Source organism: Rhinoderma darwinii, chromosome 2 (assembly GCF_050947455.1).
Source record: "Rhinoderma darwinii isolate aRhiDar2 chromosome 2, aRhiDar2.hap1, whole genome shotgun sequence".
NCBI classification, from domain to species: domain Eukaryota; kingdom Metazoa; phylum Chordata; class Amphibia; order Anura; family Rhinodermatidae; genus Rhinoderma; species Rhinoderma darwinii.
The window spans coordinates 402,450,441-402,594,619 of record NC_134688.1 but is presented as its reverse complement, the minus strand read 5'-3'; the positions used below and the strand labels follow the sequence as shown (position 1 = coordinate 402,594,619).

General features: G+C 41.9%; 2 protein-coding genes across 2 annotated transcripts in view; one reads left to right on the top strand and one right to left on the bottom strand.

The window, feature by feature from the left end:
• Positions 1-9,275, top strand: part of LOC142741413 (eosinophil peroxidase-like) — a 15,365-nt gene extending 6,090 nt beyond the window's left edge. The window contains exons 7-13 of the mRNA XM_075850793.1: positions 2,418-2,739; positions 2,945-3,105; positions 4,335-4,587; positions 5,134-5,304; positions 6,140-6,377; positions 7,422-7,633; positions 8,749-9,275. Of these exons, the coding sequence (XP_075706908.1) occupies positions 2,418-2,739; positions 2,945-3,105; positions 4,335-4,587; positions 5,134-5,304; positions 6,140-6,377; positions 7,422-7,633; positions 8,749-8,771 (1,380 nt within the window). The 3' untranslated portion in view covers positions 8,772-9,275. The remainder of the gene's footprint in view (positions 1-2,417; positions 2,740-2,944; positions 3,106-4,334; positions 4,588-5,133; positions 5,305-6,139; positions 6,378-7,421; positions 7,634-8,748) is intronic.
• A 34,290-nt stretch (positions 9,276-43,565) lies between these two features.
• GDPD1 (glycerophosphodiester phosphodiesterase domain containing 1) lies at positions 43,566-120,179 on the bottom strand. Its single transcript, XM_075854067.1, has 10 exons — positions 119,550-120,179; positions 85,545-85,587; positions 80,257-80,392; positions 72,871-72,916; positions 68,318-68,439; positions 62,156-62,245; positions 59,553-59,686; positions 58,776-58,835; positions 56,194-56,245; positions 43,566-51,889 (listed from the first exon to the last, which is right to left on the bottom strand). Exons 1-10 carry the CDS (start codon positions 119,683-119,685, stop codon positions 51,767-51,769), a joined length of 942 nt encoding a protein of 313 aa, XP_075710182.1. The 5' UTR covers positions 119,686-120,179; the 3' UTR covers positions 43,566-51,766.
• Between the last annotated feature and the right edge of the window lie 24,000 nt (positions 120,180-144,179).

Below are 144,179 nucleotides of genomic sequence, written 5' to 3'. Positions count from 1 at the left end.
GTTGGCATATATATTGCAGCGCAAATCTATATTACTGGTGTAGATTTGATTTTCTGGTGCATGGATGGCCAGAGATGCACCTAATTTATTAAGATGCGTGCACGTTTTAATAAGTTAGGCTCATCTTTCTCAAGCGCTGTTTATATTTGGACTGGCATATGAAACACCGGTCTAAATAGATTTTCTCCATTACCTTTTTTTACAGCTTGAGTCGGCTTCTCCATCAGAAGCATGAAGGCATTAAATGGCACCCTATATTTTGCCAATAGAGACAAAAAACAACTGGGAAGTTTGATTTTTCCAGCCATTGCCTTGTTCGATTAGCGGACCACACTCATTCATAAAGAATGTCATAGGCCAACAATCATTGGTATATAGGGGTTTTCCGAATGTAAATGCACAACTACCTGACACCATACAGTTATTTTAAAGGGAGCCTGTCACTAGGTTTGGAGCCACTTAACCACCAGCATGTCGTTATACAGCCGGGGTTTAGTGTTCAAAACATGCTCACCTCAAAAACCGTCTGTTTAGGCAAGTTAGTAAAAGAACTTACTAGTTAGCGAGCTAAGTCCAGCACGACGGACGCATGAATATTGCACATGTGAAGCCGAGGACAGTGCACTGCGTTAATCTGTGCAATACGCATGCACCTGGCGCCGCTGAACACATTTCTCAGACTCCTTTCGGTAGCTTGTAGGTTTTTTCACTAACAATTGACAAAATGTCCAGTTTCGAAGTCGGCAGGTTTGCAACACTAAGGGTATGTTCACACGTCTTAACAAATTACGTCTGAAATTACGGAGCTGTTTTCAAGTGAAAACAGCTCCTGAATTTCAGACGTTTTTGCAAGTACTCGCGTTTTTCGTGGCGTCCAATACGGACGTAATTGGAGCTGTTTTTCAATGGAGTCAATGAAAAACTACTCCAAAAACGTCCAAAGAAGTGACATGCACTTCTTTGACGCGGGCGTCTTTTTACGTGCCGTCTTTTGACAGCGACGCGTAAAATTACACCTCGTCTGAACAGAACATCGTAAAACCTATTGCAAGCAATGGGCAGATGTTTGCAGACGTAATGGAGCCGACTTTTCAGGCGTAATTCGAGGCGTAAAATGCCTGAATTACGTCTGAAAATAGGTCGTGTGAACATACCCGAAGTCTCAGCTGCATAATGGCATGCTGGTAATTACGTGGTTACAAATTTAGTGACAAATTCCTTTTAAATAAGGAACATCCAGCTGTGATGCCAAGATTGGTAGTGTCAGCAGCAGAGGTGGACACAGACAACAGAGGGCCCCCATGTAAGAACAGTACATGTGCCCCTTTCTCTCCAATAGTTCATCATAGAACACCACAATAAGTCTCTTTAACACTCAAACAATAAGCCATGAAATTAGTTAGCTCAGTACAATACATGTAATCTAATAGACATTAAGGGCCCTATTACACAGGCCAATTATCCGGTAAGCGAGCATTCATATGAATGCTCGTTCCCGATCATTGCCCGGTGTAAACAGGGCAATGATCAGCCAATGAACAAGCAAACGCTCGTTCATCGGCTGATCGTATCCATTATGCAGCATTAAATATTATCATTGTCGGCAGCACATCTCCCTATGTACATGGAAATGTATGGGGAGGAACGATCGTAGTAACAATCGCTCGTCCCCATACATAACCAAGCATTGCTCCTTGTGAAAGTAGCAAACGAGTGCAGATCAATGAGCTGTCTCGTTGATTGGCGCTCGTATTCATGGCCCATGTAAAAGGACCCTGGCTTCTGGCTGCTTTTAAGGGGGCAGTGGGCCTCTTTACCTACTGGATCCCCATGCAGCTACACATGTTGCACATATGATATGTTCACCCCTGGCCAGTGGTTTGGTCACTTGAATAAACATATTTGATATCTGTATAGTATGTCATAGTTTTGTGGTACAAGTCAGGAGATACAGACTATGGTGTTACCAGCAGGCAAGAGTCTGTTCCCCAGTCTTAACCTGGCCATACACATTTGGCCGGCAGTTATGTCTCCAGGCATAAGCAACTAATAGACTCCTGTGACAGTGGCTTATCTTCCTGGGGAACAAAGGATCAGGTATGCAACAATCCAACATACCTGCTCCTTCTTCCAAATAACATTTGCTGTAGGAGGGTTGCTTGACTGTCCCCATACACATTAGTTAGATGGCCGATCCTGCCAAAATCAATGCATTCAGCCGACACTTATCTAGTGTGTATGGCCAGCTTCAGTGAAGGATCCTTTTAGTGTATAAACAATCATTTTCAATGGTAAAATCCTGGGGCAGTACCCAGATTCATAGATTATTAGACTTCACCATTCTCAGTCATCTTCATAATAAAGAGCAGCAGTCGGTGAAATGTGAATGAAATTCTATTTTGTGCTTAAATCCACAGATCCCCCCCAATGACCCTCGTATAACTAATCGCAGTGACTGTATCCCCCTTTTCCGCTCATCTCCTGCTTTTCAACAAGGTTCTTCTATACGTGAACAGATGAATGTCCTCACATCATACATTGATGCCAGTCAAGTCTATGGCAGCAATAATGACTTGGCCAACACACTGCGTGACAACACCAATCAACTGGGTTTGATGGCTGTCAGTAACAACTTTAGTGATAATGGACGCCCCTACCTACCATTCAGTACATCCGGGGTTGAAAAAGATTTCTGTCAACAGACTAACAAGACATCTGGTCTCCCATGCTTCTTAGCGGGTAAGTAATGTGATTTTTAAATGTATTGTCCATCATATATCTATTCATTTATTTCATGTTATTCTGCTAAATATTGACTTGTGCCTTTGGCCAGTAATGGAAAATTATTTAAACCTGGGTCTGGTCCAGTAGATAAAAGACATTTGTAGATCCTGAGTTATTCTGCACACAGAGAATATATATATATATATTTTATTTTTTTCAGGTGATGGTCGTGTCAGTGAGCAGCCTGGTTTAACTGCATTTCACACACTCTTTGTGCGAGAACACAACCGCATAGCTACAGCGTTGCGCAGGCTGAATCCAGGCTGGAATAGAGAAACACTTTTTCAAGAAACCAGAAAAATTATTGGTGCCGTTACACAGGTGAGGCATTCTGTAGTTACAGACATTCTAGGCATTGTGTGTAAATACCCCTTAAGTCACCCCCTGCAACATGCTGCAGGTCCCATTAGGCTATGTTTCCATCTGCCTTGGAGGCTCCGTGGCAGGTTTTGTCAAATTTGACGAGAAAGATAGAACTGCTGTTTTTCTCGTCAAAATGACTGACACCTCGGCAGAACCCATCATGCAATACATCCAGCTAAATAGAAACCACAACAGAAGTGTGAATAGAGCCCAATGATGAACTGTGAGTGATACTTACTAGGTGCCTCACATGACAGGTACCCTTGAATTTGCTCCAATTTCTGCCCTCTCCTATGCATGTGCTATTAAAGTACAGCGTACTATATTAAATGGAGTAGCACAATGAAGATATTTTTTATGGCTGGGGCTACACACAGAACTTTGCCACGGAAAACTGAGCTATATGCTGTGTGCATAGAGCCATAGGCACTGCCTCCATATGTAATGCTTCTTGGGGGAATTCCTCACTAATACAGCATCCAATGGAGTTTGGCACCATTTTTTTTTCTAGAAATACAAAGCTGTATGTCTCAATATGATATGAGGCATACAGAGGTACAGTATGGCTTCATAGACCCCTATGCATTATGTATTACAGCTATATACAGCTCTGAGTTTCCATATTATGGCTTTGTACAACTCACAGGTTGTATGTAGCTGTAATACATAATGTATAATGTGCATGAGGCTTATATAATAATAGCTGCTCAACTTGAGAGCATTTAACACTTTTATCATACCATGTCTTTCTTATTGAAGGTCTCGATCGACAAAAAGTCTTTGTGTATCCCAGCCTTAAAATGATGTCTGCAAGCAAGCATAACATATTTTACTGTTCTACATCGTTTTGTATATGGTTCATTAATGGTATCAATTAATTTATGAAATATTTTCCCCATGCAGACAACCCCTTTTTAAAAGGGAGCTGATGGCCAGCCTCGCAAATGAATGGCCGTCCATATAATGCATGGGCATACCAGGTCCGCCAAAACTGGAGCCGCGCTAACAGGGCCGCTCTCCACTCTAGCACATTGAGGGGGACCCCGAGCAGGGAACCCCCTCTATGGCATCCATATGCTCTAATAGGGCATATAGAAAGGGGTTGTCATGGTGAGACAACCCCTTCAATCATATTATTTCCAACAAATAAGTTATTTGTTTTATGTTCTGCTTGCCATTTATTTCAGAAAGTAAACTACAAGGATTGGCTACCCCTGCTGTTGGGTTCATCTATGTCTCGCGTGCTTCCTCCATACGTTGCTTACAATGAAACAGTCAACCCAGGAGCATCTAATGTGTTCAGCTTGATCTTCCGTATGGGCCACACAATGATCCAGCCATTTATTTATCGATTGGTGGATGGCTACCGGACCTCACGGAACTTGCCTCCAGTTCCTCTGCACCTTACATTCTTCAACACATGGAGAGTTGTGAGAGAAGGTACATAAATAGACTTTGTGTGACCTCCACATATGGTCTTATATTTTCTGATCTGATTTAACAGTTCTATCGGATGTATTACCGCATTTTACAAAAATGTCAAATCCTATATACGACTGCCCAGCCAAAGCCTATGGGAATGTTACAGTATACATCTGACATACCCCAAAAACAAGATGTGAACTTAACCTAAAAGACACATAATGAAGATTTACTAATGTGTTAGAATAAGTAGTAAAATGCGCCAAAATTTGGTGCATAACGTCGTATAAATTTTAAACCTATTTATGAAGCCACTCTGATAAAATTAGCACATCTTCTGACTGCCTGGTATAAGTCTATGCTGCCTAAATCTTAGACAGCAGTAGTAAGTGTGCCCCAATGTTTGTGTAAAAACATGTGGCATCATGAAAGGGCACCAACATGTATGGGCCTATAGACTTCGAATATGTAAATCTGTGAATCCTGAAAATGTAATATAAATTTGTCTTTAAACCACATAACTTTATATATATATATATATAACTTTTAAACTTGGTAATACAGGAGGCATTGACCCTCTTCTTCGAGGCCTTATTGTAAATCAAGCAAAGTTGAACAGGCAAAACCAGATTTTGGTTGATGAACTCCGAGAACATCTCTTTGAGTTGTTCAAACGTCTTGGCCTGGATTTGGGAGCCCTCAACATGCAGCGTGGCCGGGAGCATGGATTACCAGGTAATTTAAGGGGCACCTATAATTCTTCTGTGCATTATTAAGGATATGCATTATTAAGGATGTGCAGTTCTGGTCTTAAATATATATATATATATATATATATATATATATATATATATATATATATATGTTAAAAGGATTGTAGACTTTTTGAGGCCCATAAAGAAGAGGTTTTTCCTCAAATAAATTAGAATGTAGTTTTAAAAGAAGAAAATAATACTCCACCTGTAACTCCAATGCTATTATTAGACCAACCATTATTATTACTATTTGGGGATCAGTAGTCCCACGGAACTATCCCTTTATCTTGGAATGTGGTCTGACATTGAGGCTGGGTTCACACAAGCACATTAACGTCCGTAATGGACGGACGTATTTCGGCCGGAAGTCCCGGACCGAACTCGGTGCAGGGAGCCGGGCTCCTAGCATCATAGTTATGTACGATGCTAGGAGTCCCTGCCTCTCCGTGGAACTACTATCCCGTACTGAAAACATGATTACAGTACGGGACAGTTGTCCTGCAGAGAGGCAGGGACTTCTAGCATCGTACATAACTATGATACTAGGAGCTCGGCTCCCTGCACTGAGTTTGGTCCGGGACTTCCGGCCGAAATACGTCCGTCCATTACGGACGTTAATGTGCTCGTGTGAACCCAGCCTGACCGTGTATGTCTTGTAAATGAAAATATTTAGACATTTTTTTTCTACCTACTTTACAAATTTTGAATGCTGTACATATGTCTCCATAACAACCTGTCATCTAAATACCACCATCATGATTTATTGAAAATACTTTATTTGTAATGTCTTGCTTATGATCTAACTTTTTCTGTAGGGTACAATACATGGAGAAGATTTTGTGGACTTTCTCAGCCCCGCAATGCAGCTGAACTGGGACAGGTGCTAAACAACAGGCCACTGGCGGATAAATTCATCTCTCTTTATGGCACACCGCAAAATATTGACATTTGGATGGGAGCTGTTGCTGAGCCTCTGCTGCCAAATGCCAGAGTCGGTGAACTGTTAACCTGCTTAATTGGGAACCAATTCCGCAGAAGCCGTGATGGAGACAGGTGAGTACGGAAAAACAATAGTGGATTCCCACATGTAAGAGATATAGAAATCAGCAGCACTCAAAAAGTAGATAACGTGATGGTGTTGTCCATAGCAACCAATCTAGTCACTGTTTTTATGTGCTCATTGTGTCTACTGTAGGTTCTGCTGACCAGACAACTTCCAAAAATAGGGCTAGGTTCACATCACTTTTTTTTGCCTCCATTTCATGTATACATCGGCAAAAGCTTCCACCAAATACGTTAAACGTAGACTCTGACAGATGACAGTAGCTTCCATCACCCATAGGCTATAATGGTATCGGTTTAACAGGTACATCATGAAAAGGGGTCATGAAAGTTCATGATGTACCCGTTAAACAGATACCATTAAAGTCTATAGGTGACGTATGCCACTCTTAGCTATTAGTGTAACGGATCTGTCTTCCATAGTTTATAATGGCGTCCGTTTAACGGATACGTCATGAAAAGCTATTGAAATGCTCATGCTGTATCTGTGGATGACTGTGACAGATATAATTTAGTGGCATTCTTCACCTATATGCAACCATGTTTAAAAAAAACAAAAAAAAAACGTTTGCGTTTAACGTATGTTTTTTTTACTGGACTCTGCGGGATGGAATAACGTAGTCTGCTATGCTATTCTATACCTTTTTTTATTTTTATTTAACCGATGTATAATAGTCAGACGAAGGCCACTTTTCTCCTCTGTTTGACAATGGAGCCCTATAAAATTGTTAAGGTGACTGGAGAGACAATGGCCCACATTTAATATTCAGTTTACGTCCAATTTTTGGCAACAAAATAGTGAATTTTTTTTTTCCAAATTCTCCCCAACCACCCTCTCTGATTTTATTGATGCAAAATATGCAATTATTAATAAATGTAAGACATTGTCTCCTTGCAGGACGGTTCTGAGATATGGATGTTCTAATGTTTTTCACTATTATTTCATTATATTAATGAAATATATTGCTACATTATATAAATGTAAAAATTCAGGACGATGGTCTGATCATTATCATACATTTTCTTATCAAACAGATTTTACTATGAAAGAACTACGGAGTTCACAGCAGTTCAGAGGAGTGCAATAGAAAGAGTGACAATGTCTCGAATCATCTGTGACAATACAGGAATCCCTCAAGTTCCTAGAAATGTGTTTGTAGCAAACACCAACCCAAGAAATTTTGTAAATTGCTCCCAGATCCCCGCTTTTGATCTGAGCCCATGGAGGAGAAGGAAGAGTGGATCAGGTATGAACTTCAGTAGAGATGTCACATTTGTATAGGAGCCAGATCTTTACTTACACTTTTGTCACTTCTAACATGACCCTAACACAAAATAAAACACAAATATTATTCTAGGCTTTCTAGATAGGCTGATCTGTTATGTCCGTTAGGGGCCTCCGTCTTAGATCTGGGAGAGATTACCGGAAACAATAGCACAGCATGCTGTGCTATAAAGTCAATGGGTACCGTTGACCGCCGGTGGTGTCTGTTGTGCAACAGAACCGTCGCTTCCGGTTTTCCCTTGATCTGCTCCTCTGAAGGAACAGAACAACGGAAACCCACGACGCAGATGTGAATACAGCCTAAGGCCCCATGCACACGACCGTAAAAACGCCCGTAATTATGGGCCAATAGACTTCTTTTGCGTACGGGAAGGTGCCCGGGCCGTTGAAAAATATGGAACATGTCCTGTTTCAGGCCATAATTACGGCACGGGCAGCCCATAGAATTCTATGCGGCTCCCATAATTACAGGTGGCTACGTGTGTGCACCCGTAATTACGGGAGCGTTGCTGGGCGACGTCAGGGGATTTCAATTTTTGAATAAAGAGAAGCAGAGAACATGGCGTCTGAGCGATCATGTGACATTTCCAGTCCCCTTTTTTTACGGGTCCGTAAATATGGGTGGAATACGGATGACAACAGACCCGTATTTACAGGCACGGGTCCGTAAATATGGGTCAAATATGGGTTAAAAACGTGTGACAACGGACCCGTATTTACAGCCAGTATTTATGGGTGGAAAAAAATACGGTCGTGTGCATGGGGCCTAACAGATCCTGGTAGATCCTATTAACCTGTTTTCCTATTATTATTTTTTTACTGGATATAATAGCGCAGGATGCTATGCTCTTCTGGCCATTAGAAAGCAATCTTACCATACAATAGGAGTAAATTATTGCATATTCTAATCAAACTATCTGCTAATTTACACAGTGACGGTGACCAGATTCAGATCCACATGCTAAGCTCCGGTCATCTCCCAGGTGACACTATTCCAAAGGAGTTTATGGCATCTAACTATTTAGGAGTTTTATATAGATTTATGCAAAAAAGTTAATTTACCATTTTATTTTTCAGAAGTTGAAGATCGTGAGGAATAAAGGGGGAACATGTGATGGTCTATATGATGTACTGCCAATATTTGCTATGATTTATATACAACTGAATGTCTTTCTGATAAAGGCTGCCAAATGCTAAATCATCTAGATGCTGTAATACGTATACTAGACGAGAAGTCTCTACTGAGCTGTGTAAAATGTGACCTAAAAAGCTTGTACTGCAAAGATACGAAGGTTACGCTGAAAATCATTTGAGCGGTTTTACAGTGAATGATACATTGAGTTTACTGTTAGCGATCCACTGGATGAAAAGGGGTCCTAATTCCATCAGAAAATCATCTACGGTTGGTCTTGGCTGCAATTTTCTGATATATCGCCTGTCCCGAATTTACCTCAGAGCAAAGATTGCAGCACTTGTGGGTACTCAATGGGATAAAATGGACATTGCTTTTAATGACTACTCTTACTTAGGTATATTCACTCTTGCATTTTAAAACCTCAATAAATTCAAATTAAAGGCATGGGTTGATCAACCGTATTCAATAATTCTGAGACCTGACTATGATTCCACTCTCAGACACAATCCAAAGGTTTTGTTTGGGATTTGCTTAGACAGGATCTGATTCCGTCTTTGGCGCGCACACACACACATATATATATATATATATACACACGGTATTACTGCTGTGATGTTTAACATTGTGATTTTTCTTACAATTCGACCACATACGACCAAACAGTGATAATTTCTATATGTAAATGAGCAAAATGATTTCTGAACAGAAAATCATCTGACCTGCTAAAATATTTTAATATGATCACTCTAACAGTTAGGGTGGACAGTTCATTAAAGGGAATAGCAGGTTTTTTTTTGCTGTGATGCGAACATCCATGTTTTTGTTCTTATCGAAGCCAAACATTTCTGTGCATTAATGAATAGCTTGGAAGATCATCCCTACCATGACTTATGAAGCTGTTCATCTACTCGCTATAGAACCCTCTACTATTGAACCAACTCCACATCTTTATTATAGTATTCTTGTTCAGCACACTGAAATGTAGTTGTTTTTTTTTTTTTTTTTTACAAAACTAGGAAGAGTACACACGTAATGCATGAACATTTCCATTCCAAAAGTTAAACAGTATGTCCAAAAGTATGTGGACACCCCTCCTCATTGTTTAGTCCAGGTGTTTTAGTCGCAACCATTGTAAACAGGTGCATACAATCATGCACACCGCCATGTATTCTCCATAGTCAAATATTGGTAGTAGTATGGGTCGTACTGAAGAGGTCGGTGACTTATAGCACTGTGATAGGATGTCAACTTCGACACACGTCAGTTTGTGAAGTTTCTGGTCTGCTAGATCTGCCCTGGTCAACTGTAAGCACTATTATTGTGAAGTGGAAGCATCTAGGAAGCTGTAGACCCACAGAGCGGGCTGCCTCTGGAAGTGACATCAGCACAAGAACTGAGCGTCAGGAGCTTCATGAATTGGTTTTTCATGGTCGAGCAGCTGCACACAAGCCTAAGATCACCATGTACAATGCCAACTGGTGGAAAGCATACTACGACTGGACTCCGGAGCAGTGGAAACATGTTTTCTGGAGAGATGAATCACGTTTCAATATCTGGCTGTCTGATGGACGAATCTGGGTTTGGGGTGCCATGAGAACTTTAGCAACAAGAAGCTATAGTGCCAACTGTAAAGTTTGGTGGAGGGATAATTATCTGGGGATGTTCTTCGGGATTTAGGCCCCTTCCTGTTTCAACATGTGCCCCCGTTCACAAAGCAAGGTTCATAAAGACATGGTGTGAAGGATTTTGGTGTGGAGGAACTCAGGTGGCCCGCACGGAGCCCTGACCTCATAGGCGCAAATTCCCACAGATACACTCTAAGGCCTCATTTACACGAACGTAATATACGCGCGTGCGACGCGCGTGCTTTGCACGCATGTCGTACGCACCTATATTAGTCAATGGGGCAGTTTAGACGATGCGTGAATTGCGCTCAGCGCGTGTGCGCAGAAAAAAACTCACGACATGTTCTATAATCGTGCGTTTTTCGCGCACTCACGCACCCATTGAAGTCAATGGGTGCGTGAAAACCACGCATGCCGCACGGAAGCACTTCCGTGCGAACTGCGTGATTCGCGCAAGAGCTGTCAAACTCCTGAATGTAAACAGAAAAGCACCACGTGCTTTTCTGTTTACAAACATCCAAACGGAGTGTCAAATTCGAGATGAGCGCACCGAACTTCACCGGGTTCGGCCAAACTCGTTTTGACCGAAACCGGTAAAAAATGTTCGGGTACGCGACGTCAGGAGACAGTCACTGTCCACGGTGCTGAAAGCGTTAAACTGGTTCAGCACCATGGACAGTGACTTCCACTCCGAAAATCCATGAACCTGTAAAAAAAAAAAGACGTTCTGACTTACCGATAACTCCGGTCCGACCTCCCGGGATGACAGTTCAGTCCAAGTGACAGCTGCAGCCAATCACAGGCCAAGCACAGGCTGCAGCCAATCACAGGCTGCAGCGGTCTCATGGACTGCGGCGTCATCCTGGGAGGTGGGGCCGGATGACAAGAGAGGGACGCGTCACCAAGGCAACGGCCGGGAGCCCGGACTGGGGGAAGCAGGAAGTTCTTGGTAAGTATGAAAGTCTTTTTTTATTCACAGGTTGGTGTATATTGTGTTCGGCATTCACTGTCGAGGGTGCTGAAAGAGTTACTGCCGATCAGTTAGCTCTTTCAGCACCTTGGACAGTGACGGGCGTCGACTAGCCTCATCTCTATGATGGCGGCTGCGCGAAAATCACGCAGCCGCGCATCATACACGGATGACACACGGAGCTGCCAAGTGCCTTTTGCGCGCGCAAAACGCAGCGTTTTTTGCGCGCGCAAAACGCACATGCTCGTGTAAATGAGGCCTAAGATTTTGTGGAAGGATTTCCCAGAAGAGTGGAGGCTGTTATAGCTGCAAAGGAGGGGGGGGGGGGTCAACTCCATATTAATGCCTATGGTTTTGGAATGAGATGTCAAACAAACTTATATAGGTGTCATAGCCAGGTGGGCAGATAGATTTGTTGCGGTGAACTGTGGAAGTATACTAAGTGCAGACCAGAATTTTTTTTAATGCATAATGAATTGGTTTGTCCTTAGTGAAGAGGACTGGGGCTACACTGTGACAACATTAATAGCAACTGTCACATGACAGTTGCAGTTTGTTGAGTCATGTGCGGGTCACAAGTACATGCAAATTTCATGTAATTTTTATGCAACTGTGGCTCAACATAACTAGGAGCAAGTCATTGGATAAGAAAGGTTGCCCACAAGACACATGACCATTTATAGTAGGATTAAATAATCATATTGCACACTAGAGGGCAACATTTCTTTCTTGAACACATTCATGCAACTGCTTGAAATACATATAATACATGTACAGTGTTTCTCTAGAGATGTTGATAATTACAAAAAATACATAAATCAAAGACTTAACCCACAAATAAGGACAGGCATATGTCTGCCAAGACAGCCACTTTTTAAAATGCAGCTAGCGAGTGTATGGCTTCTCTTACTCCTGTCGATCAGCTCTTATTGCGTGGCAAAACCTGTACCACCAGTGCAGGAGCTGCTCTTATAGGGGGATCCCAAGCGACGTCCCCATACCCTAATAGGGCATATGAGCAGGGGATGAATTTATAACACTCTCCCTTTCAAAATACTCAATTAGTTATTTGTATAAAATAAAGCAGCAATAAACTATAATCAAAATAAGCAAGACATCCGGGGGGCCCTATTAGGGCATATTGATAATTTTATTAGACAACAGGATGGTCTGAACACATAAACCAAAAAGTTTTTAGTCCCACTGTGTGGTAATAATTTTATAAAACAAAATAACTATTTAATATCAAAATATACTTATTGAATGTATTCACCACATACAAAACAGACAAATTGTGAGTTAAAAGGTGTCCGTGACTGACTAATCATTGACAATATTTATATAGTCTTACTAATAGGTAGATATTTCAGGGAACATCCCTATTGTTCGAAATCTATCCTGAAGAATTTGATCAATTTGAAGAATTTATTGAATTACCAAATGGCGAATGGAGGCATTTCTCCCAATAATACCATAACGTAATATACTAGTACCATAGACTAATGGATTACTAGATCGTTAATGGAGGCATTCCTCCCAATGGTACCATAAGCTAGTAACAAAAGGACAAGCATTCGGATATTGCCTTATAATTATGGACATTGAAATTGTCACAAGATCAAAAGATTTTCTACCTGAGAAGGTGGAGGCATTTCTCCCATTGATGCTAATATGAGTGACCAATTACAAGTATTGTCCTAAAATTCCAAACTCCTCAGGATAAATGAGGCAATACTAGAGAATGGAGGAATTCCTCACATTCATACGACGAGCTGAACCCAACGCTCGTTTCTACCTCTGCCCTAAATAAGTTCCTGTGAATTGTCTGGCTTGTCTTCACCTATATCTCCCCTATAGGTGGTGAAACATGGAGGGAGGCTGATTTAGGGAATCAAGTTTGATTCACAAATCCATGTAGACTAGCCATCTACCAATCCACCTTCTTAGGTAGAAAATCTTTTGTATGCGGTGAATACGGTCAATAAATATATCTTGTATTAGTGATATTAATAAAGTTTTATTGTTTTATAAAATTATTACCACACAGTTAGTGGGAGTAAAAACTTCCGGTTGTCTAATAAAATTATGAAATAGTTGCTCCCCCTGTGTGTTATAAGAGGCCCTTTCAGACCAAAAGAAACATTTATAGGGCATATTGATGTCATAAATTCAGGGTCCCCTGCTCAGCAAGCTTAGATTAAAGGTGTTTAATTGTATATAGCAGTTCTTTTCGGATGCTCCAAAAGAGCACACGTGTGGATGTGGGTTTTCAAATGTAGGGCTAGACATACTACAGCAACGTTTTTCACATTGTTTTGAAATGATAAGCCACACTGAAAAAACCACCTGTTTAGATATACTTCATGACACCATATACTGCCTATACAGTGTGAATATACGAATGTCCCTTAATAGATTTCCTCAGCAGTGCCGTCAAAAAAGCATTAACTTTGGCACCCATGGCATCATCACCCACCATGGAGCATTAAAGAGTATGTTTCAAGCCTCCTGTCTGGGCCACCCCTCCTCCTGAGTGCATCTGCCGAGGCTGTCAAGCTGCTGCGGGCCCTTGCTCTTAATTGATAGGGTCGACACCCGATGTGATGTCACTGCTTAATTTGGGGCCATAGGCCTTATTCACACTAATATATTTTTCGGACGTGTTTTAACAACTGACAGCACGCTGACCTGTACAAGTCAATGGGGCTATTCACATATCATTTTTTTCACTGGAATGTGTGTTGCAAGAAACTCATAGAATGCCCTATTCTGGTCAGTTTTTCGCTCATTGAAGTCTATGGGTGCGTTAAAAAAAAATATCACAGCACACAGACGACATCTGTGTGCTGTGGGTTTTTTATGGATGCTAAAGAAATGCAGAAAAAAAAAAAAAGGGAAACCAGGAAGTGCTTGCAGAGGAGGAAAACGGACGAGAAAAATGGATGACACACAAAAACCACATGGATATTCATATGGATGAAAAATGCTCTGTTCTCTGCAGATGCAAATTGGACACGCTCATGATCATAAGGCCTTAAAGAGGAAACATCATACAATGTCACTGACCGTGCCTCATATTCTTGACAACCCACCCGATGATGTAATTAGTGGTGACATCACCAAACCCATGACATTACACTTACAATGTCATCACCCGCTAAGAAGCCTGACAGAGGAAAAACCACAACTCCAGCATTGGTCACCCCATCTCCAATGTGGTGCACTGTGGCTGTCTGGTAACTGCAGGTACTAGCACTTAAATGGTCACAAACTTTTTAACAAACTTTGCAAAAGTCAAGCGAATATAGGAGACTTTGTAATAAATCGAACTAATTAAAAATGATTTTTTTTCGGGGGGCGTGGCCTGGACATGGCGCTGGTGAGACGTGTGGTGTGAGAGCTCCGGCGTCCTGACTGACTTCCAGCCCGATTAACAGCGTCTAACAGCACTTTACATCGCACTAATGCGAAGGGGAGCACGCAGTAAAACTACCACACCGGCAAGAAGCGACCAAGGGAGGACGAGGAGCGGCATTCCTCATTATTTTGCGGACTCTGGGTCACCTGCTTCCTCGTCTCAGCAATCCAATATGGCGGTCTGGGGTGCGGTCGCGTCTGCAGTGCCTCCAGGAGCGAGGTCGTCCTCGGAGCTGACACAGGACTTTCCATCTCTCCTGGTCCGGGGTGAGTCTCCCATGGACCCTTCACAGGGCACTGAGCGGGGTCGCGATTTATTGGCGCTCACATCACAAATGGCAGCCATTCCCACTAAAACGGTTATGGAGGGATATATTTCCCGCCTTGAAGCGGTGTGCAAAACAGAGATACGTTCTCTGAAAGAGGACATTCATCATATTAATACTGCTGTGGCGGCAATTGAAGTAACCACGCAGACACTTCAACAGCAACAGGTTTCCCAACAAAGTTTACTAGACCAGCATTCGGCCCACATTCAATTGTTATTTGATATGGCGGATGATGCTGAAAATCGCATTAGAAGGAATTACATCAGAGTTAGAGGTATCCCTGAAGCCACAGTACTCCAGGATCTCATTCCCACATTGACTGGGATATTTAACACATTATTGGAAAAACCAGTTGACTCCCGGTTGGAAATTGATAGAGCACATCGCACCTTGGGTCCGAAAAGCACAGATCTGGCGAGGCCACGTGATGTAGTGTGCAGGATACATTTCTTTCAAATCAAAGAATCCATTATGCGTCAAGCATGTAACAAGGGGGTTCTGGACTTTGACGGTGCTCCGGTGCAATTGCTAGCAGATCTTTCCCGTTCTACACTGGCAAAGCGTAGAGCCTTGAGGCTGTTACTAATGGCACTTCGGGAGAAGGATATTCCGTATTCGTGGGGCTACCTGTTTCAATTGCAAGTTCCACGAGGATCGGCGACCTACTCGGTGTACTCTCCAGACGACATCCCTGATTTCCTTGATGCCTTGGACTTGCCTCCTATTGCTATTCCAGATTGGCCGTATTTCCTGTCGTTGCCACAGCGCCTGCCACGGAGTAACTCCAGGATGGAGCATCACTCGGCTCCGGCTCGCCGCAGACGACTTCAGGCGCCGATAGTTCCAGAATCATCTCGTTTGGAACCATGTTATGGAATAAGTCTTTTCCATGGCCTCTTAGGACTTCCGTGATCGTGATGCTGTTTTTTGAGGCTAGGGGTAATGTGTGGACACGGTCCTGTCCTAAACATGGGGTTTATTATGTTGCTGCTTCTCTTTTTCTCCAAATCTTGAGTTACATATATATTACTTGTCATGCTACACTATGGTTTTAGATGCCCTGGTTGGGAGTAGGTACAGTTTGGGCGTGAGCACGATGCTCTCTTATGGGCCGCCATGCTCTGAGACGAAGCTGCAGGTGGAGGGAGTTTGGGATGTAACGGCTTGTCGCCTTGGATTTACTAATCCCTCTGGTATTCCGCACCCCTAGTCCAGTATTGGTGGTCCCTATGTATGGTATGGGGGACTGCCTATGTTATGGTTAAGACACCCTCCCCCTCTCGATAGGCACACGTGTTTCTCAAAGAAGGGTCCCCTCAGTATTGGCAGGGGAAGGATAGAGGGAGGGTTCTTCATCTTTAAATACTTACTTCTTATTCCTTTTTGATAAACGGAGTATAGGTTTGAGCTATAGCCAGGGCAGGGGGTCACCCCTTGAGCTCTATGTGGGGTGTCTATTCATCTCTACTCCTTCCACCTTTCCGACAGGGTTTGTTGTATTGCATCATGTTCCAGTTTCTCCTCTCGAATGTGATATTATCATGTATAGGTGTGGTTCCTTTACTGGTGCCCTTTAAGGGCTAAACATATCATTGCCCCGCTTAAGTTTTTCTGTTTTCTTTCTATTATTGTGGATGTTTATATCAAAGTTCTCGGGTTTATGGAAGTTGGTTGGGATCATCCTTCTTCCATAGTTCAGTCAATTCCGTACGTAGGTTGTGTTCTGCTACGCATTGAACACTATACAAATACTTCTTTCCCCTCAACTTAGTAGTTTTGGGGCTAGAACACCGTCTGTGGTGATTTCAGTAGTGTCATATCTGTTTTCTGTCTTTCTTTGTTTTCTGTTTGTTTCTCTCCCCCCCTCCCTTCCCCACTTTTCACCGTCCCCCTTTCCTGATGGGGTCCCTAAAATGCTGCTCGTTAAATGTACGTGGATTTAATACGCCACAAAAACGCTCTCAGATTTTGTATCATATGCATAAGCAGCGTGTCCAGATTTTGTTTTTACAGGAGACGCATTTCAGGAGTGACTATGTGCCTGCTTTGACTCATAGGTACTATACACAGTGGTTCCATAGTACCAACCCTGAGGCTAAGTCAAGAGGAGTGAGTATTGCGATTCATAGATCTCTTCCGGTTTCTATTGTAGAGACCCGATCTGATGTTCAAGGGCGTTTCTTGTTTGTGAAACTCAAGGTCTGTGGGAAACTGTTCACGGTGGCTAATCTATACCTCCCTAATCATGATCAGGTGCGCATTTGCAGGTGCTACTTAGCAGAACTCTCTGACTTTGCAGAGGGCCTCTTAATCACAGCTGGTGATTTTAACTTCGTCTTGGACCGAGTTATGGACTCGTCCTCGGTAGCAGCAACACAGCTATCTGCCCTTAAGGCTAAACTTTTTGCCATGCAGCTGGTGGATATTTGGAGGATACTTAACCCTCAAACAAAAGGATTACACCTTCTATTCTCCAGTACATGACATGTACAGCAGGATAGACATCTTTTTTGTGAGGCATCACTTATTGTCCTGGTCCCCGTTGTCTCAGATTGGTTCTATGATATGGGCAGATCATGCGCCAGTTTTCTTCTCGCTTCAGTTCCCAGATGGAGGGGTGAAGGAATGGCATTGGAAGCTAAATCCTCTTCTTTTGAAGGATTCGGTATGTCAAATGGCTATCACCCGTTCGATCGCGGAGTTCCTCGATCATCACGCCTCAGACTCCACCCCCCTACCGATATAGTGGGAAGCGATGAAGAGTGTTTTGAGAGGCATCTTTATCCAACAAGGTTCCAGGCTAAAGAAGGAAAGGGCTTTTAAAATGAAGGAGTTGCTATCTCGTATTCAGACCCTGGAGTCCGCTCATAAACAGTCCCGACAGTCTCACACGTTAGCGGAGTTATTAGAGGCTAGGAATTCCTTGAGAGGTTTGCTGGATCAGGCTCATGCCTTTCAGAGATCGTGCTAGGCGTTTTTATTATCAACACTCTAATAAATGTTGTAGAGCACTAGCTAGAGAGCTTAATCCGTGGGTTCATACCTCTTATATTCCGATGATTAAGTCGGGTTCAGGCGACCTTAAACATAAGCCAGAGGAAATAGTACAAACCTTTAGGGAGTATTACCACTCCTTGTATAATCTCAGGGGTCTGTTACAAGATATGTCTCCCACTGCTCTGCAAGGGAAAATCGACCAATATGTGGCAAACACGGCTTTGCCAGAATTGGAAATGTCTGAGAATGATGAGTTGAGTGCGGATTTTTCCGAACCAGAAATTAGGGGCATCATCAAGTCTGCCCCGTCGGGTAAAAGTCCGGGCCCAGATGGTTTCCCGACGTCCTTCTACAAAGCTTTTCTTCCTCAGCTTCTTCCCTTTACGACTAGGGTATTCAACTCTGTCACATCCACGATGCCCTTCACTCCGCAAACGCTAGAAGCTACCATCACGGTTATACCTAAACCAGGGAAGGACCACTCTATCTGTGCCAATTACCGCCCGATCTCCCTAATAAATGTAGATGTTAAGCATTATTCTAAAGCAATTGCAAATAGATTATCATACTGATCAAGCGGGGTTTGATCTCCGTAGAGAAGCGAGAGACAATACCAATAAAACTCTTCTCGCTTGCTGTCTCACGCGAAGAAAATGTCCATACCCACTTGTCTAATCTCGGTAGATGCAGAGAAAGCTTTCGACCGGGTCCATTGGGTATTCTTGAGGACGGCCTTACAACAAATAGGAATTGGTCCGGTAATGATAGAGAGGATCTTTTCTCTATATCAGAAACCCACGGCTAGAGTTAGGGCCAATGGAATCTTCTCCACGCCTTTACAGATTGCTAATGGAACCAGACAGGGTTGCCCACTGTCCCCACTACTATATGTTATCACAATGGAATATCTGGACGTGGCTATCCGTAAATCTCCGGATATCTCTGGGATCCAACTGGCGTTATATGCAGACGATCTTTTACTATTCATTACTAACCCTATAATTTCCTTTCCGGTGCTCATTCGGGAATTTGAGTAGTTCGGACGGGTCAGTAATTTCAAGGTCAACTATACAAAGACGGAAGCACTGAATGTTTCACTTCCACAGGAGTCGATCGATCTTCTGAGAGCATCCTTCTCTTTTAAATGGCAAGCGACATCTATCAAATACTTGGGGGTTCAGATTCTGGTACTCTGGCGGATCTGTACTCCCTTAATTAGCCTCCCTTATTGCAGCGCACGCTGAAAAACATACAATCTTATGATAGAGCACAATTGTCATGGTCCATCAAAATGGATATTCTCCCTCGGTTTTTGTTTCTATTTCAGGCTATCCCTGTTCTGGTTCCTAGGGCTTATTTTAAAACTTTGGAGGCAGCATTTCTTAAGTTCGCCTGGGCACTCTGAGGCCTCGCATTAGCCTGAGCTCACTGTCTCGCCCTAAACTAAAAGGTGGAGCGGGACTCCCGGATCTGGGGTTGTATCACCAAGCTGTTGTTCTTTCTAGAGTGATAGATTGGTTTCATAATGGCATTAACAAACAATGGGTAGGGATTGAGAGGTCCTTCGTGGCGCTCTCTTTGAGATCGCTGTCGTGGATTTTGCCGGACCATAGACCGCCTCTTTCGACCCTTCCTATGCTTACTCATCACTTTCTCACTCTCTGGGACAGATCGATGGTTCGAAAGGGTCTTTCCCATAGACCGGGACTTCTTAGCCCTGTTTGATAATTCTGAATTTCCACCAGCTGTTAACAAATCTACCTTTTTGGGCTGGTCCGCTTCGGATGATACTAGGCTGTGTCAGGTGATGTCGGATGGGGGTCGCCTCCCTCCGTTACATGTGTTGAGAGAGACCTGCCCGGAGAGGACTCTTTCATGGTTGGAATATGCACAATTGTCTACCTTCCTGCATTCGGCCCTGCCGGATGGTATGTGTATCTCCACGACCACGGCCCTGGAGTCGCTGCTGCTTTTACAAGAGACACCGACTCGTGTGATTTCCAAGATGTATGCCATCCTCTTGGAGACTTCTGTTACTCAGCCACCTGCATATGTTAGCGCATGGAAAGAGGAGCTAGGCTTCTCCATCTCTTTGCTTGATTGGGACCGGGTTTTCTTCCTGACTCATAAAATGCCTATTGCATGCCACGCCCAGGAGAATTTTTTTTAAATCCTGACCAGGTGGTATCGTTGCCCACAGATGTTGCATAAAATGTACCCAGAAGTATCAGATGTCTGTTGGCGTTGTGGCAATGAGATTGGCACGATGCTGCACATTTGGTGGTCATGCCCAGTGTTGCAGACTTTTTGGAAATCGGTTTTCGACATCTATGCATTGATGGAGAGTGCTCCTATCATACCTACTCCTCAGCTGGCTCTTTTATCCATGATTCCTGGTCCTCTGTCAGGCATAAAAAAGGGCCTACTCAGGCATTTTCTGACGGCAGCGCAGACAGTTATTCCTAGATATTGGAAGACTTCTGCTGTGCCTACGATTGGTGAATGGGTTGTGGAAATGGACCTACTGTGTAGAATGGAGTCCCTTCTTGCGGAAGACAGGGACTGCTATGATGCGGTTCTTTCTATGTGGAACACATGGTCCTCCTTCAAATCTGGTCCTCATTTCTCAGACTGGCTGGGCTAGAGAATCCTACATGGTGGTTTGACTAGCCAGGTCCCGATTGTAATTTCATCAGGAATGGAGACGGTTGACACTCCTTTTGTGGTAATGTCTCTGCTCCTAGTACTCAAGAATATTCCTCATCTTTCTTCCCCCTGTCCGTTCTTTCTTGTTGTCTTCTTTTGGTTTTGTCTCAACCTTTCCTCTTTTTACCTGTTCTGGGAAGGGTTGGTCACTTTTCAGAATGTGTTTCCAGTCAGAAATTATGTGCCTTACAAATATTGAGAGGCACTCTCTACCTCATATGCCATGAGCCTGACTGTATATTTTTCTAATGTTTGTGACAACCCCCCCCCCTGGGTAACAAGGATATTGATGTATAAAAGCTTTCTATTTTATTCTTCTGGATATGATATGATATATGTTATGATTGATTTCAAAAGTATTCATTCACTTTGTTCTTGTGTGATTGTAAACTGCAATAAAAATCTAAATTACGATGAAAAAAAAAAAAAGTTTTTTTTCTCCACTTATCAGGCTCCCTCCTCTTTTCGCTTTACAGTTTACTCACCATGAAATTACTGTTTTCTCTACCTTATCTAAGAGAAGTCGGAAACTGAGCTCACTGAAGGATCAAGTTACAGATTCCCATAAAAATCTTTGCGGAGGGAAAGGAAGGAGCAGGGGCAGAGTGAGACTTACTAGACACTGCAGCAGCTTCTAGTAAGTGTTCTATCGGACATCAGTGCTGGATGCACAGCTACACTGCTCATTACTGTATAATCTCTTCAATGTTGCTGCTGGTTTCTGAGGATGTGCTACAAAGAGATTGGGGGCAGGATGTTCTCTTCGCTATGTGTGCTTTGTATGGCAAACATGATAGCACCCACTAGCTCAAGGCAAACTGAAAATTACAGGGAGAGCCTGCAAAGGGCAAAGCTGCTAAAAAAAAAAAAAAAAAAAAAGGACACATATAATGGCCTATAATTGCATAACCCTCTACAGTGTTAAAGGAGACACACAATGCCTCTGACATATGCCAGACACCCCTACGTGCTCAATTAAAAAGACAGGCTTCACTCAGGTGCACTGCCTGGCAGCCACAGTTTGCAGAGCACAATATGGGTCAATCCTGCACTGCACTGTGTTTATTTAATTCAAACTTGGACAGGAATAAAAAGGTTAGTACAACCAATAAATATAGTATTGCTCACCCACCAAATAATGTCAAACACTGTGTATAGATAGTTTTGTTTTAGGAGGTGATCAGGAGACAAATATATATTGTTTGCATCATGACAAGATATATACCAAAAATGAAAAAAGGATGTGGGTAGCAATTATTGAGTATCAAAAAATATTATTGACAAATAATCAATACATATAAAAACAGTCCAGACACCCTAAAATGTGGACAGCCTAATCAAAATGCTCTAGATATGGGAGTAAATATAAATATCGTACATGCGGTTAACAAGGGGATCCACTAGAGATGGTTGATCAATTCAAAAGCATATTGCAGACACATATACCCATGGTAGAATCAGTAGATCAAAACAGTCACACTCACCCATAACATAATAGTTGAGCAGAGCAACAGATTGGCATCAACCCCTTGGTCGACGCCAATCTGTTGCTCTGCTTAACGATCATATTATGGGTCAGTGTGACTGTTTTGATTCAGCATGAATAACAGCATGTACAATGTTTATATTTACTCCCATATCTACTAGAGCATTTTGATTAACCCCTTAGTGACCAGCCCATTTTAGGCCCTAATGACCAAGCTATTTTATTCGTTTTTCTATAGTCGCATTCAAAGAGCTGTAGCTTTTTTATTTTTTCGTCTACATAGCTGTATGAGGACTTGTTTTTTGCGGGATTATTTGTGCTTTTTAATGGCACCATTTTTGGGTGTATATAGTTTTTATATTAACTTTTATTAACCTTTTTGGGGGGGATTATAAAAAAAAAACTGAAATTCCGCCATTGTTCTATGCGTTTTTAAATTGACGCCGTTCACTATGCGATGTAAATAACATGTTACCTTTATTCTATGGGTCGGTACGATTACGGCGATACCACATATGTAGAGTTTTTTTTTATGTTTTACGACTTTTGCACAATAAAAACACTTTTGAACTAAAATTATTTGCTTTTGCATCGTCGCTTTCCAAGAGCCGTAATTTTTTTATTTTTCCATCAATGTAGTGATTTTTTGGGCTTGTTTTCTGCGGGACAAGACGTAGTTTTGAATGTGGGGTGCATGGGACTTATTGATTCATTTTTATGACTTTTTTGGGGGGCAATGGAAAAAAATTGCAATTTCGCCATGGTTTTTTGCGTTTTTTTTTACGGTGTTCACTTTGCGGTTTAAATTACCTATTAACTTTATTAATGGAGTCATTACGGTCGCGGCAATACCACATGTGTACTTTTTTTTTTTTTTTTACACTTTTACTAAATAAAACCACTTTTTATGGAAAAAAATGGTTTTATTTATTTTTTTACTGTACTTTTTATTAATAATATTTATTTCACTTTGATGACTTATTTTATTAGTCCCACTAGGGGACTTTACTGTGCGATATTCCGATCGCTGCTATAATGCTCTGGTATACTTCGTATACCAGAGCATTATTGCCTGTCAGTGTAAATCTGACAGGCAATCTGTTAGGACGTGCCTCCGGCACGTCCTAACAGGAATATGTCCAGGGCAGACCTGGGGGCTTTTATCAAGCCCCCGGCTGCCATGACACCCCATCGGAGACCCGCGATTTCATTCCCGGGCCGCCGATGGGTGACAGAGGGAGCGCACTCCCTCTGTAAACAAAGTTAAATGCCGCGGTCGCTATTGACGGCGACATTTAACGGGTTAAACGGCCGCGATCGAAGTAAAACTTCGATCGCGGGCGTTGGAGCAGGAGCTCAGCTGTCATCAGACAGCAGAGCCCCGGCTCCTGCCTGCACGGAAGACCCGTGCAGGACTTAGACTAGGCTGACATGAAAAGGCGTCAGCCTAGCCTAAAGCCCATTAGTGAATCACGTGAAAAGGCGTATTGGTGGTCACTAAGGGGTTAAGCTGTCCTATTTTGAGTTGGTCTGTGGACCGTTTTTATATGTATTAATTATTTGTTAATAAAGATTTTTTCATATTTTTTATAGTTGTTATCCGCATCCTTTTTGCATTTCTGGTATATAGGAATAAAAAGTTTTTTGAAAGGCGTTAAATGGGTCCAGGATATAGTACGGACTCAGAGCAGGAGCTCCAATGGAAACAATGATTACCTTGCCCTGTAGCTAAGAACCTCCCTCTGTTAGCCACTCTCCATTCTCAGAGCCAATAAACGACTATATTTTGACATCACAGCGTGAAAGGTCCTGGAAGGGCAGTGAAGCTACATTGTCTGCAGAAATGTAAAAATCACAGGTTTTTAAGAAGCTTCACTCAGATGCAATAAAGAACAAAACATTTTTTATGCAGCATTTTCACCAAACTTTTATTATCTAGCCTGTTTTTTTGTTATAGTTCCTGGAAATCTTTTCACTAAACACAACAATCATGTTCAGTTTCCCTAATTTAATTAACTAGATTGATAGCTTTTCATGATATGAATTATATTTTAGAAAAGATGTGAACATTTTGGGGAGTATTGGCAGACAAAGCTGACCTCCCAGGCCTGAGGGATGTATCCGGTTATTACCAGTAAAGTTCTAGGAGTCTCATATTCGTAATCCTATTATCTCCATTGGTTTCCTATAGCAGGTAGACTGTGTTGCGATAGGGCAGAAGATACAAGAATACAAAGAGTTCTTTATCACGTAATGTTTATCATATATTATTAACACTGCCTAAACACCCTCAAAACTAGGCCTAGTTACTGACACAGGTCGACGGTTACTGACATAGTTTAACATTGAAGGCTGAGGGTTCAGCAAAAGCATTCCAGACTTACAAAGATTTCATATATTAATACTTAGAAGAAACAGAGTCTGTAGCCAGTATATAATCGAAAGATATCAATACAAAACTTTATTTAAATATACACAATAACAAACATTAGAAAAGGCATAGTAATAGGAGAAACTCAATCACAAGATGACATAGAGACGCATCTGGAGAGCCAAGGTAAGTATAGAAAAACCTTTTAAAGTATGGGTTCAGAGTAAAACTAACATTAGTGTGACATAAACTAGTTAAGTCTATTTATATATTTTGATGCTGTTAAAGGGCATAAATGGTCCCAAGAACAGGCATCAGATGAAAGAAGTAATGGGTCTAAACAGGACCCTATGTGAGCAGTTACTAAAATAGTCTTACCCATAGAGAATCCTTGGCTGAGTCCCGATGGTCACTGTGTGCGCCCCGACGCGCGTTTCGCGAATGTCCGCTTCCTCAAGGGGGTTTAGTGTGACTGGCCAGGAGGCTCCCTATATACCCTAGCTACCCAGGTGTAATCGATCTACGTTCTGCTCTGTTCAAGCGCACTTGGCGCGCATCTGACGGCGAAACCGGAAGTGTGGCAGGCCCCACTTCCGTCCTCCAGTGCTGCGGCGCACATCCGGTCTCTGGTCGCGTAACAGAAGATCCGGACATGCGCACCGCACTCTCGGAGAGACGGGCGTGGCCTCACCCAGTCCCGGCCGCGTACGCCAGAGGCGCGCACCCGATTGGACAGAACAGAACACTGTAAACAGGTAAGTAAATTGGAGCGTCTCATAACCCATTTATTGCTGCATAATCTCTCATTTTCGCAGTTTAGTGTGGTTATCCAGGAGATACAGGTGATTATACCTGATTTTTAAACGAAGGTGGTTATTTGTACCTAATTCAGAACCGATCTTAGAAGAAACATTGCTCACATTACATAGCATTTGACAGAGACAAAAAACATTTAATACTTGAAATGGTGATAACAGAAGATGACCTAATTAAGTTAAACAAATGGTCAATTATGTATATTAAAGTATAAAAACAATATAGAAAGAAATATATATATAAAATATTATGTGAATATAATTTATCAATTTAGGACATATCTGTGCCTCACATTAAATAATATGAGAACCCTCATCATGAGAGATATATTAATCTTCATTAAAAAAACAAAACAAAAAAAACATATAAACTTAAATAAATGAATAGTGCACAAAAGTAATATATAAGAGACTGTTGCCATAGAGGGACAGTCATGTAAGGTTGTCTGTAAATGAAACAGGCAACTAAAGTGCTTGTACATACATAAAAACAAAAATCATCAATCATAAACAAGTTACATACCAATTAATTTTGTATAAGAGACTGTTCCATAAGGAACAGTCATGTAAGGTTGTCTGTACAAGAAACAGGCAACAATAAAGTGTTTATGCAAACATGAGAACAGGATCGTAAACAGGTTACACCAATAGAGTCCTGGATATACATTATCCACATCGAAATTCGCAACACAAAGGGTCGTCCAATTTTACAGGGCTTTAGTCAAGGGTACTGGGATGCCTTCACTGGATACTGGCCAATATATCTCATACCTACTAAAAGAGTGTATGCATTAAAAACAAACCACACAAACACTACACAGTTTAAAAGTCATAAAACAATAATCTGCTGATAGTATGGTGGTTATGGCTTCCTCATAGGAAAGGTGCAAAACTCAACTGTTCGTTAAGTCCAGCCGGTGCCATAGATCCTAGTTGCACAATCCACCTACATTCTTTCTGTGCCAGGACCTTCTTCACATTACCCCCCCTGATGCCACAGCGGATACGTTCAATCCCCCGAATCTTAAGGGATCTTGGGTTACACCCATGATACATTTTAAAATGTCTAGGCAGGGTTTTCAATTCGATTGGATCATCGATCACTCCCGCTGCAATAATATCTCGCACATGTTCTCTTGTGCGTGTGCGTAATTCCCTCGATGTCAGGCCTATGTAGACCTTAGGGCACCCACACACAGCGTAATACACTATGTGTGTGGTGCTGCACGATATATAGTCTTTGATCTCAAAAGATTTAGTACCGTCCACTGATTCGAACTTATTAGTTCTACTAATGTTGGGGCATACAAGACAGTTGCCACATGGATAGCAACCCTTTCTTTGTCCCTTGGTTCCGAAAAAGTTTATTTTCTTGGGGATATAGTGACTTTGGACCAGGATTTCACGCAGATTCCTGCTCCGCCTAGCCGTCATTGTCGGTTTGTCACTCATAGGGCCAAAGTGGGTTCCGACCTTAGAATTGGCCAATGTCGCCCTAAAATAGTCCTCACTTCATCCCATCTGCTGTTATATGTAGAGATGAATCTAACAGCTGTTTTTCCCACTGTGGGAATCTTATTCCTCAGCAGATTAGCACGAGGGGTCTTTTTGGCTCTCCGGTACCCTGCCTTGATGGACCTATTACTGTCTTCAAATCTATATCTCAGATCCTGAGATTGGTGTTCAAACAGATGGTCAGTGGAGCAGATCCGCCTCATCCTGAGGAATTGGCCAACTGGGATGGCTTTAATGGTGGAAGGAGTGTGAGAAGAGGATGCATGCAGCAATGAATTAACGGATGTTGACTTACGGTAGACATCCGTCTGAAGGAAGCCACTTGCATCCGTGAATATTAAAAGGTCCAAGAACTCAATCTTGGATGGATCAAATAAGTAAGTCAATTTTACATTCATTTGGTTAATATTGAGTTGCTGCATGAAATTCCTCAGCTCACACTCCGAACACTGCCACACAAACAGTATGTCTTCAATATAACGGAGCCAGCACTGCACATGGTCCACGGCGCGAGCGCCATCCCCGTGGAAAACCTGCCTCTCCCAAAAACCGAGAAACAGGTTGGCATAGGATGGCGCACACGCCGCGCCCATGGCAGTGCCTTGAGTCTGTAGATAAAAGTTGTCCTTGAATACAAAGATGTTATGGCTCAAAACATACTGGAGTAGCTCCACAATGAGTTCACATAAATCATTATCCCAGTTGCTAGTCCCCAGGAAGAAGCGGACCGCCTCCAGACCATCCCCATGTCTAATGCATGTATATAGACTCTCGACGTCTGCAGTTACAAGGTACATGTCGGGTTCAATCTGAATCCCATCAATTCTTCCCAGGACGTCCGTTGTGTCCTTTACATGTGATGGCAGTTCTGTTACCAACGGCTTTAAATAATGATCTATAAATTTACACGTGGCTTCACATAAGCCTCCCATACCTGACACAATAGGACGTCCTGGGGGTTCCATCAAGTTTTTGTGAATTTTGGGCAAAAAATAGATTGTAGGTATTTTGGGGTCCTCAGTCAGTAATCCCTCACAGATCTTCTTAGTGATAATTCCCTTATCCAGGGCCCTATTCAGAATCTCCTTTAATTCCAAAGAGAATCTAGATATGGGATTAAACATAAGTTTGGCATAAGTCTGCTTATCTCTTAATTGCCTGAATGCCTCTTTTTCATATTTGTCTGTCGGCCATACCACAATGTTACCCCCCTTGTCAGCGGCTTTGATGACTACGTCCTCATAGGATTGTAGTTCTCTGATTGCTTGTCTCTGAGGGACTGTAAGGTTGTCCCTATATCCGAACTTAGGTATATGTTTAAGATCATCTACTACCAATTTAGTAAATATTTCAACCTGTGGGCACAATGACAAGGGGGGAAACTTGGTCGATTTAGGTAGGACCGACATAGGAAACTTACTTCTTTCTCACAGTGTTCTGTTCGCACAATAGTTCTTCCAGTGCTGACAGGGCCTCCCTCTCCATCTCACTATCAATTGTGAATGCACCATAGCCCCTATTATGCAATTTTTGCAGGACAAGTTTTCTAGCGAACAAGTGCACATCTTTTAAAACTGTAAAGAAATCAAAAGGGGCAGTGGGTGAAAACGTTAACCCTTTACTCAGAACCTCCAGTTGGGCATCAGAGAGGGAATGTGAAGATAGGTTAATTACCTCCAAGTTGTTACCGGATCTCTTCTCCTGTTGAGGAATCGTTGTTTTTTTGCGCTTGGCGTTCCTATCATATTGTCTTCTTGGCATATAGGCGCCCGGGTTACTGCCGATACTACTAGCAGTCATCGCATCCCTTGTTCTAACCGACTCATCGCCAGATGTACGTGAAGACAATGAAGAGGATCTTGAGCGTGATATAGGTCTTGATCTCTCATAATTAGACCGCCATTTGTAAACTCTATTTGATTTATAATCTTGCACATCTCTCTGAAATTTACCTGCTTTTACTGTGCATATCTCTTTTTCCCATTTGGCGTAATCTTTATCCAAATCTTCCTGCCATTTAGCCAGAGTCTCAGTAGAAAACTCTTTTTTAAGGTCCAGTTGCATCCCATCTATTGCTTTTTCCATTTCTAGTAGAGTATTAGAATTTGATTGAATCAAAAGATTCATAAACCCTCTAGAGCAAGTATCTGCCAGTTCCTCCCATTTCTTTTTGAACGTATCGTTCTCTATTTCAAAGGAGGGGAAGACCTGGACCCTTAGGCCCCTCGGTATCAGCCCTCTAGATATATACTTTTCCAGGAACGCCTTATTCCACCATAACCTCGTTCTTTTATTTAGGAGTGATTTTAGTTTAACACTACGTTCCCTAATATTAGCACTACCAGCATCTAAAAACAAGTTAGAGTCCTAACTGTGGACTTAACGAACAGTTGAGTTTTGCACCTTTCCTATGAGGAAGCCATAACCACCATACTATCAGCAGATTATTGTTTTATGACTTTTAAACTGTGTAGTGTTTGTGTGGTTTGTTTTTAATGCATACACTCTTTTAGTAGGTATGAGATATATTGGCCAGTATCCAGTGAAGGCATCCCAGTACCCTTGACTAAAGCCCTGTAAAATTGGACGACCCTTTGTGTTGCGAATTTCGATGTGGATAATGTATATCCAGGACTCTATTGGTGTAACCTGTTTACGATCCTGTTCTCATGTTTGCATAAACACTTTATTGTTGCCTGTTTCTTGTACAGACAACCTTACATGACTGTCCCTTATGGAACAGTCTCTTATACAAAATTAATTGGTATGTAACTTGTTTATGATTGATGATTTTTGTTTTTATGTATGTACAAGCACTTTAGTTGCCTGTTTCATTTACAGACAACCTTACATGACTGTCCCTCTATGGCAACAGTCTCTTATATATTACTTTTGTGCACTATTCATTTATTTAAGTTTATATGTTTTTTTTGTTTTGTTTTTTTAATGAAGATTAATATATCTCTCATGATGAGGGTTCTCATATTATTTAATGTGAGGCACAGATATGTCCTAAATTGATAAATTATATTCACATAATATTTTATATATATATTTCTTTCTATATTGTTTTTATACTTTAATATACATAATTGACCATTTATTTAACTTAATTAGGTCATCTTCTGTTATCACCATTTCAAGTATTAAATGTTTTTTGTCTCTGTCAAATGCTATGTAATGTGAGCAATGTTTCTTCTAAGATCGGTTCTGAATTAGGTACAAATAACCACCTTCGTTTAAAAATCAGGTATAATCACCTGTATCTCCTGGATAACCACACTAAACTGCGAAAATGAGAGATTATGCAGCAATAAATGGGTTATGAGACGCTCCAATTTACTTACCTGTTTACAGTGTTCTGTTCTGTCCAATCGGGTGCGCGCCTCTGGCGTACGCGGCCGGGACTGGGTGAGGCCACGCCCGTCTCTCCGAGAGTGCGGTGCGCATTTCCGGATCTTCTGTTACGCGACCAGAGACCGGATGTGCGCCGCAGCACTGGAGGACGGAAGTGGGGCCTGCCACACTTCCGGTTTCGCCGTCAGATGCGCGCCAAGTGCGCTTGAACAGAGCAGAACGTAGATCGATTACACCTGGGTAGCTAGGGTATATAGGGAGCCTCCTGGCCAGTCACACTAAACCCCCTTGAGGAAGCGGACATTCGCGAAACGCGCGTCGGGGCGCACACAGTGACCATCGGGACTCAGCCAAGGATTCTCTATGGGTAAGACTATTTTAGTAACTGCTCACATAGGGTCCTGTTTAGACCCATTACTTCTTTCATCTGATGCCTGTTCTTGGGACCATTTATGCCCTTTAACAGCATCAAAATATATAAATAGACTTAACTAGTTTATGTCACACTAATGTTAGTTTTACTCTGAACCCATACTTTAAAAGGTTTTTCTATACTTACCTTGGCTCTCCAGATGCGTCTCTATGTCATCTTGTGATTGAGTTTCTCCTATTACTATGCCTTTTCTAATGTTTGTTATTGTGTATATTTAAATAAAGTTTTGTATTGATATCTTTCGATTATATACTGGCTACAGACTCTGTTTCTTCTAAGTATTAATATATGTATCATAGAGTTGCCTCATTGATAGATGTGGGAGGATGTTCCTTGGAACAACACCTAGCCCAATAACACTGTATGCTTTTGGAGACCATTAGTTATTACAAAGATTTCAATAGAAAAATTTAAAAATGAAATCAAGTTAGCGATTTGTTTTTCTGTAGATAACTTAGCTAACGCCAATAAATCCCAATTTTTTTAAATAAATATATTAAGCCAAAATCTGATCATATTGACCCTCTTAAAGATGAGCACGGGAAGGCCCCCTTTATCACTGTCCCCCTGAATATCTCGCACTGGCAGCTTATCAGTGAACACAAAGGAAAAGTATGTGTTTAATATCTTTAGCCTCTACAATTATATTCCCATGCTCATCTTTATTTAACAAAGTTTTTTATTGATCATAGACATTACAAAGAAAAATAGACATTAGCATTCAAACATTCTGCCAGGTCAAGATGTTCACACCCAATATGACCTGCTTAACATAGGAGGAAGTACAGCTCTGTCTCAGCAAATTAAATATTATAAAGCCCCGGCCCAGACGGCATTCATCCACGAGTATTAACCCCTTCCCGCTCCTGGACGTACTATTAGGTCATGGCAGCTGTATCGTTCGCGCTCCATGACCTAATAGTACGTCTCGGGAGTAACGGCCGTTTCGGCTGTCCTCCGAACACATACAGGAGCTGTGACAGCTGCTGTCTTGTTCAGCAGCTGTCACAGCTCCTCCAGCGGGGTCCCCGCTGATTAACCCCTTAAAAGCCGCGTTCTATAGAGATCGCGGCTTTTTAGGGGTTAAGCTGCCATCGCCGGCCTGCTACGCGATAGCGGCCGGCGATGGTGACTATGGCAACCGGACACCAAACAATGGCGTCCGGCTATGCCATAGACGGAAGCCTAGTGGGTCCTGACAACATCAGGACCCACTATGCTTGCTGTCAGTGAGTAGCTGACAGTTCTAATACACTGCACTACGCATGTAGTGCAGTGTATTAGAATTGCGATCAGGGCCTCCTGCCCTCATGTCCCCTAGTGGGACAAAGTAATAAAGTAAAAAAAAAAAAGATGTGTAAAAATAAGAAAATAAAAGTTTTAAAAGTATTAAAAGTAAAAATCCCCCTTTTTCCCTTATCAGTCATTTATTATTAATAAAAATATATAAACAAACAAATAAACTATACATAATTGGTATCGCCGCGTCCGTAACGGCCTGAACTACAAAATTATTTCGTTATTTATCCCGCACGGTGAACGCCGTAAAAGAAAATAATAATAAACCGTACCAATCACAATTGTTTGGTCACTTCACCTCCCAAAAAATGGAATAAAAAGAGATCAAAAAGGGACGCGCTTTGTCGGGGCTCCAGGGATTCGGGAGCAAATAGCCCATATCCCCTGTTTAAACATTCGCCCCCACACAGTATATAACACTCGCCGGGGCCGCCGACCCGTGAGACTCAGAGCCGGGAGATTGGGATCCGGTGAGCGGACTTTTGCCATCGCGGCCTTGCGCCGCCTTTGAGACCGCGGCCTAGATTTCAGGCCGGCCCAGTTCCGGAACAGAGGAACAGGAGAGGAAGCGTGCCACCAGCCGCATCTGCTCCACAAGAGACACTAAACAGCGCCGCTGACCCGCAGGACCCAGTACCGGTGAGTCAGAAGATAGGGCGACGACATTTGCGGTTGCGGCCTAGCGGCGCCGTTGAAGCCGGGGACTAGATTTGCTGAGTAAGAGGGAGCAAAAAGGGTGGGGGAGGAAAAAAAAAACAAAAAAAACAAAAAAACAGGCAGTTGGATAGGAAGTGCCTACCCTCCTGAAACAAAGGACTCAGCTCAATATAAGAGCAAAGTGAATGCTATCCAACAGGAACAAAATACCCCTTGCATAAACATAAAGGCCTAGCAGTATCTGAATGCGCCTGAATATGAACATTCTTACATAGATCTATAACCTTAAATAACAAGAAATAGCAAGGCTCCTCCCCCGCTCGACCGACTATCTACATAAACCGAACATCTGGATGCCAGAGTAATACCGCACTCAGGATTTGAATTAAAATACATTCTAATTGCACAAAACAACATTTAGAACCTAATAAACGACAGCTCCGAAGGACTTTACCTAAAAGAAACCCAGGTCATGCGTTGCGGTATGACTCCTGGAATGCCCTAATCTCACAATACCTTCTCCCAGCAAGTTGAATAAGGGGAATACAGATCGCAATGGGGAAACCCATGAAAGGTCCAAATGAAGAACAAGCCAGGACTGGTAAAACACCCAAAAAAGGACAAGAGATGGAAATCACCAGTAAAAAGCTGACCTTCGAGGAAAATCACAGCGCTAGATCGGAAAGGAAAGACAAAACTAAAGATAATTTCACCATTTCAAGCTGGTCAGACAGTGATGAAGATCAACCAACGACACATGACGCAGCTGACCTCAAAGAATATATAAAAGCATTACCTACAACAGACTGCATAAGGGGACTATTCAAAGAATTCACCCAGACAGTAAAAGAGGAAATATCGGAAATGAGGAACGACGTCAAACAAGCCTTTACCAGGATACAATCACTGGAGGACACTTGTACCCAAGTCATCTCACATGCCGAAAGAATGTCTGAAATACTCATTGACAAACAAAAAGAATCATACCTACAAAAGTTACAAATAGACGACCTTGAAAATAGGTCCAGAAGAAATAATCTAAGAATAAGAGGCGTCCCTGAAACAGTCGCAGACAAAGAAATCACCAATGTACTCACACATATATTCAACGAACTTCTGGGGAAAGAAGGAAATACCGAAGTAGGTCTGGAAAGAGCTCACAGGGTTTTTAGACCCAGATCGGTTGGACCGGACAAACCAAGAGACATTCTTTGTTGCTTACAAAGCTTCAGATTGAAAGAGGAAATATTACACAAAGCAAGATATGCGAGGAAAATAGAATACGAGGAATGCGAAATTGTCATATTCCAAGACCTTTCCAAACTGACTTTGGACCTAAGACGGCAATTACAACCCCTAACCAAAACACTAAGAGAGAGAAACATTCTATACAGGTGGATGTTCCCCTTTGGCCTTGCTATATCTCTCCAAAATAAAACACTGACCATCAAAACACCAGAAGACTTGGAATTTGTTCTCAATAAATTAGACCTCTCTCATCTACAAATACCAGACTGGACTCGCCCAGAAGACGAATTCAATTTCCCACAACTCCCAAAACAGGATAACTGGGAAACAACTACCCCAAAGAAAACAAAGAAGATGAAAAAGACCGATCTGGAAGCTGGGAAAACTCCGAAAAGATGAAGAAGATAGAAAATGACTTCAAATATCCTTTTGCGAAATTTAATTGATATTGTTATATCTGTATGTTTATTATAATTCTTTAGACTTGCTGGAAGAATTTGGTTCTAAAATGTAAATGTTCTCTCTGGCTATGCAAACCTTTTCAGGTTTAGATACCACCCCCCCCCCGGGAAATTTGATTTATGCTATAAACCCCGGTTGGGATTGGAATGGTTTCCAATAGATCTCCACCGGCAGCATATTTGCGTTGGATATATACAAATATACCAACAATCATACGTTCACCCTACCTAAAACACACCCAATTGTTTAAGATGTGTTTAATTTTTGTTATTGTTACTTCTGTTCTGTCTCTGCTGAATTTTACTATCATAACAAACTATATGTACTATTTAAATAATGGCTGACCTTAAAATAGCTACGTACAATGTTAAAGGCATCAATGTCCCTAGTAAAAGACTGCAAATACTCCAATTCTTAGAAAAGGAGAAAATAGACATAGCATTTCTACAAGAAACCCACTTCAAAAAAAACTATACCCCATTAACAAAAAATAAAATCTTCACGAAATGGTACAATTCTTCAACACCCCTTAAAAGATCAAAGGGTGTCGCCATCATCATTAATAAAAAAGTTCCGTTCACCTGTAAAGATATGTTACTGGATACTGAAGGAAGATTTGTTCTTTTGAAGGGGTATATACAGGGTAAAATATTCACATTAGCAAACCTATACGTGCCTAATAATAACCAAGAGAAGTTCATCAAACAATTGATGCAAAAATTGGAACAATTCAAGGAAGGTGAACTGATTCTAGGAGGCGACTTTAATATTCCACTCCAACCCTCAATAGACACTTCTAATAACAGTTCATCAATTTCATATAAAAAACTTAAATATATAAAAAAACTACTGGCTGAAGCGCACTTGGTAGACGCATGGAGAATTAAAAATCCTTCTAGCCGAGATTATTCATTTTACTCGGCGGTCCACAAAAAATATTCTAGAATAGATTACCTATTTGTACCTCACTCTCTTATCAGCACGATAACACAAGTAAAATATGGTTCTATCACACAGTCGGACCATGCGCCACTCTTGTTACTCCTTTCTTTCACCCACAAACAAAAAGGCAACTATTTTAATTGGAAATTAAACGACAGCTTGCTCACCAACAAAGAAGATAAAGCATACATACTCTCACGTATAAAAGACTATTTCCTAGACAACTGTCCAGACAACATATGTAACTCGACTATCTGGGAAGCTCATAAAGCCGTAATTAGAGGCTTTCTGATTGAACTAGGCGCTAGAAAAAAAAAAGAAAGAAACAAACAAATCACAAACATTTTAGAAAAAATAAAAGTATTGGAATTAAAACATAAAAAATCATTATGTATAAAATCAGAAAAGGATCTATTCAAACTGCGTGCAGAACTGAAGGAGCTACTGAACTATAATACCGAAAAAAACTTCTACTTCGCGAAGTTCAAAAGGTACATGGCAGCAGATAAATGTGGAAAGAGACTAGCCAATGTAATCAGAAAAGAACATTCAAATACATTTATACCTAAAATAAAAGATAAAAGAAACAAACTACTGCACACAACAGAAGATATATCCAGGGAATTCTGTGGCTTCTACTCAGAACTATACCACCTAAAAAACCAAGACCAAACACTGATCCAAAAAACGGACCTAATAAATAAACTACTCGACAATATAAATCTCCCTCACATCTCAGAGACACAAAGTCAAATACTAACCTCTCCTTTCACAAAACAAGAAATAGAGAATGCCATAAATAATAGCCCTAAAGGTAAAAGCCCAGGTCCGGACGGGTACTCTATGGCATACTATAAAATATTTAGAGACACTTTATCCCCCTTTCTGACACAATATTTTAACACCATAGATCTTAATAACCCATTCTGTAAAGAGTCACTGACTGCTCACATTACCCTAATACCCAAAGAAGGGAAAGATCCCACCCTCTGCGGTAGTTACAGGCCCATCTCTCTGATAAATAATGATATCAAACTTTTTGCAAAAATAATCGCAAATAGAATGAAACAATTTCTACCAAACATAATTAACCTAGAACAAGTGGGCTTTACACCAGGTAGGGAAGCTAAAGATAACACGGTTAGGATTCTGAACGTGATTCAAATAGCCAAGAGTAAAAACGTTCCTATCGCTCTGCTGACTACTGATGCCGAAAAGGCATTTGATAGAGTAGACTGGTGGTTTCTAAAATTGACACTACAAAAATTTGGCCTTCCATCTACATTTATAGACAAAATTATGGCTTTGTACAAAAACCCATCCGCGAAACTCAAAATAAACGGAGAATTCTCACCCCAAATAGAAATAAAGAACGGCACAAGACAAGGATGTCCATTGTCTCCATTGTTATTTATAATGACCATGGAAGTCTTAGCCCAAAAGATTAGGGAAAACAAGGAGATCACTGGACTTATGTGTAATAGGGTAGAACACAAGACTGCCGCATTTGCAGACGATATGTTAATCATCTTATCCAACCCAAGAAAATCGATTAAAGCCCTATTACAAGAGTTCAAAATATTTGGAGAGGCTTCTAACTTCAAAGTTAATACAACAAAATCAGAATTATTAAATGTAAACATAGACCCCAAAAAGTGGAAGGAAATGACTAAGAACTTCCCCTTTAAAAACGACTGTTCTCACATTACATACCTGGGTACAAAGATAAATAATTCCTATAAAGATCTCTTTGACTTAAATTACAAGCCACTGCTGACTAAAATAGAAGCGGATTTGGAGAAATGGAATACATTACCAATCTCGTGGTTCGGAAGAAATAACATTATAAAAATGGTAATATTACCAAAAATACTTTATCTACTACAAGTGCTACCAATCGACATCCCCGTGACATTTTTCAATAAACTGAAAAAGATAATAACAAAATTTATATGGCAAGCTAAAGGATGTAGAATTAAATATTCAACGCTCATAAAACACAAAAATGCAGGTGGAATTGGCCTACCAGACATAGAAAACTACAAAAATGCTGTTCACCTATGCAGATATATGGAGTGGCAAAGCCCTACGAAACGCAAACTCTGGGTCGATCTCGAGCTGAGTTTACTTAAAAATAGAGTCGACGATATAATATGGTCAACACCTTATAATAGATTCAAATATTCTGATATACTCAATCCTTTAACTAACCAAACTATCAGAACATGGCACAAACTGAACAAAAAACACCATTTTGTACGTAATATAGGTATTCACACACCAATCTATTATCTGATACCGAATAAACTCAAAAAAATGAAGAAGAAATTATCCACGAATGAGAAAGATGCTTTACTCTCAGCAAGTAAATTTATTTTTAACAAGAAACTGATTACAATGGGTGAAATGGAAATTGCATTTCCTAACATTAAGTTAGATGAGCAGACATTCAATATAATAGCCGACTCAGTTAAGACCTTTTTGCCGGATATTCTACATACAAGTTCAGTTAATGTGTTCACTAACTTTTACTCCTCTAAGATGGTTCCCCAAAAGGCAGTCTCAAAAATTTATCAACTTCTCATTGCTAAATCGGAAATACCCTCATTCATAACAAAATGGGAAAGAGAATTGGGTAAAAAGTTCACTAAGGAACAGACAGACCGAATATTAAAAAACTCGCAGTCCACTTCCAGTTCTACAAAAATACAAGAGCAAAATTATAAAATAATAACACGTTGGTACAAAACACCAGAGCTTCTGAATAGAATAGATCCCAACCAAAGCCCAATATGCTGGCGTTGCAAAAAAGAAACAGGGAATCTGTCACACATCTGGTTTAACTGTGATCTAATCAAGCCATTCTGGGAGAAAATAGAAACAATCATAAATACTGTTGAAGATATCAATATCACTTTGACATTAGAATTAGTAATCCTGAATCTGGACATGTCATACCGGATCATAAACCACAACTCCTTAATTCCCCATCTTCTAAACGCAGCGAAACTTATAATTGCCAGACATTGGAAGGAGATAGACACGCCATCCACCTCGGAATGGATTGCCGAGGTCTGTTCGGTACAGTCATTCGAAAAGACTAAATGGGCAATTGAACAAAATCTAGAGAAATATCACAGGACTTGGAATAGATGGATAGATACTCAGAACACAGATGTTTTGAATAACATAATGGGTTAGCTCACATTGCAAACTTCCAAACCAAAACTAAATTGGTAACATTAACCAAATTTGCATAACCTGAAGTACATGTGAACTTTTGTGGAGAGTATATATGTAGCTTTCTGATTTCGAAAATAATACAGCAGAGATAACCGTTAATTGTTATGTTTTCCTTTTCTTGATATTGGCTTATTATTTTACCCCTGTTCCCCATCCATTCCTTTCTGTACCCCTATCCCTCTCCCCTCCTTAATATGTCTCAAAAAATTTTAATAAATAAAAAATTTACAAAAAAAAAAAAAGAGATCAAAAAGTCGCATGTACCGAAAAATGGTACTGATCGAAACTACAGTTCGTTACGTAAAAAATAAGTCCTCGCACGGCTTTATTGATTGAAAAATAAAAACGTTCTTGCTCTTAGAATAAGGTAACACAAAAAGTGAATGATTGTTTACAAAACTTATTTTATTGTGCAAACGCCATAAGACATAAAAAAAACTATAAACATCTGGTATCGCCGTAATCGTATCACCCTGCAGAATAAAGTGAATATGTCATTTATAGCGCACGGTGAAAGCTGTAAAAAAAATAATAATAAAAAAATAATAGTACAATTGCTGTTTTTTAGTCACCACGCCACCTAAAAATAGAATAAAAACTAATTCCTGTGAAATGCCTGAAGGGTTAAAAAACTTTCTAAATGCTGTTTTGAATACTTTGAGGGGTCTAGTTTTTAAAATGGGGTGTTTTATCAGGGTTTTTAATACATAGGCCCCACAAAGCCACTTCAGAACTCAAAAGGTACCTTAAAAAAAAGGCTTTTGAAATTTTCTAAAAAATATGAGAAATTGCTGTTTTTGTTCTAAGCCTTGTAACGTCCAAGAAAAATAAAAGAATGTTCAAAAAACGATGCCATTGATACAGCGAATGGAACACTTGGTGGCTCACTCCCCGGCAGCTGTGGTAAAATACACGTCTACATGGTCTCCCTGGATAGTGTTTCTTTCTCCTTCCTACCTCACGGCTGTCACCTGAGTCGGCTTATGCCCCTGTGAAATGTACTATGGCTTTTGCTCGTTGCTGATTTTCATTCATAATACGCCGGAACTGGAGTCCAGGATCCCCTTGTCCTCTCCCCTCCCTCCTATCCCTCCCTCTCTTGGGGCCTTTCTCTATACTTTCTCTTCCCCTGTCTAGGGTAATGTGCCTCTTCTTCTCTGTTTGAATTAAGTGGTCTAGCTGTACCTCCTGTTATGCCTCTAGGATTACTCATTCTACTGTTGTACACAGACCATTCTTTTGCATGTTGAGATGTGATGCACATTATTGATTTTCCCTTTGGTGTTTTGTTTGTTTTTACTTTGGTCCACTGACCTTGTTTGTTTTTTATTTAAGGTGTGGAGGTCTCCCCTCCACTATGTTTTGTAACTTTTGTGTTCTGAAACTCAATAAAAATTTTGAATAAGAAAAAAACAAAAAACGATGCCAATCTAAAGTAGACATATGGGAAATGTGAACTAGTAACTATTTTGGGTGGTATAACCGTCTGTTTTACAAGCAGATGCATTTAAATTCTGAAAAATGCAATTTTTTCAACATTTTCTCTAAATTTTGCAATTTTTCACCAATAAACAATGAATATATCGACCAAATTTTACCACGAACATGAAGGCCAATGTGTCACGAGAAAACAATCTCAGAATCGCTTGGGTAGGTTTAAGCATTCTGACGTTATTACCACATAAAGTGAAATATGTCAGATTTGAAAAATGGGCTCTGAGCCTTAAGGCCAAAACTAGGCTGCGTCCTTAAAGGAACAATGTCACCAAAATATTTTTTTTAATATGTTAAAGATGTTAGTGCTTTTTTAAAAACGTTTGGATTAATTTGTGTTTGTGTGTTACTTTTTTTTATTTTTACACTTTTTCTTCCCTATGGGGGCTGCCATTTTTTTTTCTCCATTTCTGTATGTGTCGATTAACGACACATACAGACATGGAATACGGCAGCTCCAGTCCCATAGGGACTGCGAACGGGGCCCGTTCCATCCACTATCGTGTACGCAGCTGTGTGGGAACGACGCATGCGCCGCTCCCACACAGTTAAATTTGAAATGCGCGCCGTCCGGCGCCATTTTCCTGTGGACCGGAAGTCGCGGACGGACAGTAAGATTACTATTTCCGGTCGCGGCTTCCGGACTTGTGCACATGGAGCAGCGGCAGCAGACGGAGCGGATGGACCGGCGGCGACTGGAGCAGGTAAGTTATTTCTATGTATGTTCGTGTTTCAGTGTGTGTTTACTACTGTATGTAAACCTACTACACTGTGTGTTAGCTCAAAAAATGGCGACACACAGTGTAAGAGGTTAGACCGTTCAAACCCCTCGTTTCTCCCGGCACTAGCCAGGATAAAGGAGGGGGGGGATTCTGAGAGCTCACTAGAGGGAGGGATTTTTACCCAATTTTGCAGCATAAAGCAATGTGGTTGCTTTACCACATGCAATGCTGCAATTTTGGGAATGGCTCCATCTAGTGACCAGTGCTGGGAAATATTATAAATTGAATCCAATTTATAATATTTCCTGACTCGTGAAAAAAATAAAATAAATTAGAACAATGTTTAATCACCTACACACTAATTGTTTAACTAAAAAAAAACAAACATGTTTTGCTGGCAACACATTCCCTTTAAGGGGTTAAAGGAATTGAGCTCAGTATTAGACAGACCATTGTATCTCATCTTCTTAAGACTCTCTTGTAACAGGATCAGTGCCACAGGATTGGAGGAGGGCTGATGTTGTACCAATATTTAAGAAGGTGGTACCGAGTAACTATCGTCCAGTAAGATTGACATCTGTGGTATGTAAAGTATTTGAGACTATTCTAAGAGATGAATTACAAAAGTATATAGCAGAGAAAAGTCTAATTATTGATAACCAGCATGGATTGATGAAAAACAGGTTGTGCCTAACTAACATTAGAGTAGAGTGCAAATCTGGATGTTGGTCATGCGGCTGATGTGATTTATTTGGATTTTGCAAAAGCATTTGATACTGTACGACACAACAGTCTTGTTCTGAAGCTACGGACACAGGGACTGGAGGACCATATATGCAAGTGGGTAAAGAACTGGTCAAGGGACAGAAAGAAAAGAGTCGTTAAAAATCGAACTTAATCAAAATGGGCTGAAGTCAGCAGCGGGGTACCACAAGGATCGGTGTTAGGCCCAATTCTTTTTAATGTCTTTATTAATGACCTTGTGGATGGGATTGATAGCAAGGTGTCAGTTTTTGTGGATGATATAAAACTTTGTAGGATACTTAAAACTCAACTTGACTATAAAATATTACAGAAAGACCTAAATAAGCTGGCAGCAGGGGCAAAAACATGGCAGATGAAACTTAATGTTGATAAATGTAAAGTAATGCACCTAGGACGCAATAATAGCATTAATCTACATACATTAAATAAAACTGCGGATAACGGAACAAGAGAAGGACCTGGGTATTCTTGGAACAAATAAGCTATGCAGCAGCACTCAATCTCAAGCAGCAGCTGTAAAAGCAAATAGGATTTTAGGGTGTATAAAAATAGATAAAAAACAGTGATTCAAATGTAATATTACCCCTCTATAAATCCCTTGTGAGGCCACATCTTGAATACGGAATTCAGTTTTGGGCTCCACATTATAAAAAGGATATAAAAGAGAACTGGAGAGGGTTCAAAGGCAAGCGGCTAGATTATTAAATGGAATGAGAGGTGTTGCTTACAATGAAAGGCTAGAAAAATTAGGACTGTTCAGCGTGGAAAAAAACCCATCTTAGAGGTGATCATCTTAACCTGTATAAATAAATATATGTGTGGTCAATGCAAGGAACTAGCACATGATCTGTTCCTTCCAAGGATTCTACAAAGGACCAGGGGACATTCATTGTGTGGGAAAGAAAGACGTTTCAGACATCAATATAGGAAAGGGTTCTTTACAGTTAGAGTGGTTAAGCTATGGAATGCCCTACCCCAAGAGGTAGTGATGGCAGATACTATGTCAGCATTTAAAAAAAATCCTAGATGCTTATTTACTGACGAATGGCATTGAGGGTTATAACTAATCAAGCAATGAATGACAGGTCCATTAAGTTCAACCTTTCTCAATAAATTAACTATGTATTTTTTCAACCTATGTAACAATGACACGAAAGCAACATTGTATTGAAGAATTGTAGGAGTTTATCCTACCATTTTGAGTCTGTAGTCTAGTATGGAGGCACATAGGTCTGCATACTAGTTGTAAACAAACCCTGTGTAGTCTGATCCTGCAGTCGTGTGTTACTACTTACCATCTGTCCCCTCTTCTACTGTATATAGCTTAGGAAGAAGGGGCAGAGGGATAGGAATAACCCATGACTGTATGATTAGACTACACAGCATTTGCTTGTAGTCTGTAACCATGGAGACACATAGTTAACTGCAGATACTAAATAATAGTTTTTTTTTTCATTGTGTCGTATTTTTTTTTTTACTTTAGATGGATTGAAGCAGCAAAAAAATAAATAAAAAAAAAATGGTTTTAAAATGTACAATCTTCTCCCTCTAGACTTGAAGTGGCACTCTGGGCAAAAGCTGAATCTCCATACCCAGGTTTCACTTACCCTTTTCCCGTCCCAGACAGCGTTTGTCATCACTTAGAAGCATGTACAGGAAATAATTCTTCTAAGCACGCCCCTCCCCACAGATCTCTGGATCATCAGGGAATAGATCAGTCATATATTTTTTTGGGGGGGGGGGCCTTCACTCTGGGCAACAGATGGACACATTTTTGTCACTCTAGCATAGACTTTGCCATACATTCGAAGAAAATGGTGTAAATACTTATGTGCAGAGTAAGACATATATTGGTATTGAATTGGTTGCTATGGGCTTTTCTTCAAGAAGACAACAAATGATCCAGTTTATGTATAAAAGATTTTATTACAGGATTTTCCCCATGATCTGAACTCTATATAGAACAATTAGTACAGAGTGAAGACATTCGCAGGCCAGGTGGTTTCTTGCTGTTGTTTTTACATAATTCATGGCTTTTTCATATCAGCAAAGAATCCCACATAGCAATGGGCTGGATCTATGTGATGCAGTTATCGTAGGCACAGATCCATTAGAAATGATGACACAGAATGAATAGGAATAATGGCATGCTAGCAAATGTACCATGCAACTGTGGACAGTATCCAGTAAAGTCTCAAGTGATCCTGTAAAGTGAATGTGGGCCTAGGTGAGAAGGACACATGCACAACATGGAATCTCATACATGAACATCTGCTCAACGGTCTCACGGTTAGAACTGGGAAGAAAAACTCAACCAGGATTGACAAATAAATAACCGTCTATCCTAAAGTATTACCGTACTTTGCCCTAGTTGTGTTGTTCCAAAATAGAAAGTTTATACAATTGTTAAGAATTATTCAGAACTTAAATGGACCTAAAATGCAAATGATCTTATTTAAAATAAGCACAATGGTTAGATAACGCTTTACCTCCGCAATGTTTGAGGTATTATTCTATTTGCATCAGTTCTAAAAATGAATAGCACACTAGTGCTAACTGTTAGCAGTCAATATTTTAATAACCATTAATAATGACAAAGCGGATCTGTCAGTTATTTATACTGCGCTGTCTGAGGGCAGCATAAAGCAGTGACAGACATGCAGACTCAAGCCCTGAGTCACTGGACACGTGCCGCAACTATGGAGCGTAAATCATTGGAAACGACGGCACATTTCTGAATAATTGGCAGACTACTGAAATCCGCAAGTCTGTCACTGCTTTATGCTGCCCTCAGACAGCGCAGCATAAATATCTGACCGATCTGCTTTCAGGTTAAAAGTCACATATTCTGTGGGGGTATTTCCAGCTTACAAATCACAGCTTTACCTTAAAGAATACCTCCACTTTTTTAACTAATATTTGACATAAAACAGAGTTAAAGGGTTATTTCTATCCTATAAAGAAAAATGCCATCCCTTTATGATCAGTGGGCGTCTGACCTCTGGGACCTCCCCCAAACCTTAGAATGAACGGGCTGCAGTGCTGACTTAGCACTGCGTCCCCTTCTAAATTTGAATGGAACCGTGCTGCAGCTCCCTGCACAGCGAGTGGTCGCGGATGACGGGGATGCAGTGGTAATGCTGTGTAAGATGGAATATCCCTTTAATTCATATGAAATGTATTGAATTGTTTTTCTATAAATAATGATGGCTTCCTGCCTTTTTCATAGTAAAATTGTGTGTGTGTGTGTGTGTATATATATATATATATATATATATTTACATATCTGTATATCAGAGTTTCTTAAATTGTGATTTGTGACCCAATGGCTCCGGGCCCACTGAGATGGTGCGACCCAGGGCTGTCTCCCCAGCGGTGGCATGTCCAAGTTTCAACCGTGTCATTATGACTTTCTGTGCCAAGCTCCACACTGCACAGACCAGAGGAGCAGAGGGATTTCCTCCACTCTTCGTGAGAACGGGGATAGGCGAGTCCTTATTTTATTATTAGGCACCATATGGGAATTATATTGAGTATGGGAGGCCGCTATGGGGAAATTTACTGCATGGGGACATCTATGGGGTCATTATACTGTGTGGGGGCCACAAAGGGGTCATTATACAGTGTGAGGGGCCCAATCAGTTGTGTCCCCCCCTCCCCCGGGCTAAACCCCTTGCTACACCTCTGATGGCCAATGATGGACGGGTCGGGTCACATGACCCACCATCAGCGGTCATAGTCGGGCCTCAGCGACGCACAACAGGAGTTTACCTTGAACCCACCCCTCCTACGCCTGCACAATTATCGTTGTTTTCGATGTTTCAGGATTTTTTTTTTTTAATGGAGCCAAGTACCGGAATCTAGCTATGAATGATGTTAACATAGGTCAGTAAAATGGGCATAATTACGGTAGCGGGGGTCCTAAACAGAAGTCCCGTCCAAAATTGGGTCCTGGCCTCAAAAAGTTTGGGAACCACTGCTGCATATAAAGACTAAGTTAGTCAGCACTTTCTAACCGAGTGAAATAATTGGGCAGGTGCTACTCTGTTGTGACTGCAATGTAAAGCAAACAAAAACACACCGAGACAGAGCAGAACCCTGCATTCGCTAAGGTGCGTGCCGACGTTTAATATTTTTATTATTTTGAACTACATTACTGCTATATTTCTTATACTTGTCAAAGTAAGGTTTGCATTTTGATTAAAGTGTTTGGGTCCACCTGCCACGACAGGGCGATCTAATTTCTGGTTCCTATCTATCCTGAATACATTTTGTAGGCCTGAAGAGAGACGTGAGTCTCCTATACAGATATAATGTTTACTGTAGGGACCCCTCTGAATGAGGATGCGTTGTCGTGGCAGGTGGGCTCACACAATTTGATCAAAATGTGCGATAAGATCCTGATATTTATAAGTCTAGTAAATAAAGCAGTAATGCAATTTAAAATAAAAATATTAAATGTATGTCTATGAACATGTACGAGGTTGCGGTTTTATATTTGTGTTAGTCCAAAAATTGAATAGCCAAATTATATTTTTTGGTCCTCAAATTAAAAATCAACACTACAATGTAAAATAAACATTTGTGACCATTTTAGTTGCCATCTGGAGCCCTATACTGCCATATATTTGGGATCTGATAGCCCATGGAACTATTTTTTTTCTTTCAGATTCGAAAGGGAGTCCATACTTAAATCAGAAACATACAGAGGTACAGTAGAGGGCTTATGCACCTCTATGGCAGCCCTATTATGGCTCTGTACATAAGTGTGTGTGTGTGTGTGTGTGTGTGTGTGTGTGTGTTTGCGCGTGCGTATTTTCAATTTAGTATGATATTTATTTTTTTTTATGCGGGTAGCCTCGGTTTTAAAAACGTAGTCAATACATATAGCCATCTGACACTCTTTTGGCATACATCGGGTCTATAAAAGCCAGGAGAATTTCCTGGTGAATACACTGAATGTAAACTGCAGACACAGTGTGAATAGACTCCAAGTCTGTGTTTCTGTCTGTGTATATCTGCATGCCTGTGTCTGTAAGACTGGCCATGTAAAGTAAATAGTAAAGAGATGGATGGCAATAGCTTAAACACGGTCTGATACAGCAAAACACTGTAGATGGGAAAGACCTGTGCAGGTTGCCATCTGATGCCACAATGGACGGCCAGATCTTTGGAACTTTCAGCAGGGGTATGACTACACAGGCATACTGATATGTAGTCATTTCCTGCTAGTGTAAGGGGTGTTTTTAAACCGTTTTTTTTTCCGCTTTCCCATATGCTGTACATATGTGCCTTTGAAAATGTTGTTCTTATATTGCGGTGTCACATTTGTACTATTTAATTATCTACTTCACAAAAATCCATCTAGCCAGTGATTGAAGTGGGCTGGTGGACAGCTGCACTCGGCAGTGCCGCCCGAACTTGTTGGGTTAGTTGGCAACAGAAATAAGGTTCCTGGATGGCAGCTACTTGCAAAAGCAGGAGGTGTCAGTCAGCAGGCAACTATGCGTTGGGAGCCCCTAAGTTAACGTTACAGTGGGTGTTGTGATGCTGAGGTATTGCAACACAACGTTAAAAAGTGAGAAGAATGAGAAGCGTCTATAAAAGGCAATGTATGGCGCCTCGAGAGGGAGCGTTTGTGCGCACTGTGAAGCGCATGAGGTGACAGGGAGACCTGCTCAAGCTGTGAGCCGAAGGAGGGCCTGAGACCAGACACCGAGGAGCAAGGTGGCGGGCTGGGAGACGCATGTGATTAAAGAGTGCCTATGAGAAGTTGTAAGAGTTCGGAGTAGCTGTCATGAGTAGACTGGTGTAGACTAATAGTGGAACCCTTCAATCCAGAGAGACTGTGAAGTGCAGAGTAAGTACTCAGAGCACCACTGACAGATCTTGGAAGACTTGCGAGTCTGATAAAGTGACTGTAGTGTGTAGGAGCAGAAACAGAGTTGCTGTAGGCCGGGGGAACAAATCACCCCAGAATCGGTGGAAGTTTATAAGATTGGGTGACCAGAGACACAGGGCAAGGCATGTAGTGAACCCCCTTAGATAGTGGGTTAGGCCAGGATTTACAGGAAACCAAAGGCACCTACAAATAGCTCAATTTTGGGCCTAGTATTTAAGTCAACCCTTCTGCAGAGGTCGATGGATCAAAGTGTCATTGGCAACAGAATTTGAATTGTGTAGATAAATGCCATTTCTGTGTCAAGTGCAATTCATGTGAAGTGCCAGTTCTGTCGCTGTTACGGTTGACCACGCAACCAAGAGCGTTCAGGAAGTAATTCCATGAAGGGCAGCAGCCGAGCGGTCGTGAGGCACCATGCAAACGTAGACAAGTGGCTGGCGCAACCCTGATAGATACAGTTAAGTCCATAATTATTTGGACAGTGACACAATCTTCCTGATTTGGGCTCTGCATGCCACCACATTGGATTTGAAATAAAACAATTGAGATGCAATTGAAGTGTAGACTTTCAGGTTTAATTCAAGGGGTTGAACAAAAACATCCTGTAAAACGTTTAGGAATTACAACCATTTTACTACACTGCCTCCTCATTGCAGGGGCTCAAAAGTAATTGGAAAAATTAACATTACCATAAATAAAATATTTATTCTTTTATACTTTTGTAGAGAATCCTTTGCAGGCAATGACTGCCTGAAGTCTGGAACCCAAGGACATCACCAAATGCTGGGTTTCCTCCTTTGTGATGTTTTGCCAGGGCTTTACTGCAGCTGTCTTCAGTTGTTGCTTGTTTGTGGGTCTTTCTGCCTTAAGTTTTGTCTTAAGCAAGTGAAATGCAGCTCGATCGGGTTGAGTGAGATCTGGTGATTGACTTGGCCATTGCAGAATATTCCACTTTTTTGCCTTAAAAAACTCCTGGGTTGCTTTTGCAGTATTTTGGGTCGTTGTCCATCTGTACCGTGAAGCGACGTCCAATAAGCCTTGCTGCATTTGGTTGAATCTGAGCAGAAAGTAAATCCCTGAACACTTCAGAATTTATCCGGCTGCTTCTGTCTTCAATCACATCATCAATAAAAATTTGTGACCCAGTGCCTTTGGCAGCCATGCATGCCCATGCCATCACACTGCCTCCACCATGTTTTACAGAGGATGTGGTGTGCTTTGTATCATGAGTCGTTCCAAGCCTTCTCCATACTTTCTTCCTCCCATCATTCTGGTACAGGTTGGTCTTAGTTTCATGCTGTTCCAGAACTAGGCTGGCTTCTTTACATGTTGTTTAGCAAAGTCTAATCGGGCCTTTCTATTTTTGAGGCTGATTAATGGTTTGCACCTTGTGGTGAACCCTCTGTATTTTCTCTCATGAAGTCTTTATGGTAGACTTAGATACTGATGCACCTACTTCCAGGAGAGTGTTCTTCACTTGGGTAGATGTTGTGAAGGGGTTTTTCTTCACCATGGAAAGGATTCTGCAATTATCTACGACTGTTGTCTTCCATGGACGTCCAGGCCTTTTGGAATTCACGAGATCACCAGTGCGCTCTCTTTTTCAGGAATGTACCAAACTGTTGATTTGGCCACTCCTAAAATTTGTGCTATATCTGGATTTCTTCATTTTTTTCAGCCTAACAATGGTATGTTGCATTGAGAGCTACTTTGACCTCATGTTGTGGGTTCACAGCAACAGCTTCCAAATGCAAATGCCACACATGGAATCAACTACAGACCTTTTACCTGCTTATTTGATGATGGGTTAATGAGGGAATAGCCCATGCAGCCCATTAAATAGCTTTTGAGATAATTGTCCAATTACATTTGGTCCCTTGAAAAAGAGGCAGCTACATATTAAAGAGCTGTAATTCCTGTGCCCTTCCTCAAATTAGGATGTGAATACCCTCAAATTAAAGCTGGGAGTCTTCACTTTAAGCTCATATTGATTATATAACTGTATATTAAATTTGTTTCTGTAAACAGCTAAAATGCCAAAACTTGTGTCATTGTCAAAATAATTCTGAACCTAACTACACTTAGGAGGGATAGGCTGTGGCAGAGGGTAGCATCAAACAGACCCACTGTAGCACTGAAGCTTCAGGCAAAAGCCGGCAGCCATCTTGTGCGCAGCCTGACGATCTGGGCATACATGGCGGTTTTCATGCTCCTCCAGACCCAGGTAAGAGTCCGCTATATCTGAAATTAAGTTGGTGCTCTGCAACTGTTCGTCTGTTCAAGAGCAAGTGTGCGTGTAAAATCACACACAGAGTTTAGATGCAATTTTGGGGCAGTATTTTGAACCAAAGCCAAAAGTGGATCTAAAGGAAAGAAAAGGTGTATAGAAAAGACTGATACATCTCCATTCTTTGGTGTCCACTCCTGTGTTTGGCACAAAAACGAAGCCAAAAGCTGCATCAAAACTCTGTGCTTCGTCCTGGCCTAAGTAACTGTAACCGTCAAGCTTGTGATGCCTCTGTGTGAGTTTGAAATAAAAAAAACTCACTTGTTGGTACTAAACGCATCTGCCACATTTTGTAAGTGGGGTGCAGTGCCCCCCCCCCCTTTACACTAGCAGCCAAGAAGTTTCTCATTGGCTGGAAAATAATATACGAAAAGCTACACAATCAAAATAAAAGGAGACAGATAATGAGTATAGTAAGTGGTCTTATGTCAATCTGTTGTACTTGTGGGGATACTCTTTAAATATCTTTGGGTAAACTGAATGTGATTTTAAAATATACATTTAAAATACCTTGGTTATTCTTGAATATCAAAAAAATGCATGATCTTTTATGTGGTACAAAACTAGACCTGTAATAATATATGTAATATTTACTGTTTCATGTATAGTCCGTGCTGGTACAGATTCTATAGACTGCATTGAATGTATGAGTCTAGTACTGAGGTGAATGAAAGTGTAAGTGAATAAAATCTTAGGAAAGTATCTCAAATAAATAAGAATGTCTCTAGATTAATTGCAGCTTTCATCTTAATAAATTACTCTTATAGCCTCTAAATTAAACCAAGCACATTATTCAATGAATATTACGGGGCATTTTTTTCTACTTTAAAACATGTCAATAAAAAATAACCAGTACTATAATATGTAATCCACATGGACTGCTAGCTGCAAACCAATGGAAAACATCTAATATTTTACTAAATACTCGAGGGTTGCTATCCATTTACATAGTATGGGACGTTACTTATTTATAAATATACTGCATCTAATATATCACAAGGCTCAAAACCCCCACACGATATCGTAAAGGGATCCTCTAGGAGTAAAAAACTTTATCAAAGGGAGCTTACATACTGAGTGTCCATAGAGGATGAATATAAATATATGTGAACATTCATCGCCTGTGGACACTTTCCATATTAATAAATGCACGAGTGCCTGTAGCGGAGATCTCTGAGATCTGCTCCGGGAGATCTAATCACTACATGGAATACATTACAAAATGTGATCACAGGGTTGGAGTGGCCCACAGCAGAACAGACGCGCGATTCTGTAGGCCTAGATTCTGGACAAAAACTAGGTCCAACCATAATAGTACCATAAGGTCCAGCACTTGCTTCTGGGGTTCATCACTTGTTTGGGTTATTGTAAGCAATAAGCTATGAGCCCTTAATGATAATATGACCGGTGTGTGAAAATAGGTCAAAAAGCAAATAAAAGTGGACACGCTCTTGTTCTGTATAGCTGATTGGTGGGCATCAGATTAATTTCTTTCGAGGGTCCCAACGTACCCGGACATTGTGTGAGGATATGGTGGGCTCACTTCAATACAGTTTCTTACATCAAGAGAAACCCCTTTATAAGTCCTTTTAACAAATGGTCTACAATAAAAGCCATCCTTCTCCTTCAATAATAATAATAATATAAATCCAACCTAATTCTATGTGACAATTTACAATTTTCCAGAAGAAAATACTGCGTACATTCCACGTCAAACCGTCCATAGGAAAATATGTTGACTTTACAGCATAGTGGTTCTGTCCTGATTTTGTTAAAACTATTTACAAATGTAAACTATACAAGATCCCCTTAAATACATATGTATAAGTATCTAAGTATTTACTAGACGGCCGTGCATGAGGTATGATGACCTTATTTTACAGTAACATCACTCAAGTGATTGGCTCTTTAAACCGTCTCAGTGAGAATAATTCTCTAGAAATTCCTTCAGCCGTGTAGGATAATCCGTCATTATACCAGTGGCACCCAAATCAAAGGCTCTTTTATATTCTTCTTCATTGTTTAACACCCAAATGTAAACCTATAAGAAAGAGACAAAGTTATTAACGGGTGTAAAAAAAAATAGTTATTAATGTATTTATTTTTAAGTTAAAGGCTATGGGAACCATTGACATGCAAATAAAATATTTTTATATATGTTAGTGGTTAACTGGAATTAAGAAAATGTCACCAAGTTTCAGGCTGCCATCTTCATTCCTTTATTCATTTTCAAACCCCCTAATATTCCGTTTATATGCTGCTCTAGTTTCAGACTTTTCTCCAGTGGTCGTCTTCCTTCAGTAATACATGCTGGATTTGAGTTCTGTGTGTCCAGGATGCTGCTGCCTTCACTAGCTCTCATGTATTAGAACAGTTTTTCCTCTACACAGATAGCCTGTGTGGTACCCCCTCTAATCTCCTCCCTATCTACACTCTGAAACAGACAGCCTGTATCATCTTCCCACCTTGAACACTTAGAAGCATTCTCAACGCTCTGATCTTCCATGTATAACATCCTCCCCCTCCCTGCTGCTATCTCAAACATCGAGAGAAGAAAGCGGGAGAGCAGAAAACGTCAGTCCGTCAGAAGTAAACTAACAAATTTGAGTTAGAAGAAGCAGCATAGCCGGTTATCTACAGGAGATGAACAGAATCTGCGGCAGCAAAATGGTAGAACATTTTTTCATGAAGACTAGAAAGTTGCTTAACTTTGCATTTAGGAAGAAAATGAACCAAAAAAAATCAGAAATGACAAACTAATAAACAGCTACCAGAAAATACAATTAAAAATAACTCCTCCAGAATAACCCCAATTCCAATTATAATTCTTCTTTTGTATTATCAATTAGCTTTTTCTCAAAATTCAGGATACCGGACTCCGATTGTACAAGAAAACAAATCCCATGTTTTTACCTTTCTTTTTTTTGATGCAGCTATAACCTAGCTACCAGCTATATTGATTTATATTAAAAACCAAGTGGGAGAAATAGCTAGCTATTACCCCCTCAATTATGTCATCATTGATCTACATTAACCCCTTAACGACCACCCACCGTCTTTTGACGGCAGGCGGTGCAGGTGCTTCCTCTACACCAACGTCTTTTGGTATCGGTTGGGCTGTCGGTTGGGCTGTCATCTGCGGCCCTCGGGACACAGAGCCGCTAGTATCGGCTCTGCTCCGGTACTCGGTGAAATCCCTGACATCGCTGTCCATATATGGACAGTTTTTGTCAAGGTCTACCCCAGAGCTGAGTCTCGGGCAGAGCGCTAGCATAGGCTCTGCTCCGGGACTCTGTGGAATCCCCTGACATCGCTGTCCATGAATGGACAGTTTTGTCAGGATCTTCCCCAGAGCGGAGTCTCGGGCAGAGCGCTAGCATAGGCTCTGCTCCGGGACTCTGGAATCCCCTGACATCGCTGTCCACATATGGACAGCGATGTCTAGGGCTTCCCCAGAAGAAACTGGAGTCCTAGCTACTAGCGCTCCTACTGGGACTCCAGATGTGCTCCTGACATCACTGTCCAGATGTCAGGAGCACAGCTGGAGTCCCAGTAGGAGCGCTAGTAGCTAGGACTCCAGTTCTGGGGTTGCCCCTGACATCTCTGTCGGCAACGCTCTGGCTGGGGATTCCATTTCTAGAGGGAGCCCCAATGGACCTATCTACTGGGGGTGTCTGTGGCACTATCTACAAGGGGTGTCTGTGGCATTATCTACAGGGGGCACTGTGGCAGCATCTACAGGGGGCACTGTGGCAGCATCTACAGGGGGCACTGTGGCAGCATCTACAGGGGGCACTGTGGCAGCATCTACAGGGGGCACTGTGGCAGCATCTACAGGGGGCACTGTGGCAGCATCTACAGGGGGCACTGTGGCAGCATCTACAGGGGGCACTGTGGCAGCATCTACAGGGGGCACTGTGGCAGCATCTACAGGGGGCACTGTGGCAGCATCTACAGGGGGCACTGTGGCAGCATCTACAGGGGGCACTGTGGCAGCATCTACAGGGGGCACTGTGGCAGCATCTACAGGGGGCACTGTGGCAGCATCTACAGGGGGCACTGTGGCAGCATCTACAGGGGGCACTGTGGCAGCATCTACAGGGGGCACTGTGGCAGCATCTACAGGGGGCACTGTGGCAGCATCTACAGGGGGCACTGTGGCAGCATCTACAGGGGGCACTGTGGCAGCATCTACAGGGGGCACTGTGGCAGCATCTACAGGGGGCACTGTGGCAGCATCTACAGGGGGCACTGTGGCAGCATCTACAGGGGGCACTGTGGCAGCATCTACAGGGGGCACTGTGGCAGCATCTACAGGGGGCACTGTGGCAGCATCTACAGGGGGCACTGTGGCAGCATCTACAGGGGGCACTGTGGCAGCATCTACAGGGGGCACTGTGGCAGCATCTACAGGGGGCACTGTGGCAGCATCTACAGGGGGCACTGTGGCAGCATCTACAGGGGGCACTGTGGCAGCATCTACAGGGGGCACTGTGGCAGCATCTACAGGGGGCACTGTGGCAGCATCTACAGGGGGCACTGTGGCAGCATCTACAGGGGGCACTGTGGCAGCATCTACAGGGGGCACTGTGGCAGCATCTACAGGGGGCACTGTGGCAGCATCTACAGGGGGCACTGTGGCAGCATCTACAGGGGGCACTGTGGCAGCATCTACAGGGGGCACTGTGGCAGCATCTACAGGGGGCACTGTGGCAGCATCTACAGGGGGCACTGTGGCAGCATCTACAGGGGGCACTGTGGCAGCATCTACAGGGGGCACTGTGGCAGCATCTACAGGGGGCACTGTGGCAGCATCTACAGGGGGCACTGTGGCAGCATCTACAGGGGGCACTGTGGCAGCATCTACAGGGGGCACTGTGGCAGCATCTACAGGGGGCACTGTGGCAGCATCTACAGGGGGCACTGTGGCAGCATCTACAGGGGGCACTGTGGCAGCATCTACAGGGGGCACTGTGGCAGCATCTACAGGGGGCACTGTGGCAGCATCTACAGGGGGCACTGTGGCAGCATCTACAGGGGGCACTGTGGCAGCATCTACAGGGGGCACTGTGGCAGCATCTACAGGGGGCACTGTGGCAGCATCTACAGGGGGCACTGTGGCAGCATCTACAGGGGGCACTGTGGCAGCATCTACAGGGGGCACTGTGGCAGCATCTACAGGGGGCACTGTGGCAGCATCTACAGGGGGCACTGTGGCAGCATCTACAGGGGGCACTGTGGCAGCATCTACAGGGGGCACTGTGGCAGCATCTACAGGGGGCACTGTGGCAGCATCTACAGGGGGCACTGTGGCAGCATCTACAGGGGGCACTGTGGCAGCATCTACAGGGGGCACTGTGGCAGCATCTACAGGGGGCACTGTGGCAGCATCTACAGGGGGCACTGTGGCAGCATCTACAGGGGGCACTGTGGCAGCATCTACAGGGGGCACTGTGGCAGCATCTACAGGGGGCACTGTGGCAGCATCTACAGGGGGCACTGTGGCGGCATCTACAGGGGGCACTGTGGCGGCATCTACAGGGGGCACTGTGGCAGCATCTACAGGGGGCACTGTGGCAGCATCTACAGGGGGCACGGTGGCAGCATCTACAGGGGGCACGGTGGCAGCATCTACAGGGGGCACGGTGGCAGCATCTACAGGGGGCACGGTGGCAGCATCTACAGGGGGCACGGTGGCAGCATCTACAGGGGGCACGGTGGCAGCATCTACAGGGGGCACGGTGGCAGTGAGAAGGATGAGAGGGGAAGGCTTCCCGCACTATGATTGCCTGCCAGGATGAGCGGAGACAAATACATCCTGGGTGACTGAGAAAACAGCAACATAAGAGCCAATATGTCTTGCAATGGTAGCTACAGTATTTCCTGTCCCAGAAAAAGAAGGCAGCAGAAGACTGGAGAATACATAGCTAAAGCTCTATTCACATCTGCGCTAGGTTTTTTGTTATTCTGTTCCGTCATAGGAAAAGAATAACGAAAAAAACAGAAGTGCTGAATCCATCGCATGACGGACACAAACGGTGCCTGATCGAACTAATTGACTTTCATCGTTTTCATCGGGTTTCCGTCATGGCGTCCGTTGTTTTGCCAGACAACATAGAACTGCATGCAGCGCTATTTTGTCTGGCAAAAATGTTGGATTCTGCGACGGAGGCCCCCAACGCAAATGTGAGCAGAGCCTGAAAGAGAATCTGCATATAAGGATTCAGCAGCTTTGTTAAGTTTTCATCTTTGGCAAGATATACCCTTCTAGACTTGTACAAACAAAAGTTCACATGCTTCTAACATAATAATGCATTTATAAATATGTATTCTTTTTAGACATACCTGAATTCCTCGAGCTTTCAGGTGCTCGAATAGGGACTTTCTCATAATTAATCTAAAACAAATAAAATTCATTACATCAAATCTAGCGCCTATGATCTGGACATACAAATAGTTAAAGAATATACTGAGTAAAGCCAGAAGTATTATGAAATGTAAAGAGAGTAAATATATCTATCAAAGTAAAATAATGCTGAAGTTGATGGCTGCTGGGGACAGTAAGGACACGCCTGAGGTTTATTGTAATAAAAATGCTACATTACTTTCTGCTGCATAGTTGTCTTATGGTCTTGTCGGTTGCCATGATAAGAAATCCTCTCATGTTATTAAAGTAAAGTGGAATGTTTTACCTTTGAAAATTGTCAATTGTGGCCCTCAATGGAGAAGCAGCGGTGCATGCATCGCCACTCCATATTGAAATCCTATTCAACGGATGTTGGGGGCTGTAGTTAGCCCACAATTCTCTAGGATATCATTGTATGCTCTACAATTCACCAATTGTTGAAAAGATCGCATCCTATGATGCCAAGTTGAAAGAAATTGAATTGTATGACTCATTCTACAGATTGTTTGTCTAAAGATATTGAATTGCTGTATTCTTCAATTTACGACCGTTAGTAATGGATGTGACTGGCATGGCTGATTTTCACATGCAATAAGCTGGAAGGAACATGGTAGTGACAAAAGCCATGCATTACAACAGAAGACATTTGTGGATGCACCGTACATCCATAAGTTACAGCAGCAGAAGACCACACCAGGTTCCACCTAGAAGATAAGTCTACAGTGGGTGCCGGCTCACCAAAACCAGACAAAATGAAGATGGAAGAACGTTTCATGGTCTGACAATCTTTTTGCTGCACCTTACAGATAATAGGGACATAATTTGCCATAAATTACATGAATCCACTGATCCATTCTACCACAATCAAGGTAGTCAGTTTTTAGGCCAACGCAGAGGCAGACGCCCAAGAAGAGGACGAGCAGAGGTGGGAATCAGCAGAAGATGTAAACTGGTCCATGGCAACGAGGTCACAGGTATGACTTACACCCCACAGTCACTGGTAGTGAACATCTCCTCTAAATCCCTGGGCCCGGCACAACTCCTTCTACAAAAAGGTCTATCTTTTTGTCCTACATACAGATATGATCTATTCCAGTTGGACATGGATCTGAACCGTTTCTTTAGAACTCTACGCCTACTGGTATTTTCCTTCAACAAGGGGGAAACCCGAATACGAGAGGACTCTACAACAACAACAGTGACCCCTATGGTCACCTCCAAGGATTTAGGGCTGAGGAACAAGTTTGTTCTCCCCCCCTAAGAATTCACCCCCCCTTGAGACATTTGTCGGACTGGCCCACAGAGATATGGAGGCCTTTCGCCACGATTTTGGCCTAGGCCTTTTTAAATGCCAGACCAATCTGAGTAACATTGATAGACAGGCCCTCCTCTCTCTCTCTCTCTCTCTCTCACGAGCGATAAAGATTTAACTATCAAACCAGCAGACAAGGGGGGTGCTATTGTAGTTATGGATAAAAACACCTACATGGATGAGGCACATAGACAACTATGTGACCAGACAGTTTACAAACCCATTAGTCATGACCCCAAAAGTCAAATTATAACTAAAATTGAGAATATACTCAAACACATGGCCCAGGGCATTATAGACCAAGACACGGTCACATTCTTAACGAATAGACACCCTATAACACCAGTGTTCTATATCCTACCAAAAATACACAAAAGATTAGACAAACCCCCCTGCCATCCCATTGTTGCGTTCACAGACTCTATTTTCTCTTCACTTTCCATTTTTCTTGAAAAACTACTCACACCTCTAGTCAAAATCACTATATCATTCCTGCTTGACACTACGTCATTCCTAACATGCATTAGATCACTTGATACATTACCCATTGGAACCATACTAGTCACATTTGATGTAAGTAGCCTTTACACATACTATGTAAATTGCACATACTATGACAGATTGATGTGATACTATGACTCACCACACACCATAGGTTACATTGTCTACTCGCTTCCATAACTACTACTCAGATACTGTTTAGATAATATCCCCCAGCAACTTGATGCCCTATACTGTCCCATGATGCCAGATACTGTTCCTTCCTTCTTTATATTACCCAATGCTGTACATATCTCTGTTTTGTATGATTCCTTTGCAATGTATTTTTAGGTTAAACATTATACTTCCTGTATTTATTTATGGTATCTCTACACTATACAAAATTACTTGTATATATTTCTCTAGTGCCCGATGAAGGTCTAACGACCAAAATGTTGCACATATAGCCACTGGTATTTAAAAAATCAAAATCCACTTTACCTTTCAAAAGTGTACAATACAATTCTTTCTATTTCTTGAACTGGGTTGGGACCCTATTCGGAGCACCTGAGAAAAACTAGTGCTATCTAAACAACTCCACACCATTCTGCCATGTGTTAGCAGTTCAGGCTGCTGGTAGTGGTGCAATGTGTATATATACACACATATATATATATATTCAATTCCTAGGAAAACCCTTTAAAGAAATATAGGTAAAACATTGCTTACGCATCTGCCAGCCACACAACAAACTTGTGACTTTTGCTCATTTTCGAGGGATCTTTAAGCCTGGAGGGAGAAATGAAATACACAATTTAAAATTAACATTTGAAGTCCGTTAAATCAGTTTGCTTGTAACAACAATAGGGGAACTTATTGGGGAATTTATTAACCTTTCCATGTTTTCTGGCGTAAAAAAGTCGTAAAAGGCCCCAAAAAACGCGTTGCAAATTGCGACTTTTGTCCTTTTTTTATGCCGTCCTTTGCACTTTTTCAAAAAGGGGGATGGCTTCACAAAAGAGGTGGGGTCATAGCGATCCGATAAGTTTATTATGGTAAATAATAGTGGAAATCTTCAACAGCTTGCTAACTGGTGTCGATTTTACTCTGTAGGGCGTAGCAAAGTAGAGGCCTGTGCAATGCCCCATACCTCGGGATGGCAGCAGGTAAACTGCAGACATCCCAGCGATCAACTGTTATCACCGAGGGAAGCCCCATGTAAGCCCTTACTTCCCTGAAGAATAACACAGTGCCCATTGAAATCAATGTAGTGTCTCCAATCTGGTTTAACAGCGGTGAAGAGGTGGACTGCCATCTATTAATCCATATGCCCTAGTAGGGTATCAGGATAGGGGTTGTTTAAACCAGATAATACTTTTAAATAAAAGCTATACTTAACCAGTCATAATACATTATATACATAGCATTCGTGTATGATCAAAAGGTAAGAGTTTGCTTTTAAAATGTAGGAATACAACACGGACAGAAAATCCCTAGATTTCTTACTTCATGATTATAGAAGGCATTGGAATTTCTAAGAATTGTTCCCGAAGTGGGAAGAAGGGCAGGAGTCCAGTATAGAATAATCCAACCAGGAGCAGAACACGTTGAAAGCAGAAAAGCAGAGGGATGCTGCAGTTCTAGAATGATAACAGAAACACAGCTTTATTAGGATCAGAATCCCGTGCCTAAGGCATACAGTGCAAAACAGAAACAGTTACATGGTTAATACAATGAGGCCTCCATTAGTACCTACCAGAAGAAATCGCTCTTTAGTATAGATTTAATATAATTTGAAAAATGCTTTTAATATCTTATTTCTATGCTGAGATGTGGTCACTTGACGTCACAGGCCCCAAACCTGAGCTGCATTACAGAGAAAATCTGAAGACAACATTAACTGTTCTGATGCCGTGTTGTCACAAAGACTTTCAGTGGATCCAAAAGCATCAGATACAACACCAACCTAGCTTCAACAGCGGCAAATATATGTGTATATGTGGGGATATCAATGTATTATGTTTTTTTCATTCACACCGCCTTCAAGACAACACTGCCTCAGAAAGAAATTAGAAAATTAAATGTCATCAGTAGTGAAGTCTGAGGCTTGGGGCCTGTTACTACAAGTGATCATATCTCAGCAGAGAAGAAAAGTATTAAAAACATTATTTCTAAATTTTTATAGCACACTAAATGGTGTAATTTTCTTCAAGTAACTCTCCTTTAAAGGAACAGTGTCACGATAAAAAAAAATTTAACATCAGTTTGATTTTAGTCTTTTATTAAAAACTTTTATATTTATTTGTGTGTTTGTGTTTTACTTTTTTTTATTTTTACACTTTTTCTTCTCTATGGGGGCTGCCATTTTTTACTCCATTTCTGTATGTGTCGATTAACGACACATACAGACATGGAATACGGCAGCTTACAGTCCCATAGTGAATGCGAACGGGGCCCGTTCCATCCACTATGGTGTACGCCGTCTGTGTGGGAACGGCGCATGCGCCGCTCCCACACAGTCCAAGTTGAACTGAGCGCTGTCCGGCGCCATTTTCCTGTAGACCGGAAGTCGCGGCCGGACAGTAAGATTACTACTTCCGGTCGCGGCTTCCGGACTTCTGCACTTGGAGCAGCGGCAGCAGACGGAGCAGACGGACCGGAGGGAGCGGCGGCGGCAGGAGCAGGTAAGTGGTTTCTATGTATGTTCGTGTTTCAGTGTGTGTTTACTAGTGTATGTAAACCTACTACACTGTGTGTTAGCTCAAAAAATGGCGACACACAGTGTAGGAGGTTTGACCGTTCAATCCCCTCGTTTCTCCCGGCACTAGCCAGGATAAAGGAGGGGGGGGGGGGGATTCTGAGAGCTCACTAGAGCGAGGGATTTTTTTCCAATTTTGCAGCATAAAGCAATGTGGTTGCTTTACCACATGCAATGCTGCAATTTTGGGAATTGCTCCATCTAGTGACCAGTGCTGGGAAATATTATAAATTAGAATCTAATTTATAATATTTCCTGACTCGTGAAAAAAATAAAAAAAATTGTTTAATCACCTACACACTAATTGTTTAACTAAAAAAAAAAAAATAAATTTTTTGCTAACAACACATTCCCTTTAAGTTCTGCATTCATAATTTACAAGACATAATTTTTAGACTTTACAGTTTAAAGGGATATTTCGATTTAATATTATTCTTAGGGGGGTTATAATAATGTTCTAAGGCCTCGCACATTTCCCCACTCTGCACTATAGACTTTAATGCTGAAACACAAGTCTACCTTCACTGAGATTCACACAGGACTACAACTTAACACATGAGATTAAAAAGTAAGAAGGTGTCGTCTTCAGATTTCTAACTGGCAACATTTTTAATGTCATGTAGCAAATCTCACTGAAGATGGACTAATGCTTAAAGTTAACAAACAGTTACTGAAGTTTAACATACATAGGTCACTGGAAATGCCACTGATCAATACATGTCCTGGACTGACTCTTGCACTACATAGAATTGTCCAGCAGATGGCGTTGAGATCAATAGCAAGGCATGTGCATATTGATCTTCACCAAAACTACTGATATGAGAGCAAGAAGCCAGAAATATATTTGGGGGGGTCTCACTTAGTGTAACTATAGGGCACATAAATTATTGAGTTGAGTTTAGTTTGTTGAACAGTTGTAGCAGAATGTAAAGGGGTATAACAATCATTAGGGTTTATTTGTTGCAAAAAATTCAGCGAGGATTTCTGAAAGTCCAATTTATATGAAGGGGACAGTCGCAGAAATGTGTGAAACAAATCTGCCACATGTGATTTACCCTTATGCAGCAATTCCTGTAGTAATGAGGAGAAATGACTATGATGATGACATCATTATAAATGAATCCCAATGATAGGGAATTAGAACGCCTATCATTGATAACAAGCATTATACGGTAACCAGAAGAAAGATAATCCCCCGTTAAAGAGCAACATGACTTCTAAAGGTGACCGGTTCTTGTACGTCATGTATGAATATGAATTTTGCAGAACTTATATTTTATCCCTATAGATATATAAAGTGTTTGACAGCAATACAGATGGTTTGCATTGTACACAACTAATCTGCCCTCACCTCTTTATGGCACTTCTGAACAATCTCGTAGTCGGCATTACCCCACACAGTCAGCTGCTCTCTCTTGTATTCTCTCACCAGTTCTGAGACCTGTCGGAATATAAAAAAAGTTAACATTTTCTCCCACGTTTTATTTCCAAAAGGTTCCTTCATAATATGGCACAACGGGGTGTCTGCCGCCCTCTGTATTTGTTCCATCTCACTAGAATAGCCGAATTTGTTAAAGGGGAAGCTAAAAAGGAATATCTCTAACCAGTATTATAATAAGAACATAGGTATTCAGCGAAGATCCCAGGAAAAACTACAATTAATGCAAATGCACCAAGCGGTATAATAAAAGTTGTATAAAGGACAGATTAGGGCAGAAGAGGGTAATGGGAGAATAAGCAGTCGTGTACAGTCATCAATACGTTCGAGGGTTGTTCGGGTGGTATGGTGGTCATTCACTTGTTCAAAGCTGAGAAATATCGATCTATATTTACTAAAACCAAATTTACCAAAACCAAACTAACACAGTAATATGAGATAAAGTAAATGATGTCAATACTGCCAAGCTATATTGCCGCTTCTCTGCCCTCAGCTCAGTGCCAATATGATATTCAACTAAAGACCTGAGTAATCTGGGGCAGACCGGTTGCTAAGAATGTGTTATTAAAGGGGATCCTAGTAAACCGTCCCGTACGACTCAATAGTTAAGAACTGTGCCGACAGCATTGAATGAAAAGTATTGAGCAATGCCAATGTTTATCTCAAGCCGCATTATTATTAGATTTCCTCAACTCCTAAAGTTTGTTTGAAGAAACCTTGGCCAGAAAGTTTCCTGCGGTGCGAAAAATGTCACTGTGGTGAGACGAGAGCTTTAAGAAAATTATCTATAAAATGATCTATAAAATGGCCATCCAGAGCTCCCATATTTCGCTTCCAGAATCAAGGTTTGGGTGGGGGACTGTAGACGGTGTCTGTCATCCAGATGCATTAAGGCTAGCTCCACACGCGTCACATTATTTCCAAACCAAATCTGCAGCAGTCCGCAAGTCAAATCTGCACAAAATTATCGGAAAATAGTGCAGATTTATCACCTTGGGGTAACGTAGCAGGAGTAGCAGCGGGGCCACCCTCAGCCCAAAAAATGTACTATAAACTGATGAAAATTATAGTGCTAATCAACACCGGCTCACAGCTGCCATGGATCTGATTTTCTGGTGCACGGACAGCCAGTCACTTCCAGTCATTTAAAATCTGCGTCTGTGGGTTTTGCAGTGGATCCGCAGGTAATCCGGAGGAAAAACCACAACACTGGATTGCTTGGTGATTTTAAGGAAGATTATTTTCTTTCCTATTGGCTTCAAATCTGCACACAATTCTCAACAGGATTGACATGCTAGGGACCTTAAATTCTGCACCACAGGTGAAATTCACCCCAAAAAAATGACAGCAGTATGTGGATGAGATTGTGGAGTTAACCCTGTGTGTCAGCTAATCAGGGCTGCTAAGAAAGCAGCTTACAATGCTCCTCTAATATGTCCTTTTCAGTTGGATGACAGGCACAGTATGCAGCCCCTCTGCAGAACTCTGGTCCTGGGAACTGTATAATGGGAGCGCTTTGCAACCACTATTTTTACCTTTTGAGGACATCTTACAGATACGGGTCTCATTTAAAGAATTTATGCTGTGCTATTCTTCCCTAGAATCCTAGAAGCTCGCAGTTGCTATTGGTTCTCTTTAACATTGTCCTCTATAAAGGAACTAGATGTATAACAAAGGCTTCGTTCACATCTGCGCTAGGGTCCCGTTCCGACGTTCCCTCTGAGCTTTCCGTCAGAACCGGACCCTGACTGACACAAACGGAAATTTCTGTTTCCATCACCATTGATATTAATGGTGACGGATCCAGTGCCAATGGTTTCCATTTGTCTCCATTGTGCAAGGGTTCCGTCGTTTTGACGGAATCCAACGTGTCAGTCAGCGCAGAAGTGAACGAAGCCTAATACACTATGTACAAGGGTGAGTCAAAAATTATCCGCATTAAACCTTCTGTTGGTAGCACCGTCTTATCAGCGTTTTCCGTATGTGGTCGCTGTCTCTCCAGTCACTGCTGTGCGAGTGAGAACGTGTTACGTCTGTTTATTTGGGACTGTGGTGTGCGAGAAACAATGACTGCCCCACTTGTGAGTTGCACGAAAGAAAAGCTGCGTGCAGTGATGGGTTTTTTGTGGTCTAAGTGTGCGTCTGGTGCCGATATTTATCGAAGACTCTGTGCACAGTATGGAGAAAGCGTTTTGATGAAGAGGTGAAGACAGCGGTGCATTCGTGGCTCAAAGTTCAGCCTTAAACATTTTTGAATGTGGGAATATGAAAGGTTGTTGACAGATGGACAAAGTGCACTGAAAAGCAGGGAGATTATGCCGAAAAACAATGTGTCTTTTCAGAAAGCTGATTAAAATAAATTCTACAGCCAGAGTGCGGATAATTTTTGACTCACCCTTGTACATCAATGACACCATTCGCTAGCTGTATGATATGGTTTGATATGTTAGAACTGGTTTGAATAGGACATCAGTCCTGCAGTCATATCCAAATCGAATACTTATTTTGTTGCATGAACAATAGTTGGATGTAGCAGAATCTTGTCTATAACCAGAGAAATGATATAACAATGCCATAAAACTAATATAAAATATTGTGCTGTACACAACCTCAATATTAATCAATGCTCATTCATTTTTATACTTATTCAAATGTAAAGGGAAGTAATGGTTTTGTGTAACAAACCATTTATCGGAGCAGTAACTTGTGTTTGTCTCCATCTAATTTTACTGTATTCGCTGACTCCTTCATTACATTTTCTCAGCACTAATGCAGATACAGAAAAGAGCTGCCGCCTGCATATTTGTTACCGTCACTTAAAGCCAATAAACCAGCTGAATTAATGATGCTGCCTGACAGCAGCAGTGCTGGCTGCTGAATGGATATATAGATTAGAGCTCCCAGATGACCGAGGGGATTCTCAGACAAGGAAAAAGCACAGTATCAACAAACCGCGTATAAACTCCCAAGTGTCAAATCCCTTCTGAGAAACAGAAGGAAGTGGCGGAGATGTCTTGGAAACTATTTGTTTTAGTGATGAAGCTGTTCTTCCCTGTTTAAGCTGCTTAGGTAGGAAATGATCAGAAAAAGCTGGATAATCTAAATTTACCCAAAGCAATGTACAAGTGACACGAGCAAAAAAAATAATATTACACATATCCATGTTACAATGTGGCAGTGTTGAATTCTAGTATCTGTCTTAGAGGCAAGGTGCATTCAAATACCGCTAAGGCTTCGTTCACATATCCGTCAGGGCTCTATTCTGACATTCTGCCTGAGCCTTCCATCGGAATGGAGCCCTGACTGAAACAAACGGAAACCATAGTCGACTACGCTATTCATCCCGTCAAAACGACGGAACCCTTGCACAATGGAGACAAACGAAAACCATTTGTACCGGATGCATCACCAATGAAATCATTGGTGATGGTAACGGAAATCTATGGTTTCCGTTTATGTCAGTCAGGGCTCCGTTCCAATGGGAAGCTCCGACGGAACGGAGCCCTGATGCAGATGTGAACGCAGCCTTAGGCTGGATTTATTAAGAGCTGTTAAAGTGGTTGTCTGCCTTAGAGAACCCCCTATTAGGGCATATGGATTTAATAAAGGTGATTCCTAGGCTTGTAACCCCCCTTTATTAGCCAGAGCAGAAATCGGTGACAAAAAGTGACTATCTAGAAGTCGGCTCTTCTGTGCCATGTAGTGATCAAAGGAATCGCACGATAGACATTTGTGGTATATTCACAGGATATGCCATAAATGTCCGATAGTTTGGGGATGCCACCTCTGGGACCCGAACCTTTCTCAAGAACGGGGTACCTCAACCCAGTCTGGTGAGGCCGCTGCATCTAGGCGGTATAGATGATCGGGATTCTGGAAAGAGCTGAGCTCGCTAGAAGTGTATGGGAGATCCGGAAATAGTGTAGCTCAGCAGGCCCAGCGGTTTCTGGATTTTCAACCACCTCTCCACGGATTCCCCACCTTAATGGATTCCTCAAACAAGGCAGCGACAGGGTCGGAGGACCCCCCTTCTCGAGATAGGTGTGGGCCCCAAAGGCGGGACCCCACATCTATCAGACATTCATGGTATATCGTGTGGATTAATTTTCCCGGCCATCATCATGGTGTTTGTCTTGTGAGAACGGATTGTCCAAACCGAACAACCCCCCACTGATTGCACCATTATATAATCTTGCATATCTTAGCTCAAAAATACATACACTTTTGGTGCAATGATTACAAAAGGCAACACAGAATTTCTAACTAACAACACAGAAACCATGTCCAGTAATTGGTGGCTTACAACCAGAGGCATCGCTTAAAGCTCGTGTCCCAATAACCATCTACAAATGTCCACAAGTAACACAGTGGTTCTCTTACCCCTATAGTTACATTACGGATTATAACACAATGGTGGGTATTAATCAAAACTGGTGCAAAGGCAAAGTGGAACGCCTGCTCACAGTAACCAATCAGGTTGCAGCTTTTATTTTTTTTAAAAAAGGACCTCTGAAAAATGAGAGCTGAAAGCCGATTGGTAACTGCTAAATTTTTCCGGTTTCACCAGTTGTGATACATTTTTCTTAATAGATAGTTACTAATTTAGCCCTCTTGTACACAACCGAGTGCAATTCGGCCCGTTTTTCATGGCATCCGAGTGGCACCCGATAGTTTTCATGTACCAATTCACTTTAGTGGGTGAATCGGCTCTGTGAAAACGGACCCGACTCTCTGATCTGTGGAAAGATAGAACATGTCCTATATTTTCACGGATCATGGACGGGACTCGGGCGGCACACACTGTCATCTGCACTAGTGCTTAAAACATCTGTCACTGAACTGTATTGTAATGAAATCCTCAGAACCCCTCAGGGGGATTCCTATGACGGTAGCATGTTTATTCTGGCACATCAATTTTTTTTATGACAGATAAGGCTGCGTTCACATCTGCATTGCGGCTTCCATTGTAGCGTATCCGTCAGAGGACCAGAAGAACAGAAGTTAACGTTTCCATCAAAAAACCCATTGATTTTAATGGGTTTTATTTTTGCATCAGTTGTGCTCAGTTGGCTGTGTTCACGTCAGCATTGTGTTTCCGTTGAGGGGTTCCATCGCAGCTTTCAGTTGGGGGAACCCCTCAAAGGAAAGGCAAACTGAAACCATAGTTTCTGTTTGCAGGATTCGTAAAAAAAAAAAACTGACTCTTTTCTTTCAGTATGTCATCAGTTATAACGGATCCGTTTTTATATTTGCATCTCTCTTGCTTTCATTTTAAGGCTTCGTTCACATCTGCGTCAGGGCTCCGTTCTGACAGATCTACCCATCAGAACGGAGCACTGACTGACACAAACGGAAACCGTAGGTTTCCGTTTGCATCACCATTGATTTCAATGGTGACGGATCCGGTGCAAATGGTTTCCATTTGCCTCAGTTGTGCAAGGGTTTCTTCATTTTGACGGAATGAATGGCGCAGTCGACTACGGTATTGCTTCCGTCAAAACGACTGAACCCTTGCACAACTGAGACAAACGGAAACCATTTGCACAGGATCCGTGACCATTGAACTTAATGGTGATGCAAACCGAAACCTATGGTTCCGACGAGAAACTCCGCCAGAACGTCGGAACGGAGCCCTGACTCAGATGTTAACGAAGCCTCAGTTATGCATTACGCTTAATGGATCCGGTTTTTTTCTGCACATGTGCAAACTAAAAATGAAAACAAGAAACATGCAAAGATAAAAACGGATCCGTTATAACCGATGACAAAATGACACAAACTGAAAGAAGAGAGTCAGGTTTTTTTACGGATCCGGTAAACTGATCCGTCAAAAACAAACATATTTTACCTTCCGCTGCATTCAGTCTGGCATCAGTCAGTCCGTCAGTTTTTTTTATTTTAATGGATCCGCTAAAACGGATGCCACAACGCAGATGTGAACAAAGCCTAAGTGAACTATAGAGATCAATCATTTCACGTGACAAATATTGTACTGTTATTTGCCTCCACATTAAATATGTAAAAAAGAAGCTGAGGAACCTTCTCCTTCCACCTTCCAGTTGTAGCAGCAGATACCTTTCTCACAAGAATGTCGTTATTCACTTTGATATCGATGTTGATTGGGGTTTCTGGAAACGCTTCAAACACTTCTTTGAGAAGAGGGATTTGTCTGTCGTCTCCACCGTCACAGCAGCAATCTGGGGAGAATGGGAGTCAACATTTACCATCAATGTACCCAATAACACAGCCCCGACACAAATGTTCCAAGTGTATACAGGTACGCTATATGGACAGAAGTATTGGGACACACCTCTTAATCGTTGAATTTAAAGGTTTCATAAAGTCCCTTTCCCACAGTTGTATAAAACCAATCACTGAGCCATGTAGTCGACTTTACAAACATTTGTGAAAGAATGGGTCGTTCTAAAGAGATCACTGACTTCCAGCGTGGTACTGTAATAGGATGTCAGCATTGCAATAACTGTTTGTGAAATTTCTTTCCTCCTAGATATTACACGATCAGCTGTGAGTGGTTTTATTGCAAAGTGGAAGTGTTTAGGAACCGCAGTAACTCAGCCGTGAAGTGACAGACCACGTAAATTTACAGAGCAGGGTCACCGAATGCGCAAAGTGCAAAGCGCCAATTCTGCTGAGTCAATAATTGCAGAGTTTCAAACCTCCTCTGGCATTAAGATCCTTCCAAAAACTGCTTTGGGAGCTTCATGGCATGGGTTTCCATGGCCGTGCTGCTGCATGCCAGCCTTACATCACTAAGAATAATGCCAAGCGTCAGATGGAGTGGCGTAAAGCTCGCCGCCACTGGACTCTGGAGCAGTAGAAACGTTTGTTCTGTGGAGTGATGAATCACCCTTCTCTATCTGGTTGTCTGATGGACGAATCTGGGATTGGCGAATGCCTGGAGAAGGTTACCTGCCTGTCTGCATTGTGCCAACTGTAAAGTTTGGTGAAGGAGGGATAATGCTATGGGGTTGTATTTCAGTGTTTGGCCTAGGCCCCTTCGGTCCAGTGAAGGGAAATCTTAATGCTACAGCATGCTAAGACATTTTGGACAATTGTAAGTTTCCAACTTTGTGGGAAGAGTATTGGGTTCGGCCCTTTTCTGTTCCAGCATGACAGTGCCCCAGTGCACAAAGAAAGGACCATAAAGCCATGGCTGGGAGATTTGATTTTGTTGTGGAAGAACTTGACCGGATCCACACAGAGCCCTCACCTCAACCCCATCGAACATCTTTAGGATGAACTTGAATGCAGATTTGATGCAGATTAGATTGCGAGCCTCTTGTCTAACATCAATATCTGACCTCACAAATGATCTTCTGGATGAATGGGCAAAAATTCCTGCAGACACTCAAAACTCTTGTAAAAAGCCTTCCTATAAGAGTGAAAGCGGTTTTAGCTGCAGAGGGGGGATTCACTCCATAATAATGCCTAAGGATTTAGAATCGGATGCCATAAAAGCTCCTGTAGATGTAATGTGTAGGTGCCCCAAAACTTTTGAACATATAGTGTCTCAGATTATAGGTTTATGTACATGACCATGTTACAGCTCAGTACAAGCTCTGAAATGTAGAGCCAAAATACGAAACCTGAAAGAGTCTATGGGACCCTTATGTACGTCCATATGCCTCGGATTTCATTCATGCTTCTTCTCAAAACATTAGGCTGTTTTAGTTAGATGGTGTTAGCAGTTCCAATTAAAGATGCTTCCCATTGTTGAGCGACTGTTAGTGCCATCTTTATATGTATCTGTATTTGTAATAGATAATTCCCTGTGTGGTATGTTGAATATACTGATTGTTGCCTCTGGGCCAAATGATCAATATATAAAAGTTAACTGTTAGTGTTAAGGCTATGTTCACATAGTTTTAAAGCAATAAGTTATCGGCATACAATGGCATACGTCAACCACGGTAAAAAAAAAACAAACAACAACACAAAAAAGAAAAAAGTATACCGACCTGGCATATGTGAAAAGGACCATTAGTGTTTGTTTGTTTTTTAATGCATAATAATTTTATTTGCGACCTTTACTAATTGCTAAACAGTATTAACAATACCTAATCATTTCCGCATATCAATCAAAATAATTGCATCTATGATGAACTTAAGGAGGCTCTGTCACCACATTATAAGTGCCCTATCTCTTACATAATGAGATTGGCGCTATAATGTAGGTAACAGCAGTGATTTTTATTTAGAAAAACAATCAATTTTCACCAAGTTATGAGCGATTTTAGCTTTATGCTAAAGTGTCTTGACAGTGAATAGACATTACCTCCAGCCAGGACGGGATGTCTATTCACAATCCCGACACTTCGGTAACGTTTGTGTGGGACTTACAGAACAGCAAGCGTAATCTCGCGAGATCACACTGTAAATGACAGGTTACAGCGAGATCACGCTTGCTGTGTTGTAAGTCCCACACAAACGTTAGCGAAGTGTCGGGATTGTGAATAGACATCCCGTCCTGGCTAGAGGTGATGTTTATTCACTGTCAAGACACTTCAGTAACGTTAATGTGTGAGTATGTGACAGCACATAGTGAACAACGCAGGATCACTATGTGCAGAGTAAATGAATAGGGAGAAGTGTATGACGCTGATTGGTCACTGATTGGTCAGCGTCATACACTTCTCTCCACAACGCCCAGTTGGTCAAAAGTAAAAACACGCCCAGTTGGGCATTAAGAAAGTCATTAGCAAAAAGCTAAAATCGCTCATAACTTGGTGAAAATAGATTGTTTTTCTAAATAAAAAAACACTGCTGTTACCTACATTACAGCGCAATCACATTATGTAAGAGATAGGGCACTTATAATGTGGTGACAGAGCCTCTTTAAATGGAAATCTACTACAATTACTATTTTCAACTGTAGCGTCTAATCTGTCATGTTGAAGAAAATCCCATTATGAAGAATAGAGTGGTTTTATTTTTATCGTATCTTGTTTGCAAATAGGCAGCTCAGACCAACTATACCAATATTGATGTTGGTATGATTGGGAGCCAACAGTAAGTAAACTCAGCCTCAATTTGTCCATAGAAATAAAGGTGGCCATATACATTAGATAAATGTAGGCTGAACCCGCCAATTTCGATAGCACCGGCCGACCAGCTAACGTGTATTGGAGTGTCCTGACTCTCCCCCGCTAGCAGATATTGGGGAAAGAAGAATCGGGCATGTTGGTTTTTAACATGCCTGGTCCTTTGTTCTTACAGGAGAAAATAAATGGTATCCTTCAGTGGCTTATTCCCTTTTGTACACTCGGTTGAGCCGAGCATGCATGTGTATGGGGGAATCAAAAAGAATAGCTGTCGGCTAAAGACAGCTATCTAAAGTGTATGGCTACCTTAAGGCCCAAAGTACATGGCCATATTATGGATCCTTGTTGTATGGATTTGTAATACGGGACCAATAGAAAACTATGAGCCCATATTGTACCTCCCTGTGCATCCAAATTTCATTCAGAGGCCCACGTGTTTTTTTTTCTCATAGATTCAATAGGATTGTGGAAAGTTCCAACACATGCCATGTTATGGATGTAATTTCCCCCTAGAAGTATTGCTATCATTGGCAGTCAACCCCCCAATACACGATAATAAGCGCGTTGCCTTACGCCCAATTACACTGAAGTCTAGCACTGTTGCACTAGGTTTAAAAAGAACAGTGATACATCTACATTAAAGAGGCTCTGTCACCACATTATAAGTGCCCTATATTGTACATGATGTGATCGGCGCTGTAATGTACATTACAGCAGTGTTTTATATTTAGAAAAACTATCATTTTTGACGGAGTTATGACCTATATTAGCTTTATGCTAATGAGTTTCTTAATGGACAACTGGGCGTGTTTTACTATATGACCAAGTGGGCGTTGTACAGAGGAGTGTATGACGCTGACCAATCAGCGTCATACACTTCTCTCCATTCATTTACTCTGCAGATAGCGATATAGCTATATCGCTATGTGCAGCCACATAAACACACTATAACGCTACTCATGTGTCATGACAATGAATATACATTACCTCCAGCCAGGACGTGATGTGTATTCATTTTCCTGACCACTTCTGTAGCGTCTCTGTGATTGACAGCCCAGCACAGCAAGATCTCGCTGTGAATGACAGTTTATAGCGTAATCTCGTGAGACTATGCCTGCTGTGTTGTAAATCACAGAGACGCTACAGACGTGTCAGGTTTCTGAATACACATGACGTCCTGGCTGGTAGTGAGATAGCTAGATCGCTATCTGCAGTGTAAATGAATGGAGAGAAGTGTAGGACACTGATTGGTCAGCGTCATACACTTCTCTCCACAACGCCCACTTGGTCATATAGTAAAACACGCCCAGTTGTCCATTGAGAAACTCATTAGTTCATAACTCCGTCAAAAATGATTGTTTTTCTAAATAAAAAACACTTGTCACCTACATTACAGCGCCGATCACATCATGTACAATATAGGGCACTTATAATGTGGTGACAGAGCCTATTTAAGCTTTCTCACACAATAAACGATATCTTTATATCTGGAGCAATTGATTTCCATCTTTAACACGGACTAAGCTATTCAAACAATAGAATAGCAATTTGCACTAAGGGAATTACCTTTTTCAAATGTCACATCCAGCTTGCACAAATATGGAGGAAGATCCTGCAACGAAACAAACAAGTAACCTTAATAAATTTATGCAGAAACGTATTCATCTTCACTAACAATTTAATTGATGTGATTGGCATGAAAATATAAAGGGGAATGTCTTTCAGGCAATTATAAAATGCACCATATTGATTGATTTACTTTTGTGCTTGTTGCCTGCCCTATCAAACAGCCCTATTTGGGCCGTGAAAAGGAGCGTTGATCAACGAAATAGCTTGTTTATTAGCGCTCGTTTGATCCTTTCACATGGAGCAATGATTGGTTATGTATGAGGACGAGCGATCGTTACTACGTTTAGACAGGGAGATGTGCTGCCGACATCGATAATATTTAATGCTGCATAAACGAGCAGATCAGCCAATGAACGAGCGTTCATCAGCTGATGGTTGGCCTGCGTACACTGGGCAACGATCAGGAACAAGCGTCATATGAACATTCGTTTGCCCATGTAAAAGGCCTCTTGACCTGGAATCACAAGTCCATTTATAAAGTAAGTGGAGCGGAAGAGGGCAACAACAAGAACGTGACATCTTTACCAATTATTATCTCCTGTATGGGGTTATAATGGCCCATATACAAAATAAAGATCCCCTTTAAATCCAGAGCACTGTTATTACACCTTTTGGAAAACTATGAGCAAAAAATTTGGTGCATTGTAGAAATTCTTCTGAATCTGTACAAGCATAGGCCAAAACAGATATTAATCCTGCCGCTCGATTTTATATATCGAGGATCACTTGCTTTCTATGTGCATGTCTGCTATGTGATATTTATCTACATATGTAATTTAAAACAAGAATATCTGTCAATGTAAAAGCTCATGCCGTCAATGTCAGGATCAATACTTTTAACATGCGGGTAAATAAATTGCCTTAATTTGCAGTATGTATTTCTACTATGAGGAATGATTTCTGGTATCCAAACAAGACCAGACAACTGAAAAGGTTACTAGGACAACCGGATTTACATTTTAAGGCACGTCAGGTTACATAAAATACACTGAAACATATCTCGTAGAGAAAGAGAGCGAATGAACATTGCGGAAATGACTATGCTCCTGGCTTAAATGTTTTCAAACTCTACGGATCATATATTCTACTTTGTAACATATATATATATATATATATATATATATATACATACACACCTGGCATTACTATTATCACACATTAAAGGGGTTGTCCAAAACCCCTTTAACGAATATGAAACACCAGAATAAAAAAAAAAAAAAAAAAGTGGTCTAATTAGGTTCCTTTGCTACGTGCCTGGGGCATGTCTAGTGGCACACAGAGTCTCTATATGCCCGTATTATGGTATATAATTGTATGATACTGTATTCTCCTCTCAAAGCAATGATTCATGTGACAAATATCTCCTTAACACATCATCTGATGGAACATTCCACTATTTATTTTTCTAGAAGTGGCTCCACCTTGGATATACAATTTTCAGACAAAAAAAATAAATAATCAAAAACATTTTTTTTAGCTATTACATAATATATTATTATTAACAGATATGTTCCAATTCAGTAATCGGGCCATGCAGCTATTCCGAGTCAGTAGAATTTTGGATTCCTGCAGATGCTATCTAGAGGGGATGATGGTAAACTCATATAAAGGGCAATAATACTACTTTTTCCCAAATCCAATAGACATTCTACCTATTGCAATCTTATTGCCCCAAACACCTTCTCAAGTAAGACTATGAAATCTTAACCAAGGGTCTTAGAAAAAAAAATCAAAATATCCATTGTCCATGCTGGTCAGTCTTAAATAAAAAAGTCCACCTTTTAACACCATTGTTTTTAGAGTGGATCTGTAATCATACTATGCAGCCCTATGTAGGGGCAGCATAGTGTGGGTGCAAGTCTACTCTTCTATCCCAAATGGCACAAAGAAAATTGTGTTAGGCTTCGTTCACATCTGCGTCAGGGCTCTGTTCATGGGTTCCGTCTGAGCTTTCCATCAGGGGTACCCATGAACGTAACCCTGACTGCATCACCATTGATTTCAATGGCGACGGATGTGGTGCAAATGGTTTCCGTTTGTCACTGTTGTGCAAGGGTTCCGTCGTTTTGATGGAATGAATAGTGCAGTCGACTACGGTATTGATTCCGTCAAAACGACGGAACTTTTGCACAGCGGTGAGAAACTGAAACCATTTGCACCGGATCCGTCACCATTAAAATCAATGTGGTTGCAAACGGAAACCCATGGTTTCCGTTTTTTTCAGCCAGGAACCCATGAACGCAACCCTGACGCAGATGTGAACGAAGCCTTATTTGGATAACAGAGCCTAATGAAATCTAATAAAGAATACAGCAGACTCATATTTTTTTTTTAATTTAAAATGAATAAAAAAAGGTTGGGCCGTAGTCATTGCGACGCAATCCTCTGTTCTGAGCGTAGCCCGGCCTCCTGGGGTAACGTTTCATCCCATGTGACTGCTTCAGCCAACCAGCAGCAGTCACATGGACTCCAGCGTCATCCCAGGAGGCTGGGCTGCAATCAGAACAGAGGGACATGTCGCCATGACAACGTGTGGGTACTAAGTATAAGGATTTTTCTTTTTAATTCTTGCAGTATTTCCACAGCGGACATGCCGCCCGAAAAACGTCACCACAATTTAGTGCGTTTTTTCAGGTGGAATTCCCTATATGATACAATTTGGGATGCCTTTAGACACTACTAGTTATTGTTCGGACTGCAGTATTTTTTTTAATGCAAAATAACAATACAAAATATTTTAGCAAAATCTAAATTTACATTTGTAAAAAAGAGCTCCAAAGTGGAAATACAAACATAGCAATTACATTTCTACACCGTCAGCACCAGTGCAACAATACCTGACCTTTCTCCTATTTTCCACCAGAAGTGTGTGTCTTTAGCTAAATCAGCATGTGCCCATTCAGCCTCCAGAGCGAAGGAATTATAATCACCCTCGCTCCAGCACTTCATGAATTACATCATTTCTACGGGATTTTTATACAAATCAAAGCTATCCCACATTTTATTTTACATTAATAAAAGGAGACAAATATGTGGCTGATGTAATAGACCGCTGATAAGTATATTCTAGCACAGGTAGGAGAGGTCATATGAAAGTGAAAAAGATGCACAGCTTTCCTATTTAAAGGGTAAGGCCCTGTTCACACTGAGTTGTTTTTTTTTACGCGTTTTTTGCCACGGAAACTGCCTCCCATCGATTTCAATAAGAGGTGGAGGCGTTTTTTTCCCCAGGAGCGGAAAAAAAACGCTCGCGGGAAAAAGAAGAGACATGCCCTATCTTGAGGCGTTTTCCGCCTCAAAAACCCCATTGAAATCAATGGGAGACGGGAAAAAAACGCCCGCAGCGTTTTTTTACGCGTTTTATGACAAAAAACACTTGTGGTGTTTTCCTTTGCCTATTGAAGACAGAGGTAAAAAAAAACGCAGCACAAAACCCTGTGTGACCTGGGCCTTTCTAAACATTCAACAAACTTCTGAGATGTCATAGTGACATGTCAGAAGTTTTGATCGCTGGGGTTCTGAGCATGGAGACTCCCACCAATCGCTAAGACGGAGCAGCAGAAGTGTGAGAGGTAAGCAGCTTAGTTTCTGTTCGGCTTTCTATTGAGTCCATACACCAACTGCTCAGCTTTCCGAGAAAAGCCAAACCGAAAGCAAGCGGCTGAGCGCTCACACGAGCACTTCTGAATTTCGGTTTTATCAATTATTTTCTCCAGGTTTAAACTGTATCTGCATCCTCAGGACACAGATACAGTTGAATGCGATGGTAGAGCATGGGACCGTAAGATCCCCACTCTACCATTCTCTATGTATCGCTGGACGCGAGGCAGTGATGTCATCGCGCCTATCTGAACCGAGCTGCACAGACCAGAGGAGCAGGGAGATCTCCTCCACTTGTCATTGGAACAGGGTTAGGAGAGTATGTATATTGTTATTTTTACCCTGCACTATTGGGGGCAGCTGTGGGGGCATTATACAGCAAGTGGGCAGCTACAGGGGCATTATACTGTGTGGAAGTCAGTTATGGGTGCAATATACTGTGTAGAGGCAGCTATGGAGGCATTATAGTGTGGGGAGGGCAGTTATGGGGGCATTATACTGTGATGGCAGCTATGGGGGCATTATACTACGGAGAGGCAGCTATGAGGGGCATTATGATGTGTGGAGTGCAGTTATGGGGCATTATACTGTGTGGAGGGCAGCTATGGGGGCATTATACTGTGTTGAGGGCAGTTATGGGGGCATTATTCTGTGTGGAGGGCAGTTATGAGAGGCATTATACAGTGTGGGGGCAGCTATGGGGGCATTATACTTTGTGGAGGCAACTATAGGGGCATTATAATGCGTGGGGGCAGCTATAGGGGCATTATACTGTGTGGGGAGCACTATGGGGGCAATATACTGTGTGGGGGCAGTGTCAGGGGGTATTTTATATACAGTAGTATACAGCAGGCTCAGGGAATAAATATTAAATGGCGCACAATGCAAATAGCGGGTGTGGCATACAAATTGGGGTGGGGGCTAAATAATCATTCAATAATCGTAATCGAGGTCTGATGTTGAATTAATCGTGATTTTGTTTTAGGTATTTGCCCAGCCTTACTATGACATGTCAGAAGTTTGTTGAACGTTTAGTTACCCTTTAAGCACAATCCCTAGTTTGGAGCCAGAAAAACATCGTCAAAAGGAACTGCAAAACTAGCCCGAGTACAGACTGTGCCATAAACAGTGCGAGAGAGAGCGAGAGAGAGAGAGCTGTTTTAATCCATTAGTGCCCCATATTTCTCCCACAAAGTATACTGCTCCCAGTGTGCCTCCACACACCGTATCATGCCCCCTTAGTGCCTCCCCACACCACCTAATGCCCCCATAGTGCCTCCCCACACAGTATTATGTCCCATAGGACCCCCCCCACACACAGTATATAATGCCCCATAGTGCCTCCGAACAGTGTCATGCCCCCATAGGGCCACCACACACAGTATATAATGCGCCCATAGTGCTTCCCCACACAGCATCATGCCCCCATAGTGCCCCCACACAGTATAATGCCTCACATGGTGAAACTATAAACGATAATGGCCCACATAGCACCCTCCACACACAGTATATAATCCCCCCAAAGTGCCTCCTAAAAATAATAAAATTAAATACTCACCTAGCCCCGTTCTCATGATGAATGGAAAAGGCCATCTTCAGGTCTCCACCGCTCCATACTGTGTGTGGCTAGGTGCAGACAAGTGCCATGACTTCACAGCATCGCGCCGGTCTGCGCCAAGCCACTCACAGCAGGCATCACAGGGTAAATGGTGGTGTAGGGAGTGGACTACTCCCTGCTCCACTAATGTATTCCAAGCGCCACCCGCATCGAATGGCAGTGCAGGGAGCCGATGTACTGAGGACATAGACATAGTTGAAAATGGTCCCGCTGCTGGAGGGGTGCGGTGCAAGTGCGCTGTTTGTCCTATGGTTAAAGTGGCCCTGGATAGATAGATTTTTTTTAAATAACATTTACTACTGTCTTTATTTTAGACAGGAAGATCGATTTTTCTGCCACAGACTCCCTTAATATAGCTGAGCTAAAGTCATGGATCAGTCAAGCAGCCAACATTGGCCACCTTAACTCACTTTTTATGGGTAATGCTTACCTGCTATCTTCACACACAGCCAGCTATATAAAGGTGCCTTTACACGCTTCCATAATGGGTACGACTGGACTAATTGTAATCATTGCTTACAATCATCTCCACATGTTGATACCAGTAGGTGATAAGTATCGATAGTCGAGATTGCAGGTCTTCGGGTATGCTAAGAAAAATTATTATAAAATCCACAAATCGCTGCGTGTAAAGGCAGTCACTCAATGGCCTGTTGGCAATTAAACCTCCCATCAAAACTTTGGTGCCCTGCCTCTGTACCATGTGACTACAAATACAATTTCCTCACCATATTGAGGAATTGCCCCATGAAAATACAGAACGTTTAATTTTGTTCAAGCCAATAGTTGCACAAGCGAGATGTCGATGATTGACACAGATTATCGAAGATTGCAAAGGCACCCTGACTCCAACTATCAATGAGACATTGGCTTGCCCTATGAGAACCTGCTGTGCCATCAGTACCAGGCCCCCTACAGAGACTGATCATTGGAATGATAGAAATATCAGGCAGTGTGTTTCCAGTTTCATATATAATGTCTACGACCACATCGTGATATCCACTTTAATTAATTACATGTCTCTATTTCATGCTACAATACTTTTACTACTCCTCCGATATGGATAAATCACATGTGAGCCGACTGCTGGGTGAGGTTTTTTTTTGAAGAACATGCGATTGTTACATCATTGTAGCCTACTTTACGATTTCGCAAGTCATAAGAGACAAAAGTAAGGCTGCATTTACCACTTCCTGACAAATTGAGGACTATGGAGTTGATTGCAGATAGTAAGAACAGACATCAGCATTCGGTGTCATTTATCATAATCATAAATCAATAGTCACTTCATTGGTCTCCAGAACTTTAGCACTCCGTTGCACAATGCTTATTGCTTATAATTCTATTTTTTAGTTACTCATTCCTGGTCTAAGCGAGTCAAGGCCAATCTCTAAAAGGGGTTATCTCCAGTGCCATATTAACGCAGTGGTTCTATTATTCTGTTCCAAGAATGTAGTCCAGATAAGACAAATGTGAGGTCTGTGGTATTCCTAAATGTTATCCCTTATGTAACTGGGACCTAGTGCTTACATTGCTTGTAATGCGCCAGAACACTGAGCCTAAGGGTCCTATTACACAGCCCGACATGGGCACGTAAAAAAAGAGCGCCGATTAAGGAGACAGCTCATTGTTCAGCGCTCGTTTGCTCCTTTCACAGGGAGCGAAGATCAGTAATGTATGGGGACGAGTGATCGTCACTACGATCGTTCGTCCCCATGCATTTTGATCATGAAAGCAGCACATCTCTTTGTTTACACCGGGGAGATCTACGGCCGGCAACGATAATATTTAGTGCTGCATAAAGGATACGATCAGCCGAAGAGGTAAGTTATAATAGTAGAATCCCCTCTGAACACTGCATACGTCGCAAACCAATATGAAATGTAGGCCTAACATTGTCCTAGTATTCTCAGTAAACACCCTGCCTAAATATTTGGTTAAGATAAACTATGTAAACCTAGAATTGTTTTTTACACCATGCCAATGTAAGAATCTCGAAGACCAGTGCAAGTTAATGCCAACAAGTACAGCACCTACAACGGTGATAGGACCCCGCAAGGTGGTCATAGAAAATGTTCACATCACATCAATATATAAATACTCACACAGTAGTTCAGCTCTGAAATGTTGACACTGACACCAGCCGACCGCTTTAAGTTACCATCATGTGACACCACAACTTCTTCATCTTTTGTGAGATGGCAATCAAGTTCCAGCATATCTGTTCCGAGGCCGATTGCACTGTAACGCACAACAATAAAATAATGTGATAGAAAAATATCATTTTGTGCCATTTGGGCTAATAATACAGTGGACCTGTCCCCATAATATCCTGCCCTTAAACAGGGTGGTATAGAACGGTGACAGATATATTTTAAAGGATTTGTTCTATCAGGACTGCTGCAGTGGAAATAAGTGGCCCCCACCGCTCAACGATCAACCGATCAACGGGGTGGCTTCAATCTGAGCCCGGGATCGTCTAGTTGGGACAACCCCTTTTATGCTGGTTTAATCTATAACCAGCTTTAGACTGTATCTTTTCTTTCCATCATGGCCTAAGCAGACACGTTCGTCCTTATACACAGGCCTGTGCTAAATCTGCTTTACATACTGTAACTTCCTCTTTATCCTTTGCACAGGTAATGAAAATTACATGTAAAATACACTCAGCAAGAATGAGGCTGTTCCGATATCTTATTTGACTCTATACGATACATTTCATAGAAGGCATCCTGCATAGCGGTCAGCAGACGTTACCTGTTTTATGTTTTATTTAGAGTCATTTAAAGCCTTGATCTGTCCTAACAGTACTACTTGTAAAAAATGTGTCCTGTCACTAGATTTTCGGCCACTAAACCACCATCATGTCGTTATACTGCTGGGGAATTGCTTCCCAAACATGCCCTTGTCAAAAACGAATAATACAGCGTGCACTGTATGTAAATTAGAGTCATGGGGGTGGGTCCCGGACTACTGAGGAGTCATGCAGTCGTGGCTTGATTGACGTCCCACAGGCAGGTATATGTCATTACGAGCAGTTCAAAAGCATGAACTCTACACCACAATATTGTTTTGTCAGCCTCCCTCACTTCTTAATTGTTACCAGGACCAGATTAAGGGTATCCATAGGACGGGGATCTTCTTATTACCCCCCCCCCCCCCAAAGAGCCAAGGTATAGATGTAGGTTTCTAATGTACGGCTTGTGATTTTTCAAACTCTCCTGATTGATTAGCTATATTTACAAAACAACCAGTTTATATACAATGCCCATATAGTATAGAAATAAGAATGATGTTATCAACAGTGACATTATGAAAACAGTGATATTGGCCCCTGTTGCTTCATCACCATTTATGGATCCTTAAAGGGACACAATAACACTCCAGAATTGCCCACTTATGCTCCTGAGTTCAGCCATTGAGTTCATAACATGTACTTGTACCCTAAAGAAGAACCACCAGCCCATGTCCTTGAAACCCCCCCCCCAGCCATCAGTGATGACATCAGCTCTATCAGACATCACACCCACAGTGCCACCACACCCAGTGCCCAATTTGTAGGGGCGGCACAAATTGTTGAGTCACAACCCACTACACTCCCAGATGTGATGTCACAACCTGTTCAGAGGCCTTAAAGGGGACACAACAGCCAATGTCACTGCCAGTATCTATTATCACATGCAGTGGTGCCCTACAGAGGATCCACAAGCCCACTCCCTTGACAACCCCCCCAGTGATGTCATCATCACTCGCTATGATTTTAGTCACATTTGCTTTCTGTAGACGTTAATAGAAGATGAGCGCATGGCATGCAATATCCTTTAAACTAGGGTGAGAGGATGGGTATTATGTGACTCAAATGCTGCATCAAGTATAACTGATCGCAACTGGTAGGCAATGAGGCTTTTAGTCCCTAGTGCAACTTTTGTGCATACACTTTATATCCAATAATACCCGGGTTTACTTGTAGTAAATTAGACAGAGAAAGAAATGTTCTGTGCAGATCTGTTCAGGAAGAAAATACATGTTCTAAGGCACCTAGGGACTATTTTTCTTACAAAATATCTGTAATGTGATCTATCCTAAGGCTTTCTCTGCTCTTTTATTAACATAAACTTGATGACAGAGAGACGAGTAATAAGTGGAGCTGGGAATCGGAGAGCCCCCAGCACGCCGCACATCTCTGGCCACTGATTGGCAGCTTTAGGACACCATTAGGCTCTTATATCATGCCACAATGCAACTGAGGGGAGGGGAAACTCTGAATCTAGAAGATGTTATTCTTCACCAAAAATGTGCTGCTTTTTTTTGGGCATGTTACACAGGAACCGTACCCTCTCGAGAGTTTAATGCTGACATTTTCCCTCAAGTATGTGCCTTGATTATATAATAACTACCATTTTACCAGAGATTATCAACAAGGACTCTGGAGTGTCATATCCAACCCCAAGGGTCGAAAATGTATTCTTAGAAGGAACAAAATTTCAATATTCAGCTAAAGAAAACTAATGTGTATGATGGATTACCCAAAGATTTCCCCAGGGCATCACATTATAATATATATAGGTATTGACCTAATATTGCAGCATAACTTGCTGCTCCATTAGTCGAGAAAAATGCTGGCTTTGCAAAATCTTTTCGATTAGAGGACGCTGGAGTGGGGGAATATTCTAAATTCAGCAGTACATAGTCATTAGCAACTTATCATTTTTATTTGCAAAATGAAATAGGAATTTTGAGGGGGCATTGTGAGACACATAGAAATGTCTTATGTAAAATTGGAGTTGATATATGTTTATTTTGTAGGTCTTATTTCAGGAAAAATGGTCAGAAACAAAAAATATATATATATTGTTTATTATTATTTATGTTCTATTTTACAGTAGTTTATTTAATTATTTCACCCAAAAGGTCTCTCCTACATAGTGATACCAAATATGTGTACATTGTGTAACATATGATGACAATATAGAGCTGAGACCATAAACTCTATTTTAGTTGTAAATGCATCTCCCCTCCCTTCGCCTTAGACACAGCCTCTGCACATGGATGGTAATCATCCGCCTACAGAAATTTTTTAGTGAAGATCGGGCCGGGGCAGAGTAGACAAAAATTGGTCTCTGGGGGTATATTTGAGGTGACAGGAATTTAATAATGCCGGAGAACCTGATCCCCCCCTTATAAAATGTGTGTCCTGCGTGTCACGCAGGATGTCTAATACTTGCGCGTATTGGTTTGGAGACGTGTACACTTTTTAGGAAGGTAGGGAAACCTTTTTTTTTTATTCTTTTTTTTAACTTTTTTATTGTTTTCTTATTTTATGCGCATTTTATTTATTTGTATATTACTGTTGCTCAGATAAGCAGAGAACACATGAACGGTGTTTTCCCCGTTATTCCCATATATGGATCACTGATCGAACTAATCTAATGGTAACAACTGCATGCCAGCGAACCCCCTCTATCCTATGAGGTCATAAGTCAAATCATGATGTTCCTTAGCAGACACCATATACAGAAGCAGCAGTTTTTTAATTTGGGGACACAGTGCACAATAAGATGTGTTTAGGCGATTTAATGATAGGGCACATATTTCAGTTTTCCGGTCACAGTACAGGATCAGGCTAATCCTGAGTATATGGGTCAGGCTTTATTGGGGGTTAGTGCACATTCCACGAAGTGATGGGAATCTATGGCTTTGTGGGTTGTGGTGCAATACATATGGGAGAGTAGCTTCCTTAGTAAACACCCATCGGTTTTGTTCCTTTGATGAGAGAATTCATCACATATACGATGTTAGATATTCCGGGAGCTAATTAGGTATTGTTATTTGTAGTACATTGCAATCTTGGTGTGATAGTCCACTATTCACACTATGTCATGGTTTAGGGAAGTAGATCAATCCCTGCTATCAGTCACAACTGATTAATATGTATACTTTTGCTACATGGAACAGTTGGACTATAGACAGACTTCTAAGCTAGCAAACCCAGAAGGGTACGTTATATGGAGATATTGCACTCGGACAATAGGAGTTTAATATCTCGGTTTAATGTGGTTGGATAGTGTACTCGTCTGATTCTGATTGGTGTGGGATGATTGGGTCCCCATGATGCTCTAAGTGAACATTGGCAGATAAGCATGCCAAACACTAATGCATGATCATAGACAGCGCCCTGTTAGCGCATGCGCAGTGGTAGAATGAAGTTAGTGGCCAAGAACTTAGATGTCCCCGACGCATGCGTTAGGATGTTATTGGGATTATACCAACTTCCTAACAGTATGTGCATGCGCACTTGCTATTGATGAACGCCGACACGGCTGTGGCGCTCCCCTGACATTCCTCGACATGCACCTAAGTTTATAATTTTTCCACTTGTTTTACACGGGGATTAATTAGAGCATATTATAGATATATATGTTTTAAGGGGAGTATTTTATATGCCATCACTGAATGGTCTATCTTTTTGGTATTGTATGTATTTAAACTCGTCATGTTCACTTGATTTTTATGCTTGAGAAAGACTCCGATGGGGTCAAACTGTAGCCTAATGTATTATTGGGATGTGTGAATAAACACCAACAATTTTTGCTATGATGGATGCTGTCCCCAAGTCTTTTGAAAGTATGGGATTGGGCTGTCGGTGTTACAGACCAATTTGGCCGATGACACTGCATGGCGGAGCGCACAAAAACTCTACTTAATAATTTATTAGTTACATTTACTCTTTCCCCCCTCACCGTTTTACATAACTGTCAACAGGAAATGTCTACCATTACAGTTCCCTAACTGGTTTTCGTTTGATTGACAGCTCTGCTTGTCTTCATTGGGATACATGTAGGGCCTTCAATCAACTGCATAAAGGAGGGGTGGGGTTGGATGCCGGACTCTGCCTGGTAGGGCAGAGCACTCACGCGGCAGAATAAAACTTATTTTTTACACTGATGTAAGCAGTAACATCTTCAACACTGGTATGTTCCTAGTCCCGTTACCGATAGCTACTTAGCGGTGTCAGTAGTTTGGTAGCGCAAAATCTCCTGACAAACTCCCTTTAAGAAAACCGCGCTTAGAAAATAGGGAAGTCTATAAGATGCCCATAAAGTTATAAACTAATGGATGTTAAGATATAGAGTTTCCCCTATCCAGAGTTTGGGGGGCTTTGGAAAGGTTTGAGGCCAAAACATTTTATCCATCATTTCCTAGTTTCGATTGTCGTAATTGGCTGATTTTCATAAACACTTATTCTGCACATAACATGGCTGCCTTCACTGTAAGTGACATTTACCCTTTAAATTAGCCTGAAAACTCCAGTCATAAAAGTGGATCTGTAAAAAATAGTGACATTTACAAAAAACAGAACTATGTATGCTAGTGGAATATACAGTATACTTACTGTTTGAAAGCAGTCATTGTATTTTCCAGATTTTCTCCAGCACCTTTAAAAAAGATAAACATACATGTATATGATATATAATGAATTGCTATAAAAAGTCGTTACATTTAAGACATTAGACTCTCATGTGAATCCTTTTACATTTTATTAAACATGAGATTTACAAATAGTTTTTTTTAACGAGCGTTATTTGTTAGGCATGTGTATAAGTATATACTGTATATGGAGTAGAAAATAAAATTGTAACCTGAATTCTTACCTAAACCTCAATTCTAAACTAAAATATTGTAATCCCTGCCTGTATGAATTTATTTAAAAAAAAAAAAAGGAAATTTTCAAACATGGGGGATTTTTTGGTTTGTGGCAGAAACAGAAGTAAAAAAAAAAAACAACAACATATCCATTCAGTTATCACAACTAAACTCCCACAGTAAACTTATTACGATCTTAGGAATAATGGAAAAAATAAGTCAGGATGCCCTAATCTCCTAATGCTGCGTCTGATCTATGGCAGCATCTATGGCCGACCCTTTACGGGTATTTGTAGAAGAGAATATATAGACATCCGTGAAAGGCATTTAAGAGGGCAGTTATGGTAGGCGCACACCATTATGGGGGAATCTATTGCAGGTGAACATTACGGGGGTACCACACACTGTTATCGGGCATTTGTGGCTCACTCAGGAACGTAGAAAAAGTAGAAAGGGGTCATGACAAATTTGGCAAAATCTGTTTTCATTTTCTGTTGAGTGGGCTGGGGGTTGTACTAATTTTGGATTTCCAAATGTTGGAGGGTAGGTGGCTGCTGGTCACACATGATTTTTGACCGAGAGTAGCAGCCCAATTTGACAGTTTCATTCATGAAAGCCATTTTATCCAAAGGACCTTTTTTTTTTTTTTTGTGCACCTGTAAAGGATCTGCCAGACACAGCTTCTGTGTCGACGCCCGTAGTTAATCAGTCTGCACCTGCTCCTAAGTCTGATAGAGTGACTCGATCTGCTACCACTCAGGCTGGGAGGCTGAGGAGTGGGAGAGCCTATCACAGCCTGGCCAGACGGAGCTAGCTCCCGCCCTCTGTCTATTTATATCTTCATTTCCTGCTCCTCCTTTGTCTGGGATTCTGTCTGGTTTCCTGGCTCTGCTGCTCCTGCTTGTACTAATTACCTCTGCTTCAAATTGACCCTGGCTTTACTGACTACTCTCCTGCTCTGCGTTTGGTACCTCGTACACTCCTGGTTTGACTCGGCTCGTTCACTACTCTTGTTGCTCACGGTGTTGACGTGGGCAACTGTCCCGTTTCCCTTAGCTTCTGTGTACCCTTGTCTGTCGTGCACATATTGAGCGTAGGGACCGTCGCCCAGTTGTACGCCGTCGCCTAGGACGGGCCGTGCAAGTAGGCAGGGACTGAGTGGCGGGTAGATTAGGGCTCACCTGTCTGTCTCCCTACCCCATCATTACAGCACCATTATTAGAAATAGTTTTGCAATGAGCAATTTGGCGCTATTACTAGATCCTCCTGCCAGTAAATTACGTGGTAGTATAAGAATACACCTATTTCTATGAACCCTACATAGTATTGAGTCAGATAGTAGCTGATAGCTATGATTTCCCTTGAACCAGTATAGCTACCTTGTATGAATTACACAACTCTGCAAATCCTCAGATGACTCACATGTTTGCTGAGTCACATTGACATGTTAAATGTGACATTTACACATAAACAAGTGCAGGAACAATCACTATGAAAGTGCCTTGTAAGCGGAACTCCGAGTCCAACAGGCGAGACAGTGAACCAGAAGCACAGGCAACGTCTAACAAGATGTCTTTTGTAATAAAATACTGAAGTGCCCTGTAACAGCATTCAAAATAATTAAGTACTCCACATAAGCGTATTACTATCAATATAGTATCACAAAATTCTTTCCTATGCCAACTTTAACATTATTAATTCATTTACAATGGAAGCCTTTGTTTAATGACTGTAAGCTGCTACCAAAGAGGAAAGAATGCAGGCAAAAATGTCTAGCTTCAGGAGATCAAGACTAAATTATTAAGCAAAATCAAAGGGACCTAATGAAAAGAATTGTTGTATAATTATACAGTAATATTGTATAGAAGCCTAGTCCGTGTTGAGAGGCCTGAGGCAGTAACATAGTTTCCTAACCCTATTACTACTGGATTGGAAAAAAAGTGTCGTAATATAGGTGGAAATGTTTAAAGGGAATCGGTCAGCAGTTTTGACCCTTCAAAACTGCTGAGTATTATATAGAGTACAGGGAGGGAAATTTAACGATGACCGAGAAATTAAGGTTTTAAATGTCCCCAGCGCCGTGATCGCAAGTACTAAGAAGTCGGCCCCTTCATGTACAGTGCTCCGTGGCACTTGCATCCGCGGTTCTGGTGAAATTATAACTTGGATTTCAACTTGCATGACCATCGCCCCAGGTATCATTACACTGCTCTACCCGTCCTCTATATAGAGATGGCCGTAGTTTTAAAGGGTCAAAACTGTTTTAAGTCCAAAGATTATGAAAAAAACAACTATAATTCTTCTAGTAAGAATAACATTTTGTTTGTATTTTATACATCTTTTTAGGATTTTAGGGCATGTTGTGGAAATTAGCATTGGATTTCTTGTGGATAGGCTGCAAATTTCATTCATTGTAATGTAATAGATGAAATCCAAAGCAAAACTTGCATGTGTTGTGGATTTGAATGGGTTCCTAAGGGTATGAATGTGGTCTAAATCTCCTCTCAATAATTCCTAATAAACGGACAGGATATTTGTTGAACACCAAAATGGCTGCCACTGATGTGCCCAGAAGGGAAACTCACATAGAAAAAAAAAAGTTTTCCATTTGAATTACTCATATATTAATCAATCACTCAATCAATCAATCAATCATTTTTTGTGTGTGAATACGTGCCTGCTTTTGGCCTCTGCAATTTTGTGACCACATTCGATCTCAATGGAGGAATTCATTTGTGTTCGTTACTATACTCACAAGATACCGCACACATTTATTTATTTTAGTTCTCTTTCCATTTACCTGGGTTATATTATAAGACTGCACTCCACAGCCCTTCTGCTTCCCTCCTCCCTTCACTGTCAAACCATGATATCTTTTCTTATTTTCTGTAGGTTCCACCCAACATAAGAAATTACAATATAAAGTGCAGATACAGATCATTGTCTAAGTGATCTGTGGCTCCATGATGAGCGTTATTAAAGGGATTGTCATTTAATTTACCAAACATAAGAGTTTATGGGGTAACAGGAGATCCTAGACGAGTAGAAGTCGATTACGTTATTGCTTTATAATTTAATTTGGGGCTTAGCTAAACTGAATCATAGTGGTCTTAGATCGGGACAATAGAAATAGAGTCTGGAGGCAATTCTATACATGTATGATCAGTGAAAAAAAAAAGCCATGATCAGAGGTTCCTACAGTCAAGACAATTTTCACTGAACTCCTTTTATTTCTGCAATTTATGTTTAAACCTTATGCCAAAATGTCCTGCATTGTGACATAACAGGGAAAACTATTTAGTGCTAATACACACAAGCTACAAATGAGTATGTTCAGTCGGGAAGACTGGGTAAAAGATCTGTCCATTTACAAGAGTCTTCTGGCTTCTAGCAAATACAGTTTAGTGAGAAAAGTCATACAAATGAACCACTAAAGGACAAGTTAGGCTAAGTTCACACTAGCGTTAGTATACGTTTACCGCTTTCGCGTCAGAGAGGATCCAGACATTAAACAGAAAGTAACGGTTCCGTTAGAATTATTATTGATTTCAATGGTAATTCTTTTGTTTCAGCTGCTTTCCGTTTGTCTCCATTCGCTAGGTTTCCGGCTTTTTTTTCACGGAAACAAAAGTTCTGCAGACTGCACTTTTGCTTCCGTACAAAACACGGAAACCTAGAGAACGTAGACAAACGGAAATCAACTGAATCAAAAAAATTACCATTGAAATCAATGGTGATTCTAACGGAACCGTTACTGTTTAATGTTTCCATCCTCTCTTCCTCTGACGGAATAGTGGTAAACATATACTAACGGTAGTGTGAACTTAGCCTTAGAAAATTGCAGAAAATATTTGGCAAAATGCACATGAAATCTGCGGACAGTTAGGGCATACCGTGCATTTTAATTTCCGCAGCATGTTCTAAACTCCATGTGGATTTTTCCCGCTGCATATGAACAACATTCTTCATATAATGTAAACTCGCGGAGACAAAAAGCTCACTCCTGGACAACGCTGCATGCTGTTTTATATTCCAGAGCGTTGGCTAGACAATATACTTGTCCACCTTTATTCCTTACAGTCTTGGGTCACCTGTACGTATTATTAATAGTATAAAAAGTTATACCCACTCAGTAACCTATATTCAAAATGTTGAGGATGCATTGAGCTAATGGCTTGGGGACTTCCTCAGGAGACCGGACAATTACCGTGAGAATGTAGTCCACCTCTCTGCTGAATGACTTGGCCCACAGAGTTTTATTACTTATGTATTGATGTGCATGTCATACCTCGTTCTTAAAACATACGAAAACAAAAGCTCACGTTGTACAGAAGGGGAAGTTTCTGGAAATAGAAAATGTACGTTTAACAAAAATTGACAACATTTCACAGGAAACGCTGCATGATGAGATATTGAGTAAATATATCTTGTACTATTTTGACATTTTCTTCTCCATTCATATATAAAGCTACAGGGATGAGTTGCATGGTAGAGTTTGAGTGGCCACATACTTAAGGCCAGGTTCACACAGAGGATTTGTCATGTAGCAAAAACCAAAGTGGTTTTGGTCGACATTCCACCACAGAAATCTGTGGCGGACTCTCAGCTTACTGACGCAGTTTTCAACTAAAAACTGCCACGGATCTTCACGTAAATGAGCCCCCCTCAATGGGGCAAATCTGTGTGTTACTACCCAATGCTGTTTTTGCATGGAATAAGCCATGGAAACTGCATCAAGCAGGGACATGTAATTTTCAGGCTGGATTCACACGAGCATGTTCGGTCCGTAAAGGACGGAACGTATTTGGGCCACAAGTCCCGGACCGAACATATTGCAGGGAGCCGGGCTCCTAGCATCATAGTTATGTACGACGCTAGGAGTCCCTGCCTCGTTGCGGGACAACTGTCCCGTACTGTAATCATGTTTTCAGTACGGGACTGTAGTTCCACGGAAAGGCAGGGACTCCTAGCGTCGTACATAACTATGATGCTAGGAGCCCGGTTCCCTGCAGTGTGTTCGGTCCGGGACTTGCGGCCGAAATACGTTTCGTCCTTTACGGACCAAACATGCTCGTGTGAATCCAGCCTCACTTGCTGGGGTAGTTTTGCCAATAAGAGGCATTTTACAAGCAGAAATCATGCAAATTCCAACATGGAAAACGTGTCAGAATCCACGTGAATTTTCCCCAGTTTGAACAAGGTCTTAGATAAATGTTGGACAAATGAACCCAAGACCATTTCGGTGGGGTCAACCGAAGATAAATAGTGTATGGAGACTTCCTGATGGCAGGTAACGGAGGACTGAAGGATTAAGCATGTTGGATTTCAACATTCCAGATCCTTTGTTCCTACGGCAGCGGTTTATTCCCTGGCTGGACAAGTTTGTTCAGCCAACAGTTATTGCAGGGATTATACTTTAGAGGGACTGCTGGGACATGCACTAATCCCTACAACTAAGAGGCATGGGCCCCATTGGCTTTTTCCCTGCACAGGGAATACACTTACAGACATGTCAATGAAAAATTTACATTTACATCTGTTATATGCATATATCAACAAATTAATATTTAGCCTAAAAGTCAGCTTCTCATAGTTATTTTTCCTAAATGTGATGTATGCTATGTAAAAGAAGATATAATATCAGTGTGGAAACAAGGCTGATACCAATGAAGGCTAAATTATTTAGGACCCAGCTCCACCAGACGGGAGTTGTTTTCGTGACATCATCAATAATTTGGATGTAAAGGGAACCCCGAGTATGCAACATGAAACTTTCAGCCCTAGACACTGGGCATCAAATGCCCGTCTTTTTACGCAAGGGGCCAGATTACTTCTCTGTGACAAACTGAAAAGCTGCAAATAATTAATCAGCATCTCCGAGAAGGTCAAGTCAACTGACAAATACTAGAAAAGTAGGACAATACATCTACAATGGTTAGGGGAATAATGCTGTAGATTTTGAAGTTTCCACATGTGAACTTTGAAAGGCAAGCTATACTTTTGGACTCTATGGGTGAGCTTGAGAAATGGATCTCATTTGTCATTATTGTGCTCAAATGGAACTCTGATATCTGACAATCTCAATCTCAGTATATCTGCACAAATAAATATTCATGCTGCTCAATTTAAAATGTATAACGTCAGAATGGGTGACAAAATAGAATGGAGTTGATGCAGTAAATTTACATAATACAGCACCCTCCCTTACCACAACTAGGCAACTTTTTCTTTATAAAAACCGATACATAATGAGCTCAAGACTGCTAGGTTCGAAGGCTAGCCCTTAACATTGGTTTGATATGAACATACATGCGATTTGCCAAATCATTTTGAAAAGTAAATTTCAACATGTTCAAAATTGTGTGCATAGAGTCAGTGCAGAGTCTGTGAGTGAATAAGCCCTATGTAACCAACTGTGCATTAACCCCTTAATGACCTAATATACGTTTTTTCACGGCAGTCATTAGGGTTAGTTATGACACAGCGGCGTGAAAAGGCCGTGCGGTCCAGTTACAAACTGACATAACGACTTGGGGTAATTTCACCCTTTCATTTCTAGGTAGGGCAAATCTTCTTAAAATGATCTCTTTCCCAAGACTCCTTTACTTGTTCCAAATGCTTCCTTTACACCTGCGTCCCAAATATGAACACACAATAAACAGTCTTTTCCGCAAATTCATTTGGCAAACAAGAAGCCAGGAATTGGGCTATACCTCCGCAACAATACAAATTAAATAGGGTAATAACCTTCCTGAACATTAGGCTTTACAATCTTGCCGCCAATACCAGTATCCTACAGGACTGGTTTAACGTTTCCTCTATCCATGCTCCCACAGCGGTTGAAAAAGCCAAGTGCTTCCCCATTGCTCTACCTGGTCTTCTTCATCTCCACAACCCCTCACTCCCCATAACATTTAAGAAACGGGTTGTTCCTTCTCTGCCTGGAAAACTTGGGTCATAACCAGGCGCCACCTTAATATTTCAGCCCAAACCTCCCTTTAACTCCCGTTTTGTCATAATCCCAATTTCCAAGGGAGCAAGGAACACCCGATTTTCCATCGGTGGATGTCGCAGGGCATTTTGAGGATGGGGGATTTGATGGACACTTCCACGCGTAAAGCGCTCTCATTCTCTCAAGCTCGTGCCAAACATGAACGCATACGCCCACATTGTTTTCACTTCTTGCAGGCACAAAGCTATATCATTGGTGCGTTGCGCTCCATGATGAAGGAAGACTGGGACAATTTTTGTCGCAGTTTGACACCTTGACGGAACCCCAGAAACAAATCTCTGCTTACTACTCGCTACTCCGGAAACAGGTTGATTATCAGACACTCAACTCAGGATTGGGGCGGTGGACTGCACATGACTCAGAGCTAACACCCAATTTGATCCTTTGCACTCTTGGCAATGCACTGAAATACCTACCGGCTATTTCCTACTGGGAAATGTTCTTGAAAAGCGCACATAAAGGCTGTATCTCTCCCCTCCGAAACATCCATATGGGAGATGTCCCAACCGCGGCTTAGCCCAGGTGCGGGGCAGATGTGGCTGACATGTACCACTGCTTATGGACCTGCCCAGTATCCCAATCATTCAGCTTCCTCTCTCACATCATCGGCACAACCACGATGTGATTGCTGGGTGCCGATGGTTTTTAGGACATCCGGGGGCCTAACAAAGGTCCCCAGGCCTGCCTTCAGTTAAAGAGGCTCTGTCACCAGATTTTGCAACCCCTATCTGCTATTGCAGCAGATAGGCGCTGCAATGTAGATTACAGTAATGTTTTTATTTTTTAAAAACGAGCATTTTTGGCCAAGTTATGACCATTTTTGTATTTATGCAAATGAGGCTTGCAAAAGTCCAAGTGGGCGTGTATTATGTGCGTACATCGGGGTGTGTTTACTTCTTTTACTAGCTGGGCGTTCTGACGAGAAGCATCATCCACTTCTCTTCAGAACGCCCAGCTTCTGGCAGTGCAGACACAGAGCGTGTTCTCGAGAGATCACGCTGTGACGTCACTCACTTCCTGCCCCAGGTCCTGCATCGTGTCGGCCACATCGGCACCAGAGGCTACAGTTGATCCTGCAGCAGCATCAGCGTTTGCAGGTAAGTAGCTACATCGACTTACCTGCAAACGCCGATGCTGCTGCAGAATCAACTGTAGCCTCTGGTGCCGATGTGTCCTCGCTCATCCGACACGATGCAGGACCTGTGAGTGACGACACAGCGTGATCTCTCGAGAACACGCTGTGTCTGCACTGCCAGAAGCTGGGCGTTCTGAAGAGAAGTGGATGATACTTCTCGTCAGAACGCCCAGCTAGTAAAAGAAGTAAACACACCCCGATGTACGCACATAATACACGCCCACTTGGACTTTTGCAAGCCTCATTTGCATAAATACAAAAATGGTCATAACTTGGCCAAAAATGCTTGTTTTTAAAAAATAAAAACGTTACTGTAATCTACATTGCAGCGCCGATCTGCTGCAATAGCAGATAGGGGTTGCAAAATCTGATGACAGAGCCTCTTTAATGCCTATTAGGCCCTGCCAAAAGGAAGGCCTAATAGAATGCCTGTCAGTGATACACTGGAAGGCATAACACACTGCAATACAGAAGTATTGAAATATATTATAAAAGCGATCAAATGATCGTATAGCAAAACTACTTAACCTCTTCACGCGCTGCTCCGCAATAGTACGTCCTGCAGAGGGGTTAGTTCCCGCATCCAGACGTACTATTGCGGAGTAGTTCCCGGCGCACAATGTCCTAACGGACAGTGTCCGGGAACCGGGAGGTCAGCTGCCCCTGACAGCTGACACTCCAGCCTTGCCGGTCAGCGGACCATGACCGCTGATTTCGGCAATTAAACCCATAAATGCGGCGACGGATTGCCGTCGCCGCATTTAAGTGGTTTGAAGCACATCGGCAGCCCCCAAGAAGTGATCGTGGGGGCTACCGATGCTTGTCACGGTAATCGGAGGTCAGACAATGACCTCCGGGTTGCCATGTACGGAAGCCTCGGAGGAGCAGCCTCCAGCCGGTCCTCCGAAGCTTCCTGTCAGTGTGACTGTCACGTCACAATGACAGTTAGAGTACATTACACTACGTGTGTAGTGTAATGTACTCTAGCAGCGATTAAAGCTGCAAGTCTAAGTGTCCCCTAGTGGGACAAGTGAAAAAGGTAATAAAAAGATAATAAAAATGTTTTAAAAAAAAGTGTAAAAATAAAAGTTATACGTTATATAAACAAACACTGCATTTTTTTCCTATAATAAGTCTTTCATTATAGGAAAAAAATGAACACGTTAAAAAAAGTACACATATCTGGTATCACCGCGTTCGTAACGACCCCAACTATAAAACTATAATGTTATTTTTTCCGCACGATGAACACCCCAAAAAAAAAAAAATCAATAAAAAACGACACCAGAATCGCTATTTTTTGGTCACCACCCCTCCCAAAATAGAGAATAAAAAGTGATCAAATAGTCGCATGTACCCGAAAATAATACAGATAAAAACTACAACCCGTCCCGCAAAAAAACAAGCTCTTACACAGCTTTTTTGACTGAAAAATAAAAAAAAGTTACGGCTCTCGGAATATGGTGACACAGAAAATGAATTCTTTTATAAAAGAGCGATTTTATTGCGCAAACGCTGCAAAACATAAAAAAATCCTATATACATATGGTATCGCCGTAATCGTACCGACCCGCAGAATAAAATATAATGGTCATTTATAGTGCACGGTGAACGCCTCAAAAAATAAACTAAAAAACATTGTCAGAATTGCTTGTGTTTGGTCACCCGGCTTGCAAAAAAATGTAACAAAAAGTGATCAAAAAAATCGCATGTACCCCAAAATGGTACCAATGAAAAGTACAGATTGTCTCGCAACAAATAAGCCCTCACGCAGCTCCGGTGGTGAAAAAATAAAGACGTTCTGGCTCTCAGAATATGGCAATGCAAAATGTGCAGAGTGTTTTAAAAGCGGATAAGATCCTACACCATTTATCCGTGCGACACCGGCCCCATATCTATGAATTATTATTTATTTACAGCATTTTTATACCCTCTTATTATGCCCTGATGTTCTCCGCACATATTACATATGCCCCCCACATTATAAACTGAAATACCAGCAAAACCCCAAACAGAACCACTACCAAGCAAAATCTGCGCTCCAAAAGCAAAATGGCGTCCCTCCCTTCTGAGCCCTGCAGCGTGCCCAAACAGCAGTTTGTGCCCACATATATGGCATCGCCATACCCGGGAGAACCCGCTTAACGCTTTATGAGGTATTTGTCTCCAGGGGCACAAACTGGGCACGACATATTATGCACTAAAATGGCATATCAGTGGAAAATTGCAATATTCACACCATCCACTGTGCATTAACCCCTTTGAGCACTATGACTTAATAGCACGTCATGTTGCGGGGTTGATGTATGGAGCGGGCTCACGTGCTGAGCTCGCTCCATACGCTGCGGGTGTCAGCTGTGTATTACAGCTGACACCCGGGACTAACGGACAGGAACAGCAATCACGCTGTTACAGGAGTCTGTAAAAATAACAATACACTGCAATACATTAGTATTGCAGCATATTGTACCCGTGGATCCAATGATCGCTGGTACAAGTCCCCTAAGGGGACTAATAAAATGTGTAGAAGAATTAAAGTTATTAGTAGTGAGAAAGAAAAAAGTTTAAAGTTAAAAAAAAAAACCTTTTCCCATTTTTCTTCAAAAGTAATGTAAAAAAAATAAACAGAATTGATATCGCTACGTCCGTAAAAGACCGAACTATTACAATATACCATTATTTAACTCACACGGTGAACACCGTAAAAAACTTAAATAATTTAAACCACCAAAATCGCTGTCGTTTTCACCGCACGGCAAAAACTGTAAAAACGAAAACCCCCAAAAAATGGAAACAGATTTTTTTCCTATATTCCTATATTTTCCTATTTTTTTTCAGTTTCCCAGTACTTTTTATGGCACTTTAAATGGTATCAATAGAAACTACAATTCCTCTCGCAAGAAATAAGCTCTCACATCACTCTACTGACGGAAAAAGAAAAAAGTTATGGCTCTTGGAAGGAGGGTAGTGAAAAACGAAAATAAGAAAGCAAAAAATAGATCAGTCCTGAAAGGGTTAATTCATTTCTAATGAAAAAAATGTATGACCACATGTGGGGTATTTCCGTACCCGGGAGAAATAGCTTTACAAAAATTGGTTGTTTATTTCTCCTTTTATCCCTTGTGAAAATGAGAAAATTCAAAATTTTAGTGGGAAAAAAATTGTGATATTAACTTTCTCCGTCTAATTCTAATAAATTCTGCAAAAGACCCGTGGAGTCTAAATGCTCACTATACCCCTAGAAAAATTCCTTGAGGGGTGTTTCCAAAATGGGGTAACTTGGGGGGCTTCCACTGTTGGTCCCTCCAGGGCGTTGCAAAGGCGGCATGGCACCGAAAAACAATCCAGCAAAATCTGTGCTCCAAAATCCAAATGGCGCTACTTCCCTTCTGAGCGCTGCCATGGGTCCAATCAGCAGTTTATTACCACATATGGGGTATTGCCGTAATCAGGAGAAAATGCTGGTTCTTTTTTCCTCTATTCCTTGTAAAAATGTAAAATTTCTATGCTTTTTCAGAAAAAAAGTTGATTTTCATTTTCACTGCCTAATTCCACTAAATTCTGCAAAAAACCTGTGTGGTCAAAATGCTAACTATACCCCTAGATAAATTCCTTGAGAGGTGTAGTTTCCAAAATGGGGTCACTTTTGGGGAGTTTTCCTTTGTTTTGGTCTCTCCAGGGCGTTGCAAACACGACATGGCACCGAAAACCAATCCAGCAAAATCCGTTCTCCAAAATCCAAATGGCACTCCTTCCCATCTGAGCCCTGCTGTGGGTCCAATCAGCAGTTTATTACCACATATGGGATATTGCTGTACTCAGGAGACATTGCTTTACAAATGTTCGGCTGATTTTCTTCATTATTCCTCATAAATCTTACAAATTTCATTTTCACAGACTAATTCTTATAAATTTAGCGAAAAACCTGTGCGGTCAAAATGCTAACTATACACCTAGATAAATTCCTTGAGGGGTGGTTTCCAAAATGGGGTAACTTTTGGGGTGTTTCCACTGTTTTGGCACAAGACCTCTTCAAACCTGACAAGGTGCCTAAAATATATTCTAAAAAAAACGGAGGCCCAAAATCCACTGGGTGCTCCTTTGCTTCTGAGGCCAGTGCTTCAGTCCATTATCACACTAGGGCCACATGTGGGATATTTCTAAAAACTGCAGAATCTGGGCAATAAATATTGAGTTGCATTTCTCTGGTAAAACCTTCTGTGTTACAATTTTTTTTTTATTAGAAGTGAATTTCGGCAAAAAAAATAAAATGTGTAAATTTCACCTCTACTTTGCTTTAATTCCTGTGAAACGCCTAAAGGGTTAAAACACTTTCTGAATGCTGATTCGAATACCTTGAGGGGTTTTCAAAATGGGGTGACTTCTGGGGATTTTCTAATATACAAGGCCCTCAAAGCCACCGCAGAACTGAACTGGTCCCTGAAAAATAGCCTTTTGAAATGTTCTTTAAAATATGAGAAATTGCTGCTAAAGTTCTAAGCCTTGTAATGTCCTAGAAAAATAAAAGGACGTTCAAAAAACGATGCAAACATAGACATATGGGGGATGTTAACTAGTAACTATTTTGTGTGGTATTACAATCTGTTTTACAAGCAGATACGTTCCAATGGCAGCAGGGGGCCTAATAAAGGCCCCCAGGTCTGCCTGGAGCGAATGCCTGCTAGATCATGCCGGAGGCATGACCTAGCAGATGCCTGTCCGTTTTAAACGGACAGGCAGTAATAAACTGCAATACAAAAGTATTGCAGTGTATTATAATAGCGATCGGAGAATCGCATAATAAATAAAGTCCCCTAGTGGGACTAGTAAAAAAGTTTAAAAAAAGTTTAATAAAGTTAATTTTTAAAAAAATGTGAAGAAAAATGAAAAACCCAGCTTTTCCCCTTACAAAATGTTTTACTATTAAAAAAACAAAATAAAGCAAAAAAGTTACACATATTTGGTATCGCCACGTCCGTAACGACCCCGACTATAAATCTATTACATTATTTAACCCGCACGGTGAACGCCGTAAAAAGATTAATAAAAAACTATGGAAAAATTGCTGTTTTCTGTGAATCCTGACTTTAAAAAAATGTGATAAAAAGTGATCAAAAAGTCGCATCTACTCCAAAACGGTACCAATAAAAACTACAAGTCTTCCCGCAAAAAAAAGCCCTCATACAACCGCATCGGCGAAAAAATAAAAACGTTACGGCTCTTCAAATATGGAGACACAAAAACAAATAAATTTTGAAAAAAAAGCGTTTTTACTGTGTAAAAGTAGTAAAACATACAAAAACGATACAAATTTGGTATCGTTGCAATCGTAACAACCCGCGGAATAAAGTTATTGTGTTATTTATATCACACGGTAAACGGCGTAGATTTAAGACGCGAAAAAGAGTGGCAAAATTTCAGCTTTTTTTCTATTCCCCCCCCAAAAAAAAGTTATTAAAAGTTAATCAATAAATAATATGTCCCCCAAAATGGTGCTATTAAAAAATACAACTTGTCCCGCAAAAAACAAGACCTTATACAGCTATGTCGACGCAAAAATAAAAGAGTTATAGCTCTTGGAATGCGACGATGGAAAAACGTAAAAAATGGCTTGGTCATTAAGGTTTAAAATAGGCTGGTCATTAAGGGGTTAAATAGTTTGATAACGTTTATAATAAATTAAAAATAAACTTTATCTCCCTCCAAAATGCTTTAACATTTTTTTTTTTGAAAAAGCTGCACATTTTTTATCACCACGTCTGTAACAACCCAAACTATAAACTATTAATGTTATTTAATCCACACAGTAAATGCCGTAAAAATAAAATAAAAAAAACAATGCCATAATTGCTCTTACAAAATTTTTTATAAAAAGCAATCAAAAAGTTGTATGTAACCCAAAATGGTGCCAATAAAAAAACTTTAGTCGTTCCGTAAAAAAGTTTATTTTTTTTTGCAAAAGTAGTAAAACATTAAAAAACCTATAAATTTGGTATTGCTGTAATCGGAACTACTCGCAGAACAAAGTTATTATGTTATTTATACCAAATGGTAAACAGTGTAAATTTCAGTTTTTCTTTTATTAATCCCCAATAAAAGTTAAATCAGTATATTACATGTACCCCAAAATGGTGACATTAAAAAATACAACTTGCTCCGCAAAAAAAAAAGTTTTCATACAGCGCCACAGAAAAGTAACAAAGTTATAGCTGTTTGAATGGGACGATGGAGAAACTAAAAAAAAATTGCTTGGTCATTAAGGCCTAAAATAGGCTAGTTACTAAGGGGTTTTATATATATATATATAATACACACACACATTACTGTTCACATGTTTGGCGTCACCCAGACAATTTTGTGTTTTCCATGAAAATGCACACCTATATTTATCAAATGAGTTGCAAAATGACTAGAAAATATAGTCAAGACATTGACAAGGTTAGAAATAATGATTTTTATTTGAAATAATAATTTTCTCCTTCAAACTTTGCTTTCGTCAAAGAATGCTCCATTTGCAGCAATTACAGCATTGCAGACCTTTGGCATTCTAGCTGTTAATTTGCTGAGGTAATCGGGAGAAATTTCACCCCATGCTTCCAGAAGGCCCTCCCACAAGTTGGATTGGCTTGATGGGCACTTCTTGCATACCATACGGTCAAGCTGCTCCCACAACAGCTCTATGGGGTTGAGATCTGGTGACTGCGCTGGCCACTCCATTACAGATAGAATACCAGCTGCCTGCTTCTTTCCTAAATAGTTCTTGCATAATTTGGAGGTATGCTTTGGGTCATTGTCCTGTTGTAGGATGAAATTGGCTCCAATCAAGCGCTGTCCACAGGGTATGGCATGGCGTTGCAAAATGGAGTGATAGCCTTCCTTTTTCAAAATCCCTTTTACCATGTACAAATCTCACACTATACCAGCACCAAAGCAACCCCAGACCATCACATTACCTCCACCATGCTTGACAGATGGCGTCAGGCACTCTTCCAGCATCTTTTCAGTTCTTCTGCGTCTCACAAATGTTCTTCTGTGTTATCCAAACACCTCAAACTTCGATTCGTCTGTCCATAACACTTTTTTCCAATCTTCCTCTGTCCAATGTCTGTGTGCTTTTGCCCATATTAATATTTTCCTTTTATTAGCCAGTCTCAGATATGGACTTTTCTTTGCCACTCTGCCATGAAGGCCAGCATCCCGGAGTCGCCTCTTCACTGTAGACGTTGACAGTGGCGTTTTGCGGGTACTATTTAATGAAGCTGCCAGTTGAGGACCTGTGAGGCATCTATTTCTCAAACTAGAGACTCTAATGTACTTGTCTTGTTGCTCAGTTGTGCAGCGGGGCCTCCCACTTCTCTTTCTACTCTGGTTAGAGCCTGTGTGTGCTGTCCTCTGAAGGGAGTAGTACACACCGTTGTAGGAAATCTTCAGTTTCTTGTCAATTTCTCGCATGGAATAGCCTTCATTTCTAAGAACAAGAATAGACTGTCGAGTTTCACATGAAAGCTCTCTTTTTCTAGCCATTTTGAGAGTTTAATCGAACCCACAAATGTAATGCTCCAGATTCTCAACTAGCTCAAAGGAAGGTCAGTTTTATAGCTCCTCTAAACAGCAAAACTGTTTACAGCGGTGCGAACATAATTGCACAAGGGTTTTCAAGTGTTTTCTAATCATCCATTAGCCTTCTAACACAGTTAGCAAACACAATGTACCATTAGAACACTGGAGTGATGTTTGCTGGAAATGGCCCTCTATACACCTATGTAGATATTGCATTAAAAACCAGACGTTTGCAGCTAGAAAAGTCATTTAGCACATTAACAATGTATAGAGTGTATTTTTGATTAATTTAATGTTATCTTCATTGAAAAAAACTGTGCTTTTCTTTCAAAAATAAGGAAACTTCTAAGTGACCCTAAACTTTTGAACGGTAGTGTATATATATATATATATATAAATAAATAAAAGTAAATAAAAGGAACCTGAAAAACAAGCTCTGAAGTTGACCATGTCCTTTCCACAGTAACAGCATACGTGATAATTTACAAGTCATTTAGAAAGGCAACTTCTATTCAACAGGTGAATCTATATTTGCATTTATTACCTATAACGTATAATTCACTGCCACTTTTACACACGCAAATCATCCGGTTTGTATTCACACACAAAACACATGTAGTGTTTCAATATTACTAAGATCAAGACAGGGAACGACAAATTCCAAAACTACTCGGGATAATACGGGCGCAGTTTTGGGCCTGTGTAAGGCTGGATTCAAACATGTAGTTTCTGATGCAGTTTCGAGTCAGGCACTATGTTGGATACAAGAGTCTTTCCATTACACCTTTGCTCTGTTTTGCATCCACACCAGCGTTTGGTTAAAAAAGTGCATCGCATTCTGCTCCATCAAAAACGACCGGAACTACTGGCACCATAGATCCCAATGATGTTGTTATTTGGGTGATTAGAACTGCAATAGAGGCAGAGATTTGCAGCCATAATAAAAGGTTTAAACACGCACCTGTATTATGCTCGTATGAGACTGGCCTTACCAAATACACTTACGGAGCAACCACTGTGAGCAAATATATGCGTCAATTCCATTTCATAGACTGAAATCCAAATTATAGTCCGCCTACCCCTTTTCCTATTTGACCCTACTTAGTTACCACCCCACCTTTTTATTCCCCAGTTTTGAGCTGGCCATGTTCCGACAACCCATTCATTTGTATCCACCAAAGGATTCTCTAAAACTTTAGCTTGCTAAATCAACATTTTTCATGTGTTAATCTGAGGTCCTAAATTATACGTGATGTACCTTGTCTCCTTGTTTGCACTCTTTTATTATTGTAAAATGCAAAACCATTTGGTTACAAATATAGATAAATATTATATGGCCAACAGAGTAGCACAAGTAGTGTTCATGCACAGCACTGTGGATCCACCCCAATTGGTAGACCTTCTCTGGACCCAAGAAATTCCTGTAGCGCCCTATAACTCCTCTGCTAGGATTACCTACTTTACTTTGCAACTGCAGTGTAGAATTAGATTCTTACATCATCTAAAAAGTCAGATATACCTCTTTATATTCCCATATCTTCTAACCCTTTATTCACTCCTGGTCTACAGGGTACATAATAGCAGTGGTGGAAACATACCAAAATAAGGATTCTGAATGACTTTCAAATACAGAAGAAACGGATTCTATTCTAAGTTCTTAGGCCTCATTCCCACGACAGGGTTTCCCGGCCGTTCATAAATCGGCCGGCACCCGGCTGCATTAGGAATAATAGACCCCTAATGGGGCTATTCACACGACCGATTTTTTGACGGCCGGGAAAACCGGGCGTCAAAAAATAGGACATGCTCTATCTTCGGCCGGGTACCCGGCCGCCCGGCTCCCATAGAAGTCTATGGGGCCGGGTAATACACGGCCATCATCGGGATGTGTCCCGAGTGATGGCCGGGTTTTCCGGCGCTTGCGCTCTATCTCCTCCTCCTCACAGCGCAGAGTGCATGTGAGGAGGAGGAGTTGATGCCATTCTGACGAATGGCATCGCTGTACACGGTGTGGCAGGCCCGGGGTGTACAGCAGGTGGAAAGGAGCGCTGCGTTGGCTCCCTTCCCCTGCTTGTTTTAAAAGCGCCCTGGCCCGGCGACACCTTCGATGGCGCCGCTAGCAGCTGCTGCTACTACTGCAGCGACGCCACTATAGCAGAGCAGGGAGGTATCTCCCCGCTCTGCTATGTGCTAGCCCCACTTTAGCTCCTTGAAGGAGCGGAATCCCCGTGTGTTCGGGGATTCCGCTCCTGGACAGAGCGCTTGATGTCTCTGTCCATATCTGGGCAGTGACATCAGGGGAAACTCCTGAAGCGGAATCCCCGAACACATGGGGATTCCACTTCAGGAGTTGCCCGCTGATGTCACTGTCCAGATCTGCCTGGCCCGGATGCAAAACTTTATGCAAACCGGCCGGGCAGAATGGCCGATTTTACCGGCAGGCACTCGGGCTCGGCCCGGTCGTGTGAATCCCGCCTTACTCTCCGCAGAAGAAATGTTACATGCCCAGCAGGTGTTTCATTTATTTAAATCTTTGCTTCCTGCACACACTTCCATCAAAGTAACTGCATTTAAATGCCTCTACCTCTGTACAGCCTCCTGTAAAGGCCGTGTCATATGCTTATGATGACCTGAACTCCCTACCACCATCTCTTAAACTTGGCTTTATGTTTGGATGGGAGGCTGACCGAAGTGTGACCTTACTCTCTAAACCAGCTGGCAGGACTCATTTATGGAGACAAAACTTTAAAAGTTCTTCATAGAACGTATATGGTACCCACTGGAGTTCAGAGTTTCTTTCCTACGGTTTCCTTAGATACAGTTGCAAGAAAAAGGAAGTAAATGCATTGGAATAACTAATAAAATGTGGTTGATTGTTTTCTATCAGACAGTTTATGTCTTTTATTAAGCACATTGAGTAGACATCCACAGTGCAGGGAGAAGTGAACCTTTGAATTTAAAACATTTCCTGTAGCTGCAAATAAAGATTTGCACAACGTTGAGAATGAATTTTTGGACCATTCCTCCCTGCAAATGCTTTCAGTTCATACATTTTTCTGGGTTGCCTTGCGTACACAGTCCTGTTGAGGTCATGCCACAGTATCTCGATAGGGTTAAGGTCAGGACTCTAACTTGGCCATTCCAAAACACAAATCATCTTCTTTTTCAAACTTTCTTTAGTTTATTTACTGGTCAGTAACCAGGCTTTGTATGCCTTTATTTAATGAGCAGAGCACCTGTGAAACCCACACTTCCAATCTCATCTTCTTAATTGAAACACCTTTTGCCAATTAGCTCTTGGACAAGTCATTAACATGAGGTTAATTTACTTTTTCTATCTGCACTGTGATACGCGAATGCAAGTGGAGCAATACCTTAAGGCTGTTGGGAGAGAGCATGCACGTAAACCCACAACCTCTAATCCGTAACCACTCTGGTCGACAGAATCTAAGGTGTTTAACAGAGCTGACCGCAAGGTGATATGGACTTTGCTGCTTAGAACCCAGGTTGTCTTAACAGAGTGTAGTTTTGCAAGAGAGGTGCAATGCAGTCAAACCTGAGCTGGAAACCAGCAAGTGGGTTAACTGAAAGTCCAGAAACGGCCGAGGTAATCAGACAAGCCACGACCAAAACCAGTCGGGAGCAGATAATCAGAATCGGTAGGCAGAGGGTTAACGAGAGACAATCCGAGGTCAGTATTCACGAGGTACAGATATCAGAAATCCAGGAGCAGTCAGGAGCTTGATCAGGAACCAGCAAGATTCACAAGCAAAGACAGGTGGGAAGAGACAGGTATAAATACAAGCCCACAGCAGATTGGCAGAAAGACAGAGAAGAGAGATAGGCCCAAAGCAAAAGAAGAACCGACCAGAAGCTAGACAGGTTGTCATAGCGACCTTAAGGGAACAGGTGTTTTACTAACACACTGAGTGTTAACTCAATGTGCTCAATAAAATAAATGAACAGTACAGCTGTGTGTGTGTTAAGTTTTGTTAGATTGTGTTTGTCTATAAGGGTATGTTCACACGCTGAGCCAAAAACGTCTGAAAATACGGAGCTGTTTTCAAGGGAAAACAGCACCTGATTTTCAGAAGTTTTTTGAGCAACGCACGTTTTTCGCGCCATTTTTTCGGCCGTTTTCAATAGAGTCTGAGAAAACGGCTCCAAAAACGTCCCAAGAAGTGTCCTGCACTTCTTTTGACGAGGCTGTAATTTTATGCGTCGTCTTTTGACAGCTGTCAAACGACGACGAGTAAAAATTACAGGTCGTCGGCACAGTACGTCGGCAAACCCATTCAAATGAATGGGCAGATGTTTGCCGACGTATTGGAGCCGTATTTTCAGGCGTAAATCGAGGCATAATACGCCGTGTGAATACGCTGTATTTTAAATCGTGTGAACCCAGCCTAAATGACTTAGATTACAATCAAACCACATTTTATGACGCTGTATTTGGTGGACATGTGGTGCACATCGGTCTGGAAGACTATTAACCACTTACTTTCTAGAGTCATTGGTCGTGACATACCCTTTACCCCCACAGTTTACTTACTATGGGAAAAACCTAATGGATTATCGTTTCCACTTTACCAGTTAATGCAATTTATCCTGATATCTGTACTTCTACATATAGCTCATAAATGGAAAACGCCATGTTAATAACAATATGCTTTACTTAAAAAAACAATGCTACTATCTCTGCACTTTAGACTGCTGTCGACCGAATGCTTTTTTTGTCTGACAGCTTTACCTCCGGACCCCCCATATACATACATGCTCAGCTGAGCGTTTGTGTTTGCAATAGGGAGAGGGGAATAAGCTGCTGCCAGACACCTATGGCTGCGGCTTATCTCCATGCAAACAAAAGGTTCGGGAATGTTGTAAATTAATCTGCCATTGGGGAAATTCTGCGTGTTCGTCCGATATTAATCTAGCGTGTATGGCCACCATAAGGATGGATTCGATAAGATATAGTCTCCTTGGCTCGCTGCTATGTATCCTCCTAACTTCCAATGATATATTTTATTCTAATACCTTCTTAATACATATTTCCTTTCCAGACAGTGAAGTTATATTGTCTGCCGTTTTTTTCTGATATTATCACCTCCATGGTTGGAATCATAAGATGTGGATATAGATGTGATCTTCTATGATCTCTTTGTTTCGCAGCCATTACTGTCAGTTTTTGTTTTTTTATTACATACTATTACTATAGAAAGTTTGTATGCTTCGAATGATTACGATTCCTTTTGACTACCCCATGCGAATGCACGCTCAGCACAGTCGGTGCTCTCAAGGAGAAAGTAGCTGAAAGACATGTTTGGCAGTGGCTTATCTAATAATGAACTAAGGATCGGGCACGTTGAAATTCAACATGCCGACCCTTCTCTCCCCTGACATCTGCCGTCGAGGAGGAGTTGGGACTCCGCCATACACATTAAATGGACGCCCACTCCCATCGAAATCAGAGGATTTGTCTGACATACATTTAATGTGTATGGCCACCGTTAGGGTTAGAGTGTTTTCATAGAGGAAGTGGTTAATTAATTATCTGCTTAACCATTTGAACACTGTTCATGTTCTGTCCTTTGTAATGAGGTCAGAAAAAGACCCTCAGGAGGATTAGGAAATAATAATAACAGTTTAAAAAAAATTCTAAAATAAGAGTGTTTTTTTCCAGCCTTGATATGACCAATCTCGAATTTATTGATGTGATAATGATGCTGCCATCCATTACCTTACATTAAGATGTATACAGTTATTCCTGAAAAGGTCTTATTAGTAGATCTTTCATTCTAATGAGTCCAGTAAAAGTGGTCAAACTGTTTTTTCCTCAAAAGATGTATCTAATTAAAGCCTGTCCTGAAGAGACAAAAAAGGTTTGGTATATTCTCCGTATTCATTATCTACACTGAACATTTGACTTTGTGGCACAAGCAGAGACATACAAATTATCATCTCTTAATTCAGCCGAGGAACGTACCTAACTAACACACGTCTGCTGATCTGCTGGTACACTGAGAGAATGCTGCAGACTGCAATGCAGTCATTTTCCTACAATCTCTGCAATTTTCAATGTATAAAACAAGAAGGCAATGCAAACAAGGAAGGTCAGCAAGAGCACACATAACGCCGTAACACCGGGAGCTGGATAGAGTAACAGAATACCCATGCTTGTCGACCATTTGATACTTCCAATAAAAACTTGATGTAAATTGGAAATGACGAATAATCTAGTTTCTCAAGGATAAGTAGGACATCACAAATACATCAAGATTGCACAGGATATAAAGTCCAATAAGCGCCTCTAAGGCTACAACTAGACCTATGATGACTTCCTTAGGATTTTTATATGTATTTGAAAAGTAATTGCTCTAGCAAAGTAGAGACTTTGAGTGTCTAGTCAACTTGACCATGTTCTATGATGGAATGCACATCGGCCACGTCAGGCACAAAACAACTAGGGAATAAAATGATCTCTTCCTTTACAAAAACATCTTGTATGTAGAGGTAACAAATAAGACCACAATAGGGAGGCTGGGTAGCACTATATTTGGATTGTAGCAATGCATAACAATGGAGCATCTCACCATGCTTGAAACAAAACTACACATGGCGGCTATTCAAATGTATTAGGGTATGTTCACACGGCTTAGCAAAATACATCTGAAATACGGAGCTGTTTTCAGGCGTGAACAGCTCCGGATTTTCAGAAGTTTTTGTAACTACTCGCTTTTTTCGTGGCGTATTTTACGGACGTTATTGGAGTGGTTTTTCAATGGAGTTAATGAAAAACGGCTCCAAAAACGTCCCAAGAAGTGACATGCACTTCTTTTTCGCGGGCGTCTTTTTACGCGCCGTATTTGGACAGCAACGCGTAAAATAACACCTCGTGGGAACAGAACATCGTAAAACCAATTGAAAGCTATGGGCAGATGTTTGTATGTGTAATGGAGCCGTTTTTTCAGGCGTAATTCGAGGTGTAAAACGCCCGAATTACGTCTGAAGACAGTGCGTGTGAACATACCCTTAGATGGAGATTCAGTAGCTTTCTGCTTTGGCTCAACTGGCTGTGATGTTGTCTCTGCATAAACTGTAGAAAATACAGCAGTGTCTGTAGAAGTAATCTCCAAGTCCTGCTCTTGGTTACCAAACTGAGAAACAACACTAACTACATACTGTTACAGCTGCGGCCTGCCACCGCTCACCCATCGGAGGTCCGCGACCGCAGACTCCTGCCCGCTTGACAGCATCTTCCTCCTGGAAGACGCCAGCTCATGCGTGCGTCCTGTCCTGTCTGTTAAGGTGCGTGCTCGTTCCCGAGCCTTCAAGGGCCAGCGCGCACGTTTACTAAAAATTCCCTGTCCAATCCCCGGATCACCCTGGACAATAAAAAGGCCTCCAGTCCGTGCCTGAGCGTTGTTGTTGTCTACCCATGTTTGTATTGCAAATGGCCCCTTAGTTGTATCCTGCTCCCAGTGCTTCCGTAGCTGGATTGTCTCCTGTACCTAAGTCTTTAGTTGGAGTTGTGTGTATCATCTGCCACGTCTGCAGTCACCTGCTACGTCTGCAGTCATCTGCTACCTCTGCTGCCATCGGCCACGTCAAGTTCTACCGTGCCCAAGCCTCTGCTACTGTCTGGACTCATACATGTACCCTCGTACAAAGTACTTTTGCATAGACTGTTTGGTCACCTGCCACTCCGCTACGGCAGAGCGGCCTAGTGAGTCCACATACCCCTAGATCGTGACACATACTTTGTAGCCATCTTGTCCTTCAAGAAGTTCAAGAACCCTTATTTACATGGTCTTGGAGAACTCCTTTAACATAACAAGTGTTGTCATAGGCAACATGCCAATTTTGCTTGGGTGTCTCAACTGTTTAGCAGTCTAATTATTCTAATATTAATTCTTACTAGAGGAAGAATGACAGAGTAGTATTCTAACATGTGGTAAAACAGCTTTGGGTGTCAAGTACAATATATTGATCAACAGCTAGGATTTGTGTTCTTATAAGTAAAAACAACCACAAAATAACCTTTTAGTATCTGTTATCTATCATGACATTAGTACAGAAATATACATATTTGATTAGAAATACAGCAGCAATGTTTTCCTATGTCTCCACTGATATTTAATAATTTTATGACCCTATGGAGTGGTTGTTAGAACTCAACTTCCATCCTTTGTGTAGGCTAGAAAATGAAAAAAGCAATCTGACCGGTCTGCCCAACCTCTGGACTGCACTCGTTTTATAAATAAGGCCCAGTGTTCCTTGTGTCTTGATGCAAGACAACTTAACATCCTGAACTCCAAACAGATGTCCGTAATATTAAATGCAATATGCGGAAGTGACCATCGGACAGCTGTATCCACAAGTCTCACAGCTGGCAGCAACTATTCAACATATGAAATCTACAAATGCCATCATAAGTTTCATATGTAAACTATGATCTAGTCAAAAATCACCATGGAAAATTTATTCTAGCTTTGCACAGCGAGAAGAACAAGAGAGATGCCCCAAGGTTCAGACGTGTCAACCGGTTTAGATTTAGTTTCCATAGCACCAAATACTACATGATCTTTATAAAATAAATACGTGGAACTAAAGAATAAAAGCAATATTTTTGAAAACTTATTATATGAAAGTAGGGAGTAGATATGAAAGTATTTATAGGAACGCTAAACCTAGAAACTGGTTGTCAGTATGCGGGATTTTTGGTATGTTCCTGAAACAAACAGTCTTGTACAAATCCTGAAGAGAACTTGCTGGGATTTCTTACATGTATAGAGTTCCTTCAAAAGGGGTTGTCCCATAAGGACAACTCCTGTCTATATGCCCCATTAGGACGTTATATAGGGGTTCGCCTATTCTATGTGCTAGAACGGAGAGCAGCTCTGTTAGGGCGGATTTACACGAACGTGTAATACGTCCGTGCAACGCGGGTGCTTTTCACGCGCGTCGCAAGGACCTATGTTAGTCTATGGAGCCGTGCAGAGAGTCCGTGATTTTCACGCAGCGTATGTCCGCTGCGTGAAACACACGACATGTCCTATATTTCTGCGTTGTTCGCGCATCACGCACCCATTGAAGTCAATGGGTGCGTGAAAATCACGCATGCCACACGGAGGCAGCTCCGTGGGACACACGTTTTTCACGCAACAGCAGTCAAAACTATGATTGAAAACAGAAAAGCACCACATGGTTTTCTGTTTACATACATATAAACAGTGTCATAATAATGGCGGCGGCGTGAAAATCGTGCAGCCGCGCATCTTATGGTGATGACACATGGAGCTGTAAAGTGTTTTTTGCGCTCGCAAAACGCTCGTGTAAATCCGCCCTTAGAGCGGCTCCCGCTCCAGCAGCCCCGACATCCAGCTGTGTGGAGTGTGGCTGGCCATAGCTTAGCCTGGCAATAGCAGGTGTTTTGCGTCAGGGTCGAAAAGCCGGACCCGTGGCAGTTAGCCAATATGCGGGCCGGCTTCTTTTTCAACAGGGGTTGTCTTCACGAGACAACTCCTAGAAGTGTTTTGAAAAAAAATAAACAATCACTAGAACAAGTCCAGAAGAATTGAACCTCTTGCAGACCATGTAATAACGCAGTTGGCTGGAAACACAGTATGGAGCATTATAGTACTTCCCTGTAGCAGTTGTGACCTTGATTTTTCTCCAAACATTAATGAAAACTAGCACAAAGAAATATAAATGTGTTACATAGAGGGACAAATCAGATTCTAGGGCAGGGTAGCAGATACATCGCTGGGGGTAATAACCTGCATTTTGCTCTTGCATACGAGGTTATGGTCTAAATCAGTAAAGCTCCTAGATTCCGATGACTGGATCTTGCCATATAGGGGGTTGCCTGAACTATTTTATTTTTATTGGACTATTTTGTTTTCTTGAAAAGATCACACCAGAGGTGTCGCATCCCCAATCCTCCTTAAAGGAAAACATTCACTACTTACTAAGGCGATTGTTTATGCTTATGTGCTGCTCGGGTATCTTATCCTAGGGATCATGTGGCATGGCCATGTGATACGGATCCGGAATAAGGCACCACAGAAATCTTTCGGCCCATACCTCTGATTTTGCATTAAGGCATACATTGGTTTTCTCTCAAGGATTCCATGGAAAAAAAATATTGTGGCATCCTCCAACACATGCTGTACTGTGGAGATAATCTCTCCTAGAAGAGTTGTGTTTTATTAATGCAGCATAAGGCAAGTACCTCTGAAGGTCCGTGCACACAGCATTGACATGTACATGAGGCCTAATGCGTATGGATATCTGAAGCCAGCGAATCAACATGGCTCAGGTCACCTAATAAATAAATGTACTCTTTCAACATTCACTAATGGGCACTAGAATCAACAAGAAAACCAGTCTACCTTTGATGGTAACGTTGCACACAAACACAAATGTGCTGCATACAATACTCGCCTATATTCGAGAATCATTTGCAGGGAGACTGGAGATAAAGTGCACTTTGCATGCTGCAATTTTTATTTGTAAACACTGCCCACAAGTGCAGGGCACACACCTCCATGACTACAGCGAAAGTGCCCACATTAACAGGCATGCCCTAACTACTGCCTGTGTACTATGCCAGTATATTGAAGTTAATAAATAGAAATAAAAAAGTTAAAGTGTAGCTGAACGTTTAACAAACTTCTGACATGTCATAGTGACATTTCAGAAGTTTTGATTGATGGGGGTCCGAGCACTGAGACCCCCACCTATCGCTAAAACAAAGCAGCTGAAGCGCTCAGTTGCTTTGTTTCTGTTCGTCTTTTTCCGGAAATCCGATGTATTGGAGTACGGGCTCATAGACTTTCTATTGAGTCCGTCCTCCGATACATTTATTTACGGAAAAAGCCGAACAGAAACAAAGTGGATAAAGTGCTCACATGAGCACTTCGGCTGCATCGTTTTAGCGATTGGTGGGGGTCTCAGTTATGATGATCGTTGTATGTTGTAAAAGAAAAAATGTTTGTTTTTTCCATCATTTTTTAACAAAAATTTAAATTGATATAAATTCAACGATAATGTAAATGTACCAAATAGCAAAACCTGGATTAAAGGGAACCTGTCACCAGCATTTTAGCTATAAAGCCAGCAATACCTGGTGAAAGTGGGTGAAAAATCATTGTCATCTAAGCTATAAATATGTTCTAAGTAAGCTCTGTAACTTTAGTATTCCGTTTTTCAGTGGTCCCACACCGTATGCAAATGAGCAGAAGAGAGTCAAATCTTCATCTGAAAAGAGTCAGGTTTTCATTCCTCCAGCATCTCAGAGTGGACTCCACCTCCTTCTTTTTGATTGATAGCTCCTTAGCCAGTCAGACCCGGACAGGTGGTGGCAGTGGGCGGGGTTAAGAAGCTGCATCCCAGAGGGGAAAATAATTACCATAAAAGGCGGGAAAAGTTTAAACGACTATATTTGCTGACAGAGGAGGACTTCAGGAAAGAAGAGAACAGGAACGAACTCTGGACAGCTGCGGCCATTGAGGGGTCAGGTGAGTTTAACAGGTAAGATGTTGATGACAGGATCCCTTTAAGTACAACTCGTCCCACAAAAAACAGTCTCATACAGCGACATCAAGCAATAAATAAAAAAAAGTTGTTCGAGCCGGGATAAAAAGAGGAAAAAAATATAGAAAAATTGGCAGCGTCCCTAAGGGGATTAACGCCAATGTTGCCATTACAGTCCCGGCCAAAAGTTTTGAGACGGACACAAATTATGGTTTTCACAAAGTTTGCTGCTTCAGTATTTATAGTGACAAATTGCATTAACTCTAGATCGTTATGAAGAGTAATCAGATGAATTGCAATGAATTGAAAAGTCAGTCCTTGTCATGAAAATTAACTTAAATCACAAAAACCCTATTTCCACTGCATTTCAGCCCTGCCATAAAATAACCTTCTAAGGCTACATTCAGACGAGCGTGTACGATTTGTGCGCGTAAAAAACGCAGCGTTTTTCCTACATTACGTGTGGAAAGCGTTTATTACATCCATACTTCATACTACATCCACTTTTTTACATTTATTTCTCTGCTTTTCTATGTGTTTGATGCGCGAAACACGGACAGCACACGGATGTCGTCAGTGTGCTGTCCATGGTTGTCACGCATCCATAGACTTTAATGGGCGACTAGGTGCGTGAAAACGCACGAATATAGGACATGCAGTGAGTTTCATGCAACTGACACACGCTGTGTAAAAAAAACAACGCTTATGTGAATGGCCCCATTGAATTGCATGGATCTGTGTGCTGTGCGTGATTTCAACGCACAGCATACAGACGAGTATTACGCTTGTCTGAATGAACCTAACAATTTCAGTGATCTTCTCGTTCACTCAGGAGAAAGTGTTAACGAGGACAAGGCAGCCGATATAACCCTGTCATGCTGATTGAATAAAGCAGACTGGTTGCTTTGGGGATGGTGCTTGAAATCATTAATCTTCTTCTGTTAGCCATGGTTACCTCCAAGGAAACACGCGTAGTCATCATTACTTTGCATCAAAAGGGCTTTACAGGCAAGGAAATTGCTTCTTGTAAGACTGCACCTAAATCAACCATTTATTGGATCATCAAGAACTTTAAAGAAACAAGTTCAATTGCTGTGAAAAAGTCTTCAGGGCGCCCAAGAAAGTCCAGCAAGTGCCAGGACCGTCTCCTAAAGGGGATTCAGCTACGGGATCGGTCCAAACACCAGTGCAGAGTTGCTCAGGAACGGAAGCGGTGCATTTGCAGGAACAGTGAGGCGAAGGCTTTTGGAAGCTTGCCTAATGTCAAGAAGGGCAGAAAAGAAGCCACTCTTCTCCAAGAAAAACATCAAGGACAGACTGAAATTCTGCAGGAAGTACAGGGATTGGACTACAGAGGACTGGGGTAGAGTGGTTTTCTCTGATGAAGCCCCCTTCAGACTGTTGCATTTGTGAGCATGGTTTTGGCTGCATGCGGATGCTAGACATGGGACATACCCTAGGAGTCTAGCCCTACACATATCAATAATCACTAGTGAAGTGGAAAAGTGGAGTATTTGCCCAAAATAACCAATCAGATCACTTCTTTCAGTTTCCAGTGCATCTTAGAAAGAAGAGCTGTAAATTAAAAATCCACTTTGCTTCTGTATTATTTTTTTTATATAAAGTTTCCCCAAATGTAAGGCCCCATGCACACGACCATATTTTTTTTTTATCTGTAATTATGGATAATCTGCGGACCCATTAAATTTCTATTGGTCACGGACACCTTTCCGCATATTTACCGATGCGTGTCTGGGCCGTAGAAATGATCTGCAAAATATATAACATATCCTATTCCGGTCCGTAATTGCGACACTGACTCGCCCATAGAAGTCTATTAGTGCGTGCAATATTGCGGATGGCTACAGATGTGCATCCAAAGCCATCCGTAATTGAGGAAGTGTTGCTATGTGACGGCAGGGTATTCCCAAAGAAAATGGCGCGTGAGCGATCATGTGACCTGTTCGCAGTGTTGGGACATGTTGGTGACATACTTTGTAGCCTCCTTTTTTTTTTTACAGATCCGTAATTACACTACTGATGCACTACGGACCGTATTTACGAACAGTGTGCCCGATATGCAATGACTTGCGGATGACTACGGATCCGTATTTGCGGACAGTACAAAAAAAAAAACTGACGGTACTGTGCATGAGGCCTAACTGCTACAAGAGGAAATGGCACACCATAATTAAACGCACTGCCGTTTATGTGGAGCACTTCGCTGGAACTATTGTTTATGGCTGGCACTGCTCATGGGGAGCACTCTGCAGGCACTGCTCATGGGGAGCACTCTGCAGGCACTGCTCATGGGGAGCACTCTGCAGGCACTGCTCATGGGGAGCACTCTGCAGGCACTGCTCATGGGGAGCACTCTGCAGGCACTGCTCATGGGGAGCACTCTGCAGGCACTGTTTGGATATTCAAGGGCGGATGTGATTGTTCTATTACTGAACGTCAGAACTCTTGCTATTCAATGTAGCGATTCTTGACATGAGCGCCTAATGGAGACAAATGGAAAGGTGTTTTTTGACGTACTGTACATTATCTGATAAAAGGTACAAAAGGTAAGCCTGACTTCAGTGAGAGGCGCATTAAGCAAGTCAGTTAAATAATACCCTGAAGTATAGAACAGTCATTTCCACAATATTTTTTACTGACTTTGAGCAGAATAAATACAACGATCTACAATACATAGGCCATTTGCACTTCTCTGGTTTGATTACTGTTTGGATATGCAGCTTATAATGTTGTAGACCAGACCATGCAGAATGTCACAAGGAACAGCAATGTGGTGCCTTGCACCTGTCAAACACAAGACTGATAATACACACAGCTGACACATACTGTATAAGCAATATTTTATGCTGTGTATTGTAGGAAGACTTCTGCTTAAAATCAAACACAATACGTCAAGGACGCAGAAGGCTACCGCCACTGTATTTCTCCTTATATTTGTAAGGCCTCATGCCCACGATTACGGTCCGCATATTATCCGCGATTGCGGATAGTATAGGACACATTCTATCCCATGGGCCAACGCACATTACAGTGGTTTTCACGGTCCGTGAATTGTTCTGGAGTCTGGACCGTAAAAAAAAAATTAACAAGTCATTTTACGGGCCGCATTTGCGGTCCAGGCTCCTCAATGCACACCTTCTGTGTGTGCGATCTGTTTGCGGACGCCCCGCGGACAACACTCCTCGGGCTGTCCGTGTCGTAATTACGGACCATGCACACGGCTACGGTCGTGTGAATGAGGCCTTACTGTATTTTTTTAAATCAGAAATACAGAGACAAAGTGAAACTTATTTTAAAAAAAAGAATATATTGTATAAAATTCTTAACCACATTCGCCTATTGTAAAGGCATCTGCACAGAGCCTGTACGGAGCCCTTGAGATCACACATTACGGAGCTCTAGGAATTCCTGCTGCCATATCATGCGATGGAACATACCAAGATATTTTTTTGGCCTAGCCTCATGGGGCTGTCTAATTTACCTATATCAGACTCTTTTTAGAAAGTGAATTAACCTATCAGCATATTTTTGGAGTGCGGAAATAAAATGGGAGTACCCACATAAATGCTAGGCCAATGGACAAGCTCCACAGCACCAATGATTGAAGAAACAGTCCTAAACATTGACTTACTATGCTGCCCATCAGTGCAACATGTAAATGATCTCTAAATTAATTATTGTGTTGTACTTTTATAATAGTAGTCAAACTGGTAAAAGCAGAATTGCAATACAATGTTCCTAGTTCTATGTGTGGAGTATAGGGACTGTCACATGGGTGCCATGTTGTGCTTGGCATATCCTATATCATACTGCCTCTTAGTGAAAAGCACATTGCAGCTGCTCTTAGGGTATGTGCACACGGCCTATTTTCGGGCCGTAAACGCCCGAAAAATCGGAAGCAGAACACCTCCAAACATCTGGCCATTGATTTCAATGGGAAAAACGGCGTTCTGTTCCGACAGGCCGTATTCTGGCGCGGCCGTTTTTCAAAACGGCCGAGTAAAAAAATGGCCGCAAAAGAGAAGTGCATGTCACTTCTTGGGACGTTTTTGGAGCAGTTTTTCATTGACTCTATAGAAAACTGCTCCAAAAACGGCCGTAAAAAACGCAGCGAAAAACGCGAGTGGCTCAAAAAACTTCAAATCAGGAGCGGTTTTCCCTTGAAAACAGCTCCGTATTTTCTTTTTTTTTTTTTAGTAAGCGTGTGAACATACCCTAATAATGAATAAGGTGATCATGTGTATAAATAAGCAGGTGTATTGCATTTGGATGTAAGCAATATGTAACGCCTTACTGCACTTAAAAAGCTATGGTATTGTCTTTTATCGCATCTGCACACTGACAATGTAGTAAATAATATTAGGCTGGGTCCACACCAGCATTCGCCATTGAGTTGTTCTATCCCGTCAGAGAAGCAGAACAAGGGAAAAAATTGAAGCGCCGGTTCCGTTGCAACACAGACACCATCGAGGGAACCTATTTACTTTAATGGGTACCATCAGGGTGTACGTGGTTTTAATGAAAACAATAGCGCTGAATGCTGTGCTATTGTTTTCAGTATTCTCAACTGGATCTGCGACAGAGGCCCCTAACGGAGATGTGAACAAGGCCTTAGTCATAGAATACATACATTGTAGGCTGGATAACAGCACAACGTATGACATCACTCACATACTTTATAGCACTGATTAATAAAGATTAATAGTATATAAAGCTATTCTCATAAAAAAAAAGAATTATGAAATAATACAGATAATTAACACTCATATATAGGGCAGCAGACAGTGAGGACACGAGAAAGCAATGCCGTTTTGTCGCTGTGATGTAAGTTCCATGTGATGTAGTATGGTGCCTCCTAATTATGGAGGCATCACCACTAGAAGCAGTGCCTTTAAGGGAGAATACCTCCATAAATTGGCATTTGATGCATCGCGCCACGGCTTTTATTTCTGTGCGAGAAAAACCTCCATATGCCGCCACGTGAAATTGTAAGCATACAGCTGTACAGTAAGGCACCATAAACTTCTAAGGACTGCGGAGAACGGCACCATAAAGCTTGGAGTACGTATAGAGCTGGAATACGACTGCACTCATGAGGTCTTACAAATGAGGCTCCACTTTTTTTTTTTTACTTTTTTTTAGTTGCTTAGAGTTTATTATCACGCTATATTTTGTGTACCTATTTGCTGCAGTGTACAGCATGGAAGAGACTGGAGATTCGGGTCAGACTACTCATTTCAAAAGATGAATCAAGTCTGATAAAGCTTCTAGTGGAAAAGGTTATTTTGTTACTTGTGAAACAATGATTATACAAAAAAGCACTAAATATTATGTCATATCAAAACCCTGTATCATGCAATGCAATGGGAGTCTGCAATATGAAAACCAATGTACAAAGCATTTAGAGGGGAAAACCTATGACAGACAGTGGAATTCAGGGTTTATACAAAATTGTTGTTATTGTTACATTTTGTTTATTTTTTGTTAGGAAAAAGTGTTACACTATGGACATCATGTGTATTATATATATATATTTATTTTCTGATAACTCCTCAAGGTCAAAGTAAAATGTGTCGGATAGATCATGAAAATGTGAGGTTTTATTTTAATATCCTCAAAATTTAACTCCTTAATGACCGCCCATACACCTTTTTCACGGTGGTCACTAAGGGTACTTATGCCACAGCGCCGTGGAAAGACAGAACTGTAACATAAGCCCGACATGGGTGTTCCGTGCCGATTAAAGCGGGTGTTGGAAGGTGTCTGAAGGCAGCGGGGTTCCTGCTCTAAAGGGATGGATTGAAGTTCCCTTTGATCCGGTCCATTAAACCCATTAGATGCCGCTGTCAATAGCGACCGCGGCATCCAAGTACCAGAATTGCTGTTTTCTATATAATAAAAAGCCCTCATCGAAAATTATAGCTCTTAGAATATGGCGACACATAAATAAAACTTTTTTGTAAGAAAAGTTTATTTTTATTGTACAAAAGTAGTAAAACATAAAAAAAAATAATATAAAATTTGGTATGGCTGTAATCATACCGACCCGATGAATAAACTTATTACGTTATTGAAACCACACGGTAAACAGCATAAATTTAAGATGGAAAAAAAAAAGGAATGGTGAAATGTCTGTTTTTTCCCATTAACCCCACAAAAAAGTTACTCAATAAATTATATGTACCCCAAAATGGTCCTGCAAAAAACAAGCCCTCACACGACTGTGTCTACGGAAAAATAGAAAAGTTATGGCCATTGAAATGCAACGAACGAAAAACTGAAAAAAAAAAATATTGCTCTGTCGTTAAGGCCAAAAATAGGCTGGTCACTAAAGGGTTAAATTAAAAATACCATGGTTTTCATTTGCCATTCTTTTTAGTAAGTCCCTAAAAGTAGATTCTACCTAATGTGTGTGAGAACAAGGTACTTCTCCTGTCATTGCCATGTGTACTGGGCACTAATAGAAGATACAGAGCATCCCAAATCCTTACCTCCCCGGTGGGAGATGTGTCTGCAGCGGAACCTCTGCTGTTTCTTCTTATGTAGGAGATTGGGGAATTTCAGGAGAAGCGCTGATGTGATCAGATAACCACCCAGGGTGGTCACTAAGTAGAAGGCTGCAGACATGTTGAGGTCTATGGACGATCCTATCGCCTCCGATCAGGTCTGGAGATTGATGCGATCACACAAGACTGCTATGATAATACAGCGGGTCGGTCAGTATCCTGGCAGTAGGTTCTGGTCAGTGTAAACCCATAGCCGACTCCGATCTGATCTGTCTTGCTGCAGATCCTGCTGGTGACTACAGAGCGATCTCCTCGCAGTGATCCGCTGCTCTGGCTGCATAGAAAGAAGAGGAGAAGAAAACGGAGCTGGTATCCCTAAATGCTCAAGCAAGATCTAGTATGGCACCTTGCACATACGTGTCTGGCAGCGCCTGCGCTGATCTAGAATATCCAATGAAAGGTCACAAGTCTTCTCCTCTCCACACGTTACAATTCTTGCGGTGAATGTTTCCGTAGATGCAATCTCTATGCAGTCAGTGTCTGTGCTCTGCCCGGCAGGCTGGGTGCACTGCAGTGGCTTCCTCTCCTCCTAGCCGGTTATCTACACTTGCCCCTGCCAGAATACAGCGCATGCGCACTCCCGCCTTGACGCCGACAGTACAACAAAGAGCAGGAGTACGCATGCGCATTCCTAAGGTTCACATCAAGCGTACCAGACACTGCCGCTCTACACTTATCTCTTAAACAACTTCCGCCAAGTCAATGCGACAGCACAGATGGCTGGAGTTGTAGTGTCTGAAGTAAAACATTTTTTTTTTTTGTGCTAGGGGGGACATCGTTTTTTGACAAGCAGAAAAAATCCGCCTCAAAAGATTTTGAGGCAGATTTTGAGTTGCAATCTTTTTTTTAACTTTTCTCGACAGTTTTTTTTGCATTTAGAAAAAAAATCTGCCTCAGAATTCCTTCAGGAAGTTTGAGGCAGATTTTGAACTGTCTGCGCTTTTTTCTCGCAGTTTTCGCAGCTTTTTTTTTTAAAGCAAAAACGCCACGACAAATGCTCTGAAACGAGCCCCACAGGCTTTTCTGCCTCCCATTGATTTCCATGGGAGATCAGAGGCGGAAACTGCGGCAAGAAAGGACATACCGCTTCTTTTTTCCTGTGAGCAGCCAAAAGTCGCCCTGAAAAAAAAAAACACCTCTACCACCCATTTAAATTAATGGGGTCGATTTCGGCACCGATTCCAGCGCAATTTACTTGTCAAAATCAGCGCCAACAGCGTGCACAGGACCTTTAGGTGTTTTTTGACGCGTTTTTTCTTTAAAGAGGAGTTCACCTTCGCCCCAGGAAAAAAAAAAAATGGCTTTCTTCCATTCAAATCAACAGGGGTAATATGGGCCATTTCTTGGTGTTTATTCCAACGCGGTTTCCGCTTCAAAAAACACTGAACGGACCTGTAAGTGTTTTTTTAATTAAGCAAATGCAAAAACGTATCAAAAACGCTCCAAAACGAGTGCCACATTTTTTTTCCCACCCATTGATTTCAATGGGGGGTTTAAAGGTGGAAACTGCTCCAAGATAGTACATGACGCTGTTTTTGCCGTGAGCGGGAGAAAAAAACGCCTCCACTTTTCATTGAAATCAAATGCGATAAAATGTTATGTGCCACAATCACTGCACTTTGAAAGGTTGTATAGTCCTAAATAGACCTTAAATGGTCAATAGCTTCTCAACAAACTTAGCATAAATTAATAGTGCAAGTGAATATCAGATACTTTCTAATTTATCTTATTAGAGAAAAATGCCTCTCTTTCTCAATTATCAGACTCCCTTCCTCCTCCACCCTCCTAAATGTTCACTCACTCTTATATTACTGCTAAATGCATCTCCTCAAGAAAAGGACTATCACGTTACATCTGCCCCTAGAAGTCTATGGAGAGGAGAGGGGGAGGAGGGCGCAGAATGAGGGAGAGAGGCAGACACACAGGGAGGCTGCTGCAGCTTCTATTTACTGCTTATAGATACAAGTCATGTACACACAGTTGTTCCTCATGTAGACACACTTGATACTGTAAGGTTAGGTCCGCTTTATTAACCCTTTAACGCATCACATAACTGTACATGATGAGCGTTAAAAGGGAAGTATAGAGTGGGTTCACAGGCTGAGCTCGCTCCATACTTGGCAAGTGATGGCTGTGTGATACTGTAACGGGTGGAATCAAAGAACTTTGATTCTGCACATTTAACCCCTTAAATGTTGCGGTCAAATATGATCACACAATTTAGGGAGTTAGAAAGACCGTCGCGGGGTGCCAATGTTCATCATGGCAGCCTAATATAGGCTGCCTCCGGCAGCGCTTGAAAGTAGCCTGGCAAAATAGCAATATACTGCAATACATCAGTATTGGAGTATACAGTGTCAGCTATCCAACGATCACTGGTTAAAGTCCCTTAGGGGGACTGATAAAAAAAAAAAAAGTTAAATACATACAGTTGATAAAGTTTTTTAAATACATGAAAAAAAATTAAAAAAGTAAAAAAAAAAAACAAAAAAACCTTTTCCCACAAACACAATGTAAAAAAAATAAAAAACATTAACTAATCTGGTATCATCATGTCCGTAAAAGTCAGAATAATTACAATATAACATTATTTAACCCGCACGCCAGAATCGCAGTTTTTTTGGTCATGTCATCTCCAACAAAAAAATTTAATAAAAAAAAGTGATCATAAAGTCTCATGTAGCCCAAAATAGTGGCAGTAGAATCTACAACTTGCCCGGCAAAAAATAAACCCTCACACCGCTCAATCGACGAAAAATTATGCCTCTGAGAATGTGGCGACACAAAACAAATTTTATTTTTTAACAAACAGTTTTTTCCTTGTAAAAGTAGTAAAGCATAAAAAAAACTATATAAATGTTATCGCTGTAATCGTATTGACCCGCAGAATAAAGTTAGCCTGCCATTTTTACCACACCGTAAACTCTGTAAAAACCAACCCCCCCCCCCCCCAAAAATGGAGTCGTCGCTGTTTTTTTACCATTCCACCACACAGATAATTTTTTCCACAGTTTGCCAGTTAGGCTGGGTTCACACGACCTATTTTCAGGCGTAAACGAGGCGTATTATGCCTCGTTTTACACCTGAAAATAGGTCTACAATACGTCGGCAAACATCTGCCCATTCATTTGAATGGGTTTGCCAACGTACTGTGCAGACGACCAGTAATTTACGCATCGTCGTTTGACAGCTGTCAAACGACGACGCATAAATTGACTGCCTCGGCAAAGAAGTGCAGGGCACTTGCAACGTAATTTGAGCCGTTCTTCATTGAATTCAATGAAGAGCAGCTCCAGATTTACGAGCGTCACAGACGCCTCGTATATTACGAGGAGGAGCATTTACGTGTGAAACGAGGCAGCTGTTTTCTCTTGAAAACAGTCTGTCTTTTCACACGTAAATGCCTGCTATCGTGTGAACATACCCTAACATTATATGGTACAGTAAATTGCACCATGAAGATCTACAACTCATCTCACAAAAAACAAGCCCTCATAGGGCTATATAGACAGGAAAAAATAAAATAAATAAGTTATGGCTTTTTGAAGGTGGGGAGGAAAAAACAAAAGTAAAAATCCGAAAAATGGCTGCGTAGGGAAGGGGTTAATTATATTTAAATTATCTCAACATGGTTGATAAAACAGGCAAATATTATTATAGATTACGTTGGTTAAAACACAACCTAATGGTAAAATCTTTAAAAAAAATAAAATAATAATTTGCCATGGTCATAATGCACATTTTTACAGCTTTGGTTGGGGAAATTAAGAGCTTGTATAAAGGTAAGGCTAAACGGAGTGGCCCTGACGCGGTCGCAACGCGGCTAACAACCGCGCCGGCACCATGTTCGATGCGGCTGTCAAACAGCCTGTTAGTGGCCGCATGTTAACAAGGGTAAACCGTTCCTTTGGGCTTATTCAGACGAACGTAAAATACGCGCGTGCAACGCGCGTGATTTTCACGTGCGTTGCCCGTAGCTATATTAGACAATGGGGCCGTGCAGACATGGCAGCGTTTTTTGCGCAGCGTTGCTCCGTTGCAAAAAACTCACGACATGTCCGTTGATTCAGCGTTTTCAACGCATCACGCACCCATTGAAGTCAATGGGTGCGTGAAAACCACGCATGTCGCACGGAAGCACTTCCGTGCGAACTGCGTGTTTGCGCAACAGCTGTCAAAAGGATGAATGTAAACAGAAAAGCACCACGTGCTTTTCTGTTTCCGAACATCCAAACGGAGTGTCTTTGCGATTAGCGAACCCCGACAACCGAAGCTAACTTCACCAAAAAAAATTCCGGTCCGCGACGTCGGGAGACATTCACTGTGCATGGTGCTGAAAGAGTTAAACTGTTTCAGCACCATGGACAGTGACTTGCGATCCCAAAATACATGAACCTGTAAAAAAAAACGAAGTTCTAACTTACCGATTACTCCTGTCTCCTTCCTGCAGTCCGACCTCCCGGGATGACACTTCAGTTCAAGTGACAGCTCCAGCCAATCACAGGCCAAGCACAGGCTGCAGCGGTCACTTGGACTGCCGCGTCATCCAGGGAGGTGGGGCTCGATGTCAAGAGAGGCGCGTCACCAAGGACGCGTCACCAAGGACGCGTCACCAAGGCAACGGCCGGGAAGTTCTCGGTAAGTAGGAACTTTATCTTTTTTTGAACAGGTTTTTCGCTGTTGTGTTCGGCATTCACTGTCGAGGGTGCTGAAAGATTTAGCTCTTTCAGCACCTTGGACAGTGACGGGCGTCGACAAGCCTCATCTCTATGATGCCGGCTGCGCGAAAATCACGCAGCCGCGCATCAGACACGGATGACACTCGCAGCTGTCAAATAGTGTTTGCGTGCGCAAAACGCTGCGTTGTTTGCGCGCGCAAAAACGCAACGCTCGTGTGAATCCGGCCTTTATCTGCATTATAGCCGCATGATTTAGCAAATTACAACTTACCTCCTATTCATTCTCTATGGCAGCGCCGGAAAAAGCTGAACACTGCACTCGGCTATCTCCGGCGCTCCCATAGAGAATGAATGGAGCGGCAGTGCGCACGCGCATGCGCATGTCACCGGAATACCTCTTAACAAGGTATTTGTCAGCTGCTCCTACACAGTGCCAGCGCGGTTGTTAGCCGCGTTGCGACCATGTCAGGGCCGCTCTGTGTGGCCGTACCCTAAATGGAAAGCAACTAATTCATTGAATAAACTTTATTTAGTGTATTGAATTTTTTTGGACAATTTGTTTTCAGTTTTTCCTAAAAAAAAAAGTTTGGAGTCCTAGCTGTGATACGATTACAAACTACTATGCTTTTACTTAACGTCACACTCCATGGGGCACTGTGGCTGAAGAGTGGGGGTGCTGTTACAGGTCGTTAGCACGATTACATTATCACGGTGTCTTTATGTGTGCATTATGGATTATATGTGGGCACTGATATGGGTGGGATCATTACAGTAAAAATAAGTGTTGGCACATTTGTAAGGAAACTACTACTATTCACAGAGTTACAGGTCATCTAATTTGTCTGGTAGCATTACCATTTTGTCAGGTTTGCCTTGGATGCCAAGAACTTGATTTGTCCCTGCTATGGACACAAATGATCCTGCTTTGTTTGATGTTGACCGTAAGATTTTTCTTGTTCCATATGTCTATGGCGCCTGCCTGATGGTCCCCCAACATCTGCTATTAGAGGAAACGATAATCAGGCAGGTTAAATATTCTCCCCTCTGAGGCAAAGAGTGCTAAAAGTGTCTGGAATAATCTCACAACCCCCCTCCCCCTGAAATTAACATGCAGACTCATCCAAATTCTACATAAAAATACATGCTTGCCTTGTACGACAGCTGTTGGCCAGACCTGTTGACTTAAGGGGTTTGCCCATCAGAGACATTTATGGCATATCCACCGGATGTGCCATAAATGTCAGATAGATGCGGGTCCCACCTCTGAGACCCGCACCTATCTACAGAATGGGGCACCCTAAACCCAGTTCTTCCTTTCTGTGTTCCCGCTGCCACTTGTAATTTCTAAACCTTTAATCAGAAAACATCGTCGCTCGCTGATCTATGCAGTTTTCTTAACTCCCATAGAAGTGAATGGCAGTTACGGAAAAACCGTACCTCGCGTGCTACGCTGTTTCCGTAACTGCAATTCACTATGGGAGTTAAAGGGGTTGTCCCACAAAACACATGTATCCCTTGGAGCATTTCGGAGGACTTTCGGTCCCCCATTCTCCTTATCGCTGGGGGTCCCAGCGATCAGACCTCCAGCGATAACACATGTATCCCCCATCCTGTGGATAGGGGATATGTTTTGTGGGACAACCCCTTTAACGGAACAGCGTAGCTCAGTGAGCTGTGCCGTTTTCTGATTACATGGTCAGAAATTACAAGTGGCACTGGGAACAGAGAAAGGTAAAACAGGGGTTAGGTGCGGGTCCCAGAGGTGGGACCCACATCTATCTGACATTTATGGCATATCCTGTGGATATGCCATAAATGTCCCTGATGGGCAAAGCCCTTTAACTGTAAGTCATAACACTCCCCATCCGTGTGCAGCCCGTGTTTGACGGAACCGTCAATAACGGCCGTTGAACGGCCGACGGAAGTGTGCATGAGGCCTTAATATGAAGTATTATAAAATAATATTTAGTATTCATTGATACTGAAAGAAGGGAGTGCAGTTGTAGTAACCTATTAACTACTATGCACCATAAATGTATAAAGCATGGCTCCACGCCATTGTAAATGTAGGAGAACGTAAAGTGTCTTGTTCTGTAACCCCGCAGGAGAAAGCTGGTTGCCAGGATGTCAGAATCAGCTGGACACCCTGGAAGACAGATGTGGCTAATTGCTGCTTCTGGCTTCTCGATTTGTGCATGCACAGTGGTCAATGCCGCCTCAACTGAATCCGGCGATCCTGTGATCTGCTTTTCCGGTGTAAAAATGATATTAAAAAAACAACACTATTTGTCGCATAAATTTTTTTTGTAAAAATTTGGTGTAGCCCAACAAAAATATTCTGAGCTGTTAAAACACCATGTGCACAAATTTGCAAAAAAGGGTCTGGACCAAGACAACAAACATTAGGACTATTATTTTTTAGATTTAAATTAAGTGGCTTCCCCAGGATATTCACATACCCAAGGGTGTAATTTTCAGGGTGGAAGGCATATCAACTGCTATAAAGCTTAGCATGTAAGGAGGCATAAAAGACAGATAGCGATCACGATGATACAGGGAGAACTCTTGATGATGCAATGGGAAAAAAGGAAATCAATAGAGCAAGAGAAGGGAGAGGCAGTGGATAATGTAACGCTGAGAGGCCATGAACTGTAGGAAAAGACACAGGAGTCATAAGACAATAATCATAATACCCCTTCCTTTTCCTGGGCTCACTGCTATTGCTGGTCATGATGGAATACGGCCATTTCCCAGTTTTTCTGTGTGGCAATTGGAATTTTTTTTATTTTTAAATGCTCCAGTGTCTAGATATTGCGGTTACATACTTGGTATGGCACCCCCTGGTGTTCGTGAATATCTGTAATGTGCTCGGAGCCGGTGAGAAGGCAATTCTAGTGCACCGATTCTTATTTCCTGGCTGCACAATAGCAGAAATAACTCCACCGCCCATGTACAAGAGGATCCAGATAGTGGGACTATCCTAACAAGTGTGAAAAAGAAATATCTAGAAACAGGAGTATTTTTTATTTTTTTTGTTCAGTCTTGCGCGATCTTAGGGCTACATCAATATTATTTTAAGACTTCTGAAAAAAACAAAAACCTGGTATTAAATGGTCATCATTGTGTAACATTCAGAAGATGACTCCTTCCCAGCTGAAACACTATCCATTAAGAAATTATGTCACACAATAGACTTAAAAAGGGACTGTTAATTCCTTTGTACATTCTAACGTACACGTTACAGGTATGTCCAAATGCTCCTGCAGAGACCGCTAATCAGACCGCTGGTTAGCTTGTGGGAGGGCAGCTGTAAAGGACAGCCACGCTCCCAATGTAACAGCAGCTCGCCGTGTTTGGAGGAAGAGAAATGCTGCCTATGAGCCAAAGAACACCGTCCCCACTGTCCAGCATGGAGGTGGAAACATTATGTTTTGGGGGTGTTTCTCTGCTAAGGGCACAGGACTACTTCACCGCATCAATGGGAGAATGGATGGAGCCATGTACCGTCAAATCCTGAGTGACAAACTCCTTCCCTCCACCAGGACATTAAAAATGGCTCGTGGCTGGGTCTTCCAGCACGACAATGACCCGAAACATACAGCCAAGGCAACAAAGAAGTGGCTCAAAAAGAAGCACATTAAGGTCATGGAGTGGCCTAGCCAGTCTCCAGATCTTAATCCCATCGAAAACTTATGGAGGGGGCTGAAGATCCGAGTTGCCAAGCGACAGCCTAGAAATCTTAATGATTTACAGATGATCTGCAAAGAGGAGTGGGCCAAAATTCCATCTAACATGTGTGCAAACCTCATCATCAACTACAAAAAACGTCTGACTGCTGTGCTTGCCAACAAGGGTTTTGCCACCAAGTATTAAGTCTTGTTTGCCAAAGGGATCAAATATTTATTTCTCTGTGCACAATGCAAATAAATATATATAATTTTGACAATGTGATTTTCTTTTTTTTATATAATCTATCTCTCACTGGTAAAATTAACCTAGCCTAAAAATTCTAGACTGTTCATGTCTTTGACAGTGGGCAAACTTACGAAATCAGCAAGGGATCAAATACTTATTTCCTTCACTGTATATGATCGGTGCGGGTCCGACACCCAGACCCCACACCGATCAGCTGTTCCAGCTGCCTGCGGGCGCCAGAAGTTATTGCACAGTATGCAATGTTCGGAGCCGGAAGCAGTTGGCTGCGTAGATTGGAGCTCGGCTGCTATTCCGTGACAAGAGCCATCTGCTTCCAGCATGGACGTCCGATGCACGGATAGATCATCAGTATATCATTGGTGTGGGTCCGATACCCAGACCCCGCACCGATCATATATGGATGACCTATCCCGTGGATAGGTCATCAGTTGTCCGGTAGTGGACAACCCCTTTAAATAACATATAAACGCAAAAAAAATAATATTCAAATTTACAAAAAACAACCCATTAATTTTCTCATAAAAGCATTGTACATTTTTTTTTTAACATAACTGGTATTACATAACTGGCATCTGTAAACGTATTAACTTTTACAATAAAACAATATTTAACCCGCATAGTGAATGCAGTGTAATTTTTTTTAATAAAAACTGCTCAAATCAACCGAAAAATAAGTTACACACAACAAATTACATTTTTAACAATTCCTTTATTTCCTATGTAAAAGTAGTAAAACAAAAAAATATATATAAAATTTGTAAAATCGCTGAAAAAAAGCTAACATATAGTGTTAGTGAACGCCGTAAAAACACAACCCAAAAAACAATGGACGAATCACTGTTTTTTTTTCGAATGTCCCCTCACATAGATATTTATTTTCAGTTTCACAGTACAATAAATGGTGCCGTCAAAATCTACAACTTGTCCCGCAAAAATAAGCCCTATTACAGCTACAGTACTCACCTTAAAATATTGTCCAGTTCAATGGGGGGGGGGGTGGAGGGGGGGGGGGGAGACACAGCTTGTTTGTATATGCTGGTGTCACTAGGGGGCTTGACACTATGAAATAAATAAAAAGTGACTCCTCCTACAGGACAAACCCTGCCCAGAGACATTGAACTATTCAGTCTGTCTGTAAGCAGTAGTAGAAGCAGATACAAGGTAAGATATGTATGCCAAAGACGAGAGGGGAATCCCTCAAACGGGCAACCGTAAATGCAAAAAGACCTTGAAAACAATTGGGTGTTAGCTTTTGTCCCCTAATAAACTGGACAAGAAAAGGATTTTTATGCAGAGTACTCAACAAATCCTGTTTTCTACATTGGGGGACACACACTGTGGGTGTTGTTCCTAGACCAATCCCTAGGGGCGGGAACACAATACAGGACAAGGTCAGCTATTTCACAGATGTATGCAATACCTTACGACCCAAAGTGTCTGCAGAGGCGAAGGTATGCACCTGATAGAACTTGACAAAAGGTGTGCAGAGAAAACCATGTGACCACCTTGTACAATTGAAGGGCAGAGGCCTGATAGCGCACAGCCCAGGAAGCCCCAACCGCTCTGGTAGAGTGGGCCATGACACGGAAAGGGGGAACCTTTTCCCACACGCGATAAGCCTTGTGAACAATCATTCGAACCCACCAAGCAATAGTGGCCTTAGAGGCCGCCAAACCATTCCTGGGACCCTCAGGGAGAATGTAGAGGGAATCCGACCGACAGAAGGAATCAGTGATAGGAAGGTAAATCCGCAGAGCACGAACATCATCCACGTTTTGGGAAGGGACCGGTTCCTCGGATGACAAAAAGACCACAAGACAATATGTTCATTCATGTGGAAGCTTGAAACCACTTTAGGCGAAAAAGAAGACACCGTGCGGAGTACCACCTTGTCTTGGTGAAGTAAAAAACAGAGGGCAGAAGAGACCCTCACCGCAACCAGAAAAACCACATGCAAGGGACAGAAAACGGAGAGAACTCTCTCAAGGATTCAAATGGAGTTGACTGTAAGACATCCAAGAACAAATTCAGATCCAACGAAGGAATCGGAGGACAAGGGGGAACCGCATTTGCCACCTCCCCAAAAAGTCTTAATATCAGCTCTAGACACCAACGGGCGACAAAAATTATGGAAAGGGCAGACATCTACCTCTTCAGGAAGCAGAGAGCTAAACCGTGATCCAAACCCCTTTGTAAAAAGGATAGAATCCTGACCAAGGAAAAAAGCTAGCAATCCTCACACCAACCAAGGTAAGTCTTCCAAGTACGATGGTAAATGCGGGCTAAAGAGGACTCTGGCCTTATTCATAGTGAGGATAACACTAGGTCAGGACGGAGAGATAGTGCCATGGGATGTCGTCCAACAGGGATACGAGGTCCATGTACAAACAGCGGCGCGGCCAATCCGGGGCCGCCAGAATGGCCGGAATCCCTTCCCCCTTGAGCCTTCGGAGGAACTGCAATAGGAGAGGCAGAGGAGGGAAGACGTACAGGAAACTGAAGTCTAACCATGACGCCAGGAGAGCGTCCACGATGCAGGGCTCTGGATTCCAAAATCGCGAGAGATGAAGCAGGGAACCTGTCAATTGAACCCAGTCCATCAAGGCCACGTCCAGACGACCCCACCTGAGACAAATTTTGTCCAAGACATCTTGATGAAGAGACCACTCCCCAGGATCCACCGTTTCATAACGGAGAAAGTCGGCGACCCAATTGTCGACCCCAGGAATGTGAACCGCTGTGAGCCAGAACATGAGCTTCCGCCCAGACCAGGATCCTGGAAGACTCGGCCATCACTGTGGTGTTTTGAGTGGAGCCCTAGTGATTTAGATATGCCACGGCAGTATCTAAATCAGAGTGAGTGAGAGAGTGTGAGTGAGTGAGAGAGACTGACTGAGTCCAGTGCAGGAGACACAGAAAGATGGCTCAATTCCAATAGATTGATGGGAAGGGAAGACTCCTGTGGAGACCACAACCACTGAGCTGTGAGGTTCCGAAAGGTGCACCCCCAGCCCTTGAGGCTGGCACCCGTGGAGAGGAACAGTCAGTTCAGCAGTAGAAAGGAGCGCTCCCAGGGAACAGCCGGAGAAGTGATCCACCACCGAAGCGAGCGATGGACCGAGAGAGGAAGGATGAACTTCAGATCCAGCAATTGCAAGGACTGGTCCCACTTTTGAGGCCTCGGGCAATGGCCTTCACACAATTTCTGCATCTGTCTGGTTAATCTGTCTCACCTTCTCTCCTATTCATCCAAGTATATCTGCAAAGCTATGGCACAGACTTCTGGTTCCTGTGCCGCTATTCACAGGACCACCTGGCTCAAGGCTTGGTCTGCTATTCAGCCTCCAAGCGCTCCCTGGCTGCTCTACCTTTTTTAGGTGGATGAACAAAGGGTGATTGTTAACTTTTCTAATTAGTGGTGGGCAGTGACTTGAAAGATAATGAAAGTGTTTAAAATGACTGAGGATCCAGGTCCTGTTGAGGAAGAGGTGGCTTCTATAAGTGCAGGCAAGCAGTGTACTCCAAGTCCCGCTGGAGACTGGCACAAATTTTGGTTTTCAAAGTTTGCTGCTTCAGTTTTTATAGTGGCATTTACTCTAGATTGTTATGAAGAGTGATCAGATAAATTGCAATTATTTGCGAAGTCATTCCTTGCCATGAAAATTAACGTAATCACTTAAATCACTAAAGCCCCATTTCCGCTGCATTCCAGCCCTGACACAAAATTATCTACTAACATCATTTCAGTGATCTTCTCGTTAACTGAGGAGAAAGTGTTAACGACGACAAGGCAGCGGATATTACTCTCATGTTAATTGAATAAGAGCAGACTTGTTGCTTTAAAAGGGGGATGGTGCTTGAAATCATGGTCTTCTTCTGTTAACCAGGATTACCTCCAAGGAAACACAGTCATCATTGCTTTGCATCACGGACATCGCTGCTTGTAAGATTGCCCCTAAATCAACCATTTATCAGATCATCAAGAACTTCAAGGATAGAGGTTCCATTGCTGTAAAGAAGGCTTCAGCTTGCCCAAGAAAGTGCAGGACTGTCCCCTAAAGAGGATTCAGCTACGGGATCAGTTCAACACCAGTGTAGAGATTGCTCAGGAATGGCAGCAGGCAGGTGTCAGTGCAGCTGCATACAGTGAGGCGAAGGCTCCTGGAGGCTTGCCTGGTGTCAAGAAGGGGAGCAAAGAACCCACTTCTCTCCAAGAAAAAAAATCAAAGGACAGACTGACATACAGCAGGAAGTGCAGGGATTAGACTGCAGGGGACTGGGGTAAAGTTATTTTCTCTGATGAAGCCCCCTTCAGACTGTTTTGGACATCTGGAAGAACGATTGTCCGGAAAAGAAAAAGGTGAGCACTACCATGAGCCCTGTGTCGTGCCAACAGTAAAGCATCTTGAGACAATTCATTTGTGGGGTTGCTTTTCATCCAAGGGTGTGGGCTCACTCATAATTTTGCCCAAGAACACTTCCATGAATAAATAATGGTATCTAAACATCCTCGAAAAGAAACTTCTCCCAACGATACAGGAGCAAATTAGTGATGAACAATGCTTTTTCCAGCATGTGGGATCACCATGTCACGAGGCAAAAGTTATGATAACTAAGTGGCTTGGTGAACAAAACATTTAAATTTTGGGTCTATGGCCAGGAAACTCCCCAGATTTCAATCCCATTGAGAACCCGTGGTCAAACTTAAAAAAGCAAGTAGACAAACAAAAACCACAGAAATTGTGATAAACGCCAAGCACTGATTAGGCAAGAATGGGTTGCCATCAGTCAGGATTTGGCCCAGAAGCGGATACCCAGCATGCCAGTGCGAATTGTAGAAGTCTTGAAAAAGAAGGGTCAACACTGTAAATATTGGGTCTTTGCATTAAAGGGGTTGTCCGAGATACCAACATTTTTTCAAAAACTGTGTCATACATTACCCCTTATACAGACAACCTAAATAAAGCATTATTTAAAAAAAAAATTCTACTTAGCACATTTCTTCTTTGAATTCAGCACAGTTTGTTTACATGCAGTTCAGCTCTGGTTTGTTGATCTTTCCTTGTTATGAAACTTTTTTCCCGTGCACGCTCATTGCAGGCTGCAATGAGCGTGCACGTACCTTCCAAGAGTTCACGTGAGCTGTCCTTGCTCCTCCCGCTGACCTCCTTCACTGGACTTGTCTCCTTGCTGACATTCTTGAAGGATGATGAGCAAATGTTCTCCCCCCCATTATGTTTTTCACATTTATGTTTTCTTTCTCTTTTCAGGTCTATAAACCTCTTCGTGTCTCCCTCACCCTCGTCCACCCTCACCCTCACCCACCCTCACCCTCGTCCACCCTCTTCTATCTCATGTCTCTCTCCACTAAGGCTATGTTCACACAGAGTTTTTTTGCCGGAGGAATATCTGCCTCAAAATTCCGTCTTGAAGTTTGCGGCAGATTTACCTCTTCCTGCACGTTGATTTTTGCGTCATTTTTCCCGGAGTTTTTTGTGCGCTGTTTTCGGCTTTGTTTGCGGTTTTGTTTGCCGCTTTGTTCGGGCCGTTTTTCGCTTCGTTTATCTTGGCGTTTTTTGCTTGTTTGTTTGCGTCTTTTTTTGCTGTGTTTTCCGTTGCGTTTATCGTAGCCTTTTTCGTATCGTTTCTTTTTTTGCATCGTTGTTTGCGGCTATTTTTGCTGCGTTTTTCGTTGCGTCTTTCGTGGCGTTTTACCAGTAGTTTTTCGCGGTGTTCTTTGCCTCTTTGTTTGCGGCTTTTTCCGTGATGTTTTTCGCAACGTTTTCCGTGGCGTTTATCGTAGCCTTTTTTGCGTCCTTTTTCGCCTCTTTTTTTGGCGTCGCTGTTTGTGGGTTTTTTTCTGCGTTTTTCGTTGCGTCTTTCCTGTCGTTTTTCGTGGCGTTTTTTGCCTCTTTTTTCGCGGCTTTATTTGCGATGTTTTTCGCGGCGTTTATCGCAGCCTTTTTGGCGTTGTCTTTGCGGCTTTTTTTGCTGCGTTTTTCGCGTCGTTTTCCGTCATGTTTTTCGCCCAGGGCAATTGAGTGCCGCGGGCATAAAACAACGAAAATCCGCTTTCTCTGCCTCCCATTGAAGTCAATGGGAGGTCAGAGGCGTAAACGCCCGAAGATGGAGCATGTCGCTTCTTTTTCCCACGAGGCAGTTTTATTGCTCGCGGGAAAAAGACGCCGACACCTCCCATTGAAATCAATGGTACGCATTTTCGGGCCGTTTTTTACAAGTTTTGCTACGCTGTTTCCGCTTAAAAAAAAAAAACAGGCGGAAACATCCCCGTAATTTCAGCAGTTATGGACGCCCTCGTGTGAACATACCCTGATTGGCGGGGGGAACGGTATTTTTTTGGGGTGGGTATTTTATGTGTATTTATTATTGTATTTTTTTGCACTTTACTTTATTTTTATTTTTTTTACTATGGTCTGTCCCTCAAAGGTCAGAAAAGACCTTTGGGGAACTTTATATATATTTTTTTCTTTCTTTTACATGTTTTTCCACTGTAACTGGAGCTGCACAGCAGCCCCAGTTACAGGGGAAATCAGCCCTCTCATAGTGACGATTGTCACTAATAGGGCTGTGCTGGGTCTAGTAAGACCCAGCAACAGTCTGCCACTAACGGCACCCGGTGATCATGTGACCACATGTGATCACATGATCACCGGGAGGAATAGAGACAGCGGCGCGGGGCCGCTGTCTCTATTCCTATACACAGCGTTCATTGAGCGCTGTGTAAAAAGACATCGGAGAAGACAGAAGCAGCTAAAGCTGCTTCTATCCTCTCCTCAGGGTCCCCGGCAGTCACTGACAGCCGGAGACCCGACATTCAGCTGCCCGATCGCGCGGGCAGCAAGTTAAAACCCGAGCCGTAGAAAGTCTATGGCTCGGGTTTTAAGGACCCATCCCTGACCGCTGGCCGTAAAAATACAGCCAGCGGTCGGGAACCAGTTGTTAAACAGTGCACGGTGTCCCGCGGGCCGCAGATAACAGCCTCAAGGGCTGCATGCGACCCGTGTGCTGCATAGTGTTGTATAATTCCCTATCAAAGCCTACTATGTGTAGGCTTTGATAGGGGAAGAACTAAAAGTACAGAGGTCACTGTACCTTTCTAGTCCGCGGGTGCCGTCCCTCTTCACTTTTTTCACTGTGAACACGCATAGGCGCGCTCACAGTGAAAAGATGCATAGGCTGGGCGGGCGGGCACGCGCAGAAACGTCACGTCTCCAGTGACGTGTCGTGTCCCATCCGAGGTCTCGCTGGGACGAGACCATGTGATCGGGACACGACACGACAGTGGAGGAGGAAGAAAACGTGACGTCAGAAGACATGTGATCGGCAGAAAAGAGCTGCCAGAACGGAGAACAGAAGCAAGATTGCACAGGTAAGTATATTAGGGAATACTTAATGTGTGCATTGTGTGTTTAACTTTAAAATAAAAATATATCTCGGACAACCCCTTTAACTTGATGTATTTGTCAATAAAAGTTTAAAAACGCATGTTTTTTCAGTATACCATAGAAATATCTAAGGCTACATTCACACGAACGTAGCCCGCATCGGACGTGAAAAACTGCCGTTTTCCACGTCCAAGGTGGACCCGTGCGGGACGCGTTGTCACAGATCTTACACATTCCAGAGTCTATGGAGGAATGCGTAATACGCAGTAAAATAGGACATGTCCTATTTTTCAACGGACCGTTCACACGCTCCATTGAAACAGTCATGTAAATGGCCCCATTGAAATACATGGGTCCGTGTAATGGCCGTTGTTTTAACAGTCGTCACATGGACGAGATTCACATTCGTGTGAATGAGCCCTTAAAGATCTAGAAACACTGAAGCAGCAAGCTTTGTAAAGACCAAAAGCTCTGTACCGGCCTTTCATTTGACAAAGTGGATGGATTGTTAATGTCACAGTTTTTGCCATTTCAGGTGTTACATTTTGAGGCCTTCTACAAACTGATGCCAAAACACACTTTTTTCCCCCCCTCGAACAAGGCCATGCTTGATGCCTAATTAAATCGTATGGAATTCGGGACAGTTCCAAGATTTTCTTATTTTTCACTAGATGAACTCCTAGTCCGACTTGCTGACATGTGGCTGAGGGGCTAAAAGAGGTGAAAGAGAACATGGCTTCCTTGCAAGTGCTACAGCTTGGAGAAGAGGAACACACTGACATTATGTATACCACTAGCAAGCATACCAGTTGTAAACAAAACAACAAGGGGAGGGGGGTGAAAACTCACCGTGGAAAGGACACAATAATGTTACTCTGTCCTCCCACACTTAACAGACAAGAATGTAACGCACCATACTTGACAAAGTGATAAGCGCATTTGCAACACAGAGAAGTATGACCACTAATCACTCTTTTAGAGCCTTAACGTAAAAACAAAATTAAGGATATAGTTTGGCTTCTGAAAAGGAAAAAAGCTGATGGACAACATTGCTTGGAGAACGAGGTCATAGTTAGAAAGAAAAGCCCTGCCAAGCATGAGCAGCAGAAGCATCGGTAGTTATTTCAGAATTATCAATATAATGGAAGCATACTTCCAGCCGAGTTGATACAGACAGGTAACAACATTGACGGAAATTGTCAAAGTTTACCAGGACTGCACAGTTTCCCAGTTTGTCACAAAAAGTTTGCATTTATGAGCACTGTAGGGCCATGAAAAGGAACTTCAAAATGTACACTATATGGCCAAAAGTTTGTGGGCACCCTTATTACGGAGTTCAGGTGTTTCAGCCATACTTACTACAAACCGTAATATAAAAACAAGCACACAGACATTCAATCTCTGTAGACAAACATTGGTAGTGGTATGGGTTGTACTGACAGGGCCTGTTCCACAGGACTGTGGCATAGCAATTGTTGTGTCAATATTCAAAAAGTGAGCCCGGAGACTATAGGCCTGTAAGTTGTACCTCTATTGTGGGTAAAATGTTTTACCGTTTCCAAAGAGATGCTATCCTAGAGTATTTTAACCCCTTAATGATAAGCCTTTTCACGGCGGTCATTAATGGGCTTTATTCTACAGCGCCGCCATTCCACGGCGCTGCATTCGAATAAAGTAAACAGAGCAGGAAGCTGTCAAATCTCCCTGCTCTCAGCTGCCAGAGGTAGCGGAGGGCTGGGGGCATCCCTGCTCTAACGTGTGACATCGATATAAGTATCGATATCACCCGTTTAACCCTTCAGATGCGGTGCTCAATAGCGAGCACCGCATCGGAGTGGTTTTGGAGAGAGAGGGAGCTCCCTCTCATCCCACCGACACCGGCGATAAGATCGCCGAGTGTCTGTGTCTCCGATGGCAGCTGGGGGCCTAATAAAAGGCCACCAGGTCTGCATGTAATGAATGCCTGCTAGGCTATGCCAGAGGCATGACCTAGCAGATGCCTGTCCGTTTTAAACGGACAAGCAGAAATACACTGCAATACAAAAGTATTGCAGTGTATTATAAAAGCGATCGGATGATCGCATATGAAAGTCCCCTAGTAGGATAAGTTAAAAAAAAAAGTTGAATAAAGTTAATAGAAAAAAAAAAAAATGAAAAACCCACTTTTTCCCCTTACAAAATGCTTTACTATTAAAAAAACACAATAAAGCAAAAAAGTTACACATATTTGGTATCGCCGCGTCTGTAACGACCCCGACTATAAAGCTGTTACATTATTTAACCCCCATGGTGAACGCTGTAAAAAATAAAATAAAAAACAATTGAAAAATTGCTGTTTTCTGTTAATCTTGACTTTAAAAAAAAGTGATAAAAAGTGATCAAAAAGTCGCATCTACTCTCAAATCGTACCAATAAAAATTACAAGTCGTCCCGCAAAAAAAAAGCCCTCATACAACTGCATCGGCAGAACAATAAAATAGTTATGGCTCTTCAAATATGGAGACGCAAGAACAAATAACTTTGAAAAAAAACTGTTTTTACTGTGTAAGTAGTAAAACATACACAATCTATACAAATTTGGTATCTTTGCAATCGTAACAACCCGCTGATTAAAATTATTGTGTTATTTATACCAAACGGTAAACGATGTAGATTTAGGGCGCAAAAAAAAGAGTGGTGAAATTTCAGGTTTTCTTCTATCCCCCCCCAAAAAAGTTAATGAATTATATGTACCCCAAAATGGTGCTATTAAAAAGTACAACTTGTCCCGCAAAAAACAAGACCTTATACAGCTATGTCGACGCAAAAATAAAAAAAAGTTATAGCTCTTCGAATGTGACGATGGAAAAACTTAAAAAAATGGCTAGTCATTAGGGCCCAGAATGCAAGCAGGGGGAAGGGGTTAAATGAGAATAAAGGTATAACTCCATATCAGAATAGTTTTATGAGGGATTGTTCCTGTCAAACTAATCTGATAAGCTTTTATGAGGAGGTAAGCACTAGACTGGACTGGGGTGAGTCATTGAATGTCATATATCTTGATTATTCCAATGACTTTGATACTGTGCTGAATAAAAGGTTGGTACATAAAATGAGAACGCTGGAACTGGGGGAAAAGGTGTGTCAGTGGGTAAGGAACTAGCCCAGTGATAGAAAACAGGGTGGTTATTAGCGGTACATACTCAGATTGGGTCACCATTACTATTGGGGTACCAAAGGGGTCAGCATTGGGTCCTGTGCTGTTTAACCCCTTCCCTCTTTGGCCACTTTTGACCTTCCTGACAGAGCATCATTTTTCAAATCTGACATGTTTTACTTTATGTGGTAATAACTTCGGAATGCTTTCACCTATCCAAGCGATTGTTAGAATGTTTTCTCGTGACATATTGCACTTTAAGTTCCTGGCAAAATTTGCTCGATATGTTCAGTATTTAATTGTGAAAAACACCAAAATATAGCGAAAAATTGCAAAAATTTGCATTTTTCTCAATTTAAATGTATCTGCTTGTAAGACAGGCAGTTATACCACACAAAATTGTTCCTAATTAACATCACCCATATGTCTACTTCAGATTGGCATCGTTTTTTGAACATCCTTTTATTTTTCTAGGACGTTACAAGGCTTAGAACTTTAGCAGCAATTTCTCCCATTTTCAAGAAAATTTCAAAATGCTATTTTTACAGGGGCCAGTTCAGTTGTGAAGTGGCTTTGTGGGCCTTATATATTAGAAACCCCCAAAAAGTCACCCCATTTTAAAAACTTCACCCCCCAAAGTATTCAAAACAGCATTTAGAAAATGTCTTAACCCTTTAGACATTTCACAGGAATTAAAGCAAAGTAGAGGTGAAATTTACAAATGTCATTTTTTTGCAGAAATTAATTTTTAATACAATTTTTTTTATAACACAGAAGGTTTTACCAGAGAAATGCAACTCAATATTTATTGCCCAGGTTCTGCAGTTTTTGGAAATATCCCACATGTGGCCGTAGCGTGCTACTGGAATGAAGCACAGGACTCAGAAGCAAAGGAACACCTAGTGGATTTTGGGGCCTTATTTTTATTAGAATATATTTTAGGCACCATGTCAGGTTTTAAGGGCTCTTGCGGTGCCAAAACAGTGAAAATCCCCCAAAAGTGACCCCATTTGGGAAACTACACACCTCAAGGAAATTATCTAGGGGTATAGTCAGCGTTTTGACCCCACAGGTTTATTGCAGAAATTATTGGAACTAGGCCCTGAAAATGACAATCTACATTTTTTCAAAGATGTAGGTTTAGATAATTTTTTCTCATTTCCACAAGGACTGAAGGCGAAAAAGGAATACACCACATGTGGTCATAAACGGCTGTTTGGACACACGGCAGGGCTTAGAAGTGAAAGAGCGCTATTTGGCTTTTGGAGCACAAATTTAGCAGGAATGATTTGCGGAGGCCATGTCACATTTACAAAGCCCCTGAGGGGACCAAACAATGAAAACGCCTAAAAAGTTATTCCATTTAGGAAACTACACCTCTTGAGGAATTCATCTAGGGGTGTAGTAAGCATTTTGACCCCACAGATGTTTCATAGAATTTATTAGAATTGGGCAGTGAAAAAAAAAACAACCCTTTTTCTTCAATAAGGCGTAGCTTTAGCACAACATTTTTAGTTTTCTCAACAAATAAAGGAAAAAAAGAACCCAACATTTGTAAAGCAATTTCTCCCGAGTACGGCAATACCCCCCCCCCCCCATATGTGGTCATAAACTGCTGTTTGGGCACACGGCAGGGCTCAGAAGGGAAGGAGCACCACTTGGAGTGCAGATGTTGCTGGATTGGTTTCTGGGCGCCTGTGGGCCCAAAACAGTGGAAACCCCCCAGAAGTGACCCAATTTTGGAAACTACACCCCTCAATGCATTTACCTAGGGGTGTAGTGAGCATTTTAACCCTGCAGATGTTTTGTAGAAATTAATGTGCACTCGATGTTGCAGTGAAAATTTGATTTTTTCCATAGATATGCCAATATGTGGAGCCCAGCTTGTGCCACCACAACAAGACAGCTCTCAATTATTATGCGGTGTTTCCCGGTTTTAGAAACACCCTACATGGGGCGCTAATCTTTTGCCTGGACATTCTACCAGGCTCAGGATTGAAAGCGTACCATGTAAAATGGAGACCTAATTTGGCGATTTACAAAGTATTGGTTCACAACTGCAGAGGCTCAGATGTGAAATAATAAAAAGAAACCCTTGAGAAGTGACCCCATTTGGAAACTACACCCCTCAAGGCATTTATTAAGGGGTGTAGTGAGCATTTTCACCCACAGGTCTTTTCCATAAATGATTGCACTGCAGATGGTGCAAATTAAACATTTATATTTTTCCCTAGATATGCCATTTCAGTGACAAATATGTCATGCCCAGCTTATGCCACTGGAGACGCACACCCCAAAAATTGTTAAAAGGGTTCTCCCGGGTATGACGATGCCATATATGTGGAAGGAAACCGCTGTTTGGGCACATTGAAAGGTTCAGAGCGGAGTGAGCGCCATTTGGCTTTTGGAGAGCGGATTTTGCTCGGTAGATTTGTTTGATTATTGCTGGTGTTTCCATTTAATGTGGGGGCTCATGTAAGCTGGGCAGAGTACATCAGGGGCATAGTCAGGTGGCATAATAATGGGGTGAAAAAACAATAAAATGATCCATAGATGTGTGTTACGCTGATCCTTTCTGCACAGGCTGGTGTCGCACTGATATTTGGCGTCCTTTCTTATCCCCCTTTTGGTCCACACTCCGCACCTTTGCAGTTTGGGGAATTTTGCTGTGAAAGGGCTGTCCTGGTATAATACGGGCACCGTCGCTTCCAGCAGATATGTTTGGGCCCTCCCCTTCCTGGTTCCCTAATTTTAGGTCCTTGATAAATCGCCACTTGAAACAGAAGAAATGTTTCCCTCGGGCCGGCACAACTGCATTTATTTTATTTCCTGACTTATTGGAGCCATAACTAATTTTATTTTTTCATAGACATAGTGGTATGAGGGCTTTTTTTTTTGCGGGACGAGCTGTAGTTATTATTGGTATTTTGGGGTACATGCGACTTTTTGATCACCTTTTATCCTATTTTTTGGGAGGCCATGTAAACAATAAACAGCAATTCTGCCAGTGTTTTTTTAGTTTTTTTTTATACAGCGTTCACCAAGTGTTATAAATTACATGTTAACTTTATTCTGCCGATCCGTACGATTCCGGCGATACCTAATTTATAGAACTTTTTTTTTTTATGTTTTACAACTTTTTGCACAATAAAATTACTTTTGTAAAGAGAATGTATTTTTTCTGTCGCCAAGTTGTGAGAACTATAACTTTATTTTTTTGTCGACGGAGCTGTATAAGGGCTTGTTTTTTGCGAGACGAGCTATAGTTTTTATAGGTACCATTTTTGGATACGTGCGACTTTTTGATCACTTTTTATTCCAATATTTGTAGGTCAAAGTGACCAAAAAACAAACTCTGGTAAAGTTTTTTAAGTTGTTTTTTTTTTACGCTGTTCACCGCGTGCAATAAATATCATATTTTGATACCTTAGGTCGTTACGATACCAAATACATATGGTTTATTATTATTTTTCAATAATAAAAGGACTTAAGAGAAAGCGGGCGATTGTGTTTTATTTTATTACTTGAAACTTTTAATGTTTTCAAACTTTTTTTTACACCTTTTTCTCAAGTCCCACTAGGGGACTTGACGGTCCAACTGTCAGATTTCTTTTTTTCTAATACATTGCACTACCTACGTAGTGCAATGTATTAGATCTGTCAGTTATTCACCGACAGCAAGCCGATTAGGCTTCACCTCCCGGCGGGCGCCTAATCGGCTTCCGTAATGGCAGAGGAGGAGGCCCTTGTGTCTCCTGTTGACATAACAGCAGTCGCCAGTCCTGATTGCCTGTCAGGGCTGGCGATCGGCTAGCAACCGCTAAGATGCAGCAATCGCTTTCCATTGCTGTATCGAAAGGGGCTATGGCAGGGATCGGAGCTAGCTTCGGTTCCTGACATTACAGGTGGATGTCCGCTGTAACATACAGCTGACTTCCACCGCTGAGGACGCCGCATCAGCTCCTGAGCCAGCGCCATCTTGCCGGCGGCTACGGAAACCGATAAGGCTCCACCGCCGGGCGGATTTTGACTGGCTTCCGTGCTAGGCAGACCGGGAAGCCAGTATTAGGCCTCCGGTTGCCATTGCAGCCATCGGAACCCCGGCAATTTAATTGCTGGGGTTCCGATGAGCTGCAAACAGCTTAAATGTAGCGATCACGTTTGAACGCTGCATTGAAGGTGTTAATGGCAGGGATCGAAGCTAATTTCGGTCCCCACCATTACAGCCGGATGTCAGCTGTAAGATACAGCTGAGATCCGGCGATGATGGCACCGGCTCAGCTTCTGAGCCGGTGCCAAACATTTGGCGTAAGTATACGATAATTTGCAGATCGGCGCTGCAATGTAGATTACAGTAACGTTTTTATTTTTTAAAAAACGAGCATTTTTGGCCAAGTTATGACCATTTTTGTATTTATGCAAATGAGGCTTGCAAAAGTACAACTGGGCGTGTTGTAAAGTAAAAGTACAACTGGGCGTGTATTATGTGCGTACATCGGGGCGTTTTTACTTCTTTTCACTTCCCCAGGTCCTGCATCGTGTCAGACGAGCGAGGACACATCGGCACCAGAGGCTACAGATGATTCTGTAGCAGCATCGGCGTTTGCAGGTAAGTCGATGTAGCTACTTACCTGCAAACGCTGATGCAGAATCAACTGTAGCCTCTGGTGCCGATGTGTCCTCGCTCGTCTGACACGATGCAGGACCTGGGGAAGTGACGTCACAGCGTGATCTGCCAGAAGCTGGGCGTTCTGAAGAGAAGTGGATGATACTTCTCGTCAGAACGCCCAGCTAGTAAAAGTAGTAAAAACGCCCCGATGTACGCACATAATACACGCCCAGTTGTACTTTTACTTTACAACACGCCCAGTTGTACTTTTGCAAGCCTCATTTGCATAAATACAAAAATGGTCATAACTTGGCCAAAAATGCTCGTTTTTAAAAAAATAAAAACGTTACTGTAATCTACATTGCAGCGCCTATCTGCTGCAATAGCAGATAGGGGTTGCAAAATCTGGTGACAGAGCCTCTAAGTACAATCTCTTATATGCTGAAGTTGGCGGCCCTCACTATTTACACATTGCTGTGATCTAGTTTTTACACTCACACTTTGGCACAAAGTTCTTTATTGACATTCATTTCTTTGCATGCTTCTTTTATGAACTGAATAAGGTTATCAACCGTGCGTGTTTTGTTTTTTTTTAATATACCTTATCTTTAATAACTCCCCAAAAGAAAAAAGGTCCAGCGGGGTAATGTCTGGTGATTGTGGCAGGCATTCAACCGGACCTGGTCTACCTATCCACCTGTTGGGTGATTTTTCGTCAAGAAAATTACGCACCGCTAAAGCATAGTGAGTAGGGGCTCCATCTTGTTGAAAATAGAAGTCTTAATTTTC

Coding starts and splice junctions, on each gene's coding strand:
- GDPD1 (XM_075854067.1), bottom strand. CDS start 119,685: ATGTCTGCAGCCTTCTACTTAGTGACCACCCTGGGTGGTTATCTGATC. Junction 85,588..119,549: donor ACACATCTCCCACCGGGGAG/GTAAGGATTTGG, acceptor TCTTTTTTAAAG/GTGCTGGAGAAAATCTGGAA. Junction 58,836..59,552: donor ATGCCTTCTATAATCATGAA/GTAAGAAATCTA, acceptor TTCTCCCTCCAG/GCTTAAAGATCCCTCGAAAA.